This window comes from Tachypleus tridentatus, chromosome 10 (genome assembly GCF_004210375.1).
Source record: "Tachypleus tridentatus isolate NWPU-2018 chromosome 10, ASM421037v1, whole genome shotgun sequence".
NCBI lineage: Eukaryota > Metazoa > Arthropoda > Merostomata > Xiphosura > Limulidae > Tachypleus > Tachypleus tridentatus.
Window position 1 is genome coordinate 186,969,900 of NC_134834.1, and position 108,432 is coordinate 187,078,331.

At 35.9% G+C, this 108,432-nt stretch overlaps 2 protein-coding genes across 3 annotated transcripts; one reads left to right on the forward strand and one right to left on the reverse strand.

The window, feature by feature from the left end:
* Positions 1-18,914: 18,914 nt before the first annotated feature.
* Positions 18,915-87,611, reverse strand: LOC143231149 (beta-1,4-glucuronyltransferase 1-like). The gene is made up of 5 exons (XM_076465788.1): positions 87,476-87,611; positions 86,047-86,241; positions 84,451-85,470; positions 34,094-34,309; positions 18,915-27,859 (listed from the first exon to the last, which is right to left on the reverse strand). The coding sequence occupies exons 2-4, from the start codon at positions 86,104-86,106 to the stop codon at positions 34,115-34,117; spliced, it is 1,275 nt and encodes a 424-aa protein (XP_076321903.1). The 5' UTR covers positions 86,107-86,241; positions 87,476-87,611; the 3' UTR covers positions 18,915-27,859; positions 34,094-34,114.
* A 5,498-nt stretch (positions 87,612-93,109) lies between these two features.
* LOC143231150 (microtubule-associated protein 1 light chain 3 alpha-like) lies at positions 93,110-101,670 on the forward strand. Of its 2 annotated transcripts, none has more exons than XR_013016796.1 (5): positions 93,110-93,294; positions 95,643-95,698; positions 96,594-96,700; positions 97,963-98,098; positions 100,431-101,670. XR_013016796.1 is itself a non-coding variant. In XM_076465789.1 (5 exons), the coding sequence occupies exons 1-4, from the start codon at positions 93,237-93,239 to the stop codon at positions 98,082-98,084; spliced, it is 414 nt and encodes a 137-aa protein (XP_076321904.1). In that variant the 5' UTR covers positions 93,128-93,236; the 3' UTR covers positions 98,085-98,098; positions 100,431-101,670. The 2 variants fall into 2 exon arrangements, 1 of the variants encoding a protein (XP_076321904.1); XM_076465789.1 differs by having other exon boundaries at positions 93,128-93,294; positions 97,892-98,098.
* Positions 101,671-108,432: the final 6,762 nt, after the last annotated feature.

Genomic DNA, 108,432 nt, shown 5'->3' on the forward strand with positions numbered 1-108,432 from the left:
TCCCACTATTCGTTGGTGAAAGAGCAGTTAACGGTAGGTGGTGATGGCCAGTTGCCCTCCCTCTAGCCTTACACTGTTAAATTAAGGACGGCTTGCACAGATAGCCCTCGTGTAGCTTTGCGCGAAATTGAAAATCAAACTTAATTTCTGGTTACTTTGCCGAAGTTTAAATTTTCATTGTTTAAACACTTTACTAACAAAAGAAAAAGTTAAATAGTGTGTTGTTTTTTTTCTGTAAATAATTTTCCAGCGCTCTGCTGACTGCATCTTGTTCTCGGTTCTAACTTGAACTTTGTGATCATGAATAAACGTTTTTCTTCTTTTTTTTTATGAGCGAATTATTTCTCTCATCAACTCGTTGGTTTTTGCCTTCGTGACGGAAAGTCTACTCTCCCCTTCAACCCCAACTCCCCACTGTATACCATACGCAAAGTTTTGTTTGATCGATTTCTAGAGATGTTCTCTTGTACTTTCTTCATTGGGTAAAGAACAACCTGATCCAATGTATTGAGAATTAATCTCTGGTTTCTATCGATACGTATTGCTTCTCATCAATACTTTCGTTTTACTTCATTTTTCCATCAGATAAACGGTAGTCAGTGATCAATATAACAGTTTCAAATTAAAGTGAAAGGGTCTTTCAATATACATCTAAATTCATGCACGTCTATTGTATCACACATTGTCTGTTACCGTAAGCTGAACAACTTGGTCTAATAAAACCAACCATATTTTAATATTACTTCCTTTACCTCCCAAACCAACTTCCCGTGTGTGTGTATAAAGTTTCCTTTTATCCATCGATAAATTTATTTGGTTTGTTTGTTTTTATTTTTTGAATTTCGCATAAAGCTACTCGAGGGCTATCTGTGCTAGCCGTCCCTAATTTAGAAGTGTAAGACTAGAGGGAACCACCGCCAACCTTTGAGCTACTCTTACCAACGAATAGTGGGACTGACCGTAACAGTATAACACCCCCACGGCTGAAAGGGCGAGCGTGTTTGGTGTGACGGAGATTCGAACTCGCGACCCTCAGATTACGAGTCGAGTGCCTTAACCACCTGACCATGCCGGGCCTATAATGTGTGTGTGTTGTCTTATAGCAAAGCCACATCGGGCTATCTGCTGAGCTCACCGAAGAAAATCGAACACCTGATTTTAGCGTTGTAAATCTGTTTTGTTTTTGTTTGTTTTGTTTTGGAATTTCGCACAAAGCTACTCGAGGGCTATCTGTGCTAGTCGTCCCTAATTTAGCAGTGTAAGACTAGAGGGAAGGCAGCTAGTCATCACCACCCACCGCCAACTCTGGGCTACTCTTTTACCAACGAATAGTGGGATTGACCGTCACATTATACGCCCCCACGGCTGGGAGGGCGAGCATGTTTAGCGCGACGCGGGCGCGTACCCGCGACCCTCGGATTACGAGTCGCACGCCTTACGCGCTTGGCCATGCCAGGCCCTATAAATCTGTAAACTTACCGCTATACAAGCGGGGAACGAGTGTAGTTTAAAACAGGTTTTATGTTGCCGTTTCATTTTCACAATAAATTATGGTAAAATTTATTTTCTACATTCTTCTAGTCACTCGATATGATAGGTCAGTGGTAAAAGTTTACCTATCAACAATGCTAAAATCCAAGGCTCGGTTCCTAGCGGTGGACAGAGCTCAGTTAGCTCTTTGTTTTGAGTTCCTTAATTACTTGAAATGTTTCATACTTGCAAAGTTATTCTATCGGACATATTATACACATTTGGCATTTCTCAGTTGTGGCAAAAAAATTATAAGTCATCCATTAATAAATCAATTTAAAATCCAACAGCTTTATTTTATACAAATTTTAAGAAAATCAATATACATAAAGTTTATGAAAAACAACTCTAGAAAGGAAAAATTGTGATCAAATTGATTTGCAAATGTTGCATAACTCTCCTGTGAAACTATTAATATAGTAAAAGTCATGCTTACTGTTATTAATTTTAAAAATACAGGGTATGTACCCCTTTTTCGTAAGTTCTAAATTATTAATTCTGTACGAAACTTGACTATTTAAGAAACCGTGTATCATTTTGTAAATGAGGATATTAAAAGCTATTACCAACCTATTCGTAGCCCATTGTAGAACTTTGTCTTCACAGATAGACCAGACAAGACAGACTTTGTACGACACAAGATCGAGACCAAAACCAGGGATCCAGTAGAGATGAAGTCCTACCATATCCCTTATGCGATGAGAGAGCTGATTAGGCAAGAAGCCAAGGCAGTGTTAGAAGCTGCAGTCACTGAGCCTTAGAATTCAGCCTTCTGTTCACCAGAAGAAGGACTGCTCGAATTGCTTTAACGTAAATTTGTTTATTGCTAAAATTTATCGCCAACAAATCACAGACTCCTTCAGTAAAGAATCATGCACATCCATATACATAAAAAAAACTGACACGAGGGTTATTGAGGTGGTATAAAATTCAATCAGTATTTGCTAGTTTTACGGTGAAATATTGACTGTTTGGGTTTTTTGTGGGGTTGAATGACACGCTCCATTTTTCAACCTTAGACGTCGCGACGAGCGGGTTACACAACGTGTTTTATATAACGACGTGGTCGGCACACCGACACACGAATGTGTGTGATAAAGGAGGTAACGGCATGTTGTTAAAAAATAAAATATAGAATAGTGTGAGGTTCAACCGTTCCTTGTGGAACAACATCATTCAGTTTGTGTTTTAAACATCTGACCCTCATATTTTGAAACTGTCTGAATACATCGTATTGTGGATATTGGTAATGTGTCTTTAGTTATCAAAGATATAGTGTATTTAATATTTAGCTAGGCTGTTTAGCCCACAGTAACATACCCAGCTGGTTAGATTAAGTGGGCTGTTTATACCACAGTAACATACCCAACTAGTTAGATTAAGTAGGCTGTTTATACCACAGTAACACACCCGGCTAATTAGATTAAGTAGGCTGTTTAGACCATAGTGACATACCCAGCTAGTTAGATTAAGTAGGCTGTTTAGACCATAGTAACACACCCAAATAGTTAGATTAAGTAGGCTGTTTAGACCACAGTGACATACCCAGCTGGTTAGATTAAGTGGACTGTTATACATATTGAATACATAATCCGCTGCACGGGGCCTTGTTACGTTTAAATAACATGTGAGAGATGAATACTGCTATCTTTTGTTTGATAGTAGCGCAAAGTCGTGATTGACTTAACAATACCCAGTAAGATGTGTTTTAAAAACATTTAAAATAAAATATTTAATAGCTTTAAAATCAGTGCAACCTGCTTAATGTAAATAAATACAGACTTTCTTAGTACTTTCCAAGAAAAATCTGAGAGGGGAAAAAACCCAGAATTTGCAAATAATTATATTCTGAATAAGAAATACACGAGCTTATGAAAAATCGTTTTCTATGCGTGTGTGTTTACAAAAATCTGTTTTTGACTCGTAATTGAATTTGAGGTTTATTTGGCATCCATAGAATGCTTCATCAATTTTAATATGTAAAACTAATTAGCCCAAGAAAAACAAACTTTATTTACATATTATTGAGAACAAGTACTGAAATTGACGTGTAACTTATTTCAGGGGGAACTTTCCTGGTGTTTTGTTTTATAATTAATTGCATTATTATGTTACGGAAGCTGGAACATCTGAACGATAAAAAGTAGATTAATTATTCATAATCAGAATTGGTGTAATTAATTAATAGTCCTGCCAGGACAATAACGCTTAAACATATTTCATTATTCATGAGGGGGGTGGGAAACTTAGTGAGATAACAGTTTGACGACAGGAACTGACGACATACGTCTGAAAACGAAAGTATTGATAATAACGAAATCAATGCAATATTTTGTTCCAACGTCAGGGTTATAATATTAATATTGTTAATGCTTTCTGAGTATAGTATACTGTGTCTTCGTACCAGCTGTACGAAAACTTAAGTTATAAATCTTAACGGATTTAATATCAATCAGGGAAATTCAATTTCTATACATGTATTTATTTCTGATCTCTTTTGATATTTCTTCCAAGTATTCTATAAGCTTCATTTTAACCATCAGTTCTCATTTCATGTTACATTATTACTGTTCTCTTTGTTTTTATACGAATCTCTTCTTACCTTTTCTTACTTTCTTACCGGTCTATTGATTTATTCTATACTTGTCTTTCACTCTTCTTATTTGCCTATCCTCAGTTTGTATTTAGATAACAAATTTTAATATCTTTAGTTGATAAAGTTAGATGTCTTAGATTATGAAGGTGGATATCTTTAGTTGATAAAGTTAGATGGTTTTAGATAATAAATGTATATTTAGTTGATAAAGTTAGATGGTTTTAGATAATAAATGTATCTTTAGTTGATAAAGTTAGATGTTTTTAGATAAAAATTTTGATATCGTTAGTTGATAACGTCAGATATTCTGTGTTAAAATAAATATCATCTTAGTATGGATGATTCACATATGCCTTATGCGTTACTCAGTGACATACAGGATATGTGACATCCTGGATAGGCGATAACGAATCCCTCACTAAATATAGCGCAAATTTTGATTATGTTGTATGTCATATTACTTTCCATGTGAAAACGTTTATGTGCCTAAGTATATAAAAAGAAGACATTCGTTTTGGATATCCTACGAGGTTTCACATATTGAGAGAAACGTGTACTTGTCAGCTGTCAATAGATGTCACATTATCAACGGCTGTAGATACTCTGATAAACTGTTTCAATGATTTTCCAGGGATAACCCAGTTATCAAACTTTGACCCTTTGTAATGTTTGACCAATTCAGTAGTCACGTAGAAACAGGTTAATCGTGAATTTTGAACACTTTTAATGTTAGACTAATTCAGTAGTCACGTAGAAACAGGTTAATCGTGAATTTTGAACACTTTTAATGTTAGACTAATTCAGTAGTCACGTAGAAACAGGTTAATCGTGAATTTTGAACACTTTTAACGTTAGACTAATTCAGTAGTCACGTAGAAACAGGTTAATCGTGAATTTTGCACACTTTTAACGTTAGACTAATTCAGTAGTCACGTAGAAATAGATTAATCGTGAACTTTGAACACTTTTAACGTTATACTAATTCAGTAGTCACGTAGAAACAGGTTAATCGTGAACTTTGAACACTTTTAACGTTATACTAATTCAGTAGTCACGTAGAAACAGGTTAATCGTGAATTTTGAACACTTTTAATGTTAGACTAATTCAGTAGTCACGTAGAAACAGGTTAATCGTGAATTTTGAACACTTTTAACGTTAGACTAATTCAGTAGTCACGTAGAAACAGGTTAATCGTGAATTTTGAACACTTTTAACGTTAGACTAATTCAGTAGTCACGTAGAAACAGGTTAATCGTGAATTTTGCACACTTTTAACGTTAGACTAATTCAGTAGTCACGTAGAAATAGATTAATCGTGAACTTTGAACACTTTTAACGTTATACTAATTCAGTAGTCACGTAGAAACAGGTTAATCGTGAACTTTGAACACTTTTAACGTTATACTAATTCAGTAGTCACGTAGAAACAGGTTAATCGTGAATTTTGAACACTTTTAATGTTAGACTAATTCAGTAGTCACGTAGAAACAGGTTAATCGTGAATTTTGAACACTTTTAACGTTAGACTAATTCAGTAGTCACGTAGAAACAGGTTAATCGTGAATTTTGCACACTTTTAACGTTAGACTAATTCAGTAGTCACGTAGAAACAGGTTAATCGTGAATTTTGAACACTTTTAACGTTATGCTAATTCAGTAGTCACCTAGAAACAGGTTAATCGTGAACTTTGAACACTTTTAACGTTATACTAATTCAGTAGTCACGTAGAAACAGGTTAATCGTGAACTTTGAACACTTTTAACGTTATACTAATTCAGTAGTCACGTAGAAACAGGTTAATCGTGAACTTTGAACACTTTTAACGTTATACTAATTCAGTAGTCACGTAGAAACAGGTTAATCGTGAATTTTGAACACTTTTAACGTTATACTAATTCAGTAGTCACGTAGAAACAGGTTAATCGTGAATTTTGCACACTTTTAACGTTAGACTAATTCAGTAGTCACGTAGAAATAGATTAATCGTGAACTTTGAACACTTTTAACGTTATACTAATTCAGTAGTCACGTAGAAACAGGTTAATCGTGAACTTTGAACACTTTTAACGTTATACTAATTCAGTAGTCACGTAGAAACAGGTTAATCGTGAATTTTGAACACTTTTAATGTTAGACTAATTCAGTAGTCACGTAGAAACAGGTTAATCGTGAATTTTGAACACTTTTAACGTTAGACTAATTCAGTAGTCACGTAGAAACAGGTTAATCGTGAATTTTGCACACTTTTAACGTTAGACTAATTCAGTAGTCACGTAGAAATAGATTAATTGTGAATTTTGCACACTTTTAACGTTAGACTAATTCAGTAGTCACGTAGAAATAGATTAATCGTGAACTTTGAACACTTTTAACGTTATACTAATTCAGTAGTCACGTAGAAACAGGTTAATCGTGAACTTTGAACACTTTTAACGTTATACTAATTCAGTAGTCACGTAGAAACAGGTTAATCGTGAATTTTGAACACTTTTAACGTTAGACTAATTCAGTAGTCACGTAGAAACAGGTTAATCGTGAATTTTGAACACTTTTAACGTTATGCTAATTCAGTAGTCACCTAGAAACAGGTTAATCGTGAACTTTGAACACTTTTAACGTTATACTAATTCAGTAGTCACGTAGAAACAGGTTAATCGTGAACTTTGAACACTTTTAACGTTATACTAATTCAGTAGTCACGTAGAAACAGGTTAATCGTGAACTTTGAACACTTTTAACGTTATACTAATTCAGTAGTCACGTAGAAACAGGTTAATCGTGAATTTTGAACACTTTTAACGTTAGACTAATTCAGTAGTCACGTAGAAACAGGTTAATCGTGAATTTTGAACACTTTTAACGTTATACTAATTCAGTAGTCACCTAGAAACAGGTTAATCGTGAACTTTGAACACTTTTAATGTTAGACCGATTCCGTTATCGTGTAGAAACAGTTTAACCATAAACAAAAATGATTGTGATACATGTAGTTTCGTTTTCCTTTATTAAAGGACATGTATGGACCACAATCCGCCCAATGTAACAAAACTGCTAATCTACCAACTGATTATCTCTAAGTCCATTGTCACAAAAGAGCAGTTCTGATATATTTGAAAACATAAAATAAACGTAATATTACACAAAGTAAAGGCGTATTCTTAATATTACTTTTATACTGAAACCTTTAATAACGCTCCTCCCCTAACACTAGGTTTCTAAGAATTGTGGATTTTCCGCACGAAACCTCTCTCCTACAAGCACGTGACTGCTGACTTTCTTTATTTAAAAATTATTGTTGTTATTACAGTGTTATTAACCTGGGAAATGTTCCTTAAGAAATGGGATTGGTAATTTAAAAGTGAAGACGTGCACGTAGGAAATTACACAATAAACTTATTAATTCCAGGGAAACGTTTCGTAATGTATGCGAATTTTGTTTCCCAGATTTATAAACTCACGTCACGTGCTACACACAAATCATAGTAGTACATATTTGTACGTTTAGTTAACAAAGGAACGTGTGTAATTGAAATCTATAAAAAAAATTTCTCTCTCTCTCTCTCTAGGCCCGGTATGTCCAGGTAGTTAAGACACTCAACTCTTACTCCGAGGGTCGCGGGTTGGAATCCCCGTTACTCCAAACATGCTCGTCCTTTCCGTCGTGGGGACGTTATATTGTGACGGTCAATCCCACTATTCGTTGGTAAAAGAGTAGCCCAAGAGTTAGCGGTGGGTGGTGATGACTAGCTACCTTCCCCCTAGTCTTACACTGCTAAATTAAGGACGACTAGCGTAAATAGCCCTCGTGTAGCTTTGCGCGAGATTCAAAACCAACCAAACTTTCATTAGTGAAAACTGTATCAAATGTCCATAGTATTATGCCAGTAGGGATGTTATATTAAAAACTGTTGCAATTTTACTAAAGATAGAACGTATCAAGTATTCATAAAGTTTTGTTGACAAGCAAGTGTTATTAAATATCCAATCACACTGAACACCTCTTTCGTCTTGCTAAAATATAAGTAATACTGACTTAAAGTATTCTGCAAATTTATTTAATTTTGTTACATGAATTAATTAACACCATTTGTTTATTTTATAACCCGGACGATCAGAATAAAATAAATGATCTGACAGAGCAAAACAAGGGTTAACCCTAACGTTTTATATATACGTTCACGTATATGACACACTTGCACTTGAGAAAAGAAAATCATGTTTACACATTGTAATTGGATCGAATATAATGTTTGGTCCATATATCTAGTTTTACAATATATTTTTATTGAATATTATTATTTTGTGTTTGTGTGTTTCTTTCCAACATATGTTTATTAATCTAATGTTTCTTCTTCTTATTGTATTTTTGTTCATAAAGACAGTTGTTCGCGAGCCTTATGTAAATATAGAAGCTGTTTTATTGTTGTTTTGTTATATGATATTGTTTATCATATAAGACGAAAGTAAAAAAGATTGTTTGAAAAAATTAATTTGAAAAACCTTTCAAGAGCTAATGGATAGTCCTTGCCTGATTCATAATAACACAGGCCTACGATGGTTATATTGTCTTGACATTTTTGCACGTTCTACAATAATTCCTGAACGCTGAACCCGAAAGTGATATCCAATTTTCTCCAGCAAGCATATAATTTCACAAAACGTTATTTGCACTTTTACACAAGTAGTTTTGAGACAAAAAGATGTAGATTTCACAACAAGGCACCGGATGATTTTTTTTTGTTTTGGAATTTCCCACAAAGCTATTCGAGGGCTATCTGTGCTAGCCGTCCCTAATTTAGAAGTGTAAGACTAGAGGGAAGGCAGCTAGTCATCACCACCCACCGCCAACTCTTGGGCTACTCTTTTGCCAACGAATAGTGGGATTGACTACACATTATAACGCCCTCACGGCTGGGAGGGCAAGCATGTGTGGCGCGAACCCGCGACCATCGGATTACGAGTCGCACGCCTTAACGCATTAGGCCATGCCAGGCCTAGCACCGGATGAATAAGGTTGTCCATTCTTATGTCATCAACGTTCTTCCCTTTTCTATTAACAAATATAACAATAATAAATGTTCAGTGTGGTAAAGAAAATAATCATTTTATATTTTTACACATTTTCCCGATTTGAGAAACGTCGTTACGTGAGAGAAAAAAATGATTATTATTTTCGAAATCTCTGTAGTTGAATTATGGGAAATCCGTTATTAAAACCAAACACCTTTATAAGCTCAAATTCACAGTCTGTGTTATCTTTCCAGCGCAAAAAAACATTTCGACTTGAACAATGAAAATATCTGAAAATTACAGCAATAAGTCTTCGGATTTACAATACTAAAGTCAAATGTTCGATTACCATCGGTGTTGCTTTACTGAAAAACAGATGCTTTGTCATGTTTCTGAAAGTTTAACATCGAGATTGTATTTTTAATGCAAGTGGTAAGTCACAATGTAAGCAATGCCAACAGATCAAAGGAAAAAGACATTTTGTTAAATTAAAATGCAATTATATGGACTAAGGGACTAAAACTCAAGCATATTCGGTGGGTGGTGATAACTAGCTGCCTTCCCTCTAGTCTTACACTGCTAAATTAGGGACGCTAGCGCAGATAGCCCTCGTGTAGGTTTGCACGAAATTGAAAACAAATACACAAACCTTTCTCTCTATATATATATATATTATTTGTATATTGTAGTTGTTATAAACCTCAAAGGTACATAATGGGCTATCTGTGTTAGGTGTACCGTGGGTATAAACCTGGTGTATAGTGTTGTTATGAACCTGGTGTATAGTGTTGTAGGCCCACCAACACTTGAGCCACTGGGGATGAGTAATAAGTTGAATATTTTAATATCCGAATTAAAATAAATTTAACATCGTTATTTAAATGGAGACATAGCATAACGTAGTAAACATTTCAGTGTAAAACAATAATTACTATTATATTTTAACAAACAGATTAACAGGCGTGTAAAGTCTGATTGGTGGTATTATAGCAACCTTACCAGTCAAACTGAAACAGTTAAAAACAACCAGACAGCCCGATTCTTGGTATGTATCAAAAGTACAGTTTCATCACCAAAAAGAATAGGAATAACAAATTTCAGTCAGATTATAAATAACAAACATTTCCTTCCTTTTATTAACAGAGTTCTTTTTTCGAATCGATCTGTTCATAAGGCAATAATTTTACTTAACTGATGCAAAGCCCGGAAGGAAAAAAAACATATAGGACGTTGCTGACCAAGGACTCTGGGTAACAATTGTATCATCCATGCTGAATTGACACAGAACTTACTCATTGAACACGAAGTATTTTAAAGAAGGCTTGCACTTTTTATTCCGTCACTTTATTATCTTCACTGATGCTAAAAAAAACAACCAAAAACACGTGATATGCACATGTATTTCTTTGAAAACAATATAGTAGCATCTTCATAGCATTGGAAACTTTTTATTTTGATAAGTCTTTCCTTGGGTTAGCGATATGTTTATGGACTTACAGCGCAAAATATTTGTGTTCGATTCCTTGCCGATGGAAGGGTCGCAGATAGCTCACTGTATGGCCCAGTATGGCCATGTGGTTAGAGTGCTCGACTCGTAATCCGAGGGTCGCGGATTCGTATCCCCGTCGCGCCAAACATGCTCGCCCTTTCAGCCGTGGGGGCGTTATAACGTGATGGTCAATCCCACTAATCGTTAGTAAAAGAGTATCCCAAAAGATGTCGGTGGGTGGTGATGACTAGCTGCCTTTCTTCTAGTCTTAGACTGCTAAATTAGGGACTACTAGCACAGAGAGCCCTCGTGTAGTTTTGTGCGACATTCAAAACAAACAACAAGCCCATTGTATAGCTTTGCATTAAAAATATTAGCGACAGAGACATAATTTCAATTACAAAAAAAAAAAGATACACGAAAAAGACTATGAGACAAATTAGGAGAGAGAACTGTAGATTAAGGTTAAATTAATACTAGTACTCAGTGAACGATGGGGATAAACCATCTTCTACTTTAAAACTGGAAGACAATAGTACGTCAGTTCAATACTACCATTTCTCTCTCAGCTAACAAAACTAGACGCAGTTAACTTGTATCACAGGATAACAGAAAATAATATAAATATCGTACCATAAAGACCCGTGCGGGTGGGTTTTAGCTCCATCACTCAGAGTTGATTGGCTCGATAACTGTAATTTTTAGTATGGTGACTAAAACCTGTCCTACAAGTAAACATGCAGTCATTAGAGATTTAATAACATTATCCAACATCATTGTTTATACATTTTTGAGCTTCATTAACGTGTACCCTTAGCTATTATGTGCCTTTTGATGAGACAGCGGTAAGGGGTTTGATTCCCCGCGCTGGACATAATAGATAGCCCAATCTGTCGCTGTTCTAAAAACAACAACTTGTGTTTGTAACTGTCTTTATGGATGGAGTAAGTGTATGTATTTTCTTATAGCAAAGACACATCGGGCTATCTGCTGAGCCCACCCGGGGAAATCGCACCCGTGATTTTAGCGTTGTAAATCCGTAGACTTAACGCTGTACTAGCGGGGGGTGGACAGAATAAACCACGAGGTCATGCAATAATAAAGATTATCAGATAAATATTAGCTAGTGTCGATAATTATAAATACAGCATTAAACAGAACTTTCATAAACTCTCAAACGAGCCGAGCGCATTGACAACATAAAGGGGAATTTCTGCGAACTCTTACAGCCTAAGTCCCATATTTCCACCTGTCATATAAAGCCTCGTCCCATAATGATAGAAAAATATGTTGATGTTTTATAACATTTATGTACATCTCCTAGAAAATTTATACCAGTGGCATAAAGTGTTTAATATTTCAAAACCTGGACAATATTTATTCTGTCCTCGCTGAGTTTCTCTCATTGATAAATAGAATCTTTATAAGACATCCAAAACAAAAGGAAACTTCTGTATACCTCTAGCATGCGTTTTCATTTGTTATCCAAAACTAGATCAGTATTTTCCTACTTCTATATTTAATTTTTCTAATTTCTTTGTTCTTTGCACATTTAGACTATAAGTTCGTTATATAGTTATATATCGTTATATGGTTACCCTTCTTGAATAGCCACCTTATATCAATTAAATTATCAGGTGGTTCTTGTAAAGCTTTGTATGAAAATTATAAAATAAGCCAACAATTAATTAAGCATAATTTTATCTCTCCTCATTAATCCGTTACTAACAATCAGATGGAACAACACAGATCCTAATAACGAAATGGAACATCACTGATCCTAATAACCAAAAGGTACATCACTGATCCTAATAACCAAACGATACATTCAAGTAGCTTCCTGCTCACTAAGTGCATATCGATTGTATTGATTTTGTTATTAACTCAGCGAAGATTTTCCTCAAAAACAATTTTGCTGAAATCCAAGTTTGTTTTTTTGTAAGCAGATGGAGTCACTGACAAAACTGTTCCGTCGTTTTTGTACAAACACAACGCGAGATGTTACAGAAGGCAATTCGATTTTATTATTTATTGTACACTCGTTGTTGTTGTTGTTGTTGTTTTTTCCCAGATGGAAATTTTAGTATCAATGTTTATTTCAGTAACGACATTAGACATTGTTGTTGTTGTTTTTTCCCCGATGGAAATTTTAGTATCAATGTTTATTTCAGTAACGACATCAGACATTGTTGTTGTTATTGTTGCTTACTTCACGCAGAACAATAAACTACCTTTTAAATATTTAATGTTATGATACGAAACGTATTTCAAATACGCAGATTTATTATACTGCTTGTTTGTTTGCTTTTTAGAGAAGAGCCACACTGGGCTATCTACTGTATTCATCGCGAGAAATTAAACTTTAAATATCCCGAGAAATTATCCTGAGGTTAATTTGTCTACGTAAGCAGCTGCGTTTTGTCTGATAACATTAAAGAACCTCACCCGCTGGGATGGAACTTTTTGAAGACACAGTTTTGTGTGATATTTGGTATTTTCAATCCGAAAGGCATATTACACAACATAAGCAAACAGGTTAAAGGTCAAATACCACAATACTCAAGCTTAGAAGTCCCTGCTGGCCAGAGGGAGTGTATTTAATTCGCAGCAACCCCGCCTACACAGCTATATCGTAACTGAAAAGCGGAATTGACTGTTACTTTTATAACAGATGCACAGCTGAAAAGGTGGAGCGTGTACAACGGCCTACGCCGGTTTCGAACCTTGAACCTTTCGACCTGCAGTTCGACATGCTTATTACTCAGCTACACTCCCCTTTTTTATTTTCTTTAGGATTATATTAGTCGATCAAAATATTTGTTCTCCTACACGTAAATCAGATTATTTCAAATCGATTCAGTTAATTCTATTTTTCACATCTGATATTATTTGTCCATTATTTTCCACGAATTTGATCATTTTAACTTACTCAAAGCAAGAGAGGTGATATTTCTCCATAATAGTAATATGTTAAGTTTTTCTTTAAGGTGAGTGTGTGTTTATATGCAAAAACGGCTCGTTTGGGTTGAGAAAATATTTTACATAGAAGAGCGAACAACGTTCTGACCTTCTTCAGTCATCGTCAGGTTTTGCATATAAATTTCTCAACAAGTGGGTTTCTCGACATCACTGAGTGTGTGTTTCTTATAGCAAAGCCACATTGAGCTATCTGCTGAGCCCGCCGAGAGGAATCGAACCCGTGATTTTAGAGTTGTAAGTTCGTAGACTTACCGCTATACTAGCGAGGGCCTTTTACAATGATAATAGAAATAAACATATTACCTATGCTGTTGGATTCCATCCAATTTTTAAACATTTTTTTTTCAAACTGTGAAATAGAAAAACATAAAGTTACTAGATATAATACAAGTTGTGAACACACCGATAGCAAGCAATATAAAAACAAATCGTTCATTCGAGGGTTAAAGGACTTTCAGTCACCACGTTGCTGTGTGATACATAAACTGTCACGTGCCATTGCTTAAAAAGAATCTTTAAGGTTATATAGTTTAATAAAAAATCTAACCACACTTCAAAACTTGAATAGGTGCCATTGATAACCCATAGCTTTTTGTTGTTTTCGCCAGTCTCTGAAGTTATAATTGAGGCTTAAGAACATATGTGTTGTTGTTGTTGTGCCTTCACAATAATTTCTACTGTATATCGCCAGCTGTGTGGACAAAAGTTCCATCGTTCAGTGTCAGTGCAAAAATAATGACTCTGGATTCATCTTGGAACTAGTATCGGTTTCAATGTAATAGTCATAACACCTGGATTTTTCTTAAAACTAGTACCAGTTTTAATATAACAGTGATGACTCCAGAATTCATCTTGAAACTAGTATTGGTTTCAAAGTAATAATAATGACTCCAGGATTCGTCTTGCAACTAGTATTAGTTTCAATGTAATAATAATGACTCCGGAATTCATCTTGAAACTAGTATCAGTTTCAATGTCATAATGATGACTCCGGGATTCATCTTGAAACTAGTATCAGTTTAAATGTCATTATGATGACTCCGGGATTCATCTTGCAGCTAGTATTAGTTTCAATGTCATAATGATGACTCCGGGATTCATCTTGAAACTAGTATCAGTTTCAATGTCGTAATGATGACTCCGGGATTCATCTTGAAACTAGTATCAGTTTCAATGTCATAATGATGACTCCGGGATTCATCTTGAAACTAGTATCAGTTGTGTTGGTTATATCGTTGCATACCTGTTCTGCAATTAGCATTGGACACCAAAAAAATTCAGATGAATCAGCAGAAGCAAACTCGAGACCGAAATTATTTTGCGTAGATTAACTTAAGAAAGAAAGTAAAACGAAATATGTTAGGAAAATGAATAACCTGCTAATTTATTAAAAAAAAGTTGCGTGACTTTTTCTTTTTGTTTTTTTGCTAGGTGTTGAGAATGGTGGTTTCAGTTTCGATATATCACGAAGTCGATCAGACAACAACTAAGTTACAGCCGCCATGTATTACAGGGGTAAGGCGAGAAGAGATCTCGAAGTAGGTTTTTATTAGAGCAAAAGACGGTGTTTCTTTACGCAGTGAATTAAGCACATTTGGTTAGGCGTAAGATAAATTAAGTCACGAAAACTATGTCAAGTCCTTTGAAAACGACTGCAGTGCAAATAATGTTGGCGTTATAGCGTGGTAACCTCGTGCCACAGGCGTTAAAGGTCAAAGTGTTACGTTACCACACACACACATACAAATTTGTATATATGAATATAAATACAACACTCTCTATATAAAAGTATCACTGTCATAGCCTGCTTAATAAAGTACTGAATATAAAATATACATATGTACTGTTAAAAATATAACCAACACAAACCATATCCGCTGCCATGTGAATTAACACAGTATTTTATTTCCTTATGAAAGTGCGCGACAAGCATATATATTATTGATGTAAGAAAATCCATAATTAAATTGCAATGTGCAGTTATTAAGGCGTGCTTCCCCCCTTCCTTTCTTTTAATGTAGTTCCACATTTATACGGAGTGAAAAATAACAGAAAATATCAAAACGCATGTGAATTTGGGTTAATGGGTGTCGTCAATTTCCGGCCACACGTGGAGTAACTGATGCAAAACTTCTAAGTCTGTTTGGACCAATAACTAATCACAGAAGGTTTTTCATTTTTCATAAGTTTTTTTTTTTTTTGTCGCAATGTAGCTCTCAATGCTTCCTACAATTCGAATTTCGTTTCCCGCGGTGGACACAGCAGGTAACTCGATGTGGTTTTGTTCTAAACAATAAACAAACAAAATTTTTGCGAAAAAAGGTTTTCGATAGAGAGAATGTTAAATTGTATCTAAGCCAGATATGTCATCACCGTATATATATATATATATACGTTTTTTTTCCTTACTAACTGCTACACCATTTTCGACTTTCAAAGAATATCATCTGGTAGAAAGAGGAAAAAAAATATTTGGATCGGGTAAACTTTTATACGACTATTTGCTGGCAAACAACCTATTTTGACTCCTTTAAAAATATTCAGTACGATATAGAAATTATAAAACGAAATACAATCTAAGTGGAATATTTTAGTTGTGATTTACGTTACAATTTAACGCAAAATAATTAAACAAATATTATTATAAGTAGTAATTTGGATCTATTGAAATGCGATCCCTGGTGTTTAAAGTCAAACTATATGAAAATATGATAAGCAATAATGGAATTGGAATTTTAACCTTGGTAGCCATTGGTGAGTATATAGACTAAATAGCCAATCAGAGGTCCTGAGAGTTTAATTTTAAACTATTGATCAGAGGAAAGACAGACAGCCAAAAGTATCTGACAAATCAAGAACTTTGTTCAACTGTTTTAACCGAATAACGGTATTGACAGTCACTTTTATAACGCGCTCACAACCGAAAGTGAGTAGAATGTTCAGCGGTCTCACACCCAGAACCATACACCTTTCGAGGGTAAACACAAAAGGTTTAACCTTCAAAAATCACGCAATAACTAACTGTTTGTATAATAACTGCGTTCTAAAACTTGTATGAAACTTAGTTATTGTGTTTAAATTATGTTTACATTTAGTGTATAAATGTCACTGATTAAAGGTGTTTGGAGCTAACACATAAACATCGAATTAACACGTCGTTAAAATCTTCCATGCAAACAATCCAACATATTTCCACTACAAATTCTAAAGAATTCCCAGAGAGACATTCACATACCGCCGTTACACGTTTCCCTCGGATAATCCCCCCTGTGGCACAGCAGTATGTCTAAGGACTTACAAGTCTAAAATCCGAGTTTCGATACTCGCAGTGGGCAGACAGTCCATTGTGTATCCTTGTGCTCAGTTACCACAAACAAACTGTATTTGTTGTACCCTACTACTGACAAGGTCATTTTTTTTCACTCATATGGGGTGTGTTGCGACTATTGTATTAGTAGTTTATGGAACTAGTCTTAACTTGTTTAACGTATAAACTGTTGAATAAGATCCTCTAATGAAGTACATAAAAACAACTTAATTAAGACTGTTAGTAATTGTTTTAGTAAGTGTATTACCGGTTCATGACTAAACCTACCAAACAGTGTAACTGTCACCGAATTATCGATAATGTTAGTGAACGTACAAGATGCCTAAAAGTTGTGTCCAGACACCTCACGGTTCTGTTCAATGACCCTCTGTTTTAGTCTTTTACAAAAAACTCCTAATAAGGAGAAAATCTTTAATTAATGAGGTTGAAACTGAGGGTTGTCACGTTCGAGACTTGGTTGCTTAGTTACTTGAATTTATACGGAGTTGAGTATTCAATTCTCCATTGCTCTGTTGTTTTATTTTTGTTGTGTTTTTAAATTTTTATGAAGCTAAAAATTCATAATCTCACCCAGTTTTCTAAAGTTCACGGTTTACTGGAGAGACATTCACAGAATTGATGTTCGAACCTAGCCAGTAAATACACATGAAATAGCCTCTTATTATTTGACTTGATTTATTTAATGGCCACAGATGGCGCTTTAGAGTCATCACACCATCACATGTGCTGCAGTATAAGTGGTGAGAATCAATGTGTTAAAGGAACGTGATTTAACGGGCGCATATCTATCTGCCAAACAATCTCATATATTTTTTCGACGTTTTCTATTCGAAGTTCAGATTTCTGTGATGAGGAACGCGCTCCGCTTCTATTAAACGTTAAACTTCTTTGTGTTTTGTTGTTAAGCGCAAATCTACCGGATGTGTTATGTGTGCTCTGCCCACCGTAGATATCGATTGTTTGTTTTTGAATTTCGCGCAAAGCTACACCAAGGCTATCTGCACTAGCCGTCCCTAATTTAGCAGTGTAAGACTAGAAGGAACGCAGCTAGACATCACCACCCACCGCCAACTCTTGGGCTACTCTTTTACCAACGAATAGTGAGATTGAACATCACATTACATCACCACCACAGTTGAAAGAATAAGCATTTTTGATGAGAGAGGGATTCGTACCCACGACCCCTAGTTTGCGAGTATGACGCTCTAACCACCTGGCCATGGAGCGTCCCAACGTTACTGTGTGCGCTGATTCAATGTTTCCTTGCACTGACTGAGCTCCATATGTGGCAATGCAATACATTTTTACATAATCACAAATCCGAAATATATAGTATATTGTGAAGATGTTCGTAAACAAATAAATCATACTTTAAAATATGTATATTTTAGCAACTGTGTTTAATGTGGGTTTTAACTTTAAAAAATCAAAAAATCTAAATATTTGAAAAAACAAATCTTGCCAAGTGTTTGTATCATTTTAAATATACTTGATGCTAGGAAAGTACTTAACGGTTTGTACATGAGACATGTTTAAGAATAAATTTATTTACTTAGAAGTTCCAATGTGTATTTGCTTACAATAAATACAAGGTAATATATGGTTTGGTCTGGTTTGAATTTCGCGCAAAACTACTCGAGGACTATCTGCGATAATCGTCCCTAATTTAGCAGTGTCATACTACAGGGAAGGCAGCTAGTCATCACCACTCACCACCCACTCTTGGGCCGATATTTTATCAACGAATAGTGGGATTGACCGTCACATTATAACGCTCCCACGGCTGAAAGGGCGAAGCATGTTTTGGTGCGAGCGGGATTTGAACCCGCGAACCTCAGATTACGAATCGAACGCCTTCACCCACCTAGCCATGCCGTGCCCTTATATATGTGTATTAAGTAACTTGAATTTAACTTTCAAAATTTCAAGCAACAAACAAAGTATTTATTTCAACGAATACACAAAACAGGAAAACACACGACTTCTACTGTCTTAATAACTGAAACCAACTCACTTCACATACTTTTATTCCTAAAGATATAAACATTATACAGCATTTGGCAAAAACAAAATGATTTGGACCAGATCACATAGATATTTTACACATAAATACGTCAATGTTACAAACAATTAAAATGTTATATCTTTTTTTATTTCTTATTAAACATAAAGTCACAAAATATGCTGTGTTATTTTAATCGCAGGTATCGAAACCCAATTTTTGCGTTATAAACCTCATACTTACTGCTGGTCCAGGGGGAGAGATAAAAGAAACAATACAAGTTACGTGTGTAGTGACTGTTTGTTTTTTAATTTCGTGCAAGCTGCATGAGGGTTATCTCGCTAGCCGTCCCTAATTTAGCAGTGTAAGACTAGACAGAAGGCGAATATTCATCACCATCTACCGCCAACTCTTGGGCTGCTCTTTTACCAACGAATAGTGGGACTGACTGTCACATTAGAACGCCCCCACGGCTGAAAGGGCAAGCATGTTTGGAGCGACAGGATTTCAATTCCATGAACATCAGATTGCGAGCCGAGAGCCCTAACAACTTGGCCACGCCGGGCCCGTGCATGTACCCTAAAACTTTTAGTTTATCTGTTATCAAGCTTTAGTGAGCTTAAAATGTGGTTTGAAAGTTGAGACAGCAGAATTAATCTCTGAACATAGCTTCGGAAATTTTCACGGCCCACAAAATGCAAAATATCCACTTGAAATCCGAAAATGTCCAGAATCACGCACAGATAATGTGTTTACAATAAAATGCTAACATTTGTATTAGACGAAAATACTACAGAAAAGAATGCGACTGTGATGACGACGCTAGGGGGCGTGCTGGACAATAATAAATAAATTGTTTGTCTGTTTGTTTATTTTGTAATTTTGTGCAAAGCCGTCCCTAATTTAGCAGTGTAAAACTAGAGGAAAGGCAGCTAGTCATCACCACCCACAAACAACTCTTAGGCTACTCTTTTACCAACGAATAGTGGGATTGATTGTACCATTATAACGCCCCCACGGCTGAAAGGGCGAGCATGTTTGGTGTGACTAGATATAAATAAATAAAAATAATTATGTGGAGATAATAGAATTTTGTTTTAATACACATTAAAAAAATCATATCTCTAGCCAGGATTAGAATATTTGAAACATGCAACAAATGTTCATCTCAGATAGTTTTGACAAGAAGTTTCAAATATTTTGAAAGCTAAAACCCAAAACTAACGTAATGAAAATGTTATATTTTTCTACACAACCCATTAACACTCTTTAAAAAAAATTAATATATTAATATAATATCAGCGACTTTTACGTTTTAATTATTGTTTATTTCTAATCAAACACAAATGCCACCAGGGGTATCAAAACTCGGTTTCTAGGGGCGTGAGTCTGCAGACATACCGCAGTGCCTCTGGGGGCCATTTTGATGATTATAACTATCCGGTTCATTATAAGAGTTACAGTACATTTTTCCCGTTCATTATAAGAGTTACAGTACATTTGTCCGGTTTATTATAAGAGTTACAGTACATTTGTCCGGTTCATTATAAGAGTTACAGTACATTTGTCCGGTTCATTATGAGAGTTACAGTACATTTGTCCGGTTCATTATAAGAGTTACAGTACATTTGTCCGGTTCATTATAAGAGTTACAGTACATTTGTCCGGTTCATTATAAGAGTTACAGTACATTTGTCCGTTCAACTGAATTTTGCTCAAAGCTACCCAAGAGCTATTTCAGCTAGCCCTCCCTAATTTAGTAATGCTAAATCAGAGGAATGACAGCTTGTTAGCCCTGCCGACCGCGACCTCCCGAGCTACTCTTTTATCGATGATAGTAGGATTAACACTCACATTATAATGCTCTCGCAGCTGAAAGGGCGAGCTCGTTCCGTGACATGAATTCGAAGTTACTGTTATTATATTTCAGAATTAAACATAGATAATGTAATATGATTAAAGTGATTTTATTTGAAAGCTATGCGGTTTACCTAATCACAGTTTCAAATGAGAAATACGTGGTTTTCTTTTCACGATAATGACATACCCATGCTGTTAGTTGATCATTGTGCAAATAAATACTGAGATTTTTCATATACACTTTACAAATATAACAAGAAAAACTCTCCACTCTTTTCTTAGAAGTAAATTACTTTGGCAAAATTCCATTTAAACAATATGTACGAGTTAAAACTAATTAGGTTGTTTTTTTTTCTCTTCTTTCTCTGTCTTTTCTATCTTGAAACAAGGTTCGCGTGCATTCATAAACATGCTTGTGGTTCTGTGAAGAAGTAATTACTGAACCTCGTCTGTTTAGTAAAGTAGGTTTGGTTGGAATTTCGCGCAGAGCTGCACGAGGATTTATAGCGCCTCCACGGCTGAAAGGGCGAGCATGTTCAATGATGGGGATTCGAACCCGCAACCCTCAGATTGCGAGTCGTGCGCTCTAAACACCGGCCTAACAGAAAATAACGGGGGATGCTAACCAGGAACCTTCAGATCTTTCTGATAAGTTAACTTGTTATAAAATGTATACGTATTTTCCAGGTTTGTTTTAAATTTAATAAATCTGTAAATTAATGAAAACCAAAGTAATTGGAAGCAAGCTTAACAGCTTTTGTGTAACGTAAATAACTCAGTACGTTTTCTACGATTATTCATATGTGGTAGAATGAAACACATTTTTTTCGTAAAATAACAAAACACAAATGCAACCGATTTTTTAGGCCACAAAAATCGTGGGAGCGTTACATTATTAACAACTAATGTTTTACCACAGTACTCTTAGCAATGTCATTACTAGATTTTAGTTCGTGTGTTTGTGTTTCTTACAGCAAAGCCACATAGAGCTATCTGCTGAGTCCACCGAGGAGAATCAAACCTATGATTTTACCGTTGTAAATCCGAAGACTTACCGCTTTCACAGAGGGAGACATTTCAGTTCGTAATGTACAGCTTGGTGTTTTTTTAAATGACTACCTTTGACAAGTGACCGTAACATGAAAAAAGTTAGCCCGGGTTTGCATCTATGACATGATAAATTATAGAGCTGAGGAAAGGGTCTCCTTATCAATGACCTATTGCAATGAAAACATTGACTTTCAGAGATTTATGACATACAAACGTAATGAGAATGCTAAGAATATAGTGCTTAAACAAAATAAAAGTAGTGTGCTAAGTCGGGCATCGGCAATCAGTAGTGTGCTAAGTCAGGCATCGGCAATCCTTACAAAAAAAATACAACTTTTTTCTTGTTTCTATCTGAACCCTAAACATTTCGAGAGCCGCAATATGCCCTAACGCTGGGATAGCATTAAGTCTTTGGATTTACAGCGCTGAAATCGGAGGTTCAATGTTCCTGAAAGAAACTCAACTTTTCTTCAGAGTAAGACCAAAATCCGAGAGCTGCGGGTTGCCGACCCCTGGGTTATGAGATACTATACTTTACTAACAATAGCGTTTTTTTCACGCAGAAGTTACTTATAACAGGTTACTGATCTTTAAAACTCAGTCTGAAGATCAGAAACTAAATGACTTAGGTTTGTAAGTTACATAAACAAGCTGATATGTTAAGAGTATGTACATATACATATATATGTATAAAATATTAATACAGTAGTTAAGTAAAATAAAAAATTAATACTCGACAGTCAAGTAAAATAAGATATAATCCAAACCTTTGACAAATGATAATTTCTTGTAAACTAAAGCAAGTCCAACGAAAATTAAAAAACAACAATTCTGCACCAACCATTTATACTGGTATAATTTGTCTACTGGGCTACTAATTAGTGGCTTACCACCCTAAAGAAATACTTTCTTTTTCCTTCTTCTTTACTTTGGAAAGTAGTGACCTTCCCACAATTGTCTGCAGGTGGTGAAGGGCGATATAGATGTAGGCTTGAGCAACCACATCTCGCTCTCGTAACTTCTACTCTTTTTATTGTTTTAGTGCTTAAACATTTTATTATTTGTTAATTTCATCATGTGAGACTGGTAAACGAAGGTTTAAGACTGATAGACAGTGCATTCCAATTGCAATGTGGATCCTACTTTTTCAGTCACCTCCACCACCTACGGTACATTATATATCCCACATTGCAGCCTGTACCCTGGAGATCCTTTTGATTGATGCAACGTTTGTTATTTTTGTTTGAGCTTGTTTTTGTTTATTACAAATTACATATATATATATATATATACACACACACACACACGTCTACAACTTGATAAGCATGCCAACTTTTTCATTTCATTGATAAAATATTATTATACATGCAGTTCACTGAATGAAAACATTTTAAACAAAAGAAGTTAAAATTTGCCATCTTTCGATGAATCTATTTTATAACTGATTATTACACTTTGTTCGTTGATAATTTAAATGCTACAAATGCGGTTAGCATCATATGGAACAAGCTTTTGCGAGCAAATGAAGGGTTAACGCACAAAATAATTTTACTGAAAATGTTCGAGATACAATTTCAAGTAACGAAATTTTTTTCACAAATTGAGCCTAAATGTTAGGCCTAGCTTAGATAACCAAGTACTAAATAATACGTTTCAAACTTTGTTAAGCATAATTCGGTTAAGATTCAACATAGTAATGTGTTTTAGAATCTGTTGGGATTAGTTCATTTAAACTACAAAACATTGATGTTTTAGTTTCCGAAACACTTACATTAAACCTGGAGGGTCTTTCGTTTTATCGACAAAGAAAACTCGGAACTCTGTTTTCTTTAGAACTTAAAATATATCCAAGTATTTCAAAAGTGGTCAAAAACATATTGTCCAATTTCTTATGAAGCCCCTGTTAAGTGTCTTTTAACACAAAGTCCTTGTTAACACCAAAACAAGTATATTACATCACACTTCGCTAGCACACTATAAATTTTAAATCGAAATGTAATAATAAACAATTAAGCACTTGATTTAAACTTTAAAAAATCACCATATTTTTAACTGTTGACATCTAATTGAACGTATAACCTAAATGGTTCATAATTACTATACATACATTGTTATACCATTCAAAGGGTTACCAGTGTTGTTCTTTAATTGTCGTCATATTTACCACTGTTTTTGTTTGTTTTGCTTTTAATTTCACGCAAAGCTACACGAGGGCTATCTGCGCTAGCCGTCCTCAATTTGGAAGTGTAAGACTAGAGGGAAGGCAGCTAGTCATCACCACCCACCGCAAACTCTTTGGCTGCTCTTTTACCAATGAATAGTGGGATTGACCGAACAGTATAACGCTCCCATGGCTAAAAGGGCGAGCATGTTTGGTGTGACTGGGATTTAAACCCGCGACCCTCGGATTACGAGTCGATTGCCTTAGCCACCTGGCCATGCCGGGCTGAATATTTACTATATATTTATTTAACACAAACAATATCTCACTAACACTAATCCTGTGTATGTTTCACTACTTTTGGAACTTTGCCCATGGAGGCCGCCGGGGTTTCTTTTTTTTTCCTTTATGGAAGTACGTGTTTGTCTTTCTTAGAATATGTCCAGCGTTGTTTGTGTGTTTGTCTACAAATGCACGTTATATAATGTGGACTCGGCGATAAACAAGTTATGTTTATTCATGCAGGTTTTAAACCAAACTCAACACTGACCTGCTCATCACATTAACTGAATGTTACGTGCACGCCTTACTTGTATATACGTCATTTGGTTTTTAATAACCGTTTTATTCTATAATACAAGACGGACGTAATGTCTCCTGTACCGTAACGCTGCATGTGTGCGAACAAACAGTCACAGCCACCTAGAGTATAGTTAGTTGCCCGATGGTTAATTATAATATGAAAGATTTGTACTCGCCACAACGCAGTCAGTGCGGTGTAAAATGGTCACACTGTACAGTGAAACGAGACCGATGGACATTCGCCTTGTTTAAATAAGTTTTGGTTGTGCCAAGTTCATGTTTAGCTTACAATTAATTGTGACGGCTGGTGAAATTAAAGTTTGTTTGTTGTCTAAACTGGGGTTTGTTTGCGCCCATGATGACAACCCTGTAACTTGTATTAAATCGTCAATCAGCTAGAACATAGCCGTTCATGCTAAGTTTTAGTATTTGTTACGTATATTAGTAGGTAATAGGCGTAGCCAATGGTAAATATTTTAGTATACCGTACACATGTCTGATGTGATGTGGATAATGTAATTTAACGCTAATGGCGACTGAAAAACAACAGCTAAATCTAATGTCCATTAATTTCGTACACTGAAGAGAAAGTTTTCTATTTTGTATTTAAGTTCAATTCATATCTTGAAACCCGATAAACAAACTAATAATGAATATCTTTGTTTTTAATTTAAAGTTTGTTCTACAGTAAAACTAAACTTTGTGAATAATAATATTATCGTTACATTTACTTTCGAAAGTTATGGTTAGGGATTAGGGCTAATAAATCTGACTACGAAAATCTTCGTGAATGTATGTAACCTTAATACTAAATAATAATAACTTATCATCACAATAAGCTATGCACTTGCTGCGAAACTATAAATCAACCTGACAATCAGTATGGCGAGTTAAAATTTGACTCTTTTTTTTTTTTTTTTCTTCACATTTCTACTTGGAAAGATTACAATGCATTGTTTCATCAGTTGGATATCCTCGTTGTGAACGACGTATTCGGCCGTAAACCTAATAATATCAAACTAGTTTCGGTCAGTCTAGGAGGTTTAGACTAGTCCTAAATACAATATTTAAGCTATTATAAAAGTAAAAATAATATCAATCGATATTCTAATTAGTTAGTAGTGTCAATTAATGCGTATTAACATAAAACTATTTTGTTGAATTCCGCAACAAGTCACGTGATTGTTACCTACATTTACCGAACCCTGTTTTGAAAATTGTAGACCAGAAGATAGACAGCTAGTCGACACTGCTCACTACCAATTCCTGGACTACTCTAATCGAATAATGGAATTTGACAGTAAAAAGAACGATTATTTATTATTAATTTTCGATAATGGAGCAAGGAATACCGATTTACAATCTGGCACCGAGAAGGAAAAAAAAAAAACTAACCGTGGCCGAAATGCAGTTTGAAGAAAGGGAAAACAACGTGACGGTTACCTAGTCTTCCCAAACAGGAGTTCCCGGGAACGGATATTTCCCTTCAACCTCGCACGAGAGAATAATTAATGGCTATTGTCGTTTTTAGAAATACTGGCGGGAAGTGTTTTTGAGAGAAAGCTGTGAAGAAAACAAGATAAAGTCTACGTTTCTCCACCGGTTATTGATGATGACCAAAAATGATGTCCTACGCTAGACCCTAAAGACTGACTGAAGTTTAAAACAGTGTTAGTAAAAAGTTTACAATGGTTAAATATTAACCGCTGATCGAAAACTTACAGTGTAACTTCCCCAAACGTTACGTCAGCAATTCTAACAAGTTCCAGATGCAATAAGAAGTAATCGACAGCACTGGTAACCTCGAGCTCTATTTGCTACCTGGGACTGATTCAAGTCAAGTGAATTTGGCCATTTTACTAACAGTTGCCCTAACGTGGGACAACAGTAAAGTTTGACGAAACAACATTTAGATGAAACCAGTGTTTTCATAAATTCAGTTACACTTTTCGATTTGTCACGGTTTTCTAGGGCATTTGTTTTGAATTTCGCGCAAAACTACACCAGGGCTATCTGCGTTAGCCGTTCCTAATTTAGCAGTGTAATACTAGAGGGAAGGCAGCTAGTCTGAAAAGGCGAGCATGTTGGTGCAACGGGGACTCGAACCCGTGACCATCAGATTACGAGTCGAATGCCTTAACCCACCTAGCCATGCCGGGCCTGTGTATTTGCACATACACAAGTTCTGGGAACAAGGCTGCTAGTGCCGTTTCTATTTGAAATACTGGTAATGGACGATAAAACATGAAGCGAACAACAGATTTTACGTTTTTCGTAAGTAGGTTATATCCTATTCATTATTGTCACTTTAACGGTATTAGATAAAATGGTACGTACAAACATAAATACATACATACATACACACACTATATATAGTATGCCTTTTTATTTTGATGTGTTTTTTTTCCAATTGTTAATTTACTATATGCATTTAGGACTAACCTGAATCACTAAAGCTGCCAGAATGTTATGAAATATTATTGGAGTTATGGTCGAAAATGTTGCTACCAACGAGTGTACCTGATGAACCTATGCATTGTAAGTAATAACAGTCTGTTAAATTAATAGTTTATAAGGATTTCGAACTCATGTATAACACATATACTAACGATAAACACGTTGTTTTCAACTCAAACTGTTTACAATTTTGGTAAATTACAAAAATGCCCAAAAAACTATCATTGTTCTTATTTTCTCATGAGAAGTCTACTGACGTAGTGATAAGAGAAAACAGAATTATTATCGTATTAACAACACCCATGATTTGTAGCTTCAACAATGTATTATGATATATAATTAGGAGTTTCTAAAAGCATTGTTGTTCAAACACGATATCAAGCTAGTTTTTGTTTAGTCTACCGAGGAACGTAGCATATGGAATATTTTTTCCAGCAAAAATGAGCCTACCATCGAAATGACCAAAAATGACGCGTTTCTTTCGTGTTTTTTTCCGAGCCCGTTACGGTCCATTTTACAGATAAATTTCTAGCTCAGATATTAAAATAGTGCATTGTTACTGGAAGTAAAGGTACCTAATATTTCAGTCAGGGTATGACTTTAGTTCACATGGCTACAGTTTGTTCTAAAACTTCAAGTTTTCAAAAAGTTCATTGGAATACGGATAGACCGTAAAGACTAGACGCTGAGAAAATACATTTCGTAACGGTGATTTATGTACAGTAATTAACCGTAGATTTTCTCTGCGTCTTCAAAGTTCTCTGTCGCTGACGTCTTCACCTTTAACACTATTCAGTATCCAAACAAGGAAGTCTGAAAGAAATAAAAAAAATCACCTGTTAAAAGTATAATTCAGAAGATTTAACAATGCTTGTTATCTAGTTAAAGTATAACATATAATTCATTTACCTTTATTTTTTTTAACTAAAGCGAGAAACTCTGTCGCTGATATTTTTCTACCTGCCATAGCGAACAAATATATAAAAATATACCTCTATTACTCGGGTGTTTTATTAAACTTTGTGAAATACTTACCTATACAAGTACGATCTCACACCTGGCCGGCCTCTTAATACAAGCAGGTTCTAACAAGTATAATCTTACATCTGGCTCTACAATCACCAACTTACAAACAGGTAATGTTTATTATAAACAGAATTATCGTTAGTTTGATAGATTAATTTTTCATAGTTTCTTTAACCTGAAATTTTAAATCAGGAATACTTCATTTGTGGTAGCCCACAAACCACTAGAGGGCTACAGAGATCGTACACAGTGGGATATCTCCGCTGTTTCCAACAGCATGTCGAAACCTGGTTTTTAACATTTCACACTTACCGCTGTGGCACGGAAAGAGGACGATGACTTTAACATAAGTAGGAGCGGTTAAAGTGAGAGATTTTGAAATCTTTTGATTGGCTCATGTAAAAAAAAATAACCAAAATTTCGCCGACCTCAACATACGAAGCACAGATCAAGCAACATATACGTCGGTTCTTCCGACGAGAGGCCACGAAAACAGAAGGTGTGTAGATAACTGGAATGCTGTAGTCACTTAATGCCTTATTCAAACAAGAGGGAATCCTCAAGAGCCGCGGCTGTAATTAGATCTCAAGTCGGACAAGAGATGGAGCTACGAGGTGTGTGCTTGTAAGCAATACAGCCGTTCTATGAGCATGTGCTTCGTGGCTAATAACGTGCCACGATTGTTGACGATATAATCTCATAGCAGTTGCATTTGTTTATTTTGATTTTACACACAAACATATGCACAATGGGATATCTCCGTTGTGCCCACCACGGGTTTCAAAACCCTATATTTAACGTTATAAGCCTAGACAGTTAGATAACATATAACACTAATAAGCAATAAAGCCCAAACGAGGTATTTACACACACCACGTTCAGTAAATGTGTAACTCGAATGATCTCTGAAAAAACTTGGCTCTTGTGCGCATGATCAGACCAAGTAAAACAAAACGGAAATCTTTCCATCTTAAAGATGCGCACATTACTATTGATTGATTTTAACATAATTACCAATGATGTAAAATCAATTTTACTTTCTTTCCATGGCGAAGACATACGAAGTGGTTCTCTGGCATGTAACTGACGAAAATAACCACTGCTTTAAATAACCCCTATACCTTTCGCGTTTAAATCAATTTTCAATGAAAAATTATAGTAGTGGGAACTGCTTTGAAGGAAAATTTCCAATCTAAATCGTAGATAACTCCCGAAAGTGAATATGGTAATGGCACGAGCGAATTACGAAAAATGAAATAAACTGATCTATACTTATGTAATTTGCTTCTTTAAGCGATAGTTTTGTTGATACACAACTGAAAATACACGTTCTAAAATAAACAAAAAAAAACGTTATTCTGTACATACTAATTTAAGACACATTACATGAACGAAATTAGCTTTCAACTTACTTATAGAAAAATGGACATTTAAATAGTGGGATCAAACTTTTCCAAACCTCACGTGAAGGTTACACAGTAATCGCGAGAGAATTCTGATAAAATGTACACGATCAACTTAATCGAGAATGAATACAGTTTGAGTTTTGCTAAACTTTAATGATATACGTAATTTATTTTTACGTAAGTTGCTTAGCAAAAACAAAATGGTAAACTAAGATAATAGATGGCGACCCAGCAGCTGATTTAAGGCTTAGAGCCTCGTTAGTCACTAAATCAGAGGGAAAAAAACAAAAAAAACCCGTCAGATGTCGTAACTAACACTATTTCACTTTAAACAATAACAAAACTAAATAACGGAGTCTATTTCAGACAGATGTGTGTGTTTTTCTTATAGCAAAGCCACATCGGGCTATCTGCTTAGCTCCCCGAGGGGAATCGAACCCCTGATTTTAGCGTTGTAAATCCGGAGACATATTTCAGACAGAAAAAATAAACACATCAAACTAATAAAGATGTGATTAACAAGGTGATAGACAACCTTTTCTTCAAGCGAAGATACATTAGACTGTCTACTGTGTCAACTGGGGATCGAATCTCGGATTTTAGCGTTGTAAATCCATAGATTTACCGCTGTCTCACCGGGACACTAACAAAACTCAACTAGGCACAATACTTCGCACTGTTAAATCTCAATCATTACTTGAAATAAAAAAAAAAATGTATGCCCGCTTATAATCAGAGAACCGCTGAACCGACTGTCACCAGACCTCAAACAAAACACACACCCAAACATACTCATTAATAATTTAGTTACTCTATACCAGTATTAAAGTGTAAATTATGCCGGATGCTTTGTTCGAGCTATTTACTTCCGCATTACGAATCAAGCTTAAAACAAAACTATGAATGAAAACTATGTTTAAAGAAAACTTTGCGCACTACGTAATCGCATAAATCCTGGTGAACGTAATAAAATAACACAACATCGTGCGTAAAAGTTAAATACTTGGATATTAAACGTAACGAAGTGACGAAAGACTTGAAATTAGAAAATGGAGTTTGGACAGATCTCTCTCTCTCTCTCCTCGTTTCCTTCTCATACGTTGTCTCCTAGCTGGAAAACTGGTCAACAAATGCCTGCTTAACCCTGAAACTTCGAATTCTTTAAGGACGCAGGTGGTCAGAGTTCTAGCCATCAAATCGATCGAAAATTCAACAAGAATTTTGCAAAAATAGATAAGAAGATAAAACAGGCATTGTCGAGCGTTACATAGTCAAACGTGTGCCTAATTTCAACACTTTCCTGGGTCACTTCAGGTTAAACAGTTTTCTTAGGGAACTGTAAAGTTTATCTGGACTAGTTAACACTTTGTTAAAACCAAACGTTTCTCAGCTTAAGATCACATTTGAGAAAAACTTACAAATACGAGAGAATCCGTTAACATCTGATTAATACATAGAAACAACATGAAGCTCAACCAACAGAGGTTAATTACTTATATATAATTTGTTCTTTATAAAGAATGTCATACTTCACTGTAATGCGATCTTCTACGTAGAATAAAACCTATGATATTAGATATATAGAGGGGCGTAGATCCTGGGGGGATGGGGTATACATCCCCCTTCATTTTAGGAGGGGGTATGGTGCATACAATCATCCCCCTACAGTGTGGTCTGTTGAATTGTTTTATTGCATCACAGGCCTACAAATTGTGTTTGTTCTTGTGAGTCTCGTGTTCTTACCAATTGAATTACATAATTAGGCCTAGATGTAGGCTTTTTCAGTAGCCGAAATGTACATCTTTAATATAGGCGTGCTTCTAAGCTTTTCGATCTAAGCGATAGTTCGTAAGTATTAGTCAGTAGGCCTAAGTATACAAGCAAGTATCGTGGCAACAAGATTACTCTGTGACTGCATGTTTACAGCTTTTAGATTCATGTAATCAGAGATTACCAATTTTCAAATTGAACAGTCCACATAAGTGGTTGCAAAAATCATCCCCCCCATCGGGTGTAAAAAATCTATGCCCCTGGATATATACTTAATAAACATTACACGTACGTATGTTCTACTCGAACACGACTGACATCACATCTCGTGCTCTTGAAATTCAAACCAGTTAATTACAAAATTTTAAAAAAAATCGAGTATACAGGAGGTATATGGTCTCAGATGACGACAGACTGATGGTACCACGGCGAGATAAAGTTACGAACCACAATAATTTTCATTGTACAAAGAGAAACTGTAATGACTTGGGGTATGTACATACAGAAACATGTATCGTGGCAGACACTTCATCCGATACATCGAGTCCTAGATTTATTTATCATATTAAGCATTTTGTTTTGATATTATCATTGTAATGGTATTACAATGGTAACAATAAAAATATCAAGCAAAGAATACTGTTTGAGTTAATTTAAAAAAACAATACTGTTTTATATCCCTCTACCGTTATACCATTTGTAAACTCGGTTAAAAAGTAGCCAAGCCTAATGGCGACTTCATAACAATTATTGTTTGCGTTCGTTGCATTGTTAATTTAGTGTTGATTGGTTGCATTGTTAACTGTTTATAAAGAATACATTACCTAAGTTACCTTTTACACGGAAATCAGCTTTCTTGATACAAATAACTGAATAACATATATTTAAGATATGGGAACATTTCAAATATCTACGTTTTAAGAAATACGAAGTGAGACCAAATTACTGAGCCTTGTTCTTCCTATGTGTGTGTGAAAGAAGGCATACTTCAAATTTAATGAACACCGAGTATTTTAAATTTGAAGATGAAAAGTTTCAATGATTTCACTATAGTATCATTTAACGTTATAAAGATGACCAAGCTTTATAACACGTAACGAACTGATACCAGAAATCAACAAACTTTTTATAATACCAATATGTTGTTTTCATGTTACCATTTTGCTTTACAACATCTCCAGGAGCGTTTGGTAAAATTGAAACCGAAACTGGCAGTACGAAGTTTCAAATGGTTTAAACAATAATTTACATTGGAATATATAGCGTGCGTTTGCATAGCGTGCTTTTGACATAATAAATGTTAAAGATTATTTCTGAAAGAAAACTACTGTTGAAATAATTGATTGTTACCTGTACTACACAAAGGTTATAACATAAGTTACAGAGTGACGTAACAAAAAAGTAGGATAAAAACAATAATTAAAATTATTTTATTTTGTACTGCACGTTTCGGTTTGCGTTTTAGCGAGAGCTCCTAAAGGAGTTAGAAAACGAAACGTTGAGTGTTTAACAAAATAAAAGCAACATTTTGGTGTTATAAGGTCGTTTATATCTGGTATTAAAACGTCTTTTATACACCAATGTGCACTACAGAAATTAAATAACAACTCGTAACAAACTAATACCATCAAATCGGTTGCTATGGCAGCTTATTAGCATATACGCATTGTCGTGCAGAGAGGTGGGTACAAGTGTTAACATTTTTCTTTTATTAATTTGTCTAAGATTATTGTACGAACTATTTTTGTCGTTACGTTTTCATTTTATTCCTTAATATCTCTGGATTTCCATAAGAAGCTCACTCTGTCTAATGTTTCATTTACTCCAAAAATGAACAGTGTTTAACTTTGACAACGAAAGCAGAACCACGGATACGACATTCATTTTGCTCTTACGACATCGGTATCGCTCGAAATCATAGGAGTCACTCCGCACTTGAAGTACAGCGACCTCTCACGCTAGCTTGTTATAAAAATTTATGAGTGGAGGTTCTTTTGAAATAAGTTTCGAATAATTAATTGCACGTTTTAATAATCGTTATTTTGAAAGCTTGTTTAAAATATTCAGCTGATCTACTAAGACTGAGGGATAAAAAAAGTTCGTTTTCATACATTTCTTTGCATTAAGATTAATTTTGAGTGAAACAAAAGTAATTATTGATGAAGGTTGAAAATGTATATTACTTTGTGCAGAAAAGGTCTACATCACCTTATATGGTTATCACCTGACATCACGTGAAGCACACGTACCGAATATTGCCACAACTCTAGTTAAACACTGCATGTGACTCCTATAATTTATATATATGTATATATATATATTTCTATTTTGTTATGTTTTTAAAGAAGTTGTAAGTACAGCCCGATAATTCGCACCGATCTGTAGAAAACTGAAACTTATATTTTTTACAAAACTCTTCTTAAATTCAATTAAAATGCGCTGGTTAAACTTCAAGATTAACACGTTTAATGTACTCTATGAGTGGTACTTACTTCTAGTAGCTCACCGTTAAGTCTGAATGATGGCTTATAACGCTAAAACTAGGTAGGCTTTCGCAACCCATTGTGGGTACAGCACAGACACCCCATTGTGTAGCTTTGTGCTTAACTAATAAACAATACAAAACCAACAGTGGATCAGTGCTAAGTTTATAAACTTAAAACACTAAAATCCGCGGTTCGATACGTAGCCTTGCGTTAGAAAAAAAAATCCCTAGTTAAACCTACAGATTCAAATGCTGGGATCATAATAACGGATAATATAAACTGGGGCAGTTTCTGTTGGGAACTGAAACCCTGATTTCGACTAAGATTTGTTATTAAATAACATTACATCTAACACTCACCACCTGGGAAGGTCCGAGGTTTCAGTAGCAACGTCGAGACGACTCCGGATACTTCTCTTTTAGCTCAGCCTTGAAGTGACGGAAAAGAATCCTGTTTCTCTCCTGGTCAACGTCTTTGTTCTTGTGAAAAGACGAGGCCGTTTTCCAGCCGTCGTGGACAACGAATGCGTTGTTTAAAACGGCAAACCTGTATCCCGCGACGTATAACTCACAAACCTGTGACAAAAACAAATAAAATCGATAAATTAGTTACTTATTATTTTAAAATCACATCGGATGGTGTGGTGGTGGGGGGACCGTTACCCAAAAAATATTTAAACTTAGGAGTAGCTCCATCTATTAGTACCCTGACCATAAATAATTTAATTGGTGTTAATTTAAAATATTGGCTGAATTATCTAAAAACACTGCTTGGAACGGTACTCTGTGCAGAGAATTTCTTAGAGAATTCTAGAACGAAGTCACCTTCCCCCCATTATTCTTCTGCATTTCTCCTACAAACGATGATGCGACTGCCCATAATAAGTCCACAAAATTCATCATGCCATTGGTGAAACTGTTCCGTGTTTCTGTAATTCTTGATTAAATGTTATCCGTACAACTCGTGATTTCACTGTTTAAATATCGCAAATCCCCAGGAGATTACTGCAGTTTCGAGTGCTTCACCAACTGCTACATGTCACCCCCCCCCCAATCATTCAATAAGTGGCTGGCAACCTCTGCAGTTCCGGTGGTTCTTGAGGGTCGCTGATTCGAATCCCCGTCACACCAAACATGCTCACCCTTTCAGCCGTGGGGGCGTTATAATATGACAGTCAATCCCACTATTCGTTGGTAAAAGAGTAGCCCAAGAGTTGGCGGTGGGTGGTGATGACTAGCTGCCTTCCCTCTAGTCTTACAGCTAAATTAAGGATGGCTAGCGCAGATAGCCCTTGTGTAGCTTTGTGCGAAATTCAAAAACAAACAAACGCCAGTTAAGCGCTTAATTCGCGAGAGAGCGTGCGAAATCGCGAGATTTCATAAAATTGTGGGCCGAGTTTTCCCACTTTTACTTCAATCTAAGATCGCCTTCAAAGTTTTTCAGGACTTTTTGCTGCTAGATGGTAAATGGAATTTGATTTTTGTTGAAAAATCGTTTTAAAAAAATGGTTTTCGACGCTAGTTTTCAAAATGCCAATAAAATTTAAACGAGATCCCGGATACTGACATGGGGAAATTAGAAACGTATCTGATTTCGAGTAGAAACGAAGTAACTAAAACATACAAGTACTTTGAGGAAGAATGCCTCCAAAAAAGTAAGACGGGTCACAAAGTTACCGTAAGGGTTATTTTGTTCACACGGAGGTGATGACCTCCAGGTCACAGCGAAAGTGCAAAACATTTGACTGTGTGATTTGACCTTAATGGAAACTTGACGGTGTGCAAATGTGTTGCAGGGGATATGCCCCAGTAAGTTATAATACTTCGATTTACATCTAGATTTTGACCTGTTCATTATTTTGCAATTGGAAATATGTTGGTTAATGTATTTTACAAATCACTTCGGGTTGCAACCAGTGCAGAACCAGGTCTATTTGTGATAAGTATATGTCCCCCCCCCCTTGTGTCACGTAGTAGTGAAGTTATGATGTACTTTTTATTCAAGTACAAAATAATGAAATTCTAAATCAAGATGTTACAAGTTTACATCTCAGAGAAAATCTGAATTTAAATAAATTTTACTTGTCTAAACATTTGAGGCACACCACGTTATAATAAATAGCATAATATATCCTCACTCGATTGTAGGTTTCACATAGGCCCCATTTACCAGTCACGTCCTTTCACGATCCCCAATTACTTTCATAGCTACCTAAAAGGTAGATTGGGGTTATATCCCCCCTTAAAGAAAAAAAAAAGACGTTAGGGCCCCTCACAGCGGCGCTTGAGCACGTATGCCAAGTTTAATCACGTTAGATTGTGCGTTGGGATGTGATCATAATGTCAAAAGTGGTGCCCCAGAATCCTGAAGGGTAGTTATATGAGGAGTTACCGGTAGGAGCCCAAAATCTGGCACCAAACTATACCCACAATATTAGCCTGGGTGACGTAACGTGCGCAATGGTATCGTTATATTCAAAAAGGAATATTAGTATCATATACAACAAAACATTAGTTTCAATATTTTGTTAAAACTAACGGCACACTAAAGCTCAAAGATGCGATGTTGTGGTCTGAAACAAATTTAGTTTGAATTTCGCGCAAAGCTGCACGAGGGCTATCTTTGCTAGCCGTCCCTAATTTAGCAGTGTAAGACTAGAGAGAAGGCAGTTAATCATCACCACCCACCGCCAACTCTTGGGCCACTATTTTACCAACGAATATGGGATTGACCGTAACTTTATAACGCTCCCTCGGCTGAAAGGGCAAGCATGGCTGGTGTGACGGGGACTCGAACCCGCGACCTTCAGAGATGTTAGAAAGTAATTAGTTTATAAAGTACCAGTCTTCCGATAATATCTGTGCATATGATTCATTACGTTTATATACAACCAGTTACATATATATAACATAGAATGTGCCACAAAGCATTTTATGTCAGCATTTTCCTGTAAAATGCAAATGAATTTGAATAAATCTGCAACACAAGTTTCGCTCAACCGTTTTCAAACGAGTGTAATCCTATTACGACATTCATAGTTAAATTATCCCATAACATTCGTGAGAAGCTTGTTTCGCTCCGTTGCTTTTGTTTCTCCAACGGCGCCAATATCCCGTTTTATCTAATCACGTATAATCTCGCGGACTACGTTAACGGGTCACGCACCCGCAAACAAAATGGAGAGTGGACCGATATCGGGCCTGACTCCTCTCCACCTACGCTTGTCGGTAATTGTGGACCGCGTACGTGTTCGGTCTATCCTACGAACCATCTTTTTAATCTTGAGGGTTCATTGTTTGCGCACCATCATGAGTGTTTGTTTTAGAGCAAAGCCACTAGGTCACCTGCAGAGGGCGGAGAATCGAGCCACAGATTTTTAGCATCGTGAGCCCTCAAACTTACTGCTGTTTCACCACTTTTACGCACTTTTGAACTCAATTTCCCCCCTACCGATAACTCGCCTTTTCAGTGCAGTCTCTTCGAAAAACGAACTGATTTCTGAATTTACTTTTGGTCTTAAGAACGTTAAAATTCCACGATCAGTGATAAATGGTATCACCAGCTAAACTTTTCTTTACGAGTAGTGACAACCTATTACTCACTTTAAAAGGCCATGGTTTGAATGTGTGATAAAGCTCTGCATTTCGGGAGCTAGCAAGTCACGTCGGAAACGTGAAATACGGAAAAATATTTCCCGCGCATATCTTACATTCGCCCTCTTACGGTATAGTGAGCCCTAGTGGTTATCGCGTCGAATCATGGGACCTTAGCATTCATGATTCGCGTCCCATTTCTGAGGGTGAATTATAAAGAGTACTTCAACAGTTGACGGGTGACACTCTTTACCAGTTGCCTTTGCTGTAGTTTATCATTTCACGATTAGAGATTGCTAGCTAAAGTCAACCATTGTCTCGTTTTGCACGAATAATGTTTATATTTGAAGCTAAGTGACCCTCGGTGGCACAGTGGTATGTCTGCGGACTCACACCGCAAGAAACCGGGTTTTGATACCCGTAGTGGGCAGAGCACACACAGTTCATTGTGTAGCTTGTGCTTAATTTGAAACACTCACTCACTTGAAGTGAAGCACAAAGCTACACAGTGAGTTATCTGTGCTCTGCCAACCAAATGTATAAAACCCGGTTTCTAGCCTTGTAATTGCACGAACAATAAAACAATTTATGGTGTAAAAAAGACTTGTAACCTGCCACAAATAAAAGTCTCTAAATGAGCTTTTTTATATACGAGAGGAAACAAAATATTAAAATAAGCAAATTCAAAATGTTTTATAAATCCATTTGTAATCTTTCCTTCGGTTTTATTTATTTATTTTCCTAGTGAACAAAAGCGAGTTCCTGATTACAACAGTGGCCCCTAAAGAAAACTTCCGGAAATTGCAACATTTGTTGACATTTTCCGAATCGCACAGGTCTGCGAATTTAAATTTCATAAAAGTTGTGTTTTGGTTTTAATAACGAATTTTCCATAATTGAGCTTCGCAGAAATAATATTCATTTTTTTTTTCCTGTCACTATAAGGATTTTTTTTTTTTTCACAAATGAGAAGGAAGATACAAATGTAACAAAATATGTTTGGATGATACGCACAAACTCTTGTTGTCATAGCGACGAAATAAAGAATATTAAAAAGAAAAAAATTCAAGTACCCGCACGAAAAAATACTATCCAGAAATAGCACGTCAAGCCGCCTGATAACCGTTTATATACTAGTGGTGTGTTTCTCAGGGGTTCCAGAACAATCGATAAGACTCTTGCATTGCAATTGGTCTATAGGTATCTATGCCCAGTTCTAGTCAATATTTTAGGCATAACAAAACGTGAACCGATTTCTATGAAAATGGTTTACTTGTGTGAGAGTACACATGACGTTCTATGTGATGAGGAAAGACGGATACCGTTGCCCGATTCAGCGGAGAGAAATTATTGTAAAATATGTAAGACTTTTAATACAATAAGAAAAATTGCAGGCCCGTTTAATAAGTTAAGAATATTTGAATCAGGTTTCGTTTTGGCTTTGTGTTTAAGCGGGTATCGAAATTCGATTTTTAGCATTGTAAGTTTGCAGACTTACCACTGAGCCCGTGAGGGGGGGTTAATCACATAAACTAAATGCCAGTAGGTGATAGGCAAAAATTGTACCTGAATTAGCAGTTAGAAGATTGCCCAAGGGAAGCCCGGTGTCATTTAATAGCTCTAGATGAAACATATTATTTTATTTCAATATCTGTTCTGTCATAAAGTAATTTGATAAGTACAACTAGAAGTGTACCTGTTTTTGTTTCTTCTCTCCGTTTAGTAGATATGGATAGATATTCATTGTGATAGGTTCTTCAATTAGAAAATTATTCTGTCTCTGCTGTGCTAGGTTTTGGTTTGGTTTGGTTTGTTTTGAAGTTCGCGCAAAGCTACACAGGGCTACCTGTGCTAGCCGTCCCCAATTTAGCAGTCTAAGACTAGAGGGAGGGCAGCTAGTCATCACCATCCACCGCGAACTCTTGGACTACTCTTTTACCAACAAACAGTGAAAGTAACCGTCACATTATAACGCCCCCCACGGCTGAAAGGGCGAGTATGTTTGGTGCAACGGGGATTCGAACCCGTGATCCTCTGATTACCTTAACCACCTGGCTATGCCGGGCCGCGACTGAGGTACTTGCATGATTTAAAGCAAATTACTAATTATACAATATAACAAAATACGTAGAGAGACTTTGTTTACGCTCATAATGTAACAAGTTTCATTTTCATGTTATATTGGGCAAGTTTAAATAAGAGTACCGTGTCTTACGTTTTTGTTGGCATACGGTTATAAATATTCTGTATTTAAAGAGTCCCGAGTTATTAGGTTATTGTTAACTTTACACTTTCTCGGGTCACCACAAAAACCTTTTGTTATTTTTAAAAAAAGTAATTCACCAGTGGCTTACATTCTTAAGAGCTATTGGTTAAAAGCTCCTTCCTCTCAGGAATAACAGATCCGCTATTGGTTAGAAGCTCCTTCCTCTCATGAATAACAGATCCGCTATTGGTTAGAAGCTCCTTCCTCTCATGAATAGCAGATCAGCTATTGGTTACAAGCTCCTTCCTCATATTTTAGATGTAAACTGACATTAAATATAAATACAAACTTCTCAAATACATATGAATGATAATAAATAAAAAGGGGAATGAAAACCGGTTTCCACGAATAGAAACAGCGTTATATTAAGACGAAACGTCTTCTGTCTTGGGATATGGGTTTAGCAATATATCATTATATGTAGTATACTGAAAAAAACAGGTAAAAAAAAATTACAACAACTCACAACTATGCACGCAAACTTTTGACAACAAAAATTCTAAATTGCATGTAGAAAACAAAACGCTAAGTAAAATTTAAAATTCCCCCCCGCTAGTACAGCGATAAGTCTACGGATTAACAACGCTAAAATCAGGGTTCGATTCCCCTCAGTGGGCTTGTCACATAGCCTGACGTGGGTTTGCTATAAGAAAAAAACACATACACAAAATTTAAAACCCGACAGTACTAAAAACTTACACAGCCGTGTAAAGCTATGATACTAATAGTTTTAGTAAATTGAGTAAATATTAGTACCAACAAGAACTGCATTTGTGCACGTGTGATAACATTAAACGAAACCTTAATATTATTAATTTTAATTAAATAAAAAATATAAACATCGATTTCTTATTTTTAAGGTATGTCTTCAATTTCAACAAGAAATTTAATAACAAAAACTCGACAAGATTGACAAAAATTCCCCACATTTTTAACATACATTTTTTATACATTGTAAACACCCAAAAGTGATACACCACACAACGTTTAATGTGGTTTTAACTTTAAAAAATCAAAAAATCTAAATATTTGAAAAACAAATCTTGCCAAGTGTTTATACCATTTTAAATATACTTGATGCTAGGAATGTACTTGACGTTTTGTACATGAGACATGTTTAAGAATAAATTTATTTACTTAGAAGTTCCAATGTGTATTTGCTTACAATAAATACAAGGTAATATATGGTTTGGTCTGGTTTGAATTTCGCGCAAAACTACTCGAGGACTATCTGCGCTAACCGTCCCTAATTTAGCAGTGTCAGGCTAGAGGGAAGGCAACTAGTCATCACCATTCACCGTCAACACTTGGGCTACTTTTTTACCAACGAATAGTGGGATTGACCGTCACATTATAACGCTCCCACGGTTGAAATGGCGAACGCGTTTGGTACGATTGGGATTCGAACTTGCGACCCTCGGATTACGAGTCACACGCCTTACGCGCTTGGCCATGCCGGCCCCCACCCCCAGTCTGATTTATGCATCTGTCCAATTTTTTTTTATTGAACTCTGTTAAATGTTTCTGCTTCTATCACTATAGCTCCCCGCTGGTACAGCGGTAAGTATACGGATTTACAACGATTCCCCTCGGTGGGCTCAGTAAATAGCCCGATGTGGCTATGCTATAAGAAAACACACACACTTCCACTATTGAAGACAACCACCCACCCTGTTTGAAAAGTAATGCTGTTTAAACGCTGCCAAAATTTGAACTTATAACCCCTTATCCTATTACTTTCATTGTTAAACATAAAATAGTTTGATAGATTATTAATACCCTTAAAAATCCTCTAACCCTTCTTTCCACACAAAAAAAAAATTTAGAGATTTTACTCTTCCCTAACAAGACAATCTCACATCCCAAGTATCCTAGTGGCTCTTCTCTGAACCTTCTCAAACAATTTAATGTCCTTCGTGAGAAAGGAAACCAAAAACTGTGCACAGTACTTTAAATGAGGCCTTACAAGCGATCTACACGGTGAAACAATAATATCCATTGCCTTCCATTGGTGTTTTTGATGTCTTCTTATAGCAAAACCACAACGAGCTATATGCCGTTTCCACTGAAGGGAATCAAATCCCTGACTTTAGCGTTATAAATCCGAATACTTACTGCTGTCCTAGCGGGGGACGTCTTGTATTCAATATTTCTATAGATGCTACATATTAGCCCTTTTGTTAGCTGCCATACATCGTTCACATGACTATTTGTTAATCATAACACAAAATTATTTTCTTAAACCACAACATTTAATGTATTCCCATTTAAATTGTAAAGATAATTTGAATTGTAAAACCCTACAAGCATCATCTTACATTTAGGGTAATTAAGCATCATCTGTCATGTATTGGGATCAAATGATCAAAATCACATTGGAAGTCTGCAGCACCTCTGACACAGTTAGCTACCCTAAAAATCTTAATGTCATATGCAAACATCAATATTTTGTTAGTCATTCCAGAGTCAATACCAGTGATATAAATCAAAAATAGAAGAGAACCATTAGGCAGACCATTTGTAACTGTGATCCAGTCAGATCTGAACCCATTTATTAGTACTCTTCGGCCAATTTTATATCCAATTTAATAACATTCTCTCCAAAGATATAAGGCATTTTATCAAATGCTTTCTGACAATCGAGGTAAGCCAAATCCACAATATTTCCTTCATCAAACATTCCAGTAACATCTTTAATAACAAAGAAGTCGTTTAAAATATTAAATGTGATCGAGTTTAATAACAAGAAATTTTGCAAAATGAAAATACAAATATTTTGTAATATATCAGTTCTATTATATTAAAATCGTCGATTTATTCATAGAGAGGCTCTGCTCAAAATATCCTGGTTTTACACAAGTTGTTTGGAAGTGATAATGAAGAAACAATCACGACTACTACGAGAGTCAGTTGGCCTTGAGGCCTTTTTATCGCAATTATGTGCATCGAAACATACGCTTATTTTAAAGCATTTAATGGTATATCAACAAGTATATTACACGTGGCACATGGTTTGGGTATGAATTTCGCGCAAAATTACACGAATACTATTTACGCTAACCGTCCCTAATTTAGCAGTGTAATATTAGAGGGAAGGAAGCAAGACATCACCACCCACCGCCAACTCTTGGGCTATTCCTTTATCATCACATTTTAACGCCCCCCCCCCGATTGAAAGGAGTAGTATGTTTGGTGGGACAGAGTTTTGAGCCCGTGACCCTCAGATTGCGAGTCACGTGTCCTAACTACCTGGCCCATATGGTACTTCATACTAATCACAAAACAGTCTCAGTTAAATAATCAGTGATGTCGAGAAACCCACTTTCACGTAAAGACAGAGAGTCCTACTCGTAAAACAGAAGAACTTTGGTAAATTGGAAAAAAAACACACACTAAAAAACGCGGGCATTTTGTGTCTATCTTTTGTAGTTTTAGTTAAAGTTTATTGTGGAAAGTTAAAAACATCCTTGAATATTATAAATCGCTGGCATTTAAGTTCTGTATACTTTTAATTAACAATAAAAGTTTATAGATATAAAAAGTTATTTTAGTTCATTTTGTTAAACGCCTCCCTTGGTACACTCGCTTTGGTTCCTGGTAAACAGTGAATAAACACACACGAGGGCATGGAATACTTTCTACAATATCCTAGATTAAGTTTATCAGCTGCTAACTTTACTGGAATCATGTCAGGTTAAGGTCCATCTGAGTCGTGTTAAACTTTTACATAAGAATGCACGAGTGCGTGTCAGTGTGTTAGCAATCAGAAATAGGCTTGACGAAGCGCCTTCCTCTACTTGAAGTCAAACTACCTACATTTTTATATTTTCCTATGTGTTGTTGATACCTTTAAGCTGACAGCGAAGTTCTAGCAGAGTTTAATAACAGTATTTATCGTTCCATCATAAGAGGTAGGATGAAGCCACGTGCATTTTAAATACACGCGTGGGACAGAGCCAATTACCAGGCAACGGCTGAATCAGCAGATAGAGACCTACCTTACAATGGACTCCATCAGGCAGTACTGATAGATAATGTACAATTACGCATGAATGAACGTGCATAAAAACTTACTTAATACATAATCACGTGTGCATGTCCACGCGCACATTGGTAATGAAATCTACTGAAGACACATCGGGACATCTGCTGAGCCCACCGAGAGGCAGTGTGTAAACAAATGCTTAGGCCTTATAAATCCAATCTCAATAAAGTTCCAGATGGAAGACAGAATTTTAATAAATTGTTTGTTTTTTAAACTGTATTAGATACATTTTTTTTCCAAAAAGTCAAGATTCATGTTCGAGCTTTTAACGTAACATTTTTCAGTAGGAAGAAAACATATGACAAGTTTGTAAAAAAAAACAACCTAAAAGCAATCGAGAAAATCGTCTTATTATTATTGGTTGTTTTTACGAGCTCGTCACATAAAGAACGAAAAACACCGCTGTTCGTTATCCCACGTGAACCAGAAAAATCAATTGAAAAGAGCAAGGAAAAAGGAGAAAACTCGGACTTTTACATCAAACACACCTGGTCTAGGATCCATAAACAAAATCATGGTTCTACAGATCTGCAAAGTAAAACGAGTAGAGAAAGATCGATTAATTAAACAAGTCATACAAGAACCGGAGAAAGTGCCTAATTCAACGAAGAAGTCATGGTTTTTCCCACATGAAACTTTAATCAAAATCAAACGAGTGAAGAAAAATACTTATCACTCAGCGAACAGAACGTTAAAGAAATAATTCTAAATGAATTGCCCTTACTTAACTTAGCCCCGTCGCACCAAACATGCTCGCCCTTTCAACCGTGGGGGCGTTATAATGTGACGATCAATCCCATTATTCGTTGGTAAAAGAGTAGTCCAAGAATTGGCGGTGGGTGGTGATGACTAGCTGACTTCCCTCTAATCTTATTCTGCTAAATTAGGGACGGCTAGCGCAGATAGCCCTCGTGTAGCTCTGCGCTAAATTCAAAACAAATCAAATCAATACTTAAATAATTTCACCGCCAAGGGTACAACATATAATTGTTTTGTGGGTTTTTTTTTCCTGGATTGAATATAAGTGACTGTTAGCTAGAACCCCCCCCCACAAAATCAAACCTTATTTTAAATCAACAGTACGTCACAAAAAGGGGTTAATCGCGAACGAATTATTCACTTATAATGGGGATTCATAAGAGACCAGTTCAACATTTCTCCCCATAATATATTCCAAGAGTTACGTACAATAACCTACTCTTAATTTACGCGTGCGTTTAAAGGGGTCGTCACAAAACGTTTGAAAATCTCATTGGCTAAGTGATTGTTTCTCCATCACTGTCAACATATTATTTCATGAAACGATGGCCAAACACGGTTGTGCCAATTCAACATAATTGTTTACAAAATATTGGTCGTGTCCATAACTTTCTGATGGTTATCGATTAGTAATGTCTGAATGAATTGTCTTCACATACTTGTATAATATTAACAAGCTGCCCACTCTATCTTCAGGGTATTAATATAAAATATTTACTTATCCAAGTTTATTTCCCACTTCCCATAGTAAACAGCCCTAGTTACCATATCACGAGCTAAACACACGTCTGGTATTGATTTTGTCCTACCAGAGATGAAATAGACAATTTCATTTGCGCATTTCAAGGACGTTATAGTTTCGATTGCACGGTAACTCTGGTAACCACGTGGCATCGTGCCGCTAAATGTATTTACTGTGATACTTTATTATACTTTCACACAGACACGATTTTCGACATTTTGATTAGGGTTAGTTTATATCATTATTATTTATGCTTTTATTCAACGCTATACCATTCTTATGTATAGTTTCACTAAACGACTGAATAAGGCGTATCAAATATAATGGTTCCATCATTCTGTGATTGGTGATGCCAAACAAAATGAGCTTCGTATAATACAACAGCATTATGTTCTCTGAAAAATTGGGTTTCGTTTAGAACATACCTCGCTACTGCACGTGACTAAATTAAAATCTTTTGTTACACTTCAAAGCCAACTCACGAGCTATTTTGTAAGGAATTACAGGCATGCTAACTTAAATGATTTCACAATTATTTTTGTTCCTCCCTCTCCCCATAGGACAGTTAAAGATCATTGCAGAATCAATCATATTAAGAAATGTGTAGCAAGAATGACTGAACTGCTATACTTCGATAAACACTCCTAAAATTACGAGTATATGTTTAACTGCCATTAAAACAGCTGAGACTATCTTTTAATAGGTGAAATAAATGATAATATTTTTAATAATGTCGTTCGACTTTATCAATTGTCGATGATAAACACTACTGTGCAAAAATAGTATAACGACTCAAACATGTAGATTCGCGTATGAAATAATCAGATTGTTTCTTTGAGTGTAATAGTTGAACAATGTTGAACGTTACCTATCACCGAGATCTAGCCCTAACATTTAGCTCTATTAAGTTTGTGTATTTTTTTGTTTTTATGAATTTCGTGCAAAGCTACACGAGGGCTATCTGCGTTAGCCGTCCCTAATTCAGAAGCGTAAGAGTAGAGGGAAGGCAGCTAGTCATAACACACCGCCAACTCTTGGGCTACTCTTTTATTAACAAATAGTGGAGCTGTCCGTCACATTATAACGTCCCCACGGCTTTAAGGGCGGGCATGTATGGTGTGAAGGGGTTTCGAATTCGCGACCCTCAGATTACAAGTCCACCCGGCCATCCTCAAGTTTGCCACTGAGACATAGGGTGGAGAGTGGAAAGGTATGGGTAATCAGACGAAAATATTCAACATATCAAAAATCTGCAATGTTGAGACGCATGAGGAACACTCAGTGTTCGCTGTCAGGTGCTCTGACGTGTTCAATTATAATAAGACATGGTTTATTTTAAGGTTAAAATAATTATATTTAATGCCCTAAAAATGTTCTGCAAATAAATTACTTATGTGCAATGAAGTTATTAATAATAACAAGTTAAATAAAGAATGTCTTTAAGAACACCATTATGTTTAACAGTTTTCCTTTAATAGTACGCACTAAATATTTCCTTTAAGTATACAGTTAACAATTGGAGGCTTAACAAAACACTTATCGGATATAAAACTTTCCAAAGACCGAAATATAATATATTCTTAAATAGGTTTCTTCACCAAATTCTTGGTTCTTTCCACAGAATAGACAAGACCACAATCTAAATATGGATACACCGTACCAACAGAATAGACAAGACCACAATCTAAATATGGATACACCGTACCAACAGAATAGACAAGACCACAATCTAAATATGGATACACCGTACCAACAGAATAGACAAGACCACAAGCTAAATATGGATACACGGTACCAACAGAATAGACAAGACCACAATCTAAATATGGATACACCGTACCAACAGAATAGACAACACCACAATCTAAATATGGATACACCGTACCAAAATTTCGTCCTTTCTGAAAGACCGGAGTAGTTCAGTCTGATCATGATAGATAATGATTAAGCTATAACTTTTTAACAGTCAATATGTTTTCGACACCGTATGCTACTAATTCCTCAACGACCAATCGGTGTATTTACGTCGCTGTAGGCTACTAATTCCTCAACGACCAATCGGTGTATTTTCGTCGTTGTAGGTTACTAATTCCACAAGAACCAGTAGTGTATTTTCGTCGCTATGAACTACCAATTCCACAACTAATTCCTTCTAATCAACATCAGATAGTTCCGTCGCTGCTCTTTTCGTTCGTTAGTTTTTTTTGCGTTATGGTTGAGGAACGTACTAAACACATTTGTACGGTATGCGCGTTCACATGCGTACGCACGAAACTCGGGTATAAGACTACTGCGATATCTAATGTGAAATCGAACTCTAATCGTTATGTTGGTGGGTTTCACAGTACAGAGAAGAAGGAAAAAACACACTAACAACTACAAAATAACAATCATTATACATGAATTTATTTGCTTCGTTTTCAAAGTACGTCCTTCAAGAAACCGAACGTGGGGTCGTGCATGGCAAACAGATAAAAAGAAATGAAACTAATCAGTTCACTTTTGCAAGAAGATATTCTGTAAGCTTAGCTTCATTGTAGCTAAGGAAAAAATCACCCTGAAACATACAGACTATTATTTTATTCTTAATACTGTTACTAGAGTCGAGTTTCCCCAGTAAGCTGACTCGACGGCTTTCCCTAACCAGACAATCCTCTGCTTTTGATATGTGCTTTCCAGACAATTTCAATCCAGTTTTTTTTTATTAGGTCTTTTAGAGTTCTTTACGAAAGAGAAAATATAAATTTATTTTTCTCATTTTTCCCTCCCTTCAAATAAGTTAAAAGTTTTGTCTGAATTTAAAAAAGGCCAAAAAAATGCTGACAGAGTTTTTTGATTTGTCATATTAACACAAACGACTTGAACTTGGTGGACGCTTTTAATTGTTTAGTATTTTCTTTTGAAACACTTAAAGTGAACATTCACTGGTTCACGCAGTGGTTCTTTACCCTTCAGTCTTCGCTCGAGCGTAAGGCATGACTTTTATTTCATGTTTATCCGTATTCTCCCACCCCCTCACTCGTTAAAAAGACTTCAAATGCAGAATACGAAACTACTTACTTCTAAATACATCAGAGGTGAAAAACATGGAGTGGGAAGTTCTTTCATTTCACCCATCTCAAATTAACGCGTCTTTTCTCAAAGATAACGTTTTCAAACCGTCACCATCATTCGCCTAAAGTCTGTGTGTGTATATGTGTGTGTGTACGTTCGCTTATGATTGAAGAACCGCTCGTCTGGTTGTCACCAAATCTAGCACGTACCTTTCAGCCTTCCACCCGCGCCTCGAGAGAATAAGATGGGGAATGGCCAGGTGGTTGATTAGGGCGCTGAAGTCGTAGTCTGAGGATCGTGGGTTCGAATCCCTGTCACACCAAACATGCCCGCCCTTTCAGCCGTGGAGGCGTTATAAATGTGACGGTCAATCCCACTATTCATTGGTGAAAGAGTAGCCCAAGAGTTGGCGGTGGGTGGTGATGACTAGCTGCCTTTCCTCTAGTCTTACCCTTCTAAATTAGGGACGACTAGCGCAGATAGCCCTCGAGTAGCTTTGTGCGAAATTCAAACAAACGAACAATAAAATAAGGGATATTTCTTGTTCCGCCAACCAATCATCAGATAATTATATAATATTAAACATACATGCATATTGTATGGACTAATAACTGCTTTCCTAACACAACCACGAATATAAATAACAGAACATTATCTACCTGGTGGCAATGAACGGAACCTGAATGAAATATTACAATTAGAAACTAAATAACGTACTCTTGTTCCCATTTGTAACAAGGCAAAGTTTACACAATTATTACTCGTAACATGTTTGTTTGTTTTTACCTTTAATGAATTATACGTACATTTTTTTAGGGTTAGTGTTAAACACACTTGTCTGCAGTTATAACGTAATCTACTAAAAACATGAGATTTAATTGAAAAATCGATATATAAAAAAATAAACGTTTTATGAAATACCAAAACACAAATACTTTATAATTTTAAAAAATTGAAGATTATTAAAAAATTCTCTAAACAAACTCATATATATGTTCCTGTAAAAACCACGAGTGGTAACACAGTCGAAAATCTAAATATATTAAAATCAATAAAATCTACGTGTTTCGCATGGTTTCACTAATCTATCTTTGGAAAAAGCCGCTATAAATTGAAAGTTACATCAGTATTTAAATATTTTCTTTATCATACATTCACGTGCTGTAGACGTCACGCACATGCGCAGATCAAATAATTTAAGTTTAACCCAAGGGGTGGAAAAGAAAATTCGATTTAAGGTTGTTCGTAATACAAGATTAAAGGGACTTCTTTTGTGAAACGATAATAATAAATATATTCTAGTTATAATAATTCTCACTACGCTTTTTACTCTCTATTGAAATCATTGTATCTGTAAATTATCTAAATGTTCTAATCGAAAACACACAGGACAAGAGATGAGTTTCAAAGAATGGGAAGAGAAAGGTCTTTTTCATGGCGACAATGTTTAATCAATTGTTCACAATTCAAATACAATATATAAAGATGTTTTGAGACAGCGTAGTGATACACAGCACAAAATAATCGATATATAAGAATTTACCAACTCTGTTTTAAAAATTTAACCTCAACGGTTTATTTACTGACACGTTTTTTTTTAACAGTAACTGGTTAACTTTTATTTATGCAATGGGGTATGAATTCGAATAACAGACCAGAGGGTAGAGAGAATTTATAGTGTTATGTGTAGTCCAATTCTTGGACTACTTTCGTAAAATTAAACAGCAAGACTTGACCACATTTCTTACAAAGCAACACCGCAGTTCTAAAGAGCGAAGCGTGTTTACGTGACAAGGAGTCATGAATCGTAAGACTTAACAATTCAAAGTCCGAGAACACTAACCAACTAGTTATGCCCAGAATTTAATTAAAAGTAATCGTCCTTGGAATATAACCGTGAATCTTTGGAAATGTTTTATTTCAGAACTTACGCTTCACGTTACCTCCAAATGTTGAGTGGGGGAGACTGACAGCAATTCGAAATAAGACATCAAATTCCTACTATTAGACAAAGACAATTTATATATACGATGTACTGCAAAAGAGAAAATCTAATTGATTGATGGCAGGCAAAGAAATCGAAAGGTAGATAAATATCTCTACTATTTCCTGACGTATGTGCTGGTCCAGAAACGTGATACAGAGCTCACGTGATACAGGCTATAATAAACTCAACATAAATGGTACACGATACGTGATATACTGGTGACATCATACGACGAAAGTGAACTCTAATAGTTGCGAGTGCCATAAAACGAAGGTGTAGTTAGTTACATGATAAATGACTGAGCGAAGCGCTCTCTGTCAAAGAAAAGCTTATGTATTGTAATATGACAATTAGAAAAGAGGGATTTAAAATAGTAGAAATCTTGAAAGATGCGATCAGTTGGTTTCAAATACAATTGTCCAGGAAAACAAAAGAAACCTCTAAAACACACACACATACGTATATATTGGTTGATACGAGTTTTCCTCAGTAAATCAGACTCTAACAAAGTATACGTTTGTACGCCTGTTTTAAACCGTCTACTTTGATAACTTATATACTATATGCCAATGGAGAAGGTACATTTAATATATAGTACAGTTAAGAACTAAATGGAAAAATCAGAAAACACTTCGTTTATCGTATGCCAAAAACAGTTATGTTGTAGAATTCCGTAGTGTAATACCAAACAGGTGATACTGTCGAAAATTTATGCACTACGTGTCAAAGGTACTTCAAAGTCTCGCGGAGCAACACTTATTCAAGAAGTAGTGCCAATAATTTATCCACTACACCCCAAAGTTACTTCGATGAATTGATCGACGTAATACAATATTCATTATAACTTATGCAAGCGGTTTATTGTTTGTAATATATATATAATTATGATCCATAAAATTCACTATGTAGTTATAGAACTTGATAATTCTATTTTAAAACACAAAGGAATCAACGTCACTCGTTAAATTAATTTGTTCCATAGCATGGAACCGGAGCTTACATATAACAGTTCCTGATGAAACACCATATACTTGTTTCTTAAAAAAACTGGTCAAATCAAAGTACCCCAAATGTCCATTTTTCTGAGTGCAAACCTACTAATAATCAGACATCCGATTACTCTCATCCGGAGAGGTTTAAGAGCAAAGCCATAATAAACTACCTACTGTGCCTACGGCTGGGAATCGAGCCCGGATTTTAGCTTCATAAGTCCGCAAACTTATCGTTGTCTCGCTTGGGAATATCTGTAATAGAGTTCAATTATATAAGAATAGGGCGGGAACGTTGAGTGTTACAAAAGGCAACGACAACCAATCATCGTGTTCCTTTTAATACTCGGAAAAATAGTCCGCACAAACTACGGTAGATTTTTTGTAGTTTCTAACACTTTCCGTTTTTTTTAAAGTAGAAATAAAAGTGGTATCAACTTTCATCCGGTTATGGTAAAATAAACTAACGTTTCTCTAAGGAAGAGAAACTAGTACTAAACGTGTTCTAGGGTAGTTACATGTTTTCATTAGACTGTTTTTAGGCCCACGAAGGTAAAAATGCAATAATATATTGCCTGTTTGCCAAACTTTTTTAACTGGGAAAGAAAACGACGAGCATTTTGAGATGTGTGGAAATGGAAAGGCTTTGGTTTTCATTTTTCTACGTTCTGCATTGTGCTCGACGTTCGAACAGAGCTTGTGCAATATACCATTTCACATATTATTTATCACCCGCGCGATGCACAAAAAAGATGTTTATTAAAGTAATAGATTATTTATTTCATTCAATTTATGAAGAACTGTCAAAAGTTCGCCAAGCTGACTTTTCAGAGTACATTGAAAACTTTGCTATGAAAAAGGCTCGGAAGGATTCATTTTATAGTGAACTGGTATTATGGGAACTCATATGTGTATGAATACATACAACCACTTCATTTGATATAATCGCACTCTGACAAACATGTGGAATACAAATAATAATGTGTATACTTAGGTTTGTTTTGAATTTCGCGCAAAGCTACACGAGAGCTATCTGCGCTAGCCATCCATTAATTTAGCAGTGTAAGACTAGAGGGAAGGCAGCTAGTCATCGTCACTCACCGCCAACCCTTGGGCTACTCTTTTACCAACGAATAGTAGGATTGACTGTGAAATTATAACGCCCCAACGGCTGAAAGGGTGAGCATGTTTGGTGCAACAGGGATTTGAACTCGCGAGTGCCTTAACCACCTGACTATGCCGCGCCCATGTGAATACTGAAAAGTATTATAAAGTACAAACTATTAACATGGATTGTAATGGAGTATTTATATAATAGAATTTTAAATCCCTCAAATCAGCGATAAGATACAGAAATGAAGTTTTTTTTAAACAATTATTAATATACAAATGTAATTTTTTCCCCTAAATTTGTCAATAGTGATATAAAGATTTATAGTACATAAGAATAAAATTATTCGTGTCCACTGGACTTGATTATTTCAATAATAACTTTTTATTTCTGTTTTAATCGAAATGCAACAAGTAGCATGCGACTCAATATAAGTGCCTCCATTTTGAAAATATTTATAAACGTGTGAAAAAGAAGACCCTCAAATGACTGATGGGATTTTAAAACGAGACACAACTGTAGAATTAATTTTTTACCAGTTGTGAATACAAATAGTTTTGTTTTTGCCGTGAGTTTGCCAGTAAAGGCTGAAGAATTTGTTTGTTTGTTTTGGAATTTCGCACAAAGCTACTCGAGGGCTATCTGTGCTAGCCGTCCCTAATTTAGCAGTGTAAGACTAGAGAGAAGGCAGATAGTCATCACCACCCACCGCCAACTCTTGGGCTACTCTTTTACCAACGAATAGTGGGATTGACCGTCACATTATAACGCCCCCACGACTGGGAGGGCGAGCATGTTTGGCGCGACCTGGATGCAAACCCGCGACCCTCAGATTACGAGTCGCACGCTTTAACACGCTTGGCCATGCCGGGCGAAAGGCTGAAGAAACAGACTGTATGTGTACCTTATATAATGAAAAAGGAAACTGAAGATAGCTTATCAGTAGGCCAGGCATGAACAGGTGGTTAAGACACTCGACTCGTAATCTCAGGATCGCAGGTTCGAATCCCTGTCACACCAAACATGCTCGCCCTTTCAGCCGTGTGGACGTTACAATGTTACGATCAATCCCACTATTCGCTGATAAAATAGTAGCCAAAGAGTTGGCGGTGGGTGATGACTAACTGCCTTCCGCTAGTCTTAAATAGCTAAATTAGGGACAGTTAGCGCAGATAGCCCTAGAGTAGCTTTATGCGAAATTCAAACAAAACCTATCAGTAACTCTACCGGACACCCCCCATTGACTGATTTATGTTTAACCATTACATAAAATATATGAATTTTAAAATTGAAGTTATTTATTAACGCTTCCCGGATCATTCCAAATTGATTAAACCATATTTGATATGTTAGCAGTTATTTTATAATGTATCTCCAAACTTAGACATTCTACAACTAGTTCAATAAATAAATATGTTCCATAGTCAAGGTTCACACTATAGCGAATCCAAATGATGCTTTCTATCCACACGGTACTATTTCAAGACCCAATTGTAAGAGGCCTTTGTTTAGAGGCTAAGTCTGTTAATGGAAGTCTTCTCCCCCCATTTGATGAGCGATTATTAACACGTGGCAGAGTTAACCAAAAATGATGGACACCAAATATTAACTGTGGTAAGTTGAAACAGAGAAGTTCGTTCACCTGCATTTTTCTGTTCCATCAGAATGATGCAAATTTAAGGAAATTTATCTCATCCAAGAAGCGAACAGCCCCCCCCCCCGCTTTCAATCTTATTAAAAATTATAAACGGGATCTCAGAGAAACACAAAACTGACCAAACTCTGTCGTGGGCATCGTATTCAAAGTATCAGTTAATTCACCACGGCGTCACTAAAGAAAGCCAAGTTTTAACAAATGTTTATTTCATTTATTATTACAGTTAACACTTACCTGTTTAGTGCTTTTCATTGCTTGCATTTTCTAGATGTATTGACACAATCGTTTTGTTAAAAGAATAAACACCTGACATTACAAAATAAATGTTTTCCCAAAGACAACACAAGGCTACTAAAACAATTAACCATAGTATTACGAGAAATCTGAAACCTCACATAAGCAATACAACTTTAGCTGCGAACTTTATAACGGATTAACGACATTCGGTAGCTGTATATTTATTGACGCTATAGAAATATGGGTAGAGCCACGAAATACATTTTTCAATATCTCAGAAATGCTGTGCTGAAAAACTAATGACGTAAAATTCGAATATTGTAGAATTAAAAACAAGCTAACTATTCCAACAACGTTACAACTAAGCACGAGGTATTCGCTAATCACTAAAAAGATTAATTAATTAATTAGATCCCAGTGCAGAATAGTTTACTTCGCATGAGTCACGAGAATCATTTCTTCGATTCTATGAATTTCACACTTGCCGGACTGCACAAGTTTATTATTATTTATTATTTTGCAAGCATTCATCGCTGCACCAGCCGTACAATAAACCCCCTTACAACTAATACGTGAATGCTGCACCAGCCATACAATAAACACCTCACAACTAATAGGTGGACCGTGGTTATTGATTGTGATTGAGCAGGGTTAACATCAATCAGTTCGGTGTGGCGGAAGAGTCAATGTCTAGCAAGAGATTATAGAACGTGAGAAGCAGGGTGAGATTGAGGGAATTCGTCTCGTGCGTATGTTTGGAGAATACAATTTCTCAGAAACTTTGACCAGTGATAACTGCGAGGTTGATCAGTCCCTATTAAGAGAGCCTTTCTCTGGAGAGCAGAAGGATTCGTGGTCAGCTGTGCTGTTTTGTACGTGCAAGTAAACTGTGTTGATGACTTGTTTTCGTCTATTCAACAGAGACAAACGATCCACTTACTTCGAGATGATCAATTATCTTCTCAGCACATAATTGAGTTAACTTCTCACGACGGCTTTTCAGTGGAAATTCTAGAACCGTGGCGTTAGTCATTAATCAAAGACGTAACTGAAACACCACAATTTAACGGTCATTTTTAGAACATTGTTAAACAGTAGCAATATAGCCACATTAATACCAAAATTTAACAGTCAGTATTGAAACCACATACAAGTCGACTCCACGTTAATGAAAATGCTCGCTCTTTCAGTCGTTGGACTTTATAATGGTACACTGTATCCCACTGTTCGCTGGTAAGAGAGTAACCCAAGAGTTCGTGGTGGGTAGTGTTGACGAGTTGTAAAATTCCAAACAAACTAAACCAAACTAAAATATAAGTACTTGCCGCAAGACAACTGCTACAGTTTTCATTCTCTTTGCTTGAATTTTCATTACTCTGTCATGGAATGTTTAAATACATGCTTCTAACTATTTACGTAACCCGGAATAGCCAGGTGGTTAAGGCACTCGACTCGTAATCCGAGGGTCGCGGGTTCGAATCCCGTCACCCCAAACATGCTCGCCTTTGCATCCGTGGGGGCGTTATAATATGACACTTAATCCCACTATTCTTTGGTAAAAAAGAAAAGACCAAGAGTTAACGGTGGTAGTGATGACTAGTTGCCTTCCCTCTGGTCTTACACTGCTAAAATAGGAACGGCTAGTGCAGATAGTCCTCGAGTAGCTTTGCGCAAAATTCAAAGCAAACTGTGGGTCCATCTATGAGTTTGCTGGTTATAACAAGGGCCCTAATAAAGAACGTGTAGCATACCACGCAAGAACACGTAAAGAAAACTACCGTTAATATCACCACGTATTCCACGTACTTTAAAAAGAAAATGAACGATTTTTACTCAGTTCTCTGGTTTGTTCATCTTTACAAAAGATGCAACAATCAAAAACGTACAAAGTTACTCAGTACGGTAAAAATGTAGGCCTCAGTGAACGATATGAAAAGGCGACGGTAGGTTTAGGGTTAAGATAAATGAAACATTACCTGTGACAACTTTCTTTTTTACTTTGAGACTGAAATCCAGTGGTTTAAAGCTAGAGAATACTACTATTTCGTTATACAAATTAGATATTTCTAATCAATCTATAATCTTTCTTTCACTGGTGATTGGAAGTAAAAACCTTCAATTACAAAAATATCCAATTTAATCTCTAGTCTGCGCTTTCTGAAACGTTGTTTAACTATTTTCTTTCAATCTTCTTAAAAAATCCAGAATTTAAAGACTAGTTTATCCATGCCATAAGTGGAACTTAGTTGCACTGAAGATGTGGGTTGCCGTACTGTGGTAGAATCATGGAGATTGGAGCTGGCGAACTTGGTTTGAATCCGTTCACAAACACAGAATCTTCTCCGCACTTTAAACACTGGCAGCATTATAAGAGTGAAAGTCAATCTATTAGCATGGTTAATGGGTGGTAAGGTGTTGATGACTGGCTATCTTTCAGATGGCCAATAGTTCAAAACCAGAGACAGAAGCAAAGAACCTTAGTAGCTCTGCCATAAAAAAAAAAAAATCCTCGTATTAACAGTCGGTACTTCTTCGCATAAATTCGAAACTAGAAGTAAAGAAGCTGACACCTAGAAAATAAAAGATTCCATCAACAGCGACTTCGAGAACCTGTCTGTGTAGTAATTAATGATTCTACCAACAGCGACTTCCAGATCCTGTCCGTGTAGTAATTAATGATTCTACCAACAGCGACTTCCAGATCCTGTCCGTGTAGTAATTGATGATTCTACCAACAGCGACTTCCAGATCTGTTCGTGTAATAATTAATGATTCTATCAACAGCGACTTCCAGATCCTGTCCGTGTAGTAATTAATGATTCTACCAACAGCGACTTCCAGATCCTGTCCGTGTAGTAATTAATGATTCTACCAACAGCGACTTCCAGATCCTGTCCGTGTAGTAATTAATGGTTCTACCAACAACGACTTCCAGATCCTGTCCGTGTAGTAATTAATGATTCTACCATCAACGACTTCCAGATCCTGTCCGTGTAGTAATTAATGATTCTACCAACAGCGACTTCCAGATCCTGTCCGTGTAGTAATTAATGATTCTACCACAGCGACTTCCAGATCCTGTCCGTGTAGTAATTAATGATTCTACCAACAGCGACTTCCAGATCCTGTCCGTGTAGTAATTAATGATTGTACCAACAGCGACTTCCAGATCCTTTCCATGTAGTAATTAATGATTCCACCAACAGCAACTTCAAGATCCTGTCTCTACTTCATGACATGGTCAACTCCTCCCTCCTCTTCTGGAGAAACGAGTGCAAAGAAGAAAAACACATGAGAAGAGATAAGAAGCAATAATCATGTACCATTCAGTTCCTTCAGCAACTTATCAGTTATTAACCCCTATAGTAGTATACTTGTACGAAAGCCTCCACCCTGTTTTCTCACTTCCTCATTATTGGGGGTATTTGGTTTTCATTCTCTTTATCCAGCTAACCATGTTTTCTTCGCATATGAAACTACACGATCATCTTATTCATGCTATAAATTATGATTCTTAGAACTAGGTTTCCTATATAATCTATGAAGAGCAGGGTTAGCAAACACTCACGTGGCCAAGTACCATCATCCTTTCTTAGGATGATTGATGACACCATTAACCTGACTAGAGATTTAAGAATGAAAATATACGATGTTAGCCATGTTATGCGTTGTAAGAAGAAATGACGTGTACAAATATTTGCCTAGCCTATACTAATCGGCTTATGATATTTTATGTTGCTGATAAAGGTTATATCACACTAAAAAAAAACACGCTACTCAACAATGTTTTTAAAACAACAAGTGAATTCGGTATTGTTTTTTAACTCGCAATGAATTTACTTGCAAAGTCGTCAGCTAAAAACCGATCAATTTAGATTTGGTTCTGTCCTTCTTCTAAAATACTTTTATATTTAAAAAAAAATGAAAAAGACAATAGTTTTTACAACTCAAAATTTATTTAAGATAGTCACCGATTAAACCTGAAGTTTAACCAGCAGCTTGTTGAAGATCGAACTAATTAGTCTTGTGATAACTGCGCTTAGTTTAACGAAAGACGCTAATTAGCAGACACTAGTTTACTGAAACATACGCTAAGCTTTTCTTGATGTTTAACTAATTAAAAATTCTCTAAATTATTCCGTAATCCCATAATCAGATATTTCCTCGAGATTGTATTTATCGGCAACTGAAGAACACGCAATAATGGTCTACGTTACACTGGAATGTTATTTTTATCGCCGAGGGGTCGACATGAGAGAAACAAATTATTGACTGCTTAGGCCTACTCTCTCTCTCTCTCTCTGACACAAACTTGTTTCGACTAACATACATATATTCATTATAATTGGTGAAACATACAAAACTTTCAGAAAAAAAAAGGAAAAACTGAAAAGGGTAATAGGAAATGTTTATCATGGCTTCTCCCAAACTTAATATGGCTGACTTTTACGCATGAAAAACAATTAATTCTGCATGTAAGTTAGGGTAGATTTACACTATTAAAAAAAAAAAAATTTTTTTTTGTTAAGCCCAACGCTACACAATGAACTATTTATGCCGTATCCAACACGGGTATCGAAACCCGACTTTAGCCCTGAAAGTGCTTGAAAGTGTGTTTGTTTTTTGAATTTCACACAAAGCTCCCATACGTGTAAGACGAGAGGAAAGGCAGCTAGTCATCACCACCCACCGCCAACTCTTGGGCTACTCTTTTACCAACGAATAGTGGGATTGACCGTAACATTATAACACCCCCACGGCTAAAAGGGGCGAGCATGTTTGGCGCGAAGGGGATGCGAACTCGCGACCCTCAGATTACGAGTCGCACGCCTTAACACGCTTGGCCATGCCGGGCCCCAGTTATTTGAAATAGAACAAATAAATTGCATACTTTCAAATTAACAAAGTCCTAGAAGTTCTATATAATTATAGCCTGATGAAAAGCTAAACAATAGTGATAATTTTTCACTACAAATTGTTTGTTTAGAATTAAGCACAAAGCTACATAAAAGGTTATCTATGCTCTCCCCACCACGAGTATCGAAACCCGCTTTCTAGCAGTGTGAATCCGCACACATACCGCTGTGCCACTGAGGAGCAAGGATGTGTTACAAGCGAAACGTTCAAATCCCACTAGTCGAGCGAACAAGAGTTGTCGATGGGAGCTGCTGAATAGATTGATTGGTTTGTTTTGAATTTCGCACAAAGCTCTACACGTGGGCTATCTGCGCTAGCCCTCCCTAATTTAGAAGTGCAAGACTAGAGGGAAGGCAGCTAGTCATCATTACCCACCGCCAACTCTTGGGCTACTCTTTTACTAACGAATAGTGGGATTGACCATCACATTATAACGCCCCAACGGCTGAAAGGGCCGAGCATGTTTGGTGTGACGAGGATTCGCGTCGAGTGCCTGAACCACATGCCGAACCCAATAGATAGACACCTTACTGTTAGTATATTACCTCAACATTAAGGGTGTCTATACGTAGACTGTCTTCCTTGGAATATCTTTGCGATAAAATATTTAAAAAACAAATCCAAAGACGAAATATATATGATAAAATAAGTAAACAAAATCAAAAGAAAACATTGCGTTTAAAATAGTAAATCCAAACCTCTTACTAATTACATTAATTTGTTATAACCTAAAAACAAGCTGTAAACGAAAATAAATTAAACAAAAAAATGCTGCACTAATTAAAAAGATTCCAGGGTACAAGCTGTAATGTGGGATATAAAATGTACCCTAGGTTTTGGAGGTGACTGAAAAAGTAGGATCTACATTGCGGCGGGAATACACCGTCTACTAGTCTTAACCTCCATCCGCCAGTCTAACATAAAGAAATAAAATAAAGGAGTGGCAACAGATAAAAAGCAGAAATTACGAGAGTGAAACGTGGGGTGTACAAGCCACAACGTTCCACAACTATATCACCCTTCACTGCCTACAGACAGCTGTGGGAAGGTAACTGCTCTCCAAAGTGAATAAAAATTAATTGAAAAAGAAAAATAAGGTACTACCATTTGTAGGTAAGTAAGTTATAAACTTACCTGTTGAAGTTAGCATTCCAGCCCTCATATGGTAGAAAGAGTTTGCTACTTTCTAACCTACACGGCACCTTATGCGATATATGGGTTGGACACGTAAGACAGACAAAACGATTCAGGCATAGCCAGTACCAATATTGAACTGCTAACCAAAGCACAGACATGGTAGCCAGTCAGTAGCATCCGCCACATGCTACCAACTGAAAAGTGGAATTAACTGTAATAGTTATGACGATCCCACAGTTTAAAGTGCAGAGCATAGTACATGCATCTCGAATTTCAGGGTAATAGAAACATCACAACTCGAATAGACCTAAAACGTCCCGTTTTATATACAGAGTTTCGATAGGCCTAGTAGATAAGCCATCTTATATGAGAATATTATGATAAAATAGATTTGAATTACCACGGGGGGAAAAAAAAGTTTTAAAACCATTATAAACACTTGTCGAATGAAATATTAGTCAACCCTACAAGAATATTTTATGTACTTCATTACTGGTGACACTGCACAACAAAATTTTTGTTTCTTGAACATTGTTGTGTTTTCCTTGTAGATTTTTGGCTGCTGATCACGAAAATCACATCCAAATTTGCTCATCACGTACCGTTGGATCGAAATCTTCAGTTTTGTCACGTTTTTTCTTATATTTGTATCCAAAAGTTTTCGTTTCTGTAAGAGACCTATGAACAATGTTTTGTGCAGTCTGGGCATGTCCAGGTATGAAAAATATATATGTAAAAACGGCTGGTTTTTGTCGATGACTGAAGAAGGTCGAAACGTTGTTTGCTCCTCTGGATAAAAACCAGCCGTTTTTACATAAATATTTTTTCTCTACAAGTGGGTTTTCTTGTCATCAGTGATGTCCAGGCATGAAATCAGGCCAGGTTGGAAGCTGTTCTGTGGAAGTATGCAGCCCGGGCATGCCTAGGCACGCCGGAGCCAGCTTGACACTGTCTCAGCAGCCTATAAAAGTGGTTTGCATACACAGATGCTGCTCATTGGATTAATATCGACCTTATAGTGTGTACGTATTGTTTCAGAATACAGAATTGCTTCAATAGCACTGTAACAAGTAAGTTGGATGTTGTAGACGTTTTACAGGACGATTGGTGTCGATCAGTATGTCTCGTCAATGTTGTAACAGCCGCGATACACTTTACTATATTTATGGAGAGTTTACGCTTGTTCATCAGAGATGCTCAATGACTGCTCTTGTGAAGAAAGCATATCATCTGTACTTCGGCTGTAAAATTGGTGATCAAGACCAGGAATGGGCGCCTCACATTTGTTGTGCGACATGTGCTGTCTGTCTGAGAGCTTGGCTCAGAGACACTCAAAAGACAATGCCGTTTGTTGTCCCGATGATATGGCGAGACTGTTACTTGTGTTTGACTAATGTGTCTGGTTTCTCTGCCAAAAACAAGAAGTCAATTGAATACCCTAATCTGCCTTCAGCAATCAGACCCATGCCACATGAAGACAGTCTTCCAATTCCGAAACCACTAGAGGAATTGACCTTAGATGAACCAAATGAAGAAACTGCAATGCAGGGAACTGGCAGTGACATTGATCTGGATTTTGAGCCGTGCTCCTCAAGCGATCCACATCTCATAACACAGTCAGAATTAAACGATCTGGTCAGAGATTTAGGTCTGTCAAAAGCAAAAGCCGAATTGCTGGGTTCGAGACTGCAGGAATGGTGTCTGCTGCCACCAGGTACGAAAATTTCTGTTTTACAAAGCCACCAAGATGATATAACCAAATTCTTTGCACAAGCTGACTGTCTCTGTTTCAGTGTTGACATCGAAGGATTGTTCTCTGCTTTGGGTTGTGACCATGACCCGCATTGATTCATCAATGTTAAGACTCAAAGCTGTTCTGTTACACAATGACAACGTTCACCCTTCAATACCTGTTGGCTATGCAGCACACATAAAAGAAACCTACGAGAACATGGAAATGTTGCTGAAGCACATCCAGTACAGCAAGTACAACTGGAATATCTGTGAAGATCTGAAAGTCGTTGCTCTGTTACTGGGACTGCAGCTCGGCTATACAAAGTACTGTTGTTTCATCTGTGAATGGGACAGTCGTGCCAAAGAGTCACATTATTCTAGACAGAGCTGACCTCTCCGTAAAAGTTAGTTCCAGAACAGAAAAATGTGGCGCATGAACCGCTTGTCGACCCGACAAAGATTTTTTGCCTCCTCTTCATAAAATTGGGACTTATAAAGAATTTCGTGAAAGCAATGAACAAAAAAGGCAAAGGTTTTCGTTATTTAAGACAGATGTTCCCAAGAATAACTGAGGCCAAGATCAAAGAGGACATTTTTGTTGGCCCTCAGATCAGACATGTTATGAGTGACAAGCGGTTCGAAGATCTGTTAGTTGGGCCGGAAAAGATTGCCTGAAAAGCCTTCAAAGACGTTGTTGACAATTTTCTTGGCAATTACAGAGCCTCACATTACATTCGGCTGGTAGACAAACTTCTCAAAGCATACAAAACAATGAAGTGCAACATGTCACTCAAGATTCATTTCCTCCACTCACACTTGGACTTCTTCCCCGCAAATATCGGTGCTGTCAGTGACGAACACTGTGAAAGGTTTCACCAGGACATTGCTACAATGGAAAAACGATATCAGGGCAACTGGAAACCGTCAATGCTTGCTGACTACTGTTGGACACTGCAACGTGATGCACCGGACATTGAATACAAACGAAAATCAGGAGCAAAATACTTTTAATTATGTTGAACTAAATAGCGTATTAGAAACATAAACGCAATTAAATACGTTATTGCCGGGAAACAGTTAAATGTCTATTTCTCAGAGTTCCTACGTGATGAAACAAAACCAAAACTATATTTGTGCATACCCGCCAGGTAACTGTCACAATCAGCAAAAACTTTAAAAAAAAAACTGTTCTGCAGTGTAACTGGCCAAAGACATTTGTGACAAACTGTAATTTCGGGTACCAGAGGAACCACAAGTTTATTAGCATAATACAATATAGTAAAATAATAAACTAGAAAAGTATGAGATCAAATTATTTTTCAATAGATAGCGCTTTCACAACATTAAAGTTGCTCTTCAGCGAACAAGGATCATATTTTCCAATTCTTAGGTTAACACACTTTTATACATTTCTAACTTTATTATCTGTTGCGGCGTTCGGACAATAGAGTAAAATGTTTCAAATGTTTGCCACTAAGAGCGCTAAAATCCAAAATTGTAAAAAAATGAACAACTTATGACAAAAGATGTCAGTACAAAATAAGTTTACTGTGTTTAATGATAATAGTAACTTTTTGTAGCAGCATCATGTTAATCACTCCAATGAAAGAGGAAAATTTACGTGCAGCTTAATAATACAAACTGCATTTAATTCTGGAAGAGCATTATAGTAAACAGTATTAGATAGAAACTATGTGTGTGTCACACATACAAAAAACATTTCAGTCAAAAGTAGCTCAATATAGATATGCGATCCTAGTGGTAAAACACCTGTGCTAAAGAGGGAAGCAGATTCTGGTGGTAAAACACCTGTGCTTAAGAGGGGGAGGGATCCTGGTGGTAAAACAACTGTGCTTAAGAGGGGGAGCGAATCCTGGTGGTAAAACAACTGTGCTTAAGAGGGGGAGCGAATCCTGGTGGTAAAACACCTGTGCTTAAGAGGGGAGCGGATCCTGGTGGTAAAACAACTGTGCTTAAGAGGGGGAGCGGATCCTGGTGGTAAAACAACTGTGCTTAAGAGGGGAGCAGATCCTGGTGGTAAAACTACTGTGCTTAAGAGGGAGAAGGTTCTAGTGGTAGAACATCTGTGTCTAAGAGGGGAGCAGATCCTGGTGGTAAAACTACTGTGCTTAAGAGGGAGAAGGTTCTAGTGGTAGAACATCTGTGTCTAAGAGGGAGAAGGTTCTAGTGGTAGAACATCTGTGTCTAAGAGGGAGAAGGTTCTAGTGGTAGAACATCAGTGTCTAAGAGGGAGAAGGTTCTAGTGGTAGAACATCTGTGTCTAAGAGAGAGAAGGTTCTAGTGGTAGAACATCTGTGTCTAAGAGGGAGAAGGTTCTAGTGGTAGAACATCAGTATCTAAGAGGAGAAGGTTCTAGTGGTAGAACATCTGTGTCTAAGAGGGAGAAGGTTCTAGTGGTAGAACATCTGTGTCTAAGAGGGAGAAGGTTCTAGTGGTAGAACATCTGTGTCTAAGAGGGAGAAGGTTCTAGTGGTAGAACATCTGTGTCTAAGAGGGAGAAGGTTCTAGTGGTAGAACATCTGTGTCTAAGAGGGAGAAGGTTCTAGTGGTAGAACATCTGTGTTTAAAAGGGTGTAGAGTTGTAGAGTGGAATGTTACCTTTATTACGAGTGTACCAAAGAGTTTTAAAAAATCTACATAAGTCTAAGCACGAAAACATTTTTAATAGAGAAAAAAATCTGTCATAATCAGTAGTATTATGGACACAAGATGTCTGAGAACATACTGTCCAAAGACTGTCTGTACATAATGTAAGTGACGTTCACGCAAATTGATCATTATAATAGCTAAGGTGCGTTGTCATGGAAAGTCTACATGACGTCCGCCTCTTTATTGGAAAAACCACCAATTTTTCAGTAACTAATTAACCAAAGGTAACAATTACTTCTAACAAGTTAAAAAACAACAACAATCGTCGCTACTACGTTTTGTCAAAACACAGAAAATATTTCATCTGTTTCGCAACGCACTTAACGTTCTTGTAACACAAATGATATCGTATATATGATAATTAAACGTGAAACAAGTCATAGGAACGACTAATATCATTTAACATCCCTCTAAGAGAAGTGTTACTTCCCTTACGGTTCCCATAGAAACTAAATAATGTGTATCACGCAATAACGAGATGATGCGGTAAAATTATTGGCTCGCTTAACAGCAGTCGTAACCGACGTCGTAATGAAATGTAACTTATTTCATATTTAACGAAAGCACGATTCCAGTTTTTACAAAATTTACTGTAAAGAATATTTAACAATAAACAAAAATGTCCAGACGCAAATTTGTAACCTCATTTATTACATAAAAAAATCATTTATAATATTTATTGTTTTGTGTTTTTTTTAATTTCACGCAAAGCTACACGAGGGCTATCTGCGCTAGCCGTCCCTAATTTAGCAGTGTGAGACTAGAGGGAAGGCATCTAGTAATCACCACTCACCGCCAGCTCTTGGGCTACTCTTTTACCAACGAATAGTGGGATTGACCGTACATTATTACGCCCCCACGACTAAAAAGGCATGTTTGGTACGACGGGGATTCAAACCCGCGACCCTCAGATTACGCCTTAACCCACCTGGCCACGCCGGAACTATAATATTTATCCAGCCAAGTATAACAATATATATCTAAGTGAAAACTTTGTCTACCTCTCCGTGAATCTACCTCCTCCTAAACGAATCGACCGCCCAACACCAAACTTGACACGTTAACTTAGTAATCCAAAAGCAAAAGAAATTTGTATTAAACTTCCCAAATGTTGAAAAAGAAAAAATATTTTACAAAATAACTCCTACGCCGAAACTGCTGTTGCTATTATAAATAATTGAGTTTAAACAAAACTCACACAACAACAAAATTCTAAAAGTCACAGATTGTAAAGAAAATTACGCATCTTGCCTTGTTCCCCACAATGACCAAAATATACAATAATGAAATATACAGATACAATACGGTGTAAGGGATTTACCGTTGTACGTTTATTTTAATACCTACGTGTGTTTCAGTTTGATGCATGTGACGTACTGTGCAAGTCTCGCCTGTTCTCTAAATTTGTAGAAGATTCTCGAGAGCAAGAATCAACATTGCTGAACGTTCGAGAATCTCACGTGATTCGCATACAAGCAGATAGCCTAAAAAAGACCATGTTACTGGTCAGCTACAGTCAATATACTATAAGTCTCGGAAGCGTTAATCAGAATTATAGCTCAGTATTAGATTTATGATATTTACCAACAAGATTGATACAGAGTTTTCTTTCTTAACACAAATATATTGTAATATTTAAGAGAAAAAGACTCAGTTTAAAATAACTGTTATTACAAATCATTATTTATATACAACAGTTTTACAAACTTATAGTCAATACCAAGTCTTGTATTCTGTCTAGAACTGAATATTTTATCGACGATCCAGATCCATGACGAACATATTAATTCTGAGTTGATATTGTTGCATCTCACTTACGCCAACGCTATCTTTTTCTTGGTTGGCCTCAGACCGGTTGGAAGCTATCTTTCGTCCGGCGAAAATATTTATGAACGCTCCTGATCAACATTTAATTATCTTCTAAATTAAAATGACAGTTTCCGGATATTTGAAATCTTAATGTGTAACGTACGTTATATAATAAATCAGAAATTCGTCCGGGATTAAATATATAATACATAGCAACAGTTATTGCTGCTATTTAAGTTCTACTCTCTTTTCCAATTTGTACCATTTAACTTCCGGTTTACGCTATTGTTAGAGTAAGTGCTTAAGCCTGAATTAGAGAAATATTTCGTAGTTAAAATATTTTAAAGACCAATTCTCACTTTTTGATGTAGAATATACTTTTCCGTAGAAGAAAATAAAACCAAGATTGTTATTAAACTTAATGCATTAGATACACTGCTAATCAAAATCTTAAGGCCAATGAACATAAAAACAAAATATGCATTTTGCTTTGTTAGACTCAACCACTTATTTGAGTAGAGCTTCGAACGATGAAAATAAGAAAAGGGAAAATAAAAATTAAAAAAAACTTTTTTAGCATTTAATAGTGAAAATGTGAACACTATGAAATTAGCCTAAATACTATCTGGTCAAAAGTTTAAGACCATACCAAAAAAGAAGTCCTAAACAGGGTAGGAAATGTCCAACAAGAGGTCTCAGTAATGACTTGCACGGCAGTCATTGCGAATAACTGCAAACTTTGCTTTTGCATGGTCGATAAAAGCGTTTGCAGAAGGCTGGCTCGAAAGTTATTCCAAGTGGTGAAGATGGCTTCACGAAGATCATACAGTGTTCGGAATTTACGTCCATTTCTATACACTACCCTTACCATCCACCCCCAAACATTTTCAATGGGGTTCAGTTCGGGCGAACACGCTGGATGGTCCAAAAGAATCACGTTATTTGCCATGAAAAAGTCCTTTGTCCTGCGGGCATTGTGGATTGCAGCGTTGTCCTGCTGAAAGGCCCAGTCATTTCCACACAAGCGAGGGTCTTCAATCAAAAAGGATGCTCTCTCCAACAACCCAATGTAGCCAGCTGCTGTTTGACGACCCTGTATAACCTGAAGCTTCATTGTTCCATGGAAGGAGAAATCATCCCAGAACATAATGGAACCTCCTCCAGTGTGTTGTGTAGAAAATGTCTCCGGTGGGATATCCTTATCGTGCCAGTAACGTTGGAAGCCATCTGGACCATCCAGGTTAATTTTTTTCTCATCAGAGAACAAAATCTTCGTCCACTTTTCTACGTCCCATGTTTGGTGCTTCTCAACAAAGTTTAAACGAGCTGTTTCGTGGTGTGAAAGGAGGCGTGGCCTTGAAGACGTTTACGGTTTTTAAAGCCTTTATCTCGTAGATGCCGTCTTATTGTTCTTGAACTGCATTCTGCGTCCGTAAGGACCTTAATCTGGTTCGACGATCGGCTGGTGTCTTACTGGAAAACCCGACTAATCGTCTTGCTCAACGCCGGCGACGTTTTCTTGGGCCGACCACTTGAAATTCTCGTTCCGTATCCCTCAGGGTCTTTTAAGAACTTTGCATCAGAAGTTTTACTACACCCAATCTCACCAGCAATGGCACGTTGACCTTGCTTTTGCAGCTCGACAATTCTGTCACGTTCAAACTCTGTCACCTTTTTAGCCTTTGTCATGTTTTTACCCAATGTAACACAGAAGATGTCAGTGGGATTTGTTGACAACGCTAACGCTTGAACACAAATGACTAAATTTCGTTACGAGTGTACCGATTAACGCTTCGTTTCAGTATGGTCTTAAACTTTTGACCAGCTAGTATTTAGGCTAATTTCATAGTGTTCACATTTTCCCTATTAAATACTAAAAAAAGTTTATAATTATTTTACATTTTCATTTTTCGAAGCTGTACTCAAGTAAGTGGTTGAGTCTAACAACGCAAAATGCATATTTTTTCTTTATGTTCATTGGCCTTAAGATTTTGGCCAGCAGTGTATATTAATTCAGAGAGTTGAAATCTTAACCACGTCTCTACTGTGAAAGGAGTGAGCTTCTTTTAACAAGTGACGCAACTACTTTGTCATGTCTGCCTAGTTTCTCGACCCAACTGCTACACTACACTTCCGATTCACTTCCTGTCATACAACAATGTTTATGGAGAATGAACACGACCAAAAATCCTTGGAGATAATTTGCTCATTTTTAGCAAATTTCTGCGTGTTATCCCACGATTTCAAAAGGTGTGCAGTCTCCTTAAAATAACCTACAAAACTTAAGGTAAGACATTCAAAATGCGTTACAGGAGTTTCGAAAAGAAGGCCCATTATGGACTGGGAGTTCCACCGAATCTATCGGGCTTTCACCAAGGGCAAAACTAGTAATAGAACTGACCGCTCAAACAAATTAGTGAAATTGCAAGTCTACTTAATTTTGAAGCTGTATATCAACCATGTAAGGCTTAACCTTTCGTATGTGTTTGTGTACAAACTGTGTGAAGAGTTACCTCTCGTACAGTGTAGAATTACAATAAATAACCTAGTTAGTTTTAACAATAAATGATAACATTACCCGTAACAATATATCCACAAATGGAACTGTTTTCGTGTTGTAATTTATTTGGTGGGGTTCATCTCATTTTACATTCTTCTAATTCAAACTTCAGATGAATGTTTGGGATGTGGACTCGCACATTTTGTTTACAGTAGGTACAGTATTTTACAAGCCTGTGAACCTTCTACAACGTATTTATTCAATTACAACAAGAATCACTAAAATTAATTTAAAAAATGAAAACGACTTCACAGGATATGTACGCGACTGGAACATGTACACAAAATGATATTTCCAAAACAGGAATCGGATTGGCTACACATTTAGAGCGCATGACGGACGTACAACGTAAACTTGAAATGGTCTATTTTCAAGCATTTAACAAACATCCCATTCCTGGGTTATATATATATATATATATGTGTGTGTGTGTGTGTGTGTATTTTCGTATTTATGGCAAAGATACTACGGTCATGTAACACTGTCCCTAATTTTGAACAACTGACAAGACGTAACTCATCCAGTCCGCAGAACCCTATCACCCATGCCGAGGGGATATACTGTCCCTCTTATAACTTGCCCATAGTTTGAGATGTGGGGGATACTTTGTGGCATCCGACGGATTCGGATCCGGCTCTCTAGCTCCGAAATCTAGAGCGTTACGACAGCACCAACACGCGCCCCGAAATATAATATCGCTACATACGTTCAGTTTTCAAAACTGTAGCACACACTACGCGTGTATACAACTTTCGACTATAATGTCACACTTGTGGATGCACTGTTGTGATTCCAGTGAAGTAAGAAGGATGGAGTTATACTGTTATCCCTCTATATCCATGAGCAAAATATGCCCCATTGTCCAGAAGCTGGAATGTCACTGTTCTTATGTTTCTGAATATATTTAAATAATCTTACATCTTTATGCCCGTTATAGAGTTAAGAGAACCAGTAAAGAACATCTAGTCTTTACTGAAGAGACGATATATATTAATTTTTTTTTTAATTTCGCGCAAAGCTACACGAGGGCTATCTGCGCTAGCCGTCCTTAATTTAGCAGTGTTAGACTAGAAGGAAGGCAGCTAGTCATCACCACCCACCGCTAACTCTTGGGCTACTCTTTTACCAATGAATAGTGGGATTGACCATCACATTATAACGCCCCACTACTAAAAGGGTGAGCATCTTTAGTGCGACGGGGATTCGAACGCGCGACCCTCAGCTTAGGAGTTGAACGCCTTAACACACCTGGCCATACCAGGACTAGATATTACAATAATTCTGTTTGTTCCTAAGCACAAAACTAAGAAATGAACTGTGCCATCTGCCCAACTCGGGTATCAAAACCATATCTTCAGTATCTACCGAGACTTACCGCCTTGAGACACTTGGGAGTCTGATAGACAAATAACATCCGGCACGAGGAAATATTCCACTGCTGGATTTTAACCTAATCTGCGGTTTGATATATTAATGTTTTACATACTTTCAAAGGCAAGTTACCTTTGAAGTAACTGGGTTAAGCAAATATTACTGTTGATTGTACACTATGTGAAAAACGTTAAAAAGCCCGCTAAAAAAAAAATAGACAAACAGTTTTGTTATCACACGTACGCATACTCCAGGTTCGAAAACGAGGCTCGCGTGCTGCTGACGTCACAGTTATGGTCGATGTTTGGTGAAGTACAGTATCTGTGGCTGACAGTAACTTAACTATTTACGCATGATAAAAGGTTGTTACGTATTCAAAACATCTTACGACGTTGTAACAGATATAAGAGCAATTAGAAAGGTGAAGAAAACTGGTAGTAATATTAATTAATCCTTAGGTTTGATTTTCAGTCTCAGCACATATCTGTGCAGTCTTCAGAATGTTTTAATTATTCTATGTAATATCTATGATTCGTGCAAAAAATAAGTGGCGCTAATTGTAAAGCAGGAAATGATTAGAAAAAAATTGCAGAAAAGGATAGAAATAACACACGTTGTACTTAAATTAATTAATTACAATCGTGCTCTTGGTTAATAAATGTCAAATACCGTAATTTACAAAATGAACAGTGACAGTTCTATGTAAAAAAAAAAAAAAAAAAGTTACCAGGCTCAATTATTCATAGCGCATCTTGGGTTCGAGCATAGATCTGGTAAAAGTCGTCGGACAGATAAGAGATTTCTGAAAATATTTTTACAATATTGTCACGCAGCTCAATATTACAGCTTTAATCATCATCCGACACTGGCCTTCGATGAATTCAAATCAAAACAGTCTCGAAATATGGCACGAAACATTGTTATTGTTTCTCAAATACCTAGCATATGTTAGATAATAATTCACTCTGGGTGACTGCACTTTGGAAGCTATGTAAAAGTATCTGAACCAACCCTATGAATATGGTGATCTGCTTAGGTTATAGAGAGCATGTCGGTTCGTTTATTGAATTTCGCGCAAAGCTACACGAGGGCTATCTGCGCTAGCCGTCACTGATTTCGCAGTGTAAGACTAGAGGAAAGACAGCTAGTTATCACCAGCCACAGCCAGTGACAACCAACGGTTATTGCAGAAATTGTTATAAATAAGCGAAATGCTGTACATTACATTCTGAAAGAGACTTAAAACCAAATAAAACAAACTAAAGTATCAGACTTTTCAAAGTAAATAAACATGAATATGTTTTGATTCTAAAACATTGGAAAGTTTGTATTCATAATTTATCTGTTTTCGTTTTAGGCCTATTTTCCCTTCGTAAATAAAGAGTTATCTTATTTAATCGATTGATTAAGTAGTCCATCGTATTTCTATCAGTTCAGCATGAATGTCTTCTTGCCCAGTTGGTTATAACGCTCCCTCACATATATCGTTCTCGATGGCACGTGCTGATGGTGGTAACTTTAGAGTGAGATAGTACTGTAATAACCTAAACGTTCTTTTTATTAAATTAAACATTCTGGTTACGAATAATGGAATACTTTATCTATTGTTAGCAGAATACTACATAACAGGCTACCTGCGTTCTGTCCACCACGGGTAATCGAACCTCGGATTTTTAGCGCTTTAAGTCCGTTAAATTGTCGTTAGCCCAATGGAAGACAGACGGAAAAACCTCACAAGATATTTCAAAATGCGCGTTACTTTGATCAAATACAAGTTCAAATTATTATTGTGTTGTTGTTATTGTTGTTTACCTACGTCAAGAGGACTGATGCATCCGGAAAACAAAGAAGTGATGGTTATCGTAACAAGAAATTTAGCCATCAAACTGCAGTAGTCTACAAAAGAAACAACAACAAAAAAAACAAAGATGAAGGACAACGGCACGTGCTGTCTACACGACGACAACCAGGGGTTCGATTCCCCTCGGTGGACTCAGAAGATAGCCCAATATGGCTTTGCTGCAATAAAAAACACACATACACACAAAACGACTGTTCTTAATCCAATAGCGGGACTTACTCGGAATTATGATAGATGTACAATCGAAAGTATGGACCGTGTGCAAAGGTACATCGTGACTCGAAACTTAAACCTTATCATCCACACTCGTCAAGCTACCCACTAGGCAACGCTCGGCCCAGTAAAAAAAAACAACACTCAAATGTATTTCAACATGGACGCCCCTAACTTTAATCTAACAGTATAGAAGAAACCATTAAAAGCAACTATCGTCGTTTTTGGTTAACCTTGTATGTCTTAGAGAATAGTGAAATTTGACAGCTACTTTTATAGAGCACCTACAACCCATGAACCTTCAAATTCATAATCCAACACGCTCTTGACAACGCCCGGAGGGCGTTAATGGGTTTCAATATTTTTGTAGGTTTAGCGAACCTGAATTTATCGAAACTAGTTCACAAACTAACGTTCGTAACAAAAAACTTCACTAACAAAGATTCTCGTGAGTATAAAGTAAACCAGTGATATATCATCCATAACAGGAATTTCACACATTAACTGAACCTTGTTGAAAGTTAAAACAGTGTTATGATCATGCGCAAACGAACCAAGCAAGAACGTTAATTTACCTTGAGCTGTTTACTCCGGTGTGAACCATTAGAATAAACGATTAAACGTTTCTCTTTTGTAATCATTTAACAACGGTTACAATGGACACCTCCTGGGATGGTGTGTGTTTCCTTATAGCAAAGCCACATCAGGCTATCTGTTGAGTCCACAGAAAGGAATCGAACGTCTGATTTTAGCGTTGCAAATCCTTAGACTTACTGCTACACCAGCGGGGTACTCTTGGAATGGATTATGAACGTTTTGGTTGAGGCAAAGACACTGGTCGACAGCATGGTGGATTTCGACATCCCTAATCCAATCTTTGTTGTTAAGGTTCTCCCGCTCTCCGTCTTATAAACACAAATAACTTCAATTCGATAATTTTACAGAGGTACAAAGTAGTTTGAAACTGTGAAATAAATTCATACGCATATGCTGAATGAATGAAGACAGAACTAAGCTTCCCATATTCCAGGGATTAAGTCCCCTTAAGCGGACGCCCATGACTATGTATTGTACTATACATTTCAACAGACCAGGAATGTTTAGAGCCATGTCGCGAAAACGGCTCAATTAACGGAAAACGTATTTGTTTTAAGTCAACTTCTTTGGGTGTATTTGTAGCGGTAGTTTCTTTGGTGTTCCCATGGTTTAAAAACAAACACTACACAACTACCACAGGACGCCAGTTCCAGAACAAAGCCAGTGTTGTCAAACCTTTGGCTTATCCAACACGATTATATCGTTACAGTTTGTCTGTTTCTTTTTGAAATTCCACGCAAAGCTACACGAGGGGTATCTGCGCTAGCCGTCCCTAATTTAGCAGTGTAAGACTAGATGGAAGGCAACTATTCATCATCACCCACCGTCAACTCTTGGGCTACTCTTTTACCAACGAATAGTGGGATTGAGCGAAACATTATAAAGTTATCACGGTTGCAAGGGCGAGCATGTTTGGCGTGACTGGGAATTCGAACCCGCGACCCTCAGATTACTAATCGAGCGCCCTAACCTCTTGACCATGTTGGGCCAGCCGCATGTCGTTACAGAAGACACTTGCCTTCTCAGATAACATATGAAGAACACAGCTAATGTCGATTCTACGAGTTATTTCTGTAATTCATACAAAACTAGTTAACGAGAAAACCCGAACAGAGCGATTATTTGCAAAGCAATTCTGACTGAACTATGACAAAGAAACGTATTTACCATAGACTTTAATGTTGTTCTTGTACCATAATACACTTAGATTTACAAGCTTCTTCGACTATGAAAGTGTATAGGTTTTATAACTCGGTTCCTACAGTCCAAATGTACACGTTGTTATTTTCTTTCTAATATAAATCAAGAGCCAATCCCTTTTTCAAACAGTGTATAGGTTTTATAACTCGGTTCCTACAGTCCAAATGTACACGTTGTTATTTTCTTTCTAATATAAATCAAGAGCCAATCCCTTTTCAAACAGTGTATAGGTTTTATAACTCGGTTCCTACAGTCAAATGTACACGTTCTTCTAATATAAATCAAGAGCCAATCCCTTTTTCAAACAGCATTATACGTCTTCTCCAATCATTCTTCTCATGGTTCACGATCGTGAAGAGATATTTCCTTCTTCTCTCACCAAAGTGTTCAAAAATAAATAAGTAAATAATACAATATACATAAAAATTGATACGCCATGCACTTTTTAGGTATCTCAAAGTTCTCTTACTTTTTGTTGCAATTTGGCATTCTCAACCTCTATAGTCATGCTTAACAAAATGTTTACTACTGGCACAGCCCCGCATGACATTTGCGGTTAAGTCAGTATCCAGTCAGTAACACTCTGCGTGTGAAAAACAAAAGGTGTAGCCAAGAAAAGAATTGAGTAGTTTGGTTTGAATTTCGCGCAAAGCTACACGAGAGCTATCTGCGCTAACCGTCCCTAATTCAGCAGTGTAAGACAAGAGAAAAGGTAGCTAGTCATCACCACCCACCGCCAACTCTTGGGCTACTCTTTTACTAACAGAGAGTGGGACTGACTATCACATTATAATGCCCTCACGAATAAAAGGGCGAGCATGTTTGGTGTGACGGGGATTCGAACCCGCGACCCTCAAATTACGAGCCGAGTGCCTTAACCATCTAGCCACGCCAGGCTACGAAACGAATTGAACGTGAACTTGACGGAATGAAACCAAAAATAAGCGACCATACTGGTAGCCATACTTATAACGTTAACTTACAACAAAAACTCGTTCATTAGTTAGCTAGGCTGCATATTTCGTTCAACTTTGTGCATGATTATTGTTAAAACACAATAGACCTAGCTAACGAGTTTTTGTTGTAAAATTATTGCAAATGTTATAGGTGTGGCTACCAATTTTTTTCCGCAAATTTTGATTTCTTTCTTTCAAGTCGCACGTTTCAATTGTTTCTTACCTGCTGTGATTTATTGGGTGTTGACAAAAGGGACACTAGATAGTATTCCTATTATTCGAAATAGGCCTTTAACTTAAAGAACCAATCAGATTTTTTTAGAGTATATGGTGGTACATTTTACTTGACCAGATTTTTTTAGTGCAAAACCAGATTTTTTTAGAGTATATGGTGGTATATTTTACTTCGTTTATAGTAACGCAATAGAATTTAGATTAACAGTTTCTTGTCATCACCCCATGCAATAGGTACAGCATCATTATTTACGCTAACTGCTTAAGCTTACACCACGTGACGCTAAACGTTATTGAATTAGGGTAATTTCATAACAAAAATTCGTAAATATGTTTTGAAAACTTGGCAATCAGTAATAACCATCCACTAGTACGATTATTTTCTAAACTTGTGCTAGAAACTGCTAATCTAATTTGTTTGGCCTAACCAATGTTTTTTTTTTTTTTTTGTATCTGCATGTCCTTTCACCTTATAGTTTTACTACTCTAAGTCAGTCGTCTTTAATCAGAATGACAAAAACTAAATAACGTCCATTTTTACTCTTTGGTGAAAATGTAGTAAAAATCTTCAAACGGATAATTCATGCGACTTTTTTTGCGTAGCGTGCAAAAGAAATTTCGACATTTTATAAGTTGTTGTTAAATAACTATGAACACGTGGCTTATATTTGGACTAAATTTGACATGTAAGTGTAGATTGTAAAGATGTATCAGTGTACGAAATTTGGAAAAAAAATCCATAAAAGTTAAACACGTTTTTCTATTAAATATTTTCTGCAAATTTAGTGCGAAAAAAAAATTGGGAACGAATATGAAAATTGGAGATATATTTACAGCATTTCTTACTGGATTGTCTTGAAATCTGGCACGTGGAGTAAGAATGTAGTGAAACATATCCACTGAAATGTGGGATTGTTTGGATTGCCATAGTCTGAGACATAGAGAGAAAGAAAATTGGTTAATAACACAATGTGTCGTTCTCGTTGTTTAGGCTTCACAAAACACTACCATGTTTATCTTCACTTCAACAGTATTTCTTTAAAACACAGAATTTCTGGACTAATATAAAATAGTTGTAATCGCAGACACCAACTTCTATGTCTACTTGTCTCAGGCCTAACATTAATTAAACCTTTATTAAGTATCACCAAAATACGATAAAGAGGTACAGTTACTTAGGTACGTTTTATTTTCTTTTAGCTCAGTTAAGCTAAGCTTTATTTATTAACACAATTAACTACGGTACAATTATTATGTTATTCTACAACCAAACGTTAGATATTTTTTTTAAAAACATTGACAAGCTTTCAATAAATTGTTGTACAAAATGTCTACTAAAGTATATTTCCGTTGAAATGAAGCGCGCGCGCACTTTCTGGAGAGACAAAAACTGAAAATTAATATAATAGAATATTTGCTAAGTCTCATTTCAGAGGTGAGTCTAAAGGCTTAAAACGCTAAAACCGGTTTTCGATACTAATGTTGGACATAGCACAGACAGCCCACTGTGCAACTTTGCGCTTAATAAAAACGAACGTTATTTACTTCCCTCAAATGTACGCTGCAAGTAACGTATCTTGCGTATTCCATATATATGCGATTGTTCCATTAAGCCTAAACAGAAAGCTTCAACGTTTTTAAAACACCTCAACTTTATTTTAATTCTCTCTCTCTCTCTCTGTACTTTCAAGAAACAAACAATCTGTTTTACACGATTCAATATGGAAACCAAAACTTTACAAACATGAAACAGAGTGGAAAGACAACAACAGATTATTTTTTAAACAAATACAACAAAACCTCGTGAAATATCAACGAGTGCAATTTCTAGATTTTTCTACACGCGGTTTTTTCCCGACCAATAGGAACTTCATTTCTATCCGAAATATGACGGTAGTATTTCATTTTACAACTTGCAACATGCATATATACGTTTTTAACAGCTAGTTAATATCCCGTTTTATTTGGACAAATTATCATCCTTGGTACAGCATATAGTGAAAATCTTTATAAAAGTTTTTCTTTTTTAAATAGCGTCAAGATGTCGTGACGATGGTATGTCAGTTTCACAAGTGAGAGGCTTAATACCACGATATACATAATACATAAGCCAAGCTCAAAATAGCAGGGCCCCTTAAACAAATGCTTTTATGAAAGTTGAAAGTAGAGAGGCATATCACAGGCCATGAATTATTGACTAGTCAACATTGTACGTATGAAAGAGAACAACGGTTTCATCATATCCCTAGTGTCATTCATTGTTAACCTGCAGTTTGAGGAAACTGTCTGTGAAAAAAAACACAAAAAACAGATGACAGAAAGGAAAGATCAAGTGACATTAAATAAAACCAAGGCTCTACGATAGTGGAGTTTACACAACTGTCTGAAGTTTCTTCAAAACAAAGAACTCCAATTTCAGACTGTAATTTATAACCTGATCTTTCAGAGCTGATACCCTGACATTTCGGAGTTTCCTTTCCCAAAGGAAAATAATTTTTCTTAACAAGGAAACAAACTGAAAGGTATATAAATGAATCTGGTCGTATTAGGCCATCGCAAGGTTTAGAGGTGCTGTAAAACTACCCCCCTCCCCAAAGAAACAAAAAGGTAATGAATACTTAATGGTTTCCCCCCCACCCATTAAAACTTAAAACACGTAAACGACTAAATTAAACCAAAGAAACAAAAAAACAACAACTCTAATCTGTTTTATGTTCCACATAAAAGGGTTTCTGTACTACCAGTTCTAATAAACTCTCCAAATGTTGGCTGAAAAAGTTTTTAAATTAATCCGTTTTCAATAAAAGCATTTTTATAACAAAAATAATTAAGATATTAAAACGTACCTACATTACTAATGACCTTAATAACTGGATAAAAAAATAACAGCCATAAAAAAAGGTGAAACAAATCATGTGATGTCAGGAAAAACAACCTAAGAATGGAAATTTTGAATGTTATGAAAAACTGGATAATTACAGAACAGAATCATGTCAATAAACAGAATCCTGCCAATAATACACTTTTTTTTTTAATCTCGTCGATTATTTTCAACAAAGCGAAAATATTTAAAGCTGATTGGCTTAGTAAGAACAAATTAAATGTTTGAATGTTATGAAAAACTGGATAATTACAGAACAGAATCCCTGCAAATAATTCACTTTTCTTTTTTAATCTTGTCGATTATTTTCAACAAAGCGAAAATATTCAAAGCTGATTGGCTAAGTAAGGGCAAATTAGATGCAAGCCAATAGACTGATCACATGCTTGACGAATGGACAACTACTGGTGTTAGTGAGGAGTCATGATGGTTGCCCTGTAAACTGTAGGCCAGTTTAGGCTTACTTTCTTTAATGGAAAAAAAAAAATTAGTTTAATAAAAGGAGCTTTGCTAAATCCTTTAGTGAAACACGATATCGTAAAAGAAAGCAAATACAATTTCACAAATGGAAACTTTGCCCTGCTGACCTGTCACAGCATTCAAAGATGTTATGAACGATAGAAATACTGGTGACTTGGTGTACTTAGATTTCAAAAAGCTTTTGGTAAGACGTCACACAAAAGATTACCTAACAAAATCATATCAATATGTAGTTGGTGCAGAATGGTTGGGAAGTTGGATGTAAGAAACAATAGGTTATCGTTAATGAAGTCCATTTAAAATGGAACTTCGTTATCAGTGGAGTTTCTCAGGAAGCAGATGATGAGGCATTGTTTTTATTGTTATTTACCAAACACATATTGAAAGGGGCATAATTATTAAATCTGTAAAGTTTAATGACGACACTAAACTCTTGGGTAATTCTAGCTGTCTTAAAAGGCGAATTTTATAAATAGCAAACAAGAGAAATGTATCTCAGAACGGCTGGTATGGGTATTAACACTTTTACTAATAAAGCAGAGTACAACGTTTCGACCTTCTTAAGTCATCTTCAGATTAACAAAGAGAGAGTTTGCAACTGACCGTTGCCAGAAACATGCCTTCGGGACGAGTGTGTAAACAGGTGCGGGATTGTAGGGGGCGCTGCAGTTAGATATTAGGTTATTAGTTAGCATAGGTAGAAAAGGTGTTCGTTTATATTGATTTAATGTTGGTTTTATTTATTGTATAAGTAGGGCCTTTGACTTTGCGTTAATTTATATTTGTTTTCCTACTTAGTAACTGGATGTCTTTCTATGGTTATGTTGTGTTTATTTGATTTGCAGTGTTCGAAAACGTGTGAATGTGCTTTTTTCGAGTTTTTTGAATCCGGTTTCCATTTTTCCGCTTGTTTCTTCAATACAGAAGTTGTGGCAGTTGTTATATTGTACTTTATAAATTATGTTGGTGTTGTATTTGTCACTGCAGTTTTTACAATGTACAGCCTTTAGTTTTGTACCTGGTTTTCGAATAAATTTAATGTTTACTGGAATGTTGTGTTTTGTTACAAGTTGAAAAAATTATATGCACACACCTAGATCAACAACAAATAAACGATAATAAATCTCAAAATACTACAAAACCTTATACTGCTGCATACCATATGTTCCCGACATAAGCGAAAATATAACCAACATTTGGAAAAAACACAACATTCCAATAAACACCAAATTTATTCAAAAACCAGGTACAAAAATGAAGCCCATACTATGTAAAAATTACACTAGCAAATACAACACCAACATTATTTATAAAATTTTTACTTCAAGTGGGTTTTTCGTTATCACGACACTAGACAAATATCTTTAATTAGAGTAGGTACAATGCAGCTTTGTTTTTTGAACTTCGTGCAAAGATACACTAGGACTATCTGCACTTAGACGTCCCTAATTTAGCAATGTAAGACTATAGGGAAGGCAATTAGTCATCACCACTAACTCTTGAGTTACTCTTTTACCAATGAATACTGGGATTGACTGTAACATTATAACAACCACACAGCTGAAAGAGGGAACATGTTTGGTATGATAAGGGATTTTAAACTGCGACCTTCAAATTTAAAGTCGAGCACCTTAACCACCTAGCCATGCCAAGCCAAGTACAATGTAGTGCACTTTGGTTATTATAAAGAGAAATAAGTTACTTAAACCACCAAGGCTATCTTCTAAGACAACTTTAAGATGTACTTGAAGTCACTGCTTATAAGTCTAAAAAAGATAACCACTTCTATGTAAATCACAAGTTAGGCCTCACATTAAAGACAGTATAGTTTTGATTTATTTACCTAAAAAAGAATACTATTGTAAAAAGGGGTAAAAAAGAGTTATCTCATAAGGATAGGTAACGATCTCTTTAGTTACTATCTCTCAAGAAAATGAGGTTATGAAATTTACATCGCTAACCACACAATCAAGAGATAAAGGTTTCCAATTTATGTACCAAATTATTATGACAAAGAGAAGACACTAGTTTAAAAAAAAACAGTTTATGACTCCAGTTAAGCTAGAAATGTTTTTTCTAACAAAATGGTTGATCTGGTAGTGGAGCCCTGCTTTTTACAATATAAACTGTATTTAAGTAAAACAGTTTGTAAATATTATAATCAGGTTTAAGACCAACAGATTCTGCAAATAGTGAAGAGAAACCTTATTATTCATGAGCAATGTTTCACACATTATAATAATCATGGAGAAGGTACGATGTTTATCACAACCCACCTTATACAATAATTGAAACCACACTGACTGTTTGCAGTTCGATAAATGTGAAACTTACTTCAATAATAAAATAATCATAAAAATATTTCTCATGAATTTGTCTAAATAAGCCTTTGATACAGACACAATACGTAAAGTGTTAACTTACTTAAATGTGCCTTTGTTTGAATGTACCTTATTTTAAAGTAACATGCTACAAATCTGTTTGTTGAATTTTATGCAAAGCTAGACATGCTAACAACATCACCAACCACAAACTCTTGACCTGCACTATACAAATAGCAGAACTAACCGTAACTTTATAAAAAATCTCACAGCTGAAGCATGTTTGGTGGTGGAACTCAAACCCAAAATCCACAGATTGCAAATCAAGCACCCATACCACCAGGTCTTTAATAAAGGTGTTACAGTAAATGTTCTAAAATGATCCCTTCTTACATTTATTCATTATTTTGGAGGATCAGATTGTTACATTGGTAACTGCAAAGTGGTGGAAAATGTTGGTGGGGGTGGGGGGGGGCTGAAAAGTTCTAAATTGTTTTCATTTTTCATTTTAAAATCTAGCTGAAGAAAATATTACTTACACTTCTTCCTTCAGTAATAAAAATCAAGAAAATGAATAACTAGCAGTTACAAAAAGTTAACTGACACAAATTGTTTTATCATGAAAAGTGCACATACAGTACTGTGTAAAAGTGTTAGGACAAAAATATTTTTAACGTTTTCCATTTTATGGGCCTAATTCTTCCATGCCATTATAAAATGTACATTTCAACACTATGGTAATGCCTCACTGAACCCTGTTGACAACTGAATGAAATAGGGTGAGAATACTTATCATTCTATAGAATTCCCATAACTTGTTCCAAGGACATACTGTAAGGGTTCCATTTGGATAAAGATACCAATCAAATTTAAGGTCTGAAATAACCGTCATCGAACCTCAAGGAGCATATTAACCATACAGAAAAAAAGCTAGTATATGCAACTGGTAAATGCTAGAATAAACCAATTTAATAGCACACCACAAATAAACCTTGATAAAAAAAAAACAGTGTTTTACACTATATATTAGGTTTTTTTTTGTCATGCTACCACTCAAAAAGCACACAGAATTGTTAGTATAGCAGAGAATTCACCCAACAGCTTTATGATATGCTGTTTGGACTCTGACAAATTGCTACAGATTTGCAATCTTCCAAATACTGTCAAGTACACTCTGAAGAGAGTCCAGATCTACAGTATCAAAAAAGACTCAAGAAGAATAGAGCATCTGGTCATCTACCAGTTAAAAAATAACCTTTATTACAATCTCCAAATAATATCAAGAGTGAAATTTCTTAAAAAGTACAAAACTGAAATGCAGAAGATTGGAAAAGGGGGTCATGGATGGACATGTTAAAGTTTGAAATATGAAATACTTGATTTAAAGCTTAGGTTATACATCTCACAGAAGAAAGGTGAAAGACTTACCTCAAAGAATAGCACTTACCATGAAACATGTGGTAGGCAGTGTGATGGTATGGGGGAACTGTTCTGCTGAGGTGACAAAAGATATTTGCAAAATAGATGGAATAATGGATCAGTGCAATAATGGTTTGGATATTATTGGTAAAGGATTCTACTACCAAGAAGATAATAACACCACACACTCATACAACCTATTCAAAAATCACTTAGCTAAGAAAGAAGCTGTTGGAATTAATCAATGAATCAATTGCCCCCTTCCCCCCTCATAGAACCCCGATCTCTACCCACTGAAAAGATCTGGGATCTGATCCATCAAAAACTTGACAACTCAAAAGTTACTTCCAAAGCAACTTTATGGGAGTTTTAGAGACACTTAAAGTAAAACACAAAGAAGACTTTGATTAAATATGTTGCAACAATACTTGAAAGACTGTCTGTAGTTATTAAAGCAAAAGGGGAACACACACCAAATATTAACTGTTTACTGAACTCAACCACTTCCACTAAACACGAAGGTTAATAAAACTGCAATGTTTCACCCGTGATTTACCTTCCATTGTTCTTTAAAAGTAGCCTGAAATCTAAATTTGTACTTTGTTCTAACACTTTTTCACAACACTGTATGTTGTGAAATTTATAGTGAAAACTGAACAAATAATTCTAGGTAGTAACTAACTGATTTGTACAGTTTTATTTTACATTTCTTAATTAAATCTTTATGGGCTCTTTCCAAGTGATACCTTTTCATTTTTCAGTGTGGTCACAAGTGAAAAATATAACAATAACATTAAATGTTTAAGAAAAACTAAAATTTCTCTTTGAATTTAGTACGATCATAAAACATTTTTCCTAAAAAATCTGAAGAGTGAAAAACTGTCTTTATTACAACAGTAAACATCCTCAAGTAACACACTGAAATTAGGGTTAAGTTTCACAAACATTCCTCTATGAAGTGAAACTATTTTTCAAAGAACTGCATGTACTTTTTTAAATTATTACTTTCTTATTAAACTGTAATTAAGCTTGCATAAAAGAATAAACTATAAATATAGTCTTAACGTAAAATAAAAACAACATGTTTGATCAAAACAATTGTTGTTTTCAAAGCTACACAATTAGCTATCTGCACTCTGTCCACCACAGGGAATAAAATCCTTACCTATGTCTTCCACACATGCACGTTACAGAAAATGCTCAACACTTATATATTAAAAAATAATGTTTCTATTATTCACAAAATGAATATAAAATGCCTTTTAATTCACCTTTAGGGTAAATAAAACAAATCTTAAAAGTACACACTCAAAAGTAAGAGTGCATCTCCATATATTAAACAATTAAATGAAGATTTTATGACTATTCCTTAGTTTTGTATCTTTAATACAAGAAGTACCTTAAGCACCCAAAAATCCCAAAGAAATTAACAAACTCCATAGGTTTACTTAAATACACTCTCTGTTGGCAAGAGAAAATACCCAACTAATATGAAATACAAGTGATAAGAAAACAAAAGGTTGGGTTAAATAAAATCACTTTTGTATAGTCTGTTTATGTTATCAAGTTAGACAGAGCAAGTTAGTATCAATACTTAAGTATTATGATACCAGGGGTCAAATAAAGTCCAACTGTTGGTATACCGGACTATGGATCTGAGGTTTCATTCTTGTTGCAGCCCGAAATAAAAATACGTTCTTTACACTTTAAAGCCACTGTTGTATAATCAGAGCAATGGCAATATTTCACCATTTGGTCTGAGAAAAGTAGTTTAAGAGTTAGCAGTGGGTCATATTGAACACAGCTGCCTTCTAGTCCATCCCATTAAAATTAGGAGTGGCTAGTACAGACAGTTCTCAGGTAGATTTAAAGTGAAATTCTATAAAAAACACTTAAATGTAAACAGTGCATCTTACCTGGCTAATTCTGTTAAACCCATACTGTCGAAAGCGCTCGTCATAAAATGGTACAGTGTTTCGAGAGATGTAAAAGGGCTCCCAGGGGTCTCTCCACAGGACTTCAAATAGAATGTCTAGCTTGGTAGATGTTGTATCGTGCTCCCAAGCATCGTAATCCGTGTGCTTCTGGCACTTCCAGCAGAGTTCCAAATAAAATGGCCTAGCTTCCATGAGCTTTAGTGATTGTAACAGAGATTTTTTTTCTGCAGGCACCTCAGTTCCCTTCTTCACCTCAAAAGCAGGTACAATATAGACAGATTTATCATCTCTGTGAGAATCCAGAAGTAATCTATTCTCTTTGGCAAATGTCAAAAAATCCCTGTGCAAATGAATGCTTGGAAAAAGATCAATATCTATGACAAAAACAAATTCAGTTAAAGCATTCTTTCTAGCAACATTTCTTAAGAGATTGTTTGGATAAGCTATTCCAAGAGCATAGTTGTCAGTAACTTTGAGGCCCTGAACAACACTCAACAAGTCATCACAAGACCCAAAGATGGGAGATTTATCCGGATGCAAGGCAGTTTCTTGGGAGGGATTTTTTAATGGATAAACTAGATGAAAACTGGTATTGTACCGAAGAGATGGAAAGCAATGTCTTAGATAAAGAATGCTTTCTACAGCAAGTGAACCATCCTGCGTGATGGCAAAAACTGAAACCGACATTGGGCCTTGCCATCTGTCACTTAATCTACTAAGATAATGGAGATGATTCATTGTTGTATGAGTCACTATACTTATATCTTGTCTAATGTTATTACGGGGACCTAGCGATTCTGCCCTCATAAGAAAATTAATGATCCGGAACTCACCACTGGAATCTAGGACACTACTTTGCTCTATCGTTTTTAGCATCCGAGCACGATCCTCTCTCAGTGTTGACTCTTCATATTCTCTGGCTTTTCCATCACCCAAATTCTTCTCAAAACGATTATGTTTTTTCCTTTCCAGTCGACTTAGGAGAGTCATGTGGATCACCTTAAAATTACGTAAAATACATCTAAGGTACATGTGAATAAAACTTTAAATGCTCACTGGGTAATATTATCTAAATGGCATTTTTATTCAACTGTAAATCTGAGGAAAAAGATTAAAAAGTGTTTCATTTTATAAAGAATTAATACTCTTACTTTTAAAAACACACTATATCTATCTGACAGACTTATTTATGGAATGTTATTAATTGTAGTCTTTATGTTTACCCAAAATCTTCATCCCTTCTTTGTAAATATGACTTTTGCATATCAAAACACTATTATTTATCTTTTAACTGAAGCCCGCTATTGTAATAGCTATAATTCATTACCAAAATGTTTCATACTATGTTTCTCTTCAGTAGTTTATCTTTTTTAAACAAAATATGCTAAAACTTCAAAAAGTACTACCCTTTGAAAATGATGTTTATGATTTCTTCATCCTTTTGCAAGGTTTAACTTGTGAGACTGTGTATTTTTTGGCTACCTTAGCAGATACATTGACATATAATAAACCTATGCATAATATACTGTTGTACAAGCTTGATAAAATGTAAGGTTTACAGAGTGAGACACCTACCTGTAAAATAGCTATTACCAATGCTAATAAAACTACAGCTCGTTTCCACAAAGCTGGCATGTCGACCAGTTCAAGTTTCACCCAGTATTAGAACATCCCGGTGAAAGTTTTCCTACAACCACTTTCCACAGTTCTCCATCTGTTCTACATTTATTTTTCTAGGATTTCATGTCATCTGCAAATCCGACACTATACCTGGATTCAGTTTTAAATTTAAACAATTTATTCACAAGAATATCTCAGTTTTTAGTTTGAAAATCAAGAACAGATAACTGTCTAAATAAATCAAATTTAGAAAAAAAATTTTCAAACTTATTTTCAACCCAACCTCAAATACAATTTATTAAAAAACTGATAATCTGGCTAAATTAACTAAGTATAATTAAAAACAAAAAAGAACATTATTATTACAATAAAAAATTGTAGCATTATTCTGCAAATATTTATCTTTTTCTGCTTATAATTTGGACATGTATGTTTGTGTGTCCAATCATGTTTAATGCTTCAACTTTCTCAGATCCAGTTCTAAACGTTCTCAAACTGTTTAATAATATCATTACCTTAGCGATAAATACTGAGTTACATTAAACTGAATTTGTCTCTTGTTATGAGGATTTTTAAATTTTGTAAAATAAATGAATACATAAAAAAATTAAATGTTATATGTATTATTACGACAGAAAATGATATACTTTTCACGTATTAAAAATGATTTTTAACAACATTGCTTCAAGGGAAGATTATTCACATAGTGAGGTAACGAAACGACATATTTAAATCATATATCCACATATATATAACTTACTGTTTTCTTTATTACATAACTAGTACAGCCTAAGATTAAACTGTATTGCTCTGTCACACAAGAAAGAATAACTGCTTAATTATAGATCATTTTAAAAACTCTTTCTGACAAAGTACAATGTACTTTTCATACATCAGAAATATAATGCTGTTCCTGCAGTATCGCTAAACCTTCTGTCTCCAATTTTACTTCGAATACACTGTGTTTGATCACAACGTTACCAGCCTGGCTTAAGTGAGGTAAAACGCCTTAGTTCTCAATGGTGTAGTAACCTATTCAATTAATTAGTACTGACTATGACTGGCAGCAACGAAAAATTAAAAAATGGAAGTTAAGACTATCCGAAATTTATAAACCGTACTTTATTAATGCCAGACCCAAATTTCAAAGCCTCACTGCCATACGACATAATTTATAAGTATATATCTTACAATGATAATACGAATGGAAGAGTAGAGCTGAAAAGCCGTAAGGTATGGCAATTTACTCTATATTAGTATTACTACATACTATGTAGTATTACTTCGCTATAAGTTCTGCAAATTCCGGAATTGTAGTCATATCTCCTTCGCGTTCAAGGCTTAAGTAAGGAAGTTGTTAATCAAAAAATCTCAAAATACTTACAACCCATCTCAAAACATCACTACTTGACAATGATAATTTGTTACCATTGGCCCTTATGCATAACTGCATCACTTCGCTCACCGTCTCTCCACTAACTTTAATATTACACCTGGATTAATGCAGCCCTGCGAAGTATATTAAGAAGCACGCGTCAGCAGAGCCATCACGTGGCTAATTTTGTAAACATTATATAGTGTCATCTAGCGATAGTTTCGTGTAATAATATCAGACAGGAAATTATGGGTTATTTTTTTGTAAACGCCATGTCAGGAATAATAAACAATTTTTGATATTTTAAATGGATCTTCAGGTACTGTGAGAAAACGTTGCTATATTCATTTTGTAATTATCTCTGTTTGCATTAATGTGCTTATAGTGATAACGCATATATTTACTACAACATTGGTGTTCAATAACTATTGATGAATATGGTATTATCGTAACTAAACAAATGTCATATCGATTGCCAGATTTATTTTACGTATTGTTAAGCATTTGGGAACATATTTAAATATCTAAACAGAAAAACATAAATCGTGAAAAACGTATTGTAAGTATAAATATTTTATTTGACCAAATCCAATACTGTGAGATTATATATCGAAATAAGTTTCATTTCGTATTTTTATCTTAAAATACACCTTTACCTTACAACTTTTTACTGTAAGTAATGTTTCTCGGTAAACTACATTTGCTCAGCAGTGTAAGCACTTCTACAGGGAGATTTCATTCCATCCAATATCCTTTACATATATAGAAGGAAGTGACAACTTTTATTTTATCTGAGTTCTTGTTTCTGGCAAAATAGAAAAAATGGCTTAAAATACATTTGTCTTACGCAGCTTTATAACCAAGAACCGCAAACTATCATTACATTTCGATTTAAAACGAAATTCGATTGTGAAAAAATATAGATTTATATTTTTTATTCTTTTCTAACATATACCCCTAACCTTAAATCGTTCATAAATTTTCCCGTCATACTTTTTTTCTATTCCTTAAAAAGTAAACATGTTCAACTGATTAAAAATACTATAGTTAACGCATCATTAAGTCAATCGAGTATATGTTTTAATGTGGCTCAATGTATAACTAAATACATTTTTCCAGCTACTTTATTTATTTCAGCGACACTGTCGTACAACATTACATATAAGATAATATTTATTTATATGTTTGTTTGTTTGTTTTGAGATTCGCATAAAGCTACACGAGGGCTATCTGAGCTAGTCGTCCCCAATTTAGCAGTGTAAGACTAGAGGGAAGGCAGCTAGTCATCACCACCCATCGCCAACTCTTGGGCTACTCTTTTACCAACGAATAGTGGGATTGACCGTCACATTATAACGCCCCACTGCTGAAAGGGCGAGCATGTTTGGTGCGACAGGGATTCGAACCCGCGACCCTCAGATTACAAGTCGAGCGCTTTAGCCGACTGGCCATGCCGGGCCCTTACGTATAGGAATAAGAAGCCAAGCTCAGATATAAGCTTAAAGATTAAAGATAATTTCATTATAAATTCCATTGGTCATACTAGAAATAAACTTAATACATAATGGCGAAAATAAATTGATGTTCCATCATAACCAAGGTGAAAAACTTAAAGATGGCAGTTTTGGCCCTTCGTCATTTTGGGATAACGCATCATATCTCACAAAAAGAATGTTCTAGAATGCACGGAAATGTTGTAAAATGTAAGGAGTATCAGAAAAAATGCATATTTTACATAAAGAGCCATATTTCTATTGATGTCATATTCAATGTAATTCTCGATAGGGTTACGTGTCCGTTAGAGACAAGTAACTCGGTGAACGAAACTTTGTTTGTTTTAGAGAAAAGCTACGGAATAAGTTATCAGTAATAAAGAACTGCTCTGTTTACAGCAATATTTCATTTAATATTATTACTTTCGTTACAATATATCCAATATGGTCGTAAAGGGTAGATAAAGAAGAACAGACAACGCCCCAACAATTATAATTCAAGTTTCCCACACAGACGTCGTAATCTGGGGGAAGGGGGCGTGTCCCCCTAATAACGAAATTATGGGACTAAATATCATTGTTTTGCTAACAATTTTTATTTAGTCTATTTTTCTATCCAATCAGTTGCCTTGGCTATTCGAAATTAAAGGAAACCACAGTTCCTTAGCCAATTTCAGACAGTACGCTGTTAATATTTTTGTGTGTTTGTGTGTATGTTTGTACTGGTTATTACCCGAAACGTTCTTATTGCTTGCACTACACTTTTGTAACACGTCGCATACAACAAAATTTGTATTTTATGTGTACAATATAGAGATTTTTATTGTATAAAATTGTTATATGGTGTTTTAAAACGTTTTTATTGATTGTCTTACAATTTATATTTATCTACGACATTCCGACATGCTTGTTTCAGACATGATTTTGTAATGATTGTATGTCGCAAGACCAAGATAATAAAATATTGTATAATAGTACTAAAATAGTTTAGAATAATCTAAACAGGAATAAGTTCACCCCATCCCATCGCAATACTTTTCTTTTATGTCTTAAAAAGTAAACATGTTCAACTGATTAACAATACTACGGTTAACGCATCATTAAGTCAATCGAGTATATGTTTTAATGTGGCTCAATGTGAAACGAAATACATTTTCCCAGCTACTTTATTTATTTCAGCCACACTGTCGTAAAACATTACATATAAGACAACATTTATTTATATGATTGTTTGTTTGTTTTTGAATTTCATACAAAGCTACTCGAGGGCTATCTGTGCTAGCCGTCCCTAATTTAGCAGTGTAAGACTAGAAGGAAGGCAGCTAGTCATCATCACCCACCGCCAACTCTTGGGCTACTATTTTACCAACGAATTGTGAGATTGACCGTCACATTATAACGCCCTCACAGCTGAAAGGGCGAGCTTGTTTGGTGGGATGGGGATTCGAACCCGCGACCCTCAGAATACGAGTCGAACGCTTTAACCCACCTGGCCATGCCGGTCCTCCGAATCTTGTAAAGTATAAGGATTGTTTACTATCGTTTATGAACCACATAACTTCTTACATACTGATTCGGAACGAACATTATTTGTACGAAAGATAATTTATTGTTGTTAATCACAAAGCTACAAAAGAACTATCTGTGCTCATCCCACTAAGGGTATTGAAACCCGGTTTCTGTCAGTATTAGTCTGCAGACATACAACTGTGCCACGGAAGGGGAGATGAAACCTACTCTAATAAAAACATAAAGTATAATGCTTATAGTATATTAAAGTACCTGAGGTTTCGTAAAGTATGTATAACACGTGTTAATTTTACTTACATAATAACATATTGGGCTCTAACATAACCAAACTTTTATATCAAAAAACCATAGAATTGCAAAACTAGTTACCAAAACGCCGTTACAAAATCTTTGTGAGAAAAGCATCATTGAACTAATACTTTGATATGTAACTAAACCACTTGATATATAATTAAATGCCTTTTACGATTATGTTTTTATGAAAATTGTGTTTGGTAGACTAATAGATTTAACCTAATTACAGATGGAATATAAAAAAATTCTTTAAATTTATCACTCAAAATAAAATTCACAGAATCAAAATGACCAAAAAAAGACCCTACACCATTAGTACCATATATGATACAGCTATTAGTAAACCCAATACTACAAACCCTGAAAACAAAAACTACGTAGGTCTAAAAGATAAATTAATCATTCATACCCAAGACTATCTAACACTAGAAATAACAAAATTCATGAACACGGCCCTCAAAAGGAAAAAGTACCAGAAACAACAAATGAAATGTGAAATCACCAAATTTATGTATTGAGTCTAAAAAATAATAGTTCAGGAGGGAAGAAGAAATCGAAATAATACCTGACCTTCCCAGGTCTACACAATGACCTGAGGTCCTGTGACGAAACGACGGACCTCTCTTCAAACATTAAATATATTAACACATAAATGAATAAACGTCAAGAATTATTAGAACGCTTATAGATAAGGAAGAAGCAAAACATTCTAATGTATATGATAAATAAAAAACGTCTAAATTAAGCACTTTATGAAATATATAATAATAAAAGGCTTGTTTGTTTTTGAATTTCGCGCAAAATTACAAGAGGGCTATCTGCATTAGCCGTCCCTAATTTAGCAGTGTAAGGCTAGAGAGAAGGCAGCTAGTCATCACCACTCACCGCCAACTCTTGGGCTACTCTTTTACCAACGAATAGTGGGATTTACCGAAACATTATAACGCTCTGACGGCTGAAAGGGCGAGCATGTTTGGTGTAACGGGGATTCGAACTCGCAACCCTCAGATTACTAGTCGAGCTTCTTAACAACCCGGACCATGCCGGACCGTAATAATAAAATAACGTGTCCGTGTGTGTGTCTCACCGCAATAGCTCCAAGAGGAAAGAATCTATAGGCCAGACATTTTTTCCACTTATACTAAGTTCACCGTGTGAGGGCGCGCACTTGTGTATTATTGCTTATCTCATCCACGTGCGTGCAAACATGCGTGTACCCAACTTTTTAATAAGGGAAGCTAATAACAACAACAAAAAAAAACTTCGAAAAAGTGGTTCCGTTCCTTATATTACAAATATCAATTACAGATATACAAACATACACGTACATAGTAGTGCATACGCGCATGCGCATCTTTTCAATGAAGCAAGCTTGCGAAAAACTGCATAGAAAACAACTGGTTCGTCATATAATAACAATGTGTTCACACAATGGTTGTTTTTTCTTAAAGTAGATTCTCTATTGATTAAAGAGGTTTATTCTTGTTATTTAAGTTTAAATTTAGATCGATATATTTACTTTCATGATAAGTTTTATGCACTTGACTCAATGCGAGGTTATCTCACACTTTGTCTTGGCTTTAGGCGTACTTATTAATTTCTTTAGTTCATACCAACATTCACTACATTTATAAGGTTTCACAGCAACCCCCATCACGGCCCCTTTGCATCTCCGTCACTAATATTGCAATGGGCAGACATTAATCGAACGGTAAAAGTTGCAATAGATTCTGATAAAATCTGTTGGAAATTTGTGATATCAGACAGTTTAACGTAATGATAAAGTTACTTGATGATAAGTAATACCTAATTAAAGTTTAAAATATTTTTAAATACTTTTCTATGCTAAAACAGGTTTAGGATAAACACACACAGACGTAGTAACCTAAAATATATCAACCTAATAACTCAAAGGAGACCGAGTACTTTCGCGAGTAAAAATAACACGTTCGAAAAATAAAAACTAAAATTTAAAAAGACACCCAATTTGTTTTCAGTATAATCAACTTATATTACTGTTTTTCAAAGCGCTATTTTTATGAATGTATTATACCGAAATGAAGATAGATATCGCTTTTAATTACAGTTAAGTTACCCAACATATATCGAATGAAATGTACTAGTTTCCGATGCACTGAAATAAACTGAAATGTGATATATTTGTATCTTTTAAACTGTAGTGTCACGACTTTTATTACTATTTAATTTATTTAAAGCAAAGAATCTTACAGATTGTAAGAGAACTGATTGGCGTTTCTTTTCAGGAATTACGCAAAGAGGCCCACAAATGTTCCCAGTTCCCCTTCACCATACACAGACGTGCCTGACTGTTACCAATCAACATATAAATCGTAGTCATCACATGACCACTCTTATAGTCGTTGGTTATACGGTGTAGGTGTATTGTAAAGACTAAAGTGTGTTTTTTTCAAGTGTGGGTATAATCTGAGTTAATGGCACCGGGTAAATGTTGTGCAAAGAAAAGTCCGTTTAAGCAGCATTTCAGTTTTGGTAAGATGTCTCTGTTTACTAAATATTTATTAAAATAATTCGATTATAGGTGTACGTAAGTGTTTAATTTTAAGAAGCATAATTCATTTTACTTCAAACGAAGTTTCTCTTGTGTTTCTGGTAGTTTTTGTTTGGTTTGTTTTGAATTTCGGGTAAAGCTACTCAAGGGCCACCGGAGCTTTCTGGTAGTTTTATTTTGGTGCAGAAATCGTAAAGGAAATTCATATGTCTTTTTACTTTGATCTAATTTCTTTAGACATTATAAATCATCCTAAGATTTCCAAGTCTAATTTAAATAACTTTTTTTTTTTTACCAAAAACAAAATCCGGAGATGTGCTTCATAAGGCTTAATAAAATTTGTGACGTATTTGTTATATACTTCTATTGTTTTAATAATTTGTATTTATTTAAGCCGATTATCGCCCTAAAACTCAGTCTTCCCTCTCCTCAACTATGTATAACAAATTTGAGGAAGGTAACCTTGTCCCACCATTTGAGGGAGGGGGCGAATGGTAATATTCTTAATCTGTGACTCTGCAGAAAGATCTTATCTGATCTGAGAAAGAAATCTGTTTACTGCTCTGCTGTTGACAGGAGACGAGGATGATGGAAAAGTTCAGTAACGATACCTTTCGTCACTCTCTCAACACTTGAAAGGTCACGACTTATCGTTTCGTAAAATTATTGCCGTCTGCCTAAACCCTTCATGTAGTTGTGTTCAAGGATTATTTTAGAGCACCTTTTTTTTTTGTACGATATTTCTGATGTGAAATAACAAAATATATTGATACTAGCAAACTTATTTCCAGACTTAAAAACGCAGAAGTTTGCAAGATGTCTTTTAAACTCCAGCATACAGATGAACTTGCGTGAGCTCGTCTAATATTGATATTGTTGTAAGCTGTATTTTTAATATTGTGGATTTGTGATTTTTAGAGGGAGCTGCGGCTCGTAATAATGACATTTCGGATAGAAAGGTTAAGTAATATGTTGGCTTAACAATTCCAAGGAATTTTGCCACAAGTTGTAGCGTATTCCAGGGTAGCTTATAAGAACCTCAATTGCTAGTGATACGGCAGATAGAATTTTATCTGTTTAAATATTGACATGGTAGGAGTCCATCTTAAGCTAAGATATTTTTTGTTTAACAGGGTGGTTGGCGTTTGGAATGGTTGTCTTTGTATGTCGTAGAAGTAGTGAATTTAAGCTTTAAATACTTGAATGACAAGGACTAGCTTTAAGATTCAATTATTTTATTTAATTCAGAAGAGAAACGCCCGAGATTGACTATTAGATTCCATGTTGTTCCAATACGTTACTTTTCATACTACTACATCTTAGTTTAACTACAGGGTGGCCCGTTAAGTCCCTACCCATCTATATGTTATTGTTATATTCAATTACGCATGTATTATAAATGTTTCTTTTTCTTTCAAAGAAATATGGCCGATGTAAGCCAATTTACACTTGAAGAACATGGCGTCGCATAATATTATACAGCGAGAATGGGGGGACAGCACACAGATACACTGGATACATAAAATATATGAATGGGTAAGGACTTACGGGCCACCCTGTATAACTTACGAATATTTATTACTATTTACTACCGCGCATATTGAGTTGCACTGTACGTGTAAGTTGTGGTCTTAAACCTACAACACTGTTTAAGCCTGCCACTCGCTAAATGATCCTGTGCTCTTCGGAATATACTTTAATTTCTATAGGCTATATTGTTCAAATACGCTTCCACTTTGTTACAGTGGCATCCACTGTTGTTTACTATCTTAGTCGAATTATCACAGTTGTTAACGGACTTTTGTTTACTGAAGCTTTGAAACAAGAGTAAATTGGTGAACATCTCGGGGGGGGGGGGGGAATCCCACGTTTTTGATCCAGTTTAACATGTAAGAGTTTAAACCGTTATAACATGATATCGCATTCTTGTGCTTCAGTAGTAAGATGTTTTTCAGCAAGGTTTAACAGCATTTCTCGGTAATTAACAGATTCCAATTTTATTTGCGTCTCAGATTTTTCACTGGCCTTCATAGCAGAAAGTCTTGAAAACGATATTTCAAGTAAAGTTCGAGTAAATTCATTTTTTAGAGAAAACACAAACCACAAAATAAACGGAAGCGTCAGAAGCTCTTATTGTACGTTCGTAACTAGTTTCTCCAACAGTAGGACTTTTTTGACAGTTTGTTCCGTTTAGTGTTTTTATTCTCTAACTGCTAAGCACAATATCACTACTTCATCAGTTAATCTATCCGTGTGTGTTGTTTTATAAACTTTTTCGTTATCCAGTAACTAAGTGTATTGAAAATTGTTACTGCTTTTATCTCTGCAGCTAACAGAAAAAAGCAAATCGAAACGGTGAAGGAAGTGTTTCCTACAAAGGTACCTGTAAGTATCAATAATTAATATTCAAAACCTAACCACACGTGACGTCTCGCACCTTTATTCTATAGGTCTAAGTTTCTGCGAGGAAAATGACCCTTGGCTACAGGTCTTTCAGCGTATCCGATAGAATTAAGTACCGTTAACATGTTCCTGTCTCGCCTGGTTATGGCTCCCCAGTTGTCATCTGCGGATCACCGGTTGCTTTGAATCCTGTCGCTGTACGTGGTCGACCTATCAGCCATGGGGACGTTATAATGTGAAGGCTAATTCTACTATTTGTTTATAGCAACTCGAGAATTTGGTGGGTGGTGTTGACAACAGCTGCCTACCCTCTAAAATGCACCTCAGAATGAGAGATGGTTATTGCTAGAGTAACCTTTTTCTAAAGGGGACTTTTTAGCGCTTGTTAGAATGTGTTGAGTTTACTGATATTAAATTAATTTGTGAGTATTATAGGCTTTCAATAGTAAAGGGTTAACTCTCCTTGACAAGGTAGTAATGTAATTTTCTTTCAGAAAACAATATGGCAATTTTACGTGTTTTTTTTTACGAGTAACTTTATATATAGTACTCAATATTTACATGAAATGTAATCAATAGGTTACCTCTCCTAAAAAAAAAGTGTGCCGTTCTGTCTTTCAACTAAAGATATAAACTGTGTAGAACATCACCCGTGCGTGCTGCACGTCTCACGATGTGCTTTTATTACCATTTCAATTTAACTTGTAGCATTTATTGTATCTTGCCTTTCATATTAATATTTGTATCTATTTATTTATTCTCGTTGTTGAATACGAATAATTAGAGTAAGATAAATCACATTGCTTTCCTTAATGTTACCACAGATTTTGTTTCCAAACAAAACTGCATTAAAGTCTCCTTGTTTTTCTTCTCCTAGGTTATTGTCGAGAGATTCCATAAAGAAGTTAACCTGCCAGTAATCAGAAATTACAGATTTCTCGTACCAAAGGAAATGACCTTCTCCCAGTTTCTTTCAGTCCTCAGGTGAACGTTAAGGGGAAGCATTTTAAATCACTTGTATTTTAATTGGCTTGGTGGTTCGCTCGATTCGCCCTCTGTGGGGGGAGGAACGAAACCCATCATCAAATAGAGACGTTTGGTCTCTATTTGGCCAAAGTCGTATGTTTTAACATCCTAGCGAAATGTATGTTATTATATTCCTTTGCCAATTTACAGTCGTTCTTAATGTTTTTGTAATTTTTACAACATTCTTATCTATTCATTGAGTCAAACTCCGTAATTTAAAGCACGGAAGATGACATAATGACGGACTTGCGCACACGCATTACCCTGTTTAAACAAAGGGTCCACAGTAAACTATTTGTTAGTCAAATGTTAAGGCATCCTCTATGTAATTTCCTATTATTCGCTTACATAATGTCTTATGACCACCTGGTGTAGATAACGTTGCTAAAATTAAATGTGTTTTATGTAGCAATAATAATAAGTCTTGATTCTCAATTTGTTTCTAAAAAAAAATAGATTCCGTTTTTGGTAGTCCTAAAGTTTAGGGATAACATTCAACAATGGAAGTTGCATAACCATAACGTTAGAAACGCTTGGTTATAATGAAAGTGTTAAAACAATAGCTTTGTTCGATCAAGAAGTCTAGAAAAGTAAGGAGGTTGAAAGAGTTGTTCTTCACTTTAAGAAATGTGAACCGAAACAACCCTTAAAACCACCTTTGATCTCTCATTGGACAGATGCTTTCAAAAAAAACAACAAAAAACTTCATAGGTCACATCTAAGAAAGTATCCTTTGGTGATGTCAGAGGTAAAGAACAGTGTTAAACTCATTCATAAGATACCTACATCGTATATCCAAACTTGCACTATTAATATTAATAAAAATAGTTGCCAAAAGATAGCAGCACCATCTTTCCAATAATTTCTTTTAAACTTCTTAAATAGTTGTTTAGTTAAAATAAAATAAACACATTAAAACTCTAATTTAAATCCAGCATGTTGAACGTAAGTAAATGGCAGGAATGGTAAATTTGAACCTCAGCTTAATTATTTGCCTAAAGCAAAATGGTGTTTGAACAGAACCAATCCAAATTATCGGAAAAGACTCATCAGCTTTGTTTTGTTTTGTATGTGATTCTACTGTATCCCTTTCTTTTGTAATCGGTTATTGGATGTACCTTCATTGTATTATTATTGGGAAATATTTAGAGATCGTTTGATCATGACTCGAAGACAGACTCTCTATGTGTTGATTAAAGGGAAGATTGTTCCTTCACTAGCAACGTCATTTTCCGAGCTGTACGAAGAGTACAAAGATGAAGACGGGTTTTTGTACACAAACTACGCGTCGCAAGAAATGTTTGGATCTGCAGACGGAGAAGGGGCGCAAGACCGTGCGTGATGATTCGGACATCGGTAAGTTGTAAAAATTCGTTTAACACTCCTACGAAAAGACGTTTCTAGTCCTGATTTCTCCAAGCCCGTTCCCCTGGCTGTGGTTTCGCTAGATAGTAGATAGGAACAGTGGGAATCTCGTTAATCCATTCATTAATGGATTTAAATGGTAATTTCATTTAAATACAAAATTATTAGCCTAATATTAATAACCTTTCAAGTTGCTCTGGGGCCTATTAGGCCCCACTTTTCGTAGGAGTGTTAAAGTAAATGGGGATCCTAAAATAGTTCCGTTTAAAACTGGCGATACCGAAAATAGTTCTGTTACCGAGAACCTGCTACATGTTGGTGCCTTTAGATAAAAGATTAAAACGTACGATGGCCATGTGATATACACACACACACACACACACACACACACACACACACACACACACACACACACACGTTTTGTTTTGAAGAAATGTAGTCATCTTTCCTATAGTTAATTGGTACCAACCGTTTGTTTTAACAAAGGCTCTCTTGTAATAATTTTCCAACGTATATTTGCGCTAGTTTTTGACTTGTTTTTCATAGCCGTTGATAGGGCATGTTTGTTTTGAATTTCGTGCAAAGCTGCACGAGGATTATCTGCGCTAACCGTGCCTAATTTAGCAGTGTGAGACTAGAGGGACGAACACATTTCCGCGTGTCTGTTCACGTGTGCCCAGCTTTCTCATACAGATGTTACCTATTTTGACGTCATAAAACATGGTGACGCGCGCGCGCACGCACTCATCTGGTTTTAGAATAATGTCCTTCACAGGCTTTTATATTGTAGAAAGTGCCTAAACTTGGAGCTGTTTATGCTTACGTTAGCGATTGAATTTAATTTAAAAGTGAACTGGAAATAAAGGGACAAAAAGTGGAATTGAAAGGAAATTTTGAGAAATCGAGCGTGAGGTATGTTTTTTTTTTTTTAGTTTGTTTTTGAGTTTCGCACAAAGCTACTCGAGGGCTATCTGTGGTAGTCGTCCCTAATTTAGCAGTGTAAGACTAGAGGAAAGGCAGCTAGTCATCACCACCCATCGCCAACTCTTGAGCTACTCTTTTACCAACGAATAGTGGGGTTGATCGTCACATTATAACGACCCAACGGCTAAAAGGGGCGAGCATGTTTGGTGCGACGGGGATGCGAACCCGCGACCCTCGGTTTACGAGTCGCACGCCTTAACAAGCTTGGCCATGCCGGGCTTGAAGATGTAAAACACTCACTTCGCTACTTACTATTTCCTAAAAAGTACCAATATTAATGAGATGACGTGAAATAAATTACAATTGTAACACCTATCTAGTTATTGGTGTATTAATCTACTTCTGCTTTAACACCACACGTAATTAACATTACTTAAAATGTTTTCTAATAGATGGTAGCACTTCCTAACAAAAATTTCGTACGTTTAACACAAACCATCTTAACCTGAATTATTACGAAGGAGACAGCTGATGTTTATTTCATACTTCATATAAAATTATATTTTGCTAAAAATTCTGGATGAAAAATGTACAACCAAAATCAAGGTTGTACATTACAACAACATATTATAGGTAGATATTTCACTGAAACAATCAGTCTTGAAAAGACAATCTAGTTGGAATAAAGGAACTTCCACCACGCGCACACACGAGTATGTAATAATTACGGAAAAGAACCGTATTACATAAAATGACAAGTTCTGTACGAGTGTAATCTACAAAAAAGGCTAAGCTGTACAAAGAAAAATAAAGTAAAACTAAGTTAATTTAGAAACCAATTACACCTGTTGGTTCTGCATACAGCTGATCTAACTTCACTGTTTAATGTATATTGTAAGTAAAGCTAACAATATGAAACACGTTCACCTGCAGTAAGCTCGTGGTAGAACAGGATCGGCCAAGTTTTAAAATCGTGAAAATTTCAAGACTAAGGGAGGAAGATTTGTTTGTTTGTTTTTTTGGAATTTCACACAAAGCTACTCGAGGGCTATCTGTGCTAGCCGTCCCTAATTTAGCAGTGTAAGACTAGAGGGAAGGCAGCTAGTCATCACCACCCACCGCCAACTCTTGGGCTACTCTTTTACCAAGGCAAAGTGGGATTGACCGTCACGTTATAACGCCCCCACGGCTGGGAGGGCGAGCATGTTTGGCGCGACTCGGGTGCGAACCCGCGACCCTCAGATTACGAAGCGCAAGCCTTAACGCGCTAGGTTATGCTAGGCCAAGGGAGAAAGAAACGTACGCCTTACCTAACAATTACACATTTTTAACAACGACACTTGCCATCACAAACGATATCGTAGAGATTTTATTTATTTTTTCTTTCTTTCTTTCGTAGGTTCCAAAAGTCTTACCAGGAGAACTTTACAGCAGTTCGGATGCATGCGTGTTTGTGTGTAACCCAAAAAGCTGACTCATTGCATCTTATTTGGCGATAGGTCGAAAAAAAATACATTGCAGGTAATTACTGTTCTGGAAGAAACTTCCGAAATTTGTAATAGGCTCCTAAAACATCCAGAAGCAACATCGCCGAATGTAATAACAAGTCAGGACCACAGACACCTTGCATTTCCATTTGTTCCCGAGATTACCGTTCCAGTTTCCCATCAGTTGTTCTGTGTGTTTCTTACGAAGGCATACTCTGCTAGGATTAAAACCAGTACATTGAATGAATCAACTACACTTAGTTATTCTACGTCCTAATCTTTCAACCGACAGCTGTTCCAAGGACAATCTTCGAAATTCAACAAATTAACTTTTATTCCTATCACTATAATACAACTTCTGCGGTCCATACGTAACAAACGAATTGCATTTGTCTTTAACCACGTTGAAAATCTTGTTTTATATATAAAGGAAGTCGAATTTATTTATTAGTAATACTACATTATTATTCTTCCAAAACAATATTAAAGCCTTTTTTTTTTTCATTTTAAATAATATATATCGCAAAAATTTCTATAATATCGTTGAGCTAAATAGTCTTCACTAATGAAGGTGTTTTTTTTTTTTACAAAGGGGTGGAATTGGTAATGGATCTTGTAGTAATACTCACGTGATTTTAATATCTACTTAAGTACTGATTCACTTAAATTAATTTAAGAATATTTCAAAAATACCCACTTAAAAATATATTAAATAGCCCTAGTCTAGTAATGGCTTAATACGTGGGTTATTGTTTGGAAATTGGGACTAGTTGAATTTTTTTTCTAAATTTTTTTTTATGCCAAAACTGTTTTGCGCGTAATCCCTAATTTAAAATTTTATGGATTTTTTTTTTTCGCAGTGATTTTCTAAATATTTAGTTCTTCACAATTTGATTCGGTGTTTGAAACTTTTTAGCATTTACACTAATTTTCACTAATTATTAAAACGTGTTTCAAAAATCGAGTTACTAATGGTGATTAGGCGCAGTTCGTGTTAACACGATAAACAATGGTGCAATACTGTGTATACGAACTCCAGTTTTGATGTCACTTGAACGTTTTTTAGTGTAACTTTAGGCATTTTACCGACAAGTTGCTTTTCATTTGTACGTAAGATTCTTCTTGAATAAAATTGCACGAACATTTGAAATAGTCACGTAGAATATTATTTCATTTGAAAGAAAACTTAAATTATTCTGTTTTCGAAATGTTTCCATAGTAAAATCATTCTTCATAAAGTTCCTTCCCGGAACGCTTGTTCTGTTTGTCCAATCTTTTCCTGACGTTTAGCGATTTGAGAAATGTCACGTGAAGTGACATGTCTCGCGAAACACGATAATAATAAAATAATGTAACAAAGTGATTTGCGTTATTCTAGTTTGAATAACTTTTAAGAGAAACATAGTTTGTTTAACTTTCAATATTTTAAATGAATTAACTGTTGCAGATTTGTACCTGTGATTTCTTGAACTAAACTTTTTTACTGTTTTACTTTGCAACAACATCTAGAATAAAATCATTACCCAAAACGAAGTGGAGGTAAATATTTCTTATTGCAGTGTAACCATACTTGTACAGTACCTCCTAAATATTTTCGATAGCCAAAAAAAACAAACAAACCCTTTTTTGGGTATTTAAGGACGAAATTAAAACTTTATATTGACTCCAGACGTTTTTAAATTAAAATTCCACTAGTTCGCGCTTTCATCTGAACAAAATACAATTTGTAACCTAATTAAAAAAAAAAAAAAAGAGGGAAAAAAAGGTCATTCTCAATTATTTGCACCAGATAAAATTAAAAGGCCAACATTTGGGAACCAATACTTCCCGTGTTCTTTTGTTTTTGTTTAAAGCAGGTCCCACGTAACTTAAACCCCCGAATTTAGCTTCTCTTGGTTTGTAATAAAAAAACCATCTGTTCGACAGTTCACAGCTGTACAGGGTGGCCCGTAAGTCTCTATCCATCCTTATGTTATTATAAACAACGTTATAATACTAATAATGAGTTGAAGGCAGCTGTTACCGTGGCATTTGGAACAATAACTCCTGCTATGTTGAGGAAAATGTCTCGCAGAACATGGCGCCGCATAATATTATGCAGCGAGAATTAGGGACAGCACACAAATACACTGGATACATAAGATATATGGATGGGTAGGTGACTTACGGGCCACCCTGTATATAAAATACAGTTCATGCATCATGAAAATAAAATAGCAGGAATTGTGTTTTCTACAAAGAAACTTTAATTTGTCATTTATTACAAAGGACCACATGACACGTCCTAGTGGTTCTGTACAGGTGTTACAACATCAGTGTGTAATACGCAAGTATCACCATCTTAAATTCAGAAACTTGCACGAGAGTTTTCTCCGATTTAGGTGGATAGATGTGTTTCAATTAATCACAAAATGATCGTGTTTACAATGCGACGTCCCCCGCTGTTACAGTGGTCAATCCACGGATTTACAACGCTAAAATCAGGGGTTCTCGGTGGAGTCGGGAGATTAGCCTGATGCGACTTTGCTACAAGAAAACGCACACAACAGTCTAGTTTGACAGTGTTTAGTTATCAGTTGTACAGAAAAGTCTCACCTTGTTAAACGGTAATCTACAAATGTTGGAGCTGAAATAGAACGTGAGAAGAAAGGATTTCTAAGTTAATTCTGCTTAAACAGCAGTAGTTTAAAACGATGTTAAGTACAAACCTACTTCACTAGTACACGTTGTACTAGCACACTTTGGTAAATATATGGTAATCAGAATAACAGTTTATCTGTAGTGATAACAAATATTAACTGTAGTAATTAATTTTGTATCGAATTAGTAGTGATACTTGAATTGTGTTAACACTATGCTTCATCACAAACTCGTATCGATGTTTGTCGTTATTGGTAACAATGCAGTAGATAACAATGTTTCGACAAACAATATTGTCGGGTCATTGTTATCTTCTACCTTGACAATGTCAGTTTTAGAAATAAATGTTTTCAGTTTACATAACATTCTTTTACTGTTGCAACAGACATTGACGAATTTATTAATTGAAACGTACACATCAAAATGACTGAAAATGCAATCACAACCTCTCCATAACAATCACCAGGATATCCTCAACATTCACGTGAGTGGCCCCAGTGGCACCGCAGAATGTCTGCGGACTTGCAACGTTAGAAACCGAATTTTGATAGTAGTGGTGATTAGAGCACGGATAGCGCATTGTGTAGTTTCACGCTTAATGCTCTGTCGACCACGGGTATTGAAATCCGGTGTCGAGGGATTTGTGTCGAAAGAGGCGCCGTTATGCTGCGGGTGGGGCTTATAATATTATACACAATATGAAACAGTTGTGAGCGTTCAGTGTATGATACGGCTTTACTGATTGAAACACAAAAACAATATTAAAACCCGTAGTAAGTAAAAACTTATCCAAAAAGGTATTTTAGTAGTTTATGAAACGAACAGAAACTAAATTATAGTAAATTATAATGAGGGCGAACTTAGCTGCTAATGCAGAAACGTCTGAATTCGTGTTCACTAACGAATAAGGTTTTAACCGAACTGTGCATGCGTATTTTAAATCTAAGTAAGTCGAGAAAGCCCGTAGAAACTGTAATTAGTGTAATTTTTGTTATTTTGAGCAATTACACTCGGATTAAGTGCTGTTTTTGTGTGAAATATTTTGTAAATAAGAAAAAAACAAAGTTGAAATCGAAGCCAGTCGTCACGTAATGACAACCACATTGTACCATCGTAACAATACTCATTGCATTTAAAAGTTTGACTGAGCGAAAAACAGGTAAGATAATTCTATATTGAAAAGCTAACATGCAATGAGAATTGCTTGTATAAAAGGCCTTTCTAACGATATGAGATTTGTAGCGTTTGATTAAGACATTTGCGAGAAAAGATCTGTACCAATAAATACAAGCGGATTATTTATTTGTTTGTGTGTAAATAAGCACAAAGGTACACAATGAGCTATCCGTGCTCTGCCCACCACGGGCATCGAAACCCAGTTTCTAGAATTGCGAGTCCCGGAGACATTCCGCTGTGCCACTGGTGGGCGCGTATTATTTATATGGATGTTCTATAAGTTTGTAAGGTGACAATATTTACCTTCATAGTTTATTGTAAAACTAAGTATTGGAAACTTAAGTTATGATTCCATCTGGTTGTGATTTTACACACTTTAAGTTATTTTGAAAACCGCGATAATGGTTTGTAGTGTTTTCATTTTATGTTTCTCTGTATTTAAATTATATCACTTTTTGTTCATATTTTAAATTTTATTCTGAGATATTAAAGTTTCCAATCTGAAGAATTAGTCAAACCTACGAAACTGTAGTTGGTAATGTAGTAGTCTTCATAATAAATATATTCTACGCGACGGTTTAGTGAAAAGTCCAGGGGCTCCTAATGTTAAATACTGAGTTTCGATACGCAGGGCGAGCAGAATACACATAGCCTACTGTGTAGCTTACCAGCAAATTAACAAAACATTTGTATCGTATCAACACATTTTATAATAAGCATTAATTTTGGAACCTACTAATAAACAATTGTAACAGCATCTTTTAATACACTGTTCTTAATCGGTATTAATGTGTTATGTTTTAAAATAATATACACTGTTTATTTTACACTAAACACCAGCTATAATATATTGTACAAATTTATTTGAAGAGATAATATTTTTGCTATATTTGGTCCTTTATATAGTCTATAGCAGTTTCTTCACAACTGGTCCGGGGACCGGTGATGGTCCATCGCAAGCATCTTGCCTATCAGTTGGATTTCATGAATTTAAACAAACAAAAACTGACAGAAAATGAAAATTCGTGTTCAAATTATTACTATTTGTTTGTTTCTTAATTTCGGAGAAAGCTACACGAGGGCTATCTGCGCTGGTGCTTCCTAAATTAACTGTGTAAGACTAAAGGACCAATGGAATAGAGAGGTGTTTCTCACCCCCTTCGATACCAGGGACCGATTTGCTGTTTCCCTACCCTCTCACAGCCCGACAAAACACAATACTCATTGGCCCGGCGTGGCCAGGTGGTTAGGGCACTCGATTCGTAATCTCAGAGTTGCGGGTTCGAATTCTTCTCGTAAGAAGACAGTTCATGATAACAAGAGACAGAAACTAAAACGCATATAAACGATATAATAAATCACATCAGAACACAAATAAAACAAGATAAATTGGATAATTTCTGCTCAAAACTAAACAATAAAACTGAGCAGAAAAAAATTCTGGACACACTTTAAAAGACTGCACTTGAACACAATAATACAGTAGCACACACAAATAAAGAAACCGAAGATTTCAAAGGTCAACTACAAAATACATTTAAAACTCATTCTGATCCAGATATGAATACATATTTCTACAACAAAGTCACCAACTATATATTAAACAATAAAAAACAATTTGAACCAATTTTCCTAACTAACATATCTGAGACAAACACAAGACATCACAAACTACGAAGACACAATACTAACGAAAGAACTTGATATCCCTACAAGAACTTCTGGAAGCAATAAAAAACACAAAAACAAAATCTCCAAAACCTATCCTTCTAAAAACAAATGACACTTCAAAATTGTTTGACCACCTACAAACACTTTTTAATCTATCTTTATCCTCAGGATACATCCCAGTTTCTTGGAAACTCACTAATATATTAAAGTTCCAGAAGGTGTGTGTTTGTGTGTTTTCTTATAGCATAGGCTATCTGCTGAGGCAACCAAGAGGAATCGAACCGCTGATTTTAGCGTTGTAAATCCGGAGACATATAGCTGTACTAGGGGGGCGTTCCATAAGGAAGGAAAGCTAGCAAATAAACCTAATAGCTACCGACCAATCAGCCTGACCAGCTGTGTAGACAAAATTCTTGAAAGAATAATCAGTAATAGACTCTCCACATTCTTGGAGATAACATCAAAATTACCAGAAGGACAAAATGGATTCAGGAAATTTAGACAAACGACAGACCACCTAATCAGAGTAACCAAAACCATAATAGATAGCTTCAATAAAAAAGAATGTACTGTCGCTTGCTTCCTTGATATCGAGAAAGCATTCGACACTGTATGGCACGATGGTCTAAGTTTCAGAATGAATGAAATGAAACTACCATGAGGGATTATTCGCTGTTTATCTAACTTGTTGGAAAATAGAAAGTGTAGAGTGAATGTTGAGGGTACATTTTCTGAATACTTTACTCCAGAAGCTGGTGTCCCTCAGGGAGGGATGGTTAGCCCTATACTCTTCATCATGTATGTAAACAATATGCCACTGAAGGATCCTAATCATGGATTCTCTTCACAGTTCACAGATGATGTGGCAGTCTGGAAAAGTGCCACAACACCAACAATAGCAGCCACCAACATACAACCGCAACTAAATAGAATAAGTGAATACTGTCAAAAATATAGAATAAAAATAAATACAGCAAAATCACAACTTGTCTTTACAAAATACAAAAACTACAGCCTGAAATATATATGAACTAAACACTACTCCAGATTGTCACGTGGGCAAAATTTCTTCGTCTACTCTATGACTCATAATTAACACGGATTAACCACTTAAATGAAATTAAAAGTAAAATCTGGTGAAGAACCAACTACGCTAGGAGTCTAACTGGTAAGAACAATGGAGCATCAGCAGACAACATAGTAAAGATTTACAAAACATATGTTAGAACGGAAACTGACCATGCAGCTCCAGCATGGATTGCTGTAAGTGACAAAATAATCAAAACCAAACTACAAACAATCCAAAACACACTCCTCACAACATAATATCCAGTTCCTGGAGCAACATCATCTCAATTTATACTTAAATATTCAAACATACCAACCATACCAGATAGACTCTTACATTGTACAATAACGTATTTTGATAAAAACTGGAAGAAAATAAATTATGCGAACTAGACAGGTACCTCATACGTGATGAAGTTAGTCCTAAACATCTCTCCCCGATCAACATATATTTTAAACATAAATAAACAAAAATAATAATAAATGAATAAAAGATAGTAATAAATATATAATAAAATGTGTGTATATATATATATATATATACACACACACAAACATATATGTATCTAATGGTAAAAATACATAAATTAATAAAAGTGCCACCAACAAACTTGACATCTTACTGATAGGGAAAAACAATACCCATACATGTATAATAATACATGAACATTGCCCTAAAAAGGGTCGGAGTAATATTCAGTTGACCCAAAAATGCAGTAACTACCACTATCAAATACTGCACGACCACGTAAGTAAGGGAAGGAGAAAGAGGTCAAAGTGCACCTGGCCCATCACGGTATGAACATATCATACCCCGAGAGAGAGAGAATTCTTGTCACAAACATGGTACCCCACTCAGCCGTGAAGGCGTTATAATGTTACGGTAAATCCCACTTTTTTGGCACAAAAGTACCCAAAGAATTGGCGGTGGATGGTGTGTTGACTACCCTTTAGTCTATCGGGTAGCTTGGCGCGAAATTACAACAAGAAACAAATATAAATTAGGGTTTCGGAAATCGGTTATGAACCGCCTATTAAGAACCAGAAGTGAACAAGAACGATAAACACAAACATTTCTATTTGTTTGTTCCTAACTACTCGTAATTATACATTGCTTTACTACAACCATTTGTGTTTAACAAATAAGAGAATGTATATTTGCTTCTCTTGTCGCCGACCACGGAAGAATTTCATCGTTTTTAATATCGAGAAATGAAGCAGAAGTTCAGTTAATAGCTATACAACCTAGAGAACAATGGAGTCATCTAATACAACACAAACAGCAAACCTCTGAAATTTTGTGCTATTGACGTTTCTGTCTGTCGACTACACACCACGTCAGTTCAATAATGACGTAGC

Bases quoted from the DNA above. Each gene is read 5' to 3' on its own strand.
- LOC143231150 (XM_076465789.1), top strand. From the start codon at position 93,237: ATGGCACCGGGTAAATGTTGTGCAAAGAAAAGTCCGTTTAAGCAGCAT. The intron at 93,295-95,642 runs GTAAGATGTCTC...TTATCTCTGCAG, and splicing joins TAAGCAGCATTTCAGTTTTG to CTAACAGAAAAAAGCAAATC. The intron at 96,701-97,891 runs GTGAACGTTAAG...GGAAATATTTAG, and splicing joins CAGTTTCTTTCAGTCCTCAG to AGATCGTTTGATCATGACTC.
- LOC143231149 (XM_076465788.1), bottom strand. From the start codon at position 86,106: ATGCCAGCTTTGTGGAAACGAGCTGTAGTTTTATTAGCATTGGTAATA. The intron at 85,471-86,046 runs GTAGGTGTCTCA...CGTAATTTTAAG, and splicing joins TGGTAATAGCTATTTTACAG to GTGATCCACATGACTCTCCT. The intron at 34,310-84,450 runs GTAAGATGCACT...TTTTTGTCACAG, and splicing joins GGTTTAACAGAATTAGCCAG to GTTTGTGAGTTATACGTCGC.